Consider the following 144,179-nt stretch of genomic DNA (forward strand, 5'->3'; position numbering starts at 1 on the left):
CAGTTGATGGCTTTCCTTCCAGACTTTTCTACCACGGCCAGCCTCACACAATTCATTTTTTAGTTTCTTTCTTTCTAAATAATTGTTCCAAAAAGGTTTTAAAGCAGTTTGGACACATGCATCTTCCTGAGCCTCTATTGTCACCATCTATAAAATGAAGATAGTATTCCTAACACCCATCTGATCCAGCAGTTGGGAAAACTAAACAAGTTAGCACATCTAGTACATAAAAGTAACTTGACCTTCCCGCCCCTCCATCTGTTCTTCCTTCCTTATTCCTTTCCTGCCTTCTTATTGATTTATTCCTTGAAAACGAGTTTGCTAAGCACCCGCTGTACGCTGGGCCCTGCAGTAGGCACCAGGCTCACAGTAATGAAGAAGAGGAGAGCCGTGATTCCTGCACCCGCAGCACATGGACATACTGAGATAAAGAAAGTGACAGGGCTGTGGGAACAATGGCAAGAACATCAGAACTCAGGGGTGAGGAGGGAGGTGGTGTTCCAAGCATAGGAAACAGTATTACAAAGGTCCTGAGTCAGACCATTGGAATGTGTCGGGAAAAGGAAAGAGTAAGTTTCTGTTGTTATAAACCACCTAGTCGTGGTCATTTGGTATGGCAGCCCTAGGAGACGATACATATTCATTATTCTCCTTTTTAAAATTGCTCATATAATTATCTAGCGGAGGCCCTGGCTTTCATAACTATTAGAATCATCCATGAGTTACGCGTTTGTTTTATACCTGTAAGATGAGTGACGTTGATCGTGCATAAGTGAGGTAAACATTTTCTTTCTCTGTTGTTTATGTTTTTGCTTAGTGAACTCATTCATCAAAGTCAAAGCAAAAACAAACACCAGTCTACCCGGATCCAAAGCCAAATTTGCGAGATAGGGAATTAAGAACATGCCACTGTAAAATGGTGAGATCTTTGCTATTTTTATAGAATGTGATGCTTGTGTTTGTGTTTGGCTAATGTAGTTAATCATCAGCCTAAATCATCTGCTCCAGATTTACACTCCTATTTTCAGTGCTTCAAACCATTTGGAAAGCACCATTATGCTTCTGTTTGTTTCTCAGAGCGAGCTCAGCCACGTTACTGCAGGTAGACGCTTGTTGTCTGTTAGCTTAGGCAGGGCTTCTCAGCCAATGCAGCACACGCCATCGCTGGTGCTGGGACTTTGTTTTTGATCCAGGAGATGCCGGTCACTGGAATTCGACGGACAGGAGCCAAAACTGCCCAACTCAAAATGCCTATAAGCACCACTGATAGGGACTTCCAATGCAACCAATGCAACATTTGTGGCATGCCAAAGAGATGCCATCTGTCTTTTCGGTGTGAGAAAAACAATAAAAAGTGACTTGTATTGGCTTCCTCTCTTTGTATCCAGGGTATGTTGTGCATCACCCCCTGAGACCCTTTTCTTGTCAGATGGTGCGTTCACATGTCCGTCTTCCCCTAGTCTCTGTGTTACATCAGCATTGAGACACCCTTCATTCATCTTTGTATCCCCAGCACGTGTTAGGAACAGAATGACTGCTCAATTCAGTCTGATGAATGAAGGAATGAAACCTTAGCAAACCTAAAAGTTTAGAACAAATTGTCCTTTTGGCTATAGAAGTACTCTCTGGGGGAAAGAACGCAGGATTTATCCTTTTCTAGGGTTTGTGACATACCAGTTCTACCATTATCTTACGAGGTGTCAGTTTCTTCATCTGGAGAGTAAGGAGAGTTGGAGTTTGGTCTCTGCATTATTCTAAAGTCTGCTCCAGCTTCAGAAGTTCTGCGTCTTTGTTAAATAAAGATAATAGCACGTCAAGAGTAGACACCCTAGCCCTATCGCCAGGTGCAAACAATTTAAAATTCTCTACTAATCTTCTAACGGCAGCCATTATCACATTCAACATCAGAGATTTGGCCAAACATCCATTGTAGAAACTACCTTTCAAAAAAAAAATGTGGCTAGTTCTAGAACGTAATCTATGTGGTCATGTGTCATCTTGGTTTCCATGGTAGAATATTTTTCTTGTCAGCCCTGACGTAAGAAAAGGAGGATACCAAGGGCTGTTTTAGGTAGTCAGAGGCAAAAGAGAATGAGTATTGCACAAAAGCAGAGAGAAGAGAATATGGAAAAAATGACAGGATGCCACTTTGTGATTCGGTTGTAAAAGACTGACTTCCATCTTGCTAATGAACTCTCTATTGCCTTCTCAGCTTGAACCATTTATGAAGCAAGCAGTCTTGTTCGCGAGGCCTGTGTGGCAAAAAGTTGAGGGCCGTCTCCAGCCTATAGCCGGCAAGAAACCAAGGCCCTCAGGCCAACAACCCACAAAGAAGCAAATCTTGCCAACAAAAACGTGAGCTTGGAAGCAAATCCTTCTCCAGTCGAACCTTAAGATGACAACAGTCTGGTCTATGCCTTGATGGTGGAGTGATAGGAACCCTGACAGAGAGGACCCAGTTATGCCATGCCCAGATTCCCTGACCCACAAAAGCTGTCAGATAATAGTAAATGTGTGTTGTTTTAAGCTGCTAAATTTGGGGGTGATATGTTACACAGCAATAGATGACTTATACTTGGTGTCAAGGATTCACATACAGTTTGTTACCTGACACTAAATGCCAATGACTTATTTTTTTTCTCCTCTCTGGTGGTCACTTTGTTGATTAAAACTCCATCTGGTCCCCAGCATCCAGATCTTGGTTTTTCCATTAAAATGAAGTAGAGCTCTTTCTTAGGTAAATAGTTGACTCTAGCACTGAAGCAGAAAAAGCAAACGCAGAAGCTGAAACATTTTGTGGTGCCAGAAAGTAAAAGGATAGAAGAATCAACTCGAAGGAGACTGCAGTGTTCAACCTGGAACAAGTCGAGCAAGTAAACAAATGATGGTAATATATTATAGCCCACAGAATAAAATGAATATTCATGAATCCCTACAACATAAATAAGCATGGGGAAAGGAACAGTAGAGCTTAATTAATAAACATAGAAAGAATGATGCGAATAGAAAATAACCAGAGACAAATTCCACAGTAGTCATTGTATGACAAATGATGTGTTGACATAGTCTAAAAATAAGATATTTATTAGTTATAAAAGGGGGGGTGGAGAGAAATTGGAAAAACCTGTGATATACCATTTTAACAAATGATCAAATCTAACATCACCAACAAGAAGACATTACATGGAAACATCACATACCTCCTCCTGAACTTATACCATCAAATAAAGTTCAAGGTTACTTTGGTAGTATTCTTGCCAAAAAATGCTTAACTTCAATTTATTTATGAAAAAAAATTAGACGTGCATTGAGAGCTTTACTATTATCTTACTGTATTGTACTCTCTTGGTCTTAGTTTCTTTTTCCGGACGATGAGGGGGTTGACTGGCCGGTATTCTTCCAAAGTGTCAAAGTCATGCAAGACAAAGAAAGACAGGATTTTCACAGTTCAGAAAAGACTAGAGACATGACAACAAAATGCCATATGGGATCAGAAAAGGGACATCAGGGAACACTGGTAAAATTCAAATAAGATCTTTAGATTGGCTAATATTGTATCAAGAGTATATTTGTATCAATTGTTTATTAATTATTAAGTCAATTAAGTGTTTAATAATTAAGTGAAATAATTTATTAAGTGTAACAATTAAGTGTAATAATCTATTAATTATCAAGTCAATTAAGTGTATCAATATGTCCTGGTTTGATCACTATACCATGTTTACACAAGACGGTAACACGAGAGTAAACTAGGGTGAAGGGTACGCGGGAAGTCTCCTGACTCTTTTGCAACCTTTCTGCAAATCTAAAGTTATTTCAAAATTCAGAGTTTAAAAATAAGAAACTCCACCAACATCCTAAAATTGGGGTCCTGACAGTCTTTGGTCTCACATCACAACTTAACAGGTACAAGACCTTTGATCTAAGTTACAAAGGAGTCTCTCCTTAGGAGATATTTGTCCACCCATATCAAAAGACACCCTGCTTTTGGGCAGCAGGGGGTGCATTTCTGCTACATTGACAGTTTTTATTTCAACCCCTATAAGACAGTTTTAATTAATCTCTTTTAACTTTACAGAGTCAAGAACCCACAGGTGTTTGTCTCTGTCCTTCAAATCACTGATGGTAGAATTGTTGATACAAATCATCAACAAAAGAAAAAGTGTGTATATCCTACTCTTTAGTCATGTTTTTACATGCTTTGCACATGGTTTACTTAGTCGAACCTCAGTTACCTGCAAATGTGTTCAGAACATATGACGCAAGCAACATTTCATAATGATCTGAGGAAAAAGTGATTCTACTAATCATTATGTATATTATGTTGGTAGTAGAAGCTGTCTAAAATTGCCTTAATTATTTCTCATAATAACTAACCTTTTATTCTTCCTGAGTATCAGGCACTGAGCAGATCTGTCTATGGATTACTTCCTTTAATCCTTCAGTAGCCCTGAGGTAGGTGTAGATGCAACAGCAAACAGACATTCGTTGGTAATCTCTGGCTTCAGAGAAAGACCAGGGTGGATGTCACTGGGCCCCGTGGAACTTCTGTGCAGGGGAAATAACTGAGTTGCCACCGGCGTCATCGTTTATTTGATTGATCCCTTTTTATTTATTTCTTTTAAACCAGGTTACTCTATTGGCACTGGGGTGGAGGAAGACGGGAGAAGGAATTGAGGGAAGGAGAGACAAAAGGAAGGAAGGAAGGGAAGAAAGTAGGAAAGAAACATCTCAAATTGTATGAAGAATCTCAATGTTGTCACAAACAAAGAAAACTTTCAGTTTGATGTGTTTTAAATTAGAGAAGTTTCCAGCTGGAGAAGGACTCAGGGGGAACATGAAAGCCATCTTTAAAAATGTGAAGGGCTGTTTCGGGAAAGTGGGATTCGACTGTGGTCTGAGAAGGAAGTTTAGGGAGACATATTTCAACTTATTATCAAGAAACTCTTTGTGGCTGCAAAGCCCAATTACAGGTGAGGCTGCCTGAGGACTTGGTGAGCTCCTGGCCCCAAGAGGTGCTCCAGAGGACTCTGGACATCCAGCCCTCAAAGAACAAGGATAAAAGCAGGGACTGGCGCTTAAATTAGATGACCTTAAAAGTCTCTTCTAGCCAAGAAGCTCCCTAAGGAACTCTGAGCGTCCTCTTTGCCACTGGATCGGATCCATCTGCGAGATGGCAACTTCCAGCTCCTTGCTCATGGTGTCCCAAATCTAGTCCATTTGCACACTGATTGTGGAGAAGCAAACTGAATAGTGTTGGGGGATAAGAGACTGACTTAGACAAGTAGTACATTGATGTCAGAATCTTTCATCGCCAAGAGACATCTAAGTGAGTTCTAACATTTGAAAGACTTGCTTTTGTGAACTTCTGTCCCTGATGGTCCTGGTCGACCCTTACCTACAAGTGGAAGGCTATACAGTGTGCTAAGAGATCAGCTCTGGAGTTAGCCTGCCTGGGTATAAATCGTGGTTCCCATCTCTTAACTGGGGCAGTCACTGGTATTCTTTACCCACCTATTTCCAGATCTTTTCTCCTATGTGGTAGGATTAGACGTCACCCACCATACACTTGCTGTGACCATGTGACCCACTGTGGCCCGTGACCCGAAAACTGTAAAGTCAGTGTGTGATTTGTAGCCTGGTCTCAAAATGAGGACAGTGCAGAACAGAGCTCCCAGCCACTCCTGAAGGTCATGCAGCGTGCGTGAGAAAAAAAATCCTTGTTGTTTTAGCCCACTGAGGTCTGGGGATGTGACCTGAGTATAACTCGGCCTCCCCTGAGTGATACCGAAGCTCTGGGCCACTTACTGAACATCTCTAGACCTCAGGCTTCCCATCCATAAAATGGAAGAATAGTAGCCTCCACCTCATAGAAGTGCTTTGGGAATCAAGTGAGAAAGTTAATGCGCACAAAGTGCTTCACCCAGTGCCCGGCTTATAAGTCCGTGCTCAAAAATGTTGTCTACTATTACCGCTACCCCATAAGCTCCATTGGGTCAGGACCCACGTGGCCGGACACATTGCAGGCACTCAACGAAAATTTGTCATAAATGGAAATTAGGTTGTTCTCGACAAGAACATTGGTGATGCTCCGCAAGCCAGTGCTAACCCGGTGAAGAATATTCAGTTGAATATTCTCACTAATGGCAGCCGCCCCCCTAAAACTCTCCCTTTGCTTCCTAAGATACCACTCGTGACCTGGTTTCCCCCTATTTTTCTGGCCCCTCTGCAACCCCTTTTCCAGATCCTCGTTCTATCCCTTACTATCAGTGCCATTCTGCAGAGTTAGGGCTTTGGTTCCCCCTCATATTGGAATCACTGGGTAGCTTTTAATAAAATACTGATTAATGCCTGGGTTCCACCCCCGGGTATCCTGATGTAATTGGATTCAGAGCATCTGGGCGTCAACATACTTAGAAGCTCACCAAGTGACTATAATGTGTGGCCAAAGTAAACTAGTGCTCGACACCTGTCCTGTCCAACGCAGTGGCCGGCTGCCACATGTAGCCATTAAGCGCTTCAAAGGCGAGAAGTCTATGTAGGATGTGCTGTTAAGCATAAAATGCATACCAGATTTCAAAGACTGGTATGAAGAAAAAAGCATGTGAAGTAGTTCATTAATAATTTTTCCATTGGGCATGTGCTGGAAGGATGACATTTTGGATAATTGAGTTAAATAAAATATATCGTTCAAATTAATTTTACCTCTTTCTTTTTACTTTTTAATGTGGTTGTTAGAAATGTTTAAATTATGTACCTGGCTTATGTTACATTCCAACTAGAAAGAGCTGCTTCACATACTTGATGAATGTCGCTATCTTTTTTTTTTCTTAATGTGTATTCATTTTTGAGAGAGCACAAGCAGGGAAGGGGCAGAGAGAGGGGGACAGAGGATCTGAAGTGGACTCTGCACTGAGAGGCTCACAGCAGCAAGCCAGATGTGGGACTCGAACTCGCGAACCCTGAGGTCAAGTCAGACGCTCAAACAACTCAGCCACCCAGGAGCCCCGGTGCTATCTTTTCTCATGGCTCCTACCACCTGTACACCAATCACCCTCAAACATGTTTCTCCAGCACTTATTTCTTTTCTGAACCTCAGATTCACACACCCAACCCAAACACAACATCTCCTTCATAAAATCTGTTCCTGCTCCTCCTACAGCTGCCTGGGCCACGTCTATACCTACTGAGTCAGTAGACCAGAAGCCTACGGCACTTCCCTGGTTCCCGCTCTCCTCACATCTTCCCCAAACCCTGTGGACCAACTCTAGTCCCTCCTACTTCTTAACTTTCCCTCAGGATTCCCACCACATTCCATTTCCACTATCACTGCCCTCACAGACTTTTAGCAGGTTCTCCACGCTCCTTACCTTCCCTCTAACCTATGCTAGACACCTAACAATAGTTGGGTGTTTTAAAATGCAAATCGCCTCCCATTCAAATGTCCTTTCCTGCCTCCAGTGGCCTTGAGGAGTCACCCAGGCCCTTAGGATACTATCTTCCCTGCCTTTTCCCAGTTCCCACATGGCACTGCTCCTCCAGCTGTGTTGAACCACCGATTCTGCCATGTACCCCACTCTCCCAAGACTCTGGATCTTTGCCCAAATTGTGCCTGGAATGTCCTTCTGGTTCCCTTGTGCTGGCGTAGCTCATACTTCAGGACTCCCAAGCTCCTCCCTGCAAAGCCCTCCCCAACCAACCCAACCCTCAGACTGGCTAAGGAGGCCCCCGCCTGCTCTCATAGCCACCTGTGTCTCCTTGCATCATATGCCTCGGTGGGCGCCATATTGTCTTTTTACTTTTGTCTATCTCTCCCATCAGACGACGAGCTTCTGAAAGGCAACAGCCATTCCCGGTATGTCTCTGTATCCCCAGCGTCTCACTTAGTGCCAAGTGCATGCTAATAAAATATCATCATCATCACAACAATGATAATAATAGCCACAGACATTGAGCAGTTGCTGCCTGTCAGAAACTGTGTTCTCTTCTCTGCACAGTTGTCATTTTCAGTAAGAAGTTTATCATGTTTCTTAAAACAATAAAATTTATGGGACGCTTGGGTGGCTTCATTGGTTAAGCGTCCAGTGACCGATTTCAGCTTAGGTTATGATCTCACGCTTCATGGTATCGAGCCCCCCGTCGGGCTCTGCACTCTCAGACCCTGCTTAGGATTCTGTCTCTCTCTTTCTCTCTCAAAATGAATAAATATTAAACAAATAAAATAAAATTTAAGCATGTGCCCAGGACTGTATGAAACACCACAAAAAAAACACTAAGGAGAATATTCTCTATAGGACCTGAAAATATAATTGGGTAACAACAATAGTGCATGATTATTCCAGACAAAACCACCACCCAAAGACAGACATCATGCAAATAACTTGTAATTTATTAAAGTGAAATCAAAACCTTACACAGAATATGGTTTTGTTCACCAACATTAATGAAGCATGGGATGCTTCTGCCCAATCTTAAATAATCCCTATTAGTGTATCCATTCAACAATCTGTGTGATATGTATAGCATGGTGTGGCAATGAATATTATATTTCTCTAAACATATGCTTTTGTATGTATGGGGATACAGATATATATCTTTGAAAATAATCAAGAGACAGAAAAGAAACACATGCATCATTTAAGGCAACAAAGGCCAAACAGGTCTCCAAGCCCATTAGAACTTCGGAATACGGAGAGACAAATGTGGACTGCTGTAACCAGGGACCCCTCCTGCAGGTAGTAAGATTTGAAGCGGAAGCTGACGCGGATTGAATGCATGGTAAGCAAGAAGAGGGGTTTTTCTTTTTTTTTTTTTTTTTTAATTTTTTTTTCCCAATGTTTATTTATTTTTTTGGGACAGAGAGAGACAGAGCATGAACGGGGGAGGGGCAGAGAGAGAGGGAGACACAGAATCGGAAACAGGCTCCAGGCTCTGAGCCATCAGCCCAGAGCCTGACGCGGGGCTCGAACTCACGGACCGCGAGATCATGACCTGGCTGAAGTCGGACGCTTAACCGACTGCGCCACCCAGGCGCCCCGAAGACGGGTTTTTCAAGGCGGAGGAGAAGAGCTTGAGCAAAAGCATGGAAGAGGCCTTGAGCATGTTCTAAGAACACTGGTTTGGCTTCTCTGTGAAGTTAAATCTCACCCGTGTCTTTAAACATTGCAACAGACTATTTTTTTCATCTCCTCCCACTCATGTCTGTGCTTTTGTCTCATTTGTGGTGCAGGGTGAAGGACTGTGCCTTTCTGATGAGCACCAGTCACTCCCCAGGATATAGCACTGTCAGAGACGAAAACAACGTTGTCTCACTCCTTCAGTCCTCTGAGGTGAGAGCAGGCTGCTTCACGGTTCACACGCTGTTCTGCTGCTGGTTAGCGGGCTTGTGCACCCCCGTTCCACCTGGACATATAAATTACCGTCTGCACTCCAAGTGCTTCAGAGATGGCCAAAATTGATCATGTGGGGAGGTAACGGAGGTCTGTTACTGTTTTATTGACATCTATGGAACAATCCTGAGCTTTGAGCAAATTTAGCACACCAAGCAGTTTGTATAACCTCTGACCGTCTATTTTTCAGAACTCACATGCGAAACTGTGGGTAGCATTTGCTATACCTGAGATTATAGGGGTGTGGTACATTAGAGGGAGATAAAACCATCAGGGGAAGCCACGACCTGACCTTAGACCCACCAAATGGGACTAGGCAGACCCTGAAGACTTCACCCAGGAGTCGGGCTGGAGGATAAAGCAAGATGGCCTTGATGACTTCTTCCCTTGATCTAGATTGAAAGGTCAAGGGTGGATATAAGCTGCCTACTGTGCTATGCATTTACTGCTTCCATCTCCCTCCTAATGAAATACTAGAAGAGCAGATAGGATGCCACAGCCACCTCCCAGGCTGCCTGAGGAAGAAGAGACAGGAAAATGCGAATCTGGGGACAAATTTTTGGTGCTCAGAACAGACCATTAAAACAGGAGGGGTAGATAGGGTTCACCATATATGAATTTAAGCTGTCTTAAATATGAATTTCCGAACTTCGCTGTCTTGTTTCCCCTCCCGCCTGCAGAGGCTGGGCTGACCAATGCAGAATCTAAGGTAAGCAAAGTTCACAGCTCCCAGGAGGTGGCCCATTGGGACCCCTTGGCTGGGTTGAGTCACTGGAAGATTCTGTGCATTCCCTGGACTATAACAGCATAGGATGAGGCGTGTGACCCAGTCTTCAAGGCCCAGGTTCAAGTGACCCCTGCAACTCCCATGCCTCGTGTTGTCTAGTGCACTATTGACCGGACCTGATTATGGAATCAGATCTGCTGATTCAGTGTGCTGGCAAGTATTGTAAGCCCCAATTAGCTTAAAGTAGAAAGAAATGATGGTCAAGTGCCGGTGGCTGGGTGGGGAGGAAAATTGGCAGAATTAAGGCTTGAGGTACAAAGCTGGGTAGGCTGTTTTCTACATTACACTTAAACCTTTCTATAACTGCAGCCCACAAGAGAAATACATCTGATGAAAACCACATGATTCTAATTAAATGAACTAAGCAATGCTTCTTTGTGCTAAAGATTTCATGGTTTGCCTCATTTGTAATAGGAGGAGAAAACATTTTAAAAGAATAAACTTTTGAAAGCAATCCATGTTTACCAACCAAGTAACGTATAAGATCATTCGAGGAAAGGCAAAATAAACCAATATCAAAAACATGTTCCAAAAAAACAAAGTTTGTACAAACATTCGCCATTGCAACTAAGATATCTCAAGGCATACTAAATATGTAATTTCTACAATTTCCCCCAGATGTAATCATTTGCTAAATCACAAGAGGGCAAGTGGGGAAGGAGGGGAGCTGAGGAGAATGGCATAGGCTAGAAGCAGCTTCCAGACAATTCTCTTCCTCTCTTTAAGTTTTATTCTACCCACCAACAACATCCTTCCTTTTCTGTCCCTTCCAATTTCCAATCACTTTTCCTCATTCTCTGAAGACTTTGACAGTTGACCCCTGCCTCTGTCCAATTCAAGGTCTGTGTGAACACCCATCCAGTATCTAGGCTTTCGTCTCCTTGACCTCATCTCCAATAAGTTCCTTCTTTCCTCTAGCTTGACTTTTCTCTCATGCCCTTGCCCAGTCCATGACCAAATACTGTTGATTTTACTTTCCAACATTGTCTCAAAACTGTTCACTTTTCTCTACTTTTCACCTATACTGTGCTGACTCAACGTCATCCATTGCCTAAGCAGGGTCCATAGCCTGTGTATATCTCCCACACCCACTGGAGCTACTGTAAAATACTAGTTTGATCATCTTATGTCTGTTGCTTAAAGCTGAACATCTGAATAGAGTCCAGCTCCTCATAGGGGAAGGTCCCAAATTCTTAGCATGGACTCAAACTCCCCCGAGATTTGGCCTCTTGCCCTCCCTGCAGTTACATCTTTCCCCATGCCTCTCCTTAATCCCCAAGCTTCAGTCTTGTGGGGCTTATTTCAATTCTTAGAATGTCCTAGATTCTTTCCAGCTTCAGAGTCTTTGCCCAAACCCTTCTGTTTGGATGGAATGCCCTTTCTCCGTTGCTTTATTGTCACTCTCCAGCCTGGTTATTTCTTAGCCCTCGTTACTGCCTATTTAATTTGGACTGAAGGGGAAAAACTAGGAGGCTGGGGATATAAAGGACAAGCACAGCTTGGTTTTGCACATAAGGAGTTTGCATTGGACACTTGCTCAATCTCATCTAACCTAATCCCACCTCGGAAAGAAGAAATTATTTTACATCCAGGAGTGTACTGAGGCACACGGATGAGGAATTTAAGATGGCAAGACTTGTCTGAATCGTGGCCACTGCAATCTGTCGTGTACGTTCTGTCCTGCTCAAGGGAACAGCGTCAGGAGGTGGGTAGGAGCTAAAATCCATCCACACTTGACATGCCAAACTACACGTCTGTGGGGACTGCACCAGCTGAAGATGTGCCTTCTTTTCTGCACAAAGTGGGGTTGGGACTTCCTGATTCACATCCCAAAGATGCTGGCCTTTTGGTCATTTCAGAGGTGTCCAAAGAAAGGGAAGAGCCTGAAAGTCAACCAGATAATAAAGGAGCCAAGACAAAGCCCAGTGCTTGTGACGGGTCCATTACTCTACCACGAAGCAACTCAAACAGTTAACTGTGAGGCAGAACAGAAGAGAAGATCTAAATACGCATTGAGTTCTGAGATGGCAATTAAGGACATCTAACAGAGTCTGTAAGTGGTTCCTCTCTGACTTTAAGATGTCTCTTCGAAGTCAAGAAGGGTCAAATAGAGCCTCCAAACACACATCTTGCTGTTTAACATTCCCAATAATCTCAGCGTTAACCCCTCCATTGCTTTCAGATACTGCACCACTGGCTGCAAAATTAAAATTAGAATCAATACAATGAGTACCCAGTACGTAAAACAATTCAAGGCTCTATTTCAGCCTGAAGGTTCATTTAAGCTGTAGGAATAAAAAGAAAAGACCGCCCTTTGTTCTCTTCATTTCACAATCCCGCAAATGGCCTCTTAGCCAAAATAGCTTCTCTAATCTTTAAGTTTTAATTAGCTGCCCACAATTCATAAAATATCAGGAATTAAAATGCTGATACCTCATTCTCCTGAGAAATGGCACACAATTAACCTCTTTTTTCTGGTTAAAGACAGAAATTGAGAAAGGGTAATGACAAAATTAATCTATTCGGATGGCAAGGCCTTCCACAGTTCTAGAAAACAGCCTCTGACCCTGCGTCAAAGGGAAAGCGATTCCGAGTGCATGGAGAAACAGCGGACTCGCGGCCGAGATCCTTTTGTATGCATGACGAGTTACATCGCAAAACCATATTGGGCACCCCAACTCTGAGAAAAATGTTGAATGATTCCCCAGTTAACCGACCCAACCCACCTTCCTTTTCCCTCTGAAAATGGGGATACACAGGCATTAAATAATGTCTGAAGGCCCGACTTTCTATCGAGGTGGAAGAAAAGTCTAAGAAACAAACACCTTCCTGGAATGATCTCAAGATCAGACTATCGAGCTGGCAGTAAGGTCAAATGGAATTTCTGGTACAGAGTTTATGCTTTTCTAGAACAATTATTCCCCCCCGGAAGTCGATTTTTCTTTTTTTTCATTTTCTGATGGTAAATATTTAAATAAGATTAGCCATATCCATTTAAACTTGGTGGAAAGCTCACGGAAACAGAAGAGAGTCCCAAACATTTTAACATACGCTCTCAATGAAGACACTGGAGGCGACGGGGAATCTGGACATTGTAGAGTCCATCCGCTTGCCTTCAAAACCCACGGTGGCAGCTCATTTAGCTGTGTGATGTAGGGTAAGTCGCTTAACCTCTCTGAGCTTTTGTTACATATCTCTAAAGGGAGGACAAAAACTGTTGTGAGGATGAAACAGAATGCTTGCAACAGAACCTGGCACTTTACTAGGGCTCGTTAAGGAGCTGCTACTGTTGTCAATAGAGGAACCCAGATATCTTTAATGAGTACGGAGAAAGATCCTGTTCCATGTTAAGAACCTTGGTAATTCTAATTGCTGCTGTTTGTTTTTAGGGAGCAGCTCTACTAGGCTGTAACTCATATAAGGTACAATTACCCTATTTAAAGTGCCCACTTCAGTGGCTTTTAGTACATTCACGGAGCTGTCACGCTATCACCACAGTTAAAAATTTCTTTTTTAATGTTTATTTATTTCTGAGACAGAGAGAGACAGAGCATGAGTGGGGGAAGGGCAGCGAGAGAGGGAGACAGAGAATCCAAAGCAGGCTCCAGGCTCTGAGCTGTCAGCACAGAGCCCAACTCGGGGCTCGAACTCACTGACCGTGAGATCATGACCTGAGCCGAAGTCGGTCGCTCAACCGACTGAGCCACCCAGTTGCCCCTATCACCACGGTTTAGAACCTTGCGTTACTGCAAAAAGAAACTCCATACTCATGGGGAATTATCACTCCCCAATCCCTACTTTGTCCCAACCTTAAGCAACGACTAATCCACTTTCTGTCTCTGTAAGTTTTGCCTATCTGGGACATTTCATATGAATCGAATCATAGGATATGTAGTCTCTCTGTGAATGATTTCTTTCACTCAGCATTATGTTTTCAAGGTTCGTCCAGGCTACAGCACATAGCAGGACTCCATTCCTTTTCACAGTTGAACATTATTTTATTACAAGAATATATGTACATTTTGCTTATCCATTGCTATTTTTCCTTGATAGAGTAATTGTAAATTCAATGCTAAATATGTATATATTATATGTATAAATATATGTAAAATATATTTATATCTATAAATATATGTAAAATGTATTTATATCTATAAATATATGTAAAATGTATTTATATCTATAAATATATGTAAAATGTATTTATATCTATAAATATATGTAAAATGTATTTATATCTATAAATATATGTAAAATGTATTTATATCTATAAATATATGTAAAATGTATTTATATCTATAAATATATTTATTTATAATTATATAAATACATTTATGCATAAATATATATATTTATGCATAAACATATATTTATGCATAAATATATGTTTACGCATAAATATATACATATATATAAATCTATTATATGTATATATTATATGACATATAATATGAATCTTTATCCATATAGAGCTGCTTTCTAGCCTACAAAGTGTGCTGACATGTGATTTCATTTGAGCATGCACAATGTGTTTTTAATTTTTTTTAATGTTTATTTTTGAGAGAGAGAGAGAGAGAGAGTGAGCAGGGGAGGGGCAGAGAGAGAGGGAGACACAGAATCCGAAGTAGGCTCCAGGCTCTGAGCTGGCAGCACAGAGCCCGACGGGGGGCTTGAACTCACGAGCTGTAAGATCATGACCTGAGCCAAAGTCAGACACTCAACCGACCGAGCCACCCGGGGGCCCCTGAGCATGCACAATGTTATTTGCAGCTCACAACAGGTGTTGTTACACATTTCATATATGAGCCCAAAGAAATTATACATCTTAGCAGAGATTACACAACCACACGGTTGTGGGAGCTGGGGCTCAAACTCAGACCTTCTTGGTAGAGCCCACACGTTTCCTGATACAGCTGAGCTACAATGAATGTCAGCCTATCAAACAACGAGGGTAGGGGAAGGTCACAGCTTCAAGGTACACTTTCAGTGTCTTGGAGGGAGCTGAGAGAAGGTAATAAATAAGAGCTCTTTTCCATGACCTCCGCTTGCTCCCCAGATGTAGTCAGCGGCAACTACATTGCCAGGGGGAGGGGATCTTGGCTGTGCAACTTCCAAGTGAATTTATCACTTCTCATATCACAGCTACTACTGGAGTTGACCCGTTCCCGGAGAAGCAAAACAACAGTAGCCTTGTTAAGTATTCTATCTTCCCACCCCCCTGGCTAAGTGCCTGGCTGCGGCTTTACACCAATGCCATTTCTAAGCATCACCACTGTGACCAGAGACGCACTGGCCCTGGACTGATGGGAGAAGGAACACTTCCTTCTGTACTGAAACCCCCAGGTGAACCCTATATGCTTTGCTGCAAATGGGCATAAGAGCTGGCTCCCTCCTGTTGTTTAAACTGCCCTGCTCCTTCAGCCAGGGAGAAATGACCCCAAATTATTTTACTTTTCAAAAGACATCCTGAGCACTTTAGTTTTTAATCATTTTTTTATTTCCCCCCAAGCCTAAATCAAAGCGATTTGTTAACAATAATCTTTCAGGAACCCGACTCTAGTGCGTGTGGACATGTATACAAAATCTCGAAGAGATTTAGGGAGAGGGGGAGAAAAAAAAGGGGTTGGAAATCCATCTGTGGATTTAAATTCAGTAAAATGATCTTATTACTGGCCCCTCTCTCCCCTCACCTGCAAAACTCAAAACCAGCTGTGACGGGGGCTAGAACGTGGGAACGTAACCAAGAACTATCAGTTGCTCCCTTCTCTCGGAAGCTGTGGTCAACCCAGCACAGAGAAGTGCAGCGGGCTGTAGCACCTTCAGGACGACTCTAGGAGTAAGAGCAGCCCTGCCCAGTGCGTGAGGCGAGCTGGGGAGCTGCTGTGTGTGTGTGGCCTCCTGTCCGCTCCAGACGAGAAGGACATGTGGCCACAGAGGACCCAGGACCAGACCAGCCTTTGACCTTCGCCACGGCCTGCCAGCTCTCAGCAGCCCTCGGTCCATGTTCAGCCCAGACCTCACCCGGTGTCATTTGCAAATGGCCTTGGGACCCTTCAGATACGTGGACTCAGAGCCCTGTGCACTGAGGTAGGAGAGTACAAGCTGAGCCAGCATCACTAATTGGGCTCCTTGGTGACTCTTTCCTTCAATGAAAAGAGAAAGACTTTGTTCCATGTTAAGCGCCTGCTCCTCAGTTGCTTTCTTCCCCCCAGGGAATAACGAAATCTTCTCTTGGTTCATCCTCAGTAGTTGTTTCTAGAGACCCCCAGCAGAGTTGCATTATGGGCTCAATTTTGTCCTCCCCAAATGCACATTTTGAAGTCCTAACCCCCAGTATCGCAGAATGTGACTGTGTTTGGAACTAGAGTTGTCACGGATGCAATAACCCGGTACGACTGGTGTCCTTATACAAAGGAGAAATCTGGAACCAGACACACACAGAGGGAGAACACCATGTAAAGATGGAGGCGGAGATCAGGGTGCTGCTTCTGTACCCCAAGGAACGCCAAAGATTGCCAGCACGTCACCGGAAGCTAGGTGACAGGCATAGAGCAGACTCTGGCTCACAGCCTCAGAAAGAACCAACACAGCCCACACCTTGATCTTGGACTTCTTAGCTTCCACACCTGTGAGACAGTAGTCACCAAGTGTGTGGTACGTTGTCATGGCAGCCACAGCCAACTAATGCAGACCCCTCGCCTTGGTTTTCAGAATTACTCCCCACCTCATCTTGTATCCTTCCCTCGTGTCAGGGAAGCCAGCCTCTCTCATTCCAGTCTCATTTTATTGTTTATTTCTTTAAGTTTACTTACTTATTTTGAGAGAGAGAGAGAGAGAGAGTAGATGAGCAGGAGCAGGGGAGAGGCAGAAAGAGAAGAGAGAGAGAGGATCCCAAGCAGGCTCCAAGCTGTTGGCGTCAAGCCCTACGTGGGGCTCGAACTCACGAACCATGAGATCGTGACCTGAGCTGAAACCAGGAGTCATACAGGTAACCGAATGAGCCCCCCAGGGGCCCCCCAGTCTCATCTTCGAGGGGGGGGTGCTCCTTTCGCCTCCGCAGGACTTTGTGCGACGGTGCAGTGCGTTAACATTGAACACGGCTCTAGAGGCCTCTGCACAGCTGAGAATACTAGAACGCTGTCTCCTTTTAATAAATTCATTCCATTTATGTCTCTGTACTAAGTTTTCAAGGAGATGAGTTATTTTCACATGACAAATAACTGGCACAGGAATACAGCAAATATCTTTTTCGAGCTTAGTACATGCCAGCCTCTGTTTTAGTTACATCTATTAGCAATTTGATGATCACAACAATCCTATGAGGGAGATGTTATCATCATCATCATCATCATCAACATCATCCTTATTTTACAAGTGAGAAGAACTGAGGCAAGGAGAGATTGAATAATTTCCTCCAAAAAATCAGATTCAAATCCAGGCTGCAGCCTGGCACCAGAATCTGTGCTCTGAACCACTATGCATCTTGCAAGCAGATTTAATAGCATTAATGTAGGTTTTGAATGTGGCCCATCCTTCCAGGTGGGAGTCATCTCTGCTCATCCCAGGGACCCTGAATCTGGGATGATGATACATTTTCAGTCCACTGTCAGTGGGTTGTATTATACCTTAGGACTAACAGAACTGGGAGCCACTGGCAGCGCCCCCACAGAGAGCACAGCAACATTCAGCACCCTGAGGGTGCTAATGTACCCATGTCAGTGCCCGGCAGAACCATGGGAGCGGCCGTGCGGCCAAGCAGGTGAGAGAAACCGATAGACCGGAGTTCCAGTGAGGGTGCCCAGCAACCTGAGAATCTGTGAAACGCCCCCAAGCAGGTAGGCAAGATTCTCTCCGATTGCTGAGGTCTTCCATAAATAGTTGGGGCAGAAGCCAGAAAACTCTGGGTTATTACCAATATCGTGACCCTGTCTATACCTTTGAGTTGGTAAGGCGTGGTGAATCGCTAAAACGTGCTAATGGCATATCAGTACTTCACAATAGCACAGCCCTGCCTAGGTCACCCTCTTCAAGGGCAAATGTCTCCTGCCACCCCACCAGAGGCTCTATGGAAAACTGCAATCAAGTCAGCTCCTCATCAGGCATCCCAAGGAGGTGTTAGCTGGAAATAGGACAGCCCTCCATGCAAGGGGAAAAGGGCTATGCTTCCAAAATGGTGTCAAGAACCAGCTCAGAAGCTGGTAGTGGCACAAAATCCCTCTACAAATAGAGAAAGTGAGCCCTTCAGTTAAGGCCCAGTGAGCCAAAGGATGACACAGAAAGGTGGCAACTGTTGAAGGGCCAGTGGTAGATACGGTGTAGGATCCAGACAGACTTAACAGGCCCAACTCCCAAGAATCTTCTAATCACAAGGCCTGGACCTGATGACAGAACGTTGACAACGGACAATAACGTTTGGGGAGCTGCTGGGGCCCGTGATGTCCAGCAGCTGCTCTTTGAAGGGGACCCTCCCAAGCTCACCTACTGAAGACCAACCTACTCAGGCTCTCAACCCCTCACGAAGGAATGAACTGGTAATCGGTGGATTAAGTCACACATTTCTAGTATTAAGACATGTTTCTGTTTGTGTTGGCCTGTCTGGTTTCTTCATATCTCTCTGAACACAAAACCTTTCTTTAGTGCTTACTCTCTCAGTTACACCTGGAAGGTTTTCAAAACATGTTTATCTAGAAAGTTAGTTGAATCTTACGTTTAAACATAGCAGTCAGAACATCTTAAGTAACTTGAAAGATAGACGGAATGTTACTGTTGTTGTTATTAAGACATTTATTGAATGTCATTACAGGTAATGACACCATGTCATGTGTGACTGCGGCCCTAGCTCACGGGTTTGTGACCTAAATTAACCTGGGTTAGTGCTCTCACAGATCCTGTTCTCCAAAATGCCTCAACTTGTCTCTGTCAGATGGAGACAAGCCATGCTCATTTTGGAACACTAACAAAGCAGCCCAGCTCCCTGCTCTCCTGTTCTGCTTTGTTGAAGGGTTAGAACCTTTTGGCGCCTTGTTTTTTAAATTATGCAAGTGAGAAGTTTTGTAAAATACAGATAAACAAACAAACCAACCAACCAGAACACTGAAAATCATCCACAAGCTTAGATTAACCACACCACCTTTTTGGTCTTTCTGAGAGAGTTGCCATATTGTCAAATCAATAGATGTCAAGAAGTATTTCTTGAGAACATAAAAGGTTTCTGGCACAGGGCTAAGTGATGGAAAGGCATAGAAAAGGAGTAAAAAAACCTCAGTCTCGGCCCTCAAAAGAGTTCATTCTCTTGTTAGGGAATATAACATAGACGAATACAGCCTGGGGCCATGACATGTTAATGAGCCATCTTTGGGGGATGTGAAGGGAGGAGATGGATTATTATTTGTTGACTAAATAGGCAATGAGCACCTGTTCAGAGCTCTCTGCCATGAACACAGATCAAGGTCTCAGGAAGTAACAGTAGCCAGTCAGGGAAAAAGACCAGGGGAATTCAATAAAATATTACCTACACAGCTCCATGGACAAGGTGTGGGAGGTACAGGAAGATGCAGCGTCTAAACCCTCCTGGGGATTCAGGCGAAGCTGATGCTGACAGAGCTTCCTGCGGCGACCTGGGCGTGCAGGGGCCTTCCTGCCCACGCGGTGTGCCCAGCGCTGCGCACTGAGCACTTGTCCTACCCGGCTGGCTTACTTTTCACCATAGCGCTAGAAAATAAGCCATTTTTTTATTTAAAAAAAATTTTTTTAATTTTGAAAGAAAAAGAAAAGAAGCCATTTACTTTTTTCCTATTTTGTAGATGGAGAAACTGAAACCGAGCAGGGTTAGAGAACGTGGGAACAGTACTCAGCCAACAGGTGGAGCCCGAGCTCAGGTACCTGCCGCCAGGGGCCGGCCTCTGGACCGTTCCCCACGCCAGGTGTATACACGCCGTGGTGGCGACAGCGGCCACTTGGTTTCATTTGGCTTCTCCTCCAACTCCTGCTGCGACACACTTCCTCCTCTTCATCCACTGCAGTCGGAAAAAAAAACAGTTTTGGTGTACCATCCGTCTGTTTTCACAATGTGAGAGTTCAAGGCTATAAACAACAGACTGCTGCAATGAGCCCCAACTCGAATACTTCCGCCAGTTTGGCTGAGGGTAACGGGCCCACCATTGCCCACCACACATGCAGCTAACTCAGATTTAAAAGGAATGAAGTTGTGTTCAGGCTGTCTGGAAGCTTCTCTCTGTGCCTAAAGTAAAAGCCCTTTTCTGAGGATTCCCGCTATAGCCTGCTAGATCAATTGTCAGCGCTGTGCGTCTGCTTCCTACCCTCACCCCCACCATCGCGGGAGAGGGGATGTGACTGTCCTACTCCACGCAGCCTGCCTGGCTTCTCCTCTGTTGTTCTTGACCTCTTCCTCCGGTTCTGTGAGCCCAGCGCCACCCCCCCCCCCCTTGTAGGGTGACCAGTGCATGCCCTACAGCCATTCCAGGTCACATGACCTCTTTCAGTCCCCACTGCTATTTGATAATAGCATTTTCTTGCTGGAACATGGAAATGCTCAAGTATCTCTTCCTGAAGTCAAAGCCACCGTTTTGAACAGGTAGCATTTTGCCATAAGGAAGCGAACACACCTTCCAAACAGAAAAGTGCAGGCCGGGACAGAGTCACATGCCCAGGGTACAGTAGACAGTGAGCTTTCTGGGAGGTCAAAATGGGAGAGATCCAGAAAAGCTTAAACTGTGGAAGAGGTTCTGTGCAGAAGCAATACTTGAGAGAGAATTTGAAAGATGGATATGAATTTGAGGAGACACCAGAGGAACAAGGTGTGGAATAGACAAACATCTGATTGTATTTTTTTCCTGAGCAATTTACCAACTTGACATAAGAAATGCTTAAAAGCAAAATGTTTCCATGCTGCTGTATACCTGTCCTCCATCCCTCCCTGACCAATAGCTTAACCTACTCAACAAAATCAAGGCTTCATTTTACAAAAAGAATAAAACCAAATTTTTATGTTAATTATTGTTCCTAAAATAAGAGATCAGACCATTCGAATTTAGACACAGTTTATGGCTTTAATATTAAAGTCCTTTTACAATCATATCTTTGGAACTTCATTCAGTTAGGGAATGTAAACACCATTGCTCTTAAGTGAGATGATCTCTGAATGCTTCACGGGACAGTAAATATGGTTTAAAAGTTCAGCTCAGGTTTACAACTGGCTAGGAGAAAAAGAAAGAAAGAAAAAAGAAGAGGTATTGCGTCCCTTTAAAAGCTTTACAACAGCGTGTGCATCGATACTCCTTGTGTACAAGGAAATACACGTGCACGTGCTCGTCTATACAAAAATTAGTTACTGCAGGATACACGAGAAGTTACTAACAGTGCTGGTCTCAGACGGGAACTAGGCTCAGCGATAAAAAGGAGACGAGCCTCACATTCCCCTTTACATGCCTGTCACCTTCGTTCGAGGCCACCAAGAATGCGATGGCAAACTTCCTTCCTGAATTCTCACCACAGGCAGCCAGCACCTCAAACATGCATCTCCACATGTTTCAATTTGCCTGAAACTCTATCAAACGCCCCCAATTTTTACCTTCCTGACACTGAGTTCATATTTAAGCAGACAGTTGCTCTGAGAAAGTTATTTAGGAAACAAAAGAAAGAAAGTAGTTTACTTGCAAAGAAGTTTAATGAGGGAGCCCAAGTTTTAAAAAGAGTAGCTGAAAAACAAAACAGAAGTTGGGGCGCCTGGGTGACTCAGTCAGCTAAGCGTCTGACCTCGGCTCAGGTCACGATGTCACAGTTCATGCGTTTGAGCCCTCGCATCATGCTCTGTGCTCACAGCTCGGAGCCTGGAGCCTGCTTCAGATTCTGTGTCTCCCTCGCTCTCTCTGCCCCTCCTCTGCTCACTCCCTCCCTCTTTCTCTCTCTCTCTCTCTCAAAAATGAATAAACATTCAAAAACAAAACAAAACAAAGGCAAGCAAAAAACTGAAATAAAAAAAAAAAATCAGGACCCTGGATGGCCCACTCAGTTAAGTGACCACTCTTGGTTTTGGCTCAGTCGTAATCTCATGGTTCTTAGGCTCAACCCCCGCTGCAGCACAGAGCTTGCCTGGGATTCTCTCTCTCCTCTCTCTCTTCTCTTTCCCCTGCTTGTGTTCTCACTCTCTCTCTTAAAATAAATAAATAAACACTTTTTTTTAATTGCCAGATAAGCAGTGTTACCAAGTTTACATTTAGTCTGTTCATGGCGGGAAAACAGATTTTGTCACAGTATTTTATCTACAAAGGTCACCACATGTCTTCAGATGTCAACATTGAAACTGTCATAGATAAAATTATCTTTGATGCGGTCCATAACTTTCAGGGACAGCTATGGTTTCATTTATTATGGGGATTCCAAGCAGACAGACGGATCCCCTGGAAGACCGTCTTGGTTTATCTCAGGATGCAAAGTACTTTTTAAAAACTTTTGTCTGACTACAGTGCATGATTTCTCATGCACACTAACTCATCGCAGAGGCAGGGACAAATGTCATATTGTTTTTAGACATACTTAGCATTAAGAGATAATAGGATCCATCTCTCTGAGACCACCATCATCGTTATGGTCTCTGCCTGCAATGTCCGCACCCCATTGTGCACTAAAACTGTACAAGTGACTAATGTCAGCCCCCTGTGACCATCTCACACGACCTCAAGGAGAAGTCAAAATAAGAACTGGAAAACCAGTTAAGCAGAGGCCTGCAGGCAGTATTTTTGACCAACCGGATACAATAGAAACAATGTATTAAGTTGACCCAAGGGACTTTCCCATGTCCCTGTGGAAATCAGAAACCTGAATTTTTACAACCAAACAGATTACACCTTCTGATGCACAGCTATTTGGAGAACTGCTTACAAGCATGCAGACCCTTTCCCTTTTTTGTATATATAATCCCCTGTAGCTAACCAGCCTCAGAACAGTGCCTCAGAGCGATCTGAAAGACTGTCTCCTGGGCTGTCGTCCTCGGCAGGACAACGAATAAAAGCATTTACAAACCTACTTTGACGTTGGCTTTCTTTCAGCTGACACCATGCTGCCCCATCTGCTTCCTTCCTGAACTGTCAGCAGCAGCACTTACAAAGAAACCACAACTCCGATCTTTTTTTTTTTTTAATTTTTTTTTCAACGTTTATTTATTTTTGGGACAGAGAGAGACAGAGCATGAACGGGGGAGGGGCAGAGAGAGAGGGAGACACAGAATCGGAAACAGGCTCCAGGCTCTGAGCCATCAGCCCAGAGCCCGACGCGGGGCTCGAACTCACGGACCGCAAGATCGTGACCTGGCTGAAGTCGGACGCTTAACCGACTGCGCCACCCAGGCGTCCCTACTCCGATCTTTTTAAAGTGTCCGATGGGTTATGAAGATGCCACCCCAAACATACCACTTTAGCATGAAAATTATTTTGAGTCTGAAGGTAATTGACAAGAAGCTGTCTGCCCTTCCCCGTTTGCCTAAAAACAGGACATAAAGATGTGTCCTTCACCAGCTCCCCCATCTCCTACCAGGAAGGACAGAAGTTAATCATCAAAGACAACAGTACACCCTGATCAGCCTATAAATGGCGCCAGAGGAATCTATGTAACAAATTTTACTAACTAGCCTATCTGCCATTAGTTTCCCATTTTTTTGCCTTCCCACCATTTGCCAGCCAGGAAACTTAGTCTTTTTCCTTGGTCTTGTCACTTCTGTACAGACTTACTGTTCTTTTGTTAAGATGCTATATAGGACCAAGTTCTCACCACCCCTTTGAGCTACTCATCACTGGGTACTCCCACTTGTATGCACAATGCACAGGTTAATAATCTTCTGTTTGCTTTGTTGTTTTTTCTTGTTAATCTGTCTTTTGTCAGTCTTATTTCTAAGGCCCCTGCTGAGAAGCTAAGACGGTAGTGATCAAAAGTGTTTTTCCTCCCCTACACCCCAAAAGTTGACTAGCAGTCCTCTTAAACACCGATAAATCTATTCAAAAGCAATTCTCCAGTTTCTCCTATCTTGGTCAGACCATTTTCTATCACAAAATAGGCTAAATATCTTATCACAGCTCCTGTGTTTATCTCTCCTGCCTTCATCTAAACCCATTCTTCTTGTAGCATCTCCCTAGAATTCATACCCTCCTGCAAAACAATAATTTGAAGACTGGAATCAAGTGACCCTTAGTTTTCTTTTATCTTAGCAAGTCTATTTCATATCCTTGTGTTGTTGTCTTTAAAATAAATCTCCTCTTCCTTAACCATGTTTTTGTTCTTTGTTAACCCTTTCTTCTTAAACTGAGTTAATCAAAACTGAACCAAATGCTCTCACAGGAATCTCACTAATGCAGTGTGTAAATGAACTACTCCTTTATTTTTATGGCTCATATTTCATTTTAATATATCTCGGAATTACGCTGGCTTTTCACAAGAGCACACCTACGTAGCTTCTCCCCCCCCCCCTTATATTCAACTATGCCTCCTACCTGATAGAGTTGTTGACAAGTTTAGTGGGATTATGTCTGAAACATGCTCATTAGAATTCCCGGCACATGAAAAGCACTCCAGAAATGGTGACTCTGTATATTCTCGATAGAGAGTCGATGAGTATATAGGAAGAGAGGTTGCTCAAAATGCACTGTAGGATATATTTAAGGCAATGAATAGACATATATTTGTGCACCTGACTTTAAGACAACCCATTATATGGAAATTGGAATTTACAGAAGTAATATGTGACTTGGGTGTCTGTTATGAAGAAGACCCTTGCCTTTGCTCAAACTGTTCTCCTTCATTCCCAGCCTCCAACAGCTAGAACTGCAAGCGACACTCCAAGATTTCAGCTAGATAGATGAGCTACACTTACACAAGGTAATCCATTCTGACACCACATATTAAGGATTATCATGTAGGGGCCATACATTCCTGGAATCTGAGGGAAATCCAAACAAGGGGTTGTATTTCTGACCATGGCTCAACGTCATACAAATCCAAGCTATAACAACGAATGTAACACAAAACTAAGCAGCTACAAGCCACTACACATTTAAAATAGACATATAACCCAAGACTAATAAAACGGGCATTAACGTATTTCCATATTGATTACACAAAAGGTCCCAATGAATTAGCAGATGCTCATCTAGTTTTATTATATATAACAATTATAACACCTTTACTATATCTTAACGCTGGCCTAAAATGAATGTAGCACCGAGAGTAATTAAGAAATAAACAGTCACATAGCACAGCGCTTGTGTGTCCCTTAGAAATTTGTCACAAGAGCCAGATGACCCAAGTTTCTTTCTAAAAACTTATCAAGGGAATTTGAGAAGATGCCTTTTCCCTTCCACACTGGATGACCAACCTGGAGCACGAGCACACCTTCATAACCTTTTCGCTGCCAGGAGAGGACTGGGCTGAGAACTCACTGATAAATGTGCGATGTTGATCACATTCTTTCCATTGAAAGTATTTCTTTCCTGAGGTAAGGGCTGACCCTTCACCCCCTCCTCAGTTAGAAAGAGCTGTCCCTGGTGTCAGGGGGCTCCTTAAGAGACAAGTCATGTTCAGTCTTTCTCAGCCTTCACTCCAGGAAGTGACAGTGTTTGATATCTATCAGAGCACTTCACATGTCAATGAAAGGCAGTAAGAATGATCAGATTACAACTCTAGACTTTAATTCTTAAGGTAAAAAAAAAAAAATGGTATATACATATTATATAATTATTTTAAAACATATATATGCATCACATTTTTTAAATGCTGCTTATCTTTTCACGTCCATTCCTCCCTCCCGCGAGGCCAGCAAAACCTTTACAACCACGTCCCAGTGGGGGCCTGCCCAACTGTCCCCTTTTACCTTTCCCTCTGCAGACTTCTAACCTGATGTGTGCCTCTCACCTCCCCAATACCAAATGTCCAGTAGCAAATACCCGATCTTAGTGTCTGCCCTACAGGGTCGTCTGAAAACCGCCTGTCTCACCTTTAATGCCCACACCATTCCCCTTGCATTTAAACACATGGAGAGCTGCTCGTACCCCAGTTTGCTCTCCCGCATCCAAGAAATCTTCCTCTGCGGCCCCAACCAATGCCATCTTCCCCATAGAGCCTTATAGATTAACCAGCAAAGGCCTTTGGTTTCTTCCTCTAACTAACCCTCATTTTTAAGCACCCATCTTAACCAAACATCCCAACAAGTATTCAGGTACAGTATCATTTAAGAGGTGGCAGATGTTACATGCCTGACATATATTAGGTTTAATCTTTACCATCCTACAAGGACTGTTATGTGTAAAGTGAAGATAATGATGCATTTTTTATTAGGTAATCATGAAGACGTAATAATTTCTGGCCCACAGTGGGAGGTCAATAATTAATGCTCAACTGATGAATGAATGAATAACCTGAGAGCACACAGTACTTCATAAAGGCGAAGCACCCTGTCGACCCAGGAGAACAAGAAGATCTGCAAGAACCACTACATAAGTCCCACAAGCTGTTATGTGCTAATTCGCAACTCACCACCCTGCTGAACTACACATTCCTTTTCTAGAGGCTTGAACAAATTGAAATTTCTTCCTTCTTTAATTCAAATGTACATCCTTCGCCTGCTCCCCCTGGGTCCTGGCTCAGCTCCCAGGAGCCACACAACATAGAATCGGAGGGAGGGCTGGGCCTCCTTTTTTTTTTTTTTTTTTTTTTTTTTTGGCCACACCACCGAGATTAGCGCTGGGGAGTGGGCTCCCCCGGGTAGCTAGGAGAGTTGATCACACCCGGAACGCACACACTCACTGTGAAAGCAAAACCTCTCGGAAAAAGGTGTATTTCGAGCACGTGACAAAGTTTTATTTCAGACTCGCAGGTAAGAGGCAGCAAAAGGAAAAGGTTTGTTCACAAAAACAGTCTTAGGAAAGGGCCCTTTTGGAAATACAAAGGAATTTCTAGATAAGTGGATCCTCAAACTTTAGCTGCCTCCGAATCTCACTCGCAGGGCTGCTTAAGACACCTAGAGCTGGAAACCAGTTTCTGATACTGTAGGTCCGAGGTGGGACCCAGAATTGGCATTTGAAGCCCTTGCTGCTGTTCCGGGGACCACACTTTGAGAACCACTGGCCTACACTCGAAATAAAGTTGCTCAGGTGCAAGATCGATTTTACAGAGCTGTGATGCTGCCGCGCTCTTCCACGTTTGGCAAGCAACTCAGGGTTATGCCCTCGGAGCGGTCCTGAGTGCGCCTCTACCCGGAGATACGGAGCCGCCCGGTTCCCCTACGGGCAACGCCCGACCGGGGCCACTTGAGCGCACAGCAGGGTCTGGCTTTTCAAGTTGGGATACTCGGGGAATTTAGCTTGAGGTGAAGTTGTCTTTCGTTCCCCGGGAGGCAGACGGAGCGCTTTCAAGGAGCAGCACCCTCGGGTCACCAGTAGCGCGCCGGGCGCCGGGAGCTGCGGGACTCGGGTGGGGCGTGAACCGCCCTGCCGCCAGGCCCCGCATCGCGCATGCGCAGCAGAGCCTCGGCTGCCGGCCAGGAAGGCGTCCCGGAAGTGGCGGCCGCCGTCTCGGGGTAGGGGGCGCTAAGATTGGCTGTTTCCGTTCCACGCTCGCTTATCCTTCAAGTCCTCGTTCTCCAGTGGGCTGGCATTAATGAACCAGGTTACTCAGGGCAAGGGATTCGTTGGAAATTTGATTCCTTTAGGGACTAAAAAGGGAGCGCTGCCGAAACCCGGGATCGAACCAGGGACCTTTAGATCTTCAGTCTAACGCTCTCCCAACTGAGCTATTTCGGCGCCCCTTCAGTTCTCTTTAAAGTAGACTATCACTGAACTATTTGCGTCCGCCCCTTCCGTCTGTTCTCAGTCACTGCTGAAGAGTGTTCCTTCCCGGTCACTTAAACGCTTGCGTCAGAGCTCCGCTCTGCTCTTTACCAGCCTAAGCCGCGTAAACCTTACTTTCTTCAACGTAACCGGCATTTCTGACTCAATTATCAGCCGTGGGGCCGCCGAGCGCGCCGGAGCGCCAGCTGCCCGGGACGCGGTCCGGGGGTCCGGGCCTCGCGGCTCCTCCGCGCCTCCCTGGGCGGGCTCGTCCCCCCAGCTCGTCCCCGCCGTCCGCGGGGAGCCTCCTGGCCCCGCGAGGCAGACCCTTCCCGCCGATCCGCGCCGGCCTGTGATCGCACACGTGTGTCACCACGGAGATGAAGGAGCGGACAAGGGCCTGGAGGCAGGATTGAGCCTCCCTGCGACCCTCCGAATGCCCCGGGAACATACCACCACTCTGCATGGAGTCTGCCTGGCACACCGAGGGCGCTCCGTAAGAGCTCGGCGAGCTCATTAGGGACGATTTTCCAGTATCAATGCTACTTCTACACCCGTAGACAAATGTTTCCGAGGCTTCCGCTACGTGCCAGGCACAGACATTCTGCAAAGCCCAAACATCCTATTGTTTTATATACTTTTTCTTTCCGATTAATTCGTGATTTTCTAAAAGCCCTAATGATTACCGTACCGCCCTTTTGGCCCGCCCTTTAGAGCTCTGAAATTAGGTGGAACCTTCACAGGCAATCTTGAGAGATGCATGGATGAGTGCATTCGAATGTGAAAGAAAAAAAGGATGAAAGATTGAATATTGGAAGCGTTTGTAATCTCTAAGGTGCAGAGTCGCTTTCTGAGTTCCTTTGTTGTGTCGAATGCAGCTAAGAGAAGAGCTTGAGATTTAAAAGACCTTGTAGCTAAGGAGGAAAAAGAGACTCAAAAGACCTTGGGGTTGGACGTTGATCTGTGAGGGCTTTGTGGGGCTTAGAGTGGAAGAAGAAGAAATTCGGAGCACCTGCCTGGTGCAGATCCTACAGAAAGAGACGAGAAAAGAGAATATTTTTTACAGGCTTTCTTGTGCCATGAATGTAGGTACCTTTCACATTCTCTTCAGCACATTGCAGGTGAAGACTTGAACCTGGGTGGCTAGGAAAGTGGCAGGTAAGTGTTGATGGGATTGGGGGGGGGGGGAGAAAGAAGGTCCAGCGTCTAAGGGGAGATGGAGGAAAAAGGATAGGACAGAGAAGAGCACAACCATCAAATTTCACGTTTTCACCATGCCATGCGATAAGATCCTTCCGCCAATTACACGATCATGGAAACTACGTTGTAGCGGTGATCATTTGTTGAGTGAAGGCGCATCTCAGAATGTTAAGTGTTGTGATGCATGTCAGGATGAACTGGGTGGCCGCACAGCTCGGCTTGCCCAGCACAGTCCTTGTTTGCACCTGTTGTCCCAGAACCCTGTCATGGTTAGTTAGTACCTCTTTCACTCTTTAAAAGTCTCCAGCGCCTGGAAAAATAAACAATGTGATCCCCCAATTTATCAAGTGTGCAAAAGGGCCACAGCTTGGTACTACATAACGAACTCTACTGGTTACACCATTAGTGACACGATTTTTAACATCGGCTCAGTATTTGTTGTCGCTGTTTTACCAAGGGAACTGGAAGTTTCCAGGGCTTAGTGTCACAGTTTCCCAACTGTGCGGCAAAGCACCCTGCAGTACTGTAGTGCGGGATATTTTACACTTTTGAGGGAAACACAGTGATAACTGGACATCTTTGGGACACCGCACAAGCTACTCAGTAACTCATAGTTTCAGCAATAGATCAGTCCACGTCGCTTTCAGTGACATCATCACTTTGCAAAGCTAGGTTTTTAGCAGTTCTGATAAAAAGCAATTGCCCGTGACAATAAATGCATTAAAGGAAATAAAAATGGTTATGTCCAAGCTGCTTCAAGGCTTGAGAAATTGTGCCCTACCCAACAGGTGCACACACCCCACAGGTAAGTAGTGGTGGCTCTTTACAGATGAAATAAACCTACAACTTTCTTTCAACTTCTGTATATAATTTTTCCAAACAATTACAAAGCTTGTGGACATAAACACTTACTAAGTTATTTGGGCCTGAATGTTTAATAAAAGGAACTGTTCAGCATTTCTTTTGTCATGGGAGCATTGGAAAAAATTACTGCGACACTAAGAATATTATGAAAGTTTGAAAACCTCCAGCCTAGTGCCTTAGTGTTGATAGCAGGAATGACAATTATTACCGAGTTTGGGAGAAAATCTGGCTTTGTTCAGCGAGATTGCAGAGGCGAGAAGAACCGTCAGAACTTCCACAGAGACCAAGTGCCAAGAGCTAATGTGAAGTGTAAACCTGTGCACACGCATCACAGTAAGGGACAAATGATAAAGATGTTGGCATTCAAATGAAGATAAGATGTTGAAGAAACCTCCATGTTGAAAAGAAGCTTTGCGTAGGCTGCAGTCCTGTCTTCCAAATTAGCCCTAGGATTTTGGCAGTCCAGTCTCGTTACCTATGATAACTATGAAAACTAATTACGACAACTAACTGGAAAACCTAAGAATAATACAACTAAAGAGAATATGTTGTACATAGTTACAACATCTAATACATTTTTGAGCTCCTGTCAGTTGATAATGTGTCCTTAGCTTCGTTCCTAGGGCCCCACAGCACACACACACAAAAATAGCACTTATTTTGATTTGCCTCTGATTTGGATCAACATTTCTCAAAAGTGTTAAAAAGATGGAAGTGTATCCAAAGGACATAGGAGCCAGTTTGAAGGGGCTCCCGCTGGCCAAATCTGATACAATCAGAGCATCAAAATAAATAAGGAGAGTAATAGATTATTTACCTTTTGGATAAAACAAAAATCCATGAGTACAATAGTAGAGGGGAGGGGACTGAGGGTTCTGGTTTACAGGTAAGTGACTTGTGCGAACTGATTAAAGTGGATGGAGTGGTGGCAATGGACGTCACCATTTTCTAAGCATCATAGTAACGACTGGCTCAGTCAAGAACCGTGAGTGGATGCTACTAAGCCTGTCGGACCATTGTATGGCCTCAAAGTGTCTCTCTACAGATTGCATAATAGTTGCAAAGAGAAAAATAGAAACCATATAAATAAATGAAGAAATGGGACAACACCTTGATCTAGTCATAAAGATTAATATCACCAATGAATGACATTCAGATATCACGTGCTGCCTGATGTGATTCTCTGGAAAGGATACAACATCCGTTATATAGTGGTCCGACCAGGAATGCAGAACCTGACCTTAATCATGAGGCAACATTGAACGAATCCAAAATAAAGGTCATTCTAGTAAATGGCCTGTATTCTTTACAAAACTCTTACACTCATGAAAAGAAAGACAAGCCAAAGGAACTGTTCCAGATGAAGGGGGAGAAGGAGACATGAGAACAGTGTGATAAGGAGCAGTAGGTGATCCCAGATGGATTCCCAGCTGGGAGGGGAAAATATTAACAGAACCATTAAAGAACCATTGGAACATGAGCTGTAGATTACATAGAAGTGTTATTATCAGTGTTAAATTTCCTTGAGTTGGGAACCATAGGTAAGAAAATATGCATGTTTTTAGAGAATACATCCTGAACTCTAAAGGGATAAAGAGGTATATCTGCAATCTACCCTCAAGTGGTTCAGCAAAATAAATAAATAATATGTGTATAAATACAGAGAGAGAATATGAAAAAGTATATGGAGAAAAATATTAAACGTTGGTGAATCTGAGTTAGAGATATATGGCACTTCTCTGTACCGTTTTGTAACTATTCTGAAAATTGGAAAACTCCATTAAAATTTTTTTTGTTAATACAAATGTGGTGCTCTTGTGGAGCCAGACAATTTCAGTTAGAATCACAGATCAGAATGCTAGGGATGGAAGAGAATTTGGGATTAATTTAACCTGATCCACAGATTTTTACGTGTCAGAAAACTGAGGCCCAGAGACATTATAATTTGGTTAAGGTTACTGTCTTGCTTCGCTTGGACTGCCGCAAGAAAGCACCATAGATGGGTGCAGAAATGTATTCTCTCACAGTTTGGAGGCTGTGAAGTCCAAGATCAAGGTGGCAGCCGGATAGGGTCCTGGTGAGAGCTGTCTTTCTGGCTTGCAGATGTCAGCCTTCCCTCTCTGCATGCTCACGTGTTCTTTCTTTGGAAATATCCAAATACAGTCACAGTGGGGAAAAGGGATTCAACATATGAACTGGGGCTGAAGAAACACAATTCAGTCCATACTAGTTGCACAATTAATCTGGTGCTGAACTGACTGGGGACCAGTAGAGCATATTCTTTAGTTTGCACCAAATGCTCTGGATATTTTTTTAAGAAAGTCCCTGTTTCAGTTAAAAATTGGTATGAGAGTCGAAATCTGAAACTGGAATCTGGGGTTAGGGCTCAGCTTTTTCTTGTAGATGCTTTTTTATGGGCATGTCTATGCATTTTGAAGTTCCTGTGTGTAGAAAGTAATACTTTTGCTTGAGGGATATAAAGCCATTTCTCCAAAGTTATATATTAAAGTGGCAACTTGGGGGAGAAGTGTAAAAAAGTTAATAGATTGTAAATATCATCAGTGTGCTGAATTGATCCAAAAGAAGTTAATTTATTTAAAGCCATTAAACCACAAGTCTATAAAGACCTTATTGTTTTTTGTTTTTGTTGAATCACATACATCAGTATAAAGCCTCTGGGTGTACTTACCAGGCCAAAAACAATCAAGTAAATTATACTCAAGAACAACCTACCAAGCTTTTCATATGTTCTAATCCAATCCTCCCACATCCATCAAACAAATGCCTAACTAACCATGTGGATTTTGCACAATGCCCTCAAGGCCAGAAAACTTGGATTCTAGAGCTTGAGTTTCAGAGACATGGGTGATTTTTAAGTGCTGTCAGCTTAATTGCTTGCCTCTCTTTCTTGATGAAGGGGACCAGCATCCCTACCCCATCTCCCCACTCCACACCTATCCAGCAATTGAGGGGTAAAGCCTGATTATTCACCCAAAGAAATAAGACAAAATAAACTTAGCACAGGAGTTTCTTAAGTCCTCTGATAATTTAAACAAAAAATAAAACAAAACAAAACAGACACAAGAAATAAATCAGTCTGTTCCTTTGTGCCAGTGAAGATACACAAGATTGTGGTATAAAATGAGCAGATCGGCTCTCCTCTGTCCAGCAGTTGGAGCTCTCTGGGCACATTTCCAGGGCTGTCCTAAATTACAGGGCAGAAAGTGGTGTCCTGACGTCAGATCCCACCTCTCAGATAGCCGGCCTTCTCCCATCATTAGCAAGAGGAAAAGTTGGCTACACCCAGGTTTCCCCAACACATAGAGCTGCATGTGATTTAGAAGGGGCTGTGGCTTCTCTGCATCACTCGTGCTTGGTGTTTTCCCATTCACAGTCCAGTGTACAAATCCTCCTGGACGGGCAGGAAGGAACCTGTCTCACCAGACAGAAGTGCCCTCTTCGGACTGTGCATGTTGTCCTCTGAGCAAGGATTGAATGATTGGATAAGGGGGTATGACTGATGCCTCCCTGCTTGCCCCATAAGGAATGCCAGAAATAAAATCAAAGTGTTGTTCCTCGTCTCCACAAGAAGTAACTTCTGACATTCAATCCCATCGGTGTTTCTGTAATATTTACAGAACGACCTCAGATCGGCTGGGACAATGGCCTCTACCCCATGTGTCAGTCAATGAAAGCGGTTAATGATTGCCAGTATCTCATAGTTATTTGGTGGCAGAGTTAAGACTACAACTCATTCTAGGCCAGAGCTGTCACACTGCACTGTGCTTGTCCCATATCAAACCAGCTTTATCAAAACATTGTGGTTTGTTTAAATCTACGACCCACACGTACTTTGGGGACATTAGGTTTTGAGGCACATGGTCTTCTTGACCTCACTCAGCACCGAATTTTGCCCTAGAGATTAGAAGAATAAAAGACAGATTAACAAGAGAAAGGCAAACAGGGGCTTATTAACCTGCACATTGTGTGGGCACACACGTGAGAGTACCCAGTGATGAGTAACTCGGGGACGGTGAGAACCTGGGCTTACACAGCATCTTAGCAAACGAAAAATAAATTTGTAGAGTAGTGACAAGACAAAGAGAAAAGATCAAGTTTCTAGGGCAGCAAATTGTGGGAAGGTAAATGTATGGGAAACTGATGGCAGATAAGTTCAGTTAGTAAAGTTTGTTACATAGATTCCTCTGGCGCCATGTGTGGGCTGATCAGGATGTACTGTCGTCTTTGGTGATTACCTTCTGTCCTTCCTGGTAAGAAGGGAGGGGGGCATCTTTTCCAATTTATGCCGGCTTTTAGGCAAACAGGGGGAAGGCAGAGTTTTCTTGTCTCTGCTTCTTAATTGCCTTCAGCTCAAAATAATCCTTATGTATGCCTAAGTGGCGCATTTGGGGGGAGGGTGCATATTCTGTTAATTCTTAGAGAAACATGGAGAAATTTAAATATGTATATTAAGAAATAACTATTAATTTTCTTAGGTATGAAATGATATATTGCCATTATGTAGGAAAATGCTATGGTTTCTTTTTGGAGATTTATGCTGAAGTATTTGGGGTTAAAGCATCATGATGTCTCACTTACTTTCTAATGTGTTAACACACACACACACACACACACACACAAATAAAATCAAAATAGCAAAGTGTGGACAGTTGTTGAAGTCAGGAAGAGAAATATTTCTTTCACTTTTTCTATATTTTCTATATGTCCAAAATTTTTTTTTTAATTTTTTTTTCCAACGTTTATTTATTTTTTTGGGGGACAGAGAGAGACAGAGCATGAACGGGGGAGGGTCAGAGAGAGAGGGAGACACAGAATCGGAAACAGGCTCCAGGCTCTGAGCCATCAGCCCAGAGCCCGACGCGGGGCTCGAACTCACGGACCGTGAGATCGTGACCTGGCTGAAGTCGGACGCTTAACCGACTGCGCCACCCAGGCGCCCCTAATATTCATCTTTTTAAAACTGTTTATTATGAAAAATTTTCTTTTTAAAACTGTTTATTATGAAAAATTTTGGACAGGGGCGCCCCCAGGCGCCCCTAATATTCATCTTTTTAAAACTGTTTATTATGAAAAATTTTCTTTTTAAAACTGTTTATTATGAAAAATTTTGGACAGGGGCGCCTGGGTGGCGCAGTCGGTTAAGCGTCCGACTTCAGCCAGGTCACGATCTCACGGTCCGTGAGTTCGAGCCCCGCGTCGGGCTCTGGGCTGATGGCTCAGAGCCTGGAGCCTGTTTCCGATTCTGTGTCTCCCTCTCTCTCTGACCCTCCCCCGTTCATGCTCTGTCTCTCTCTGTCCCCCAAAAAAATAAATAAACGTTGGAAAAAAAAATTAAAAAAAAAAAAAGATGAATATTAGTCTTATCTTACAGATCCTAGAAATTTCTAAATACAATGCTATTTTTCACCAAAGATTGAAGAGTTTTGTTCCTTATTAATGGAATTTTCAGTGTCAGAATGTGACTTAGAGATATATTTTGTAAGACTAGAGAAGCTTTTGCCAAAATCCATAATCAGTCTAAGTAGCCCCTTTGTCCATCTGTTGCTAAGGTTTGTTCTGTGTATACAAGGACTATATTTTTGGAATCACCAAATCAGTATATATGGTCTGACAAAGGATTTTTCCCCCTACTTCTGCTTTTACTCACATGAAAGCCTTACAAAGGCATAAAAACCAAAACATGCATAGATGTTATTTTTTGTTTATTTAATATAGAACAAATCACCTTTCTTAAAGAAACATAACACAATTAAAGAAAATTATATTGTTTCAAGAAAATGTGGAATGCAGTTTCCGTATCTTAGAGTCAACTCCAATGTGATTTACAGCAAAATCTTTTCTTTAGCTTTACAAGGTCAACTTAATAATCTATCATGACATATGTTGGGGATAAAAATGTCTTCCTTGTCTTTTATTCTTAACTTTTAATTTCCTTTTTGAATCAGGCTTTCAGTTTTGACCTTCACAATGACTAAAGAAAATCAGATTGCAGTAATTAGAATATTGCGGAAACATCATCTAAAACTATGGTTTGATTAGTCCATTAACTTAAGCAACCATAATTTCAACTCCTGAGAATTTTAAACTGATTTAATTTTAGCTGTGTGGTTCACCATTCTTTTTTCATGACAGCTGAAATATTTGAGTAAGTCGGAGGTAGCATACTTATTTAGAACGTTACCAAGGCAAAAGGAATACCTGCAAAGTAGCAGATTAATTTAAGGGAAATGTGTATTTTCTAAACGTTAGCACATGGAGTTTTCCCTTGATATGTAACATGCAAATACCTAAAAGGAACATTGTATATTGGAGGCTTTTTTCTGGGCAAAGAAAATTGCTTTATATTTTCACCTAAGCTTATTCTATTAAAAAAAAAAAGAAAAAAAAAAAGAAAGAAAGAATGTGAAGGTCAGAACTCCAGAACCATTAACCAAACTTTTAAAATTTTCTGGAAATAGAATGACATTTCTCAAGGGCTTATTTGGCCTATTTTATTTACTATCCCCCCACTCCGTAAATTTTACTCAGCATTTTAACCTGAAAATGTGCTTTGTCTCCTCTCCTAACTCTATAGTTAATGCTCACAGCTATCTTCATTAAGTGAGATTTTCACTCCAAGTCAATAGATGAGGGACTAAGCAAAGTGTAGAACTGCCATTAGATATTTGATTGAAGGGTTTTCCATCAGTTTAGAGCCAAGGGAGGGAGACCATGAATTAGAATTATTTCTTTCGCTTCTTAAAACTGACCTAATTAAGTCAAGATGATGAAAAGGGGGCTTCCCACTCTCTGCAGTTAGGATGGAAAGATTACATTGGTAAAATAGAAAGTTTTCCACCATTGGGTAAAACTCATCTTTTTAAGAGTGTGTCAATTAGAACATAATGAGTTTAGCTATAAACACAAGAGTATTAGAAATACTATTAAAGCTAAGAAAAGATCAAAGAGCAATTATTCAAAATGTAACCTTAAAAATAAAATTGCCAGTTATTTTACCAGCAAAAATGGGTTCATTGGGAAAAGCAGGGAAAGAAACCTGCTGAGGCAAAACCATAGGCAATTCTGGAGAACAGAGAGACCGCTTTTATAGAGGAAAGAGGGGAGGCTGGGAGGGGATGTTATAAACTGTAAGCCCATTGGAATAAACCAGGAGTTTGAAGTATAGGAGCTTCTCGTTGGCTGAGCTGTGACTCTCATTGGGCTTTTGCAGGAGGGGAGGGATAGAGAAAACTCCCTTCCTGCTGCTGGGATAGTAAGGTATATGGACTAACAAGGTCCCTCTCTTCTTATTGGGTCTGTCATTGAAAACTAGTGCTGAGTAGGGTGCCTGGGTGGCTTAGTTGGTTAAGCCTATGACTCTTGATTTCAGCTCTGGTCATGATCTCACAGTTCCTGAGATCGGGCTCTGTACTGAGAGTGCAGGGACTGCTTGGGATTCTCGGTCTCCCCCTCTCTCTGCCCCCCTCCCATTTGCATGTGTGTGTGTGCACCATGTTTGTGCTCTCTCGCTCTCTCTCAAAATAAACATTTAAAAGAAGAAGAAGAAGAAGAAGAAGAAGAAGAAGAAGAAGAAGAACGCCAGTGCTGAGCATGAGAGGTCCCCCTGCCGGCCCTCTGATTCCATTCTAAATGAGGTTTCCTTTTATTAATTTTCGCAAAAGATATGTTTCTACTGTGAAGAACCAAAGTGAGGGTTAAAGATCAGTCCTAAACAGCAACAGAATGTAAGTGAAATCAGTAGCCAGTGCAAAACTTGCAAAACTGTTTAACTCTTGAAGTGTGAGGTTCAAGGAAAAAGTGAGCATTAAGTGGTCAGTGGTGTAAGAAAAAGCAAGGGGCTCTGCCTGGAGTGGGGGGCAGAGAGCAGAAGAGGGAGATGGATGGATGGATGGAAAGAGAGGCAGAGAGAAACTGAGAGACCAAGAGACATGACAAAGACCCTGCTCCATTAAAACCCCACAGACCATAGAGATGCCGAGGGTCCAGGCGGTGGGATACAGAGATGATTACACTCCCAGGAGCAACAGGTCTGGTGGGGCGCACAAACCCATAAACTCGTGAATCGTTTGAATACAGAGCGATGTGGTATAAAGGAGAGAACCTCAGCATCTTCTGGCAAGGCCAAGTTGGTGCCTTGGGGCACTAGGTGGCAAGTGCGAGGACAGCCCGGACGGAGCTGCCAGGAAGGAGGGAGAGCTCGCCCGTGTATGCATAACCCTTTGGAATTTGAAGCACTGAGCATCAGGGAACTAGAGCATATTTCTATACCAGGAAGTGGTTTGATTTATAAAAATGCAAGTCCGGGGATGTATGAAGGAAAGGTCTGAGTGGGTCTGGAAGCAGGGAAACCAGAGGGGAGGATGTAACAAGTGTTATAAGGCAGTGATAGTGGGAGCTCTAGAAGAGACACCAGATTTCAGAGATGGTCAAGGAGGAATCTTTAGGATTTAGTGACTATAGAAAGGGACAGTGAGAGACAGTCAACGGTGGTGTCACAGTTGGTGGCTTTGGATAGGGTGGATGGTGATAGCTTTTGTGAAGACTGCAAACATGGGGCCAACTAATCCAGGGCTGTGGAGGAGGGGAGTTCCTTCCTGTACCTGTAAAAGTTGAGGTATCTTCTAGAATCCAGATGGGTGGACCAAGGAAGCAATAGGCACTCTGAGCCTATAACCCAGGAAAAAAAGGCAGGTGCTGGGAAAATGAAAGGTGGGTATCATGGTCGCCATGAGCATGGCAGTTGAGGCAACAGGAATGAATGAGACCACACACAGAAGGGATGTGAGTAAGGAGGCCGAGGAAGGAATTCTGGGAACACCATCACTAGGGGCAGTGGTTCCCAACTAGGGATAATTTTGCTCACCAGGGTACAGTTGGCAATATCTGGAGGCATTTTTGGTTGTCGCAACCGGGGCGGGGGGGCGTGGGGATGGGAGACAAGAGGTCAGGGGTGCTATTAAGCCTTCTACAATGCGCATGATATCTCCTCACAACTAAGACTTATCCAGCCCAAAATGTCAGGTTAGGCAATGGGCAGAAGAATAAGAAGCAGCAAAGGGGTGAGAGGAGGGAAATGATAAGCAAGATGGGGACACGAGCTGCCAGGTAACGAGGAAGAAAATTGGCCTTTGGTTTCTTATTTAGGAGTCTGAGTGAGGATGGTGAAAACAGACTCAGAAAGTAATGGGGCACAAGTCAGGAGATCCAGAGGTGAACACATGGAACACTGAGTGGGGACACTGTCTCAGGTTTCTTGGTAAACAGAGAAGGTAGACCAGACAGGAGGCAAGGAAAAATTTTTTTTGTTTAGGGAACAGAGACTCTTGTTTTCTCTGGTTTTTTTCCTGTGAAATAAGAATAAATTACTTTTAATTTATGTACTAGGCACTAGCTGAGTGTTTTACATGCAATATCCTTAAAATTCATAATAGGGGCACCTGGGTGGCTCAGTCAGTTAAGCATCCAATTCTTGATCTTGGCTCAGGTCATGATCTCATGGTCCATGACTTGGAGCCCCACACTGGGTTCTGCGTTGACAGTGCAGAGCCCCCCTGAGATTCTCTCTCTCTCCCTCTCTCTCTGCCTCTCCCCCACTCGCTCTGTCTCTGTCTCTCTCTCTCTCAAGATAAATAAAGAAAGCTTTAAAATTCACAATAACTACTATTTCCATTTTACAAAGGGGGATATTGAGCCCCAGTTGAAATGTGCGAAAGATCACAGAAGCAGGAAGTGGTGAACTGGAACTTTGAACTTGAACTTTGAACTTGAAGTGCTGGGGGCTCTCATAAGCTTGGTGGTGTTTCATGTTTATCCTGCGCAGATGCTGCAGCTGCTCATTTTTAGTTGCCTGTTTTGATGGATCAAAGGCAGTGTCCAAAGCCGAGAAACAGGTCAGGACAGCGTTACAACTAACCATGGTACTCACTTGATTCATGCCCAGTGGGAGGCTAACAAAATGATACTGGGACATGGTAGCCCTCCATCCCAGATTTAGAAAGGTGGGTTTATGCTTCCTTAAGAATTCACCAGCAGTATGATTCCATGTGGCTGATTCCTTGCTCAGTCCCTCCAAGCAGGTGACAGCCCAGAAGGAAGTCTGTCTGGACATGGTTGTCCTGGCACTCCCCTGGGCTGATCCTCTTCCGGAATGTCCTCAATCGCGGAATGAATGGCGGAAGGAAATTCATAGGAGTGATGTATCTAGATCTCTAGGATTTTTAAAAAATTTTTTTTAACGTTGTTATTTATTTTTGAGACAGTGAAAGACAGAGCATGAACGGGGGAGGGGCAGAGAGAGAGGGAGACACAGAACCGGAAGCAGGCTCCAGGCTCTGAGCCATCAGCCCAGAGCCCGATGCGGGGCTCGAACCCACAGACCGCGAGATCGTGACCCGAGCCGAAGTTGGACGCTTAACCGACTGAGCCACCCAGGTGCCCCTAGATCTCTAGGATTTTGTGAGCTTGAGCACATCTCCTCTAAGGTGAGTCAAGAATGTTCAAAGGTGAGCGCCAGTTTTCACCTTTGCTCTGGCCCCGGAAACACAACTCCAGGCCCCTGTGACCATTGCATCATTTTGCCTGTTTCTACAATAGTAGCAGAAGAATGGGCTGAGAATGACTGAGAGCAGAATAGGGTCAGTAATGTTACAGTGTGATCAAAATTGAGAGCCCCTTCCCTGTAGCATGTAAAAGGGAGCTGGCCAGGAACAGATGAAGGCATTGCTTACAGTTTTTCCTACCTATTTAAGTTTGTGGTACCAATATGTAAAACTTTGAATTTTTTTTTCCAGCGATAGCCTATAATATAGGTGTAGAATGAGAGAAGGAGAAAGGTTAGGCTCATTCAAGGTTGGGCTAACTAGAGATAGTGCCGAAAACACAGTAGATGTTCAATAACACGCAGTGGATGAATAGATAAATGGACGGATGAGACAGCAAGAGAGCAAGCAGTGAAATTAAGAGTGCTAGTGATGAGGGAGTGTGGGGCAAGCTGAGGGCAGAGTACAGGTGAACAACCCCCACCCCACCCCGAGTGGGACATGTATGATATTCCTTGGACACTCCGGCTACCCCAAAACAGGAAAGGACAAAAACACAAATGAGAGTCTCCGCCAGTTTACAAGAAAAAGGCAATCCCATCAATGGCCCAAAGTCCAGGAAATCCCTACTGTCTTAATGTTAATGCTTTACTGGAGGGAAAAACAACCTTAGCCTGACAGTAGCTAGGCCTCCAGTTAAATCTTTAGCTTGTGAAAGTCTCTTTGGAAACTCCTCCTTGACTGTATCTCCCCGGACTCCATAAAACATCACCCCCCGCACTTGCAGTGCAACTCTTCCTGCCCACGGGTCCTGTCCCCGTGCTTTAGTAAAATCACCTTTTTCTACCAAAGACGTCCAAGAATTCTTTTTTAGCCATCGGCTCCAGACCACCCCACCACCACCCCAAAACTTCATCACTAGGAATGACTTTACACCAGTTTGGACCATGGTGGGTCCAGACTGAGTAGGAAGAGGAGTGAAGCCACCTTGGGCATGATGAGACAGACCGTCGTGGCTCATCCGACTGAGGTTCTAGGTGGAAGCAGGACTGGATGGTCCCCGGAGCCCATGTCAGGGGAGATGACTTCAAGGAGATGCTCCAATTAATGTTCAATCATGTCACTAAAAAAGATTTGCCTCAAACACCCCAGTTGGAATACCAGCAACAATATAAACAGTCAAATCAGACAAAAAGGAACACAAGTGGCCAATAAACACACACACAGAGATTTAAGCTGGCTAAAGATTACAGAAGTGCAATAAAACAACAGAATGTTTGCATCTTTCAAATCGGCCCAGACCAAAGGGTTTATTAATACCCATGAACGGCCACAGCACAGGCGGGTTCGGCTGTGCCTTTCCAACCTCAGATTCCTGTGCCTTTGGACCCAGAAGTGGCATTTCTGAGCTTTGGACCTTCAGAAGCATGCACACCTGTGTAGATAGGTGTGTACAGGGATGCTCGAGGCGGCGGTGATTCCAGTCGTTGTACCGGGTGCCGCTAGACATCCGCTGCCTTGACTTGGCTGTGCCTTCATGTTGCTCTGAGACTCATCAAAACTCTCACTTCTCTCCTCAGTTGCTTCCCCCCTTACTCTCAAGAAGAAATTGTAGCCATGCTGAATTCCCTCACCTTCTGTCCCCAAAGTCTCTACATCCAAAATCTTCTCACCTCCTGCCTTTATTGGTCCAGGAGGATGAGGTGAACTGGCCTGGTCCCATTCCACCCCAAAGCTAGTCTTGCCCGTGGTGCCCATGTCAGACGCTGCACCCCAGGAACATCCTGCCCCTGACAATCATCAATCTTTCCTCCTCTGCTGCCCGGGCATTGCTTTACATTAGTACAGAAGTCCCTTCCAGGCTAAAAACAAAAGAGGGCGGCTTCTGGAAACCCTTCTGAAGGAAAAACTAGATTGCCTCCTCTCCTCTCTGTTATTACCACACTTGCACTTCTGGCCACCAAATGTATGGGTTTTTCCCCACACCAAGCATTTCTCCAATTCTCTGTGGACACCAGCTGGGCATCCAACAATGCAATTCCATTCTGATGCTATCCAACCAGAGTCGCCATCAGATCCCACAGGACTCCATCTTGATGAGGGCTTAGTCCCACCAGACTGGCCTGACTTCAGATACCCTTGGCAAGTTCAGGTTGTTTCCTCTGCTTCTGATCAATTGCCTATAAATTGCAGGTTCTCATGACGCCCTTATGGGGCGTGGTAATTTGCCAGAATAGCTCTCAGAACTCAGAGAAGCACTTCACTGGCATTTACCAGCTTATCATTAAGCATACAACTCAGGAACGGCCAGATGGAAGAGATATACAGGGCAAGATATGGGATAAGGAGGACAGAGCTCCCACCCCCTCCACTGGTGCACCCCAGGGAGAGGCGATCACCAACGTGGAAGTTTGACAAATCTCCTGGTTCAAGAGTTTTTATTGCACTCGATCCTCAGGACCTTCTCCCCTTGCCAGGTCAGTGGGCGGCGCTAAGTGACCCCATTCCCTAATTCCTTGATCTTTCTGGTGACCAGCCCTATCCTGAGGCTATCATGGGGCCCCATCTTAAGTCACCTCATTAGTATAAACTCCCTTGTGATCTGAAGGGGCTTATTATGAAAAACAAAGACACTCCTACCACTCAGAAAATTCCTAGGGTTCTAGGAGCTGTGCCAGGAGCCCTGGACAAAGACCAAATAGATTTCTAAAGCACACCTTCCATGACCCTGCATCCTCCAAAGGGTTGGCCATTCCTTGACTCTCAACTCCTTGAAAAACTGGGCTACATTTCAATTCTCCAATCTTGGATCCCTAATCACTATTCAATTTTTCTTATCCAGATGCTCTTCTCCCCCACACTCCACTAAAAACGACTAGCAAATTTGCCTGCACATTGCCAGATCAGACACTTTTAACAGTCTTTGCCTTATTGAACTTCAGCTGGCCACCTGGTTGTTATTGAACATCGACCCGTTTGGTTTCTGTGGTGTTAGCTTTTCCTGTTCTCTTCCACTCTGCTGACCTTTTTTTTTTTTTTTTTTTTCTAATCGTTCTTTCATCTTCTCCTTGGTTCCTCTGCCTACAGCTTATACGTTGGTGTTCTTCATGGCTTGTCTGTAAATTATGCTGCCCACCATCAACCTTGCCATTTTGTGTGCTCTCCCTTGGGAAGATTTAATCCACTCTCAGGGTTTTAATAGCCACTTAACTCCTAAATATGAACCTGTCGATCTGGAACCCCACCCACCGATTCAAGCTTTAGATTCGTAAGTTTGCCTTAGATCTCTCTGCTTGCACATCCCACGGATCTCTACAGTTCAACATCTCCCAAACGTAATTTACCATTCTCTTAACAATTCAACATTCAAAACCTTAAAATACCACCCCCATCAAGAAAGCGCACCTCCCATGCATAATCAATCAAATTTTTTGATCTAAAGAGTTCTCACGTCTGCTTCGACGCCACCTGTTCCAGTGCTGTGCTTTAGGCCTTATCATCACCAACCTGATTTATTGCAACAGCTTCATGACTCAGATCCCTGCAGGAGCTCAATCTTGCCAGAATCTCAAATTCATCTTCCATACTGTTGCCAGAATAAGCTATCAAAAACGTAATTCTGCAGTCAATAAAAATGGCAAAAGATCTCATAACATGTAAAAACATTCATGATATATTGCTTAGTGGGGGAAAAAAAGCAGACTCCAAAACAGTATGTCTCCGTTATGATCCCATATTGGATTTTTAAAAATGTGTATATATGCTCCAAGAAATCTAAATATCAACAGGGGTTATCTCCCAGTGGCAGGTCATGGGTGATTGTCTTTTTTTATTGATTTAGTTTTCCATGCTTTCTGCAATGAGAACATATTATTTTTGAAATCAGGAAATAGTTTAATCCCACAAATCTAACAATGTCAATTTCTTCCTTAAAATCCTGAGCTAGCTCTCTGCTGGCAGGATGTGGTCCAAGCACTTTTTTTCAGAGCACACAAAGCCTTTGGTGACCTGGCCCAGGCCCCTACACCCCTCTCTAGCTTTACTTACTCTCTCGTGTTATAGAGCAGTGGTTCTCAAACATGGGGGCGCCCCGCCAGAGTTTCTGATTCTGTTAAGTCTGAGGTGGGGCCCAGGAACTGGCAGCTCTAAAGATGCTATCGGTCTGGGGGGACACATTTAAAAAAAATTGTTATTGTGGCAAAATAAACAAAGATAACATTTACCCTCTTAACTACTTTTAAGCGTGCAATTCAATGGCACTAAGTGCATTCACAGTGTTGTGCAGCCCTGACTATCATGCACTCTCAGAACGTTTTCACCTTCCAAACAGAAACTCTGAGCCATTAAACAAGTACACCCTCTTATCCCCTTCCCTTAGCTCCTCGCAAACCTCTAGCCTCCTTTCGGTGTCTCTGAATTTACCCCTTTTAGTTACCTCATATAAGCGGAATTGTATACCATTCCACGTCTTACGTTTACCTCATCTTACTTAGCCACTCATATCTGCAGGTATACATTGGGGTTGTTTCCACCTTCTGGCTACGGTGGATAATGCTACGAATGTTGGCGTACAAGTATCTGTGTGAGATCCGGCGTTCAATTCTTTCAGGGCCATATACCCAGAAGTGGAATTGCTGGGTCACATGGTAATTCTATGTCTGACTTCTTGAGGACTCGCCATGCTGTTTTCCGCAGTGGCTACATCACTTCACATTCCCACCAGTGATGCACCAGGGTTCCAACTTCCTTGCCAACATTTATTATTTTTTGCCTTTTAAACTAACAGCCATCCTAATAGGTAGGAAGTGGCATCGCAGTATAGCTTTTATTTGCGTTTCCCTAACAGACTGGAGACACACGAGAATGTCTGTGCTAGAGTAACGCAGAGGACCTGACCCGTATTCCACGAACACACAGTATCATTTACAGCTTGGTGCTTTCGCTGGTCTGGCCCTTCTGCCTCAGTTTCCTCTGCTGACTGTGGGTCATCCTTTAAAACAAATCACAACTCAAATGTCATCTGCAAAAAGTTCTCTCAGAACATCTGGGTTGGGCTGGTTGACCTCACAAAAGGCCCCCACAGCTCGAGGAGCTATGGAAGGTGGGCCCAGGGGAGGTGGGGGAGGGCAAGGCCCTGGAGTAAAAGCAAGCAGTTTGAGTGAAAGTCTGTGTCGGGAGCAGATAAGCCCCAGGACCCTCCTCAGGGCAAACAGCCCAGTAGCAGCGCTGGAGGTCTCACCACTTGGATTTCCCTTCAAGATGGAGCTTGACACGCAAGCTGCCAAGTCAGCTATGCTGACAGCCTATGCCTGCAGAGCCTTTGGGATCCATCTCAGTTGTCTCTGAGCTGCCTGCAGCCCATGACCGACCACAACGGGGCAACCCGCATTTCTGCCCGGTTCGAGACCTCCTCCCACACGCTGTGCTTGCTCTGGAGCTCCCTGTCCAGTCACCTGGTGTTTGGGCAGATCTGCATTGCAGGCTGAGGCTGTCTCCCCACGCCTTCGTCTCCCCTTTCTTTTCACAGCTGTCCGACCTGCACTGCAGCCCGAGGGTTCCTCCTGCACATCCTCCCTTGCACACCTTTCACAAGCATCCCCCCTCACCATAAAGTGCCTGCACCCCTACCTCTGTCTCCATCACCCCTTTCCCGGGGATCCAACGGAGGCCGATGGTCCAAGCAAGCAGGTGGGAGGTTAGGTTTGGGAACAGATCACCGCACTGTCTGCCTGGCCGGTCAAGACAATACCACCCTGAGTGGGGCATGGGTCACAGAGCGTCCCTCGTACAAGGTGGCAACCCAAATGCTAAAACTCACAATAATTCAGGCATTTGCGAAGTTCAGGGAACAAGTCATATGAGGACAATGGAATTGATTGGTTGTTAGTGAGTCACATGGATGCCCCACAGAGCGTGATGAAAAGCTGAGGGCAGTTAACCAACACTGACAACTAAGCGTGAGGGTCTTAGTCCTTAAACCAGGAGAACAGAAAAAGCCTGAAACCAAACTCAAAACTTAATAGTTAAAAGAAGAGTCGAAATCTTTATGGGTATCCACCCAGATATTCCCTTCCCAAGTGTCAGGGTCCCAGGTTTTTCCAAACAGCTCGAACTCCTTCTCTCGCAGAGACAGCAGATCAAAAACAAAATCGCAACTTGGAGGAGACCGTGAAGGTGAGTGTCACCCTGAAGGATTTCAGGAAACCGGGCTGGGTCCCCATCAATTCTCCATTGAATTCACCAGTCTGGGTGGATTCTGGAAAAAATGGCTGCGGACAACTGACAGCTCAGTCAAGTAGTGGCTCCCACAGCAGCTGCTGGGCCCATGTGGCATCTCTTTTGCTAGAACAGATTCTACGGTCCCTGGAACATGGCATCCAGCCATTGATCCGGTGAATATGTTTTTTCTATCTCAATCAAAAAAGAATATCAGAAACCAGGTGCATTTAGAGTTTTGCCTCAGGGCTCTGTTACTGGTTCCGCTCTCTGAAGAGACTTGGACCTTCTGACCATCCTGTGGAATGTCACATGCATCTATTAAACTGATGGCGTCCTGCTGATCAGGCAGAATTAGCAGGAGCAGGTAGCACACTGGTGGCGTTGCTAATTCACGTGCAGCCTGGAGGGTGGAAGATAAACCCTATGAAGATTCAGGACTTGCCATTTCAGGAAATTCTTAGAAGAGCAGTGACGAAATCAAACTGCTGCCTCTTGCACCCCCTTCCACAAGGGAAGCACAGTGCCTGGTAGCCTCTTTGGATTCTGGAGGCCACACATTCCACACTTAGGGATGATGCTTTTCCGCCCATGAACAGAGTGACACAAAGGCTCTCTGGAGCAGGGAAAGGGCTGTGTGCAGCAGGTCCAAGCTGGGGAACAACTCCCCCTGCCACTCAGGCCATGTGCTCTGGTGGGCCCTGTGGTATTGGAGATGTTGGTCGTAGAGTCACAGCAGAGATGTTATGGTGAGCCCCAGTGGGGGAATCACAGTGCAAGTACCTGGGGTTCTGGGGGAGAAACTTCCCAATTACAGTGGAGAATTTTGATTTTATTTATTTATTTATTTATTTATTTATTTAGAGAGAATGAGAGCATGAGCTTGGGAGGGACAGAGAGAGAGAGAGAATGAGAGCATGAGCTAGGGAGGGGCAGAGAGAGAGAGAGAGAGAGAGTGAGAGCATGAGCTGGGGAGGGGCAGAGAGAGAGAGAAAGAGAATCCCAAGCAGGCTTTGCGCTATCAGCACAGAGCCTGATGCGGGGCTTGATCCCGTGAACCATGAGATCATGACCTGAGCCAATATCAAGAGTCAGACACTTAACCAATGGAGCCACCCAGGTGCCCTGAGAATTTTAGGGTTTTAGAAAACAGCTCCTGGCAGTTTACTGGGCCCTGGAAGAGACAGAATGCTTGACTAGAGGACATCAAGCGACCACATTTCAGGACTGTCCATAATGTGCCAGGTTCTATTGGACTCACTATTGTGGGCTGAATTGAGCCTCCCTCCCCAAATTCATATGTTGAAGTCCCAACCTCTAATACCTCAGAATGTAACTGCATTTGGAAATAAGGGTTTCGAAGAGAGAATTAAATTAAAATTAGGTCTTGGGGGGGGGGCGGTAATCCAATGTGAGCAATGTCCCTGTAAGAAGAGTGAATTTAGACACAGACATGAGCATGCACAGAGAGATGACCACGTGAAGACAGGGAGAAGGTTGCCATCGATAAGCCAAGGAGAGAGGCTCCAGAAGAAACCAAGCCTGCCAACAACTTGATGTCAGACATCCAGCCTCCAGAACTAGGAGAAAATAAATTTCTCTTGTTTCAGCCACCCAGTCTGTGGTATTTTGTTATGGAGGCTCTAGGAAACTGACACACCCAACTAGCCATAAAGTCAGGTGGCCCCTGCAGCAGTCCACGGTAAGATGAAAATGGCCCATCAGGACCGAGCCTGAGAGGAATCAGAGGGCACTAGAGTCCCATGTCACCAGCTTGGTTATACCTCTCTCAGCTTACACCTGTGGCCTTGTGGAGGGTTCTGTACAACCAACTGAAAAGGGGAAGAAAAAAGAAAACCCTAAGCTTAGCTTATAGATGGGTTGGCTTGTCATGTGTATACAAACCAAAAATGGATGGATGGTGGCTGCATTAAAGCCACATAGGGGTGGCTTTAAAAGAATGTGCAAAGGAGAGAGCCATCAAAGGGTAGAGCTTCGAGCAGCATACCTGGTTATTCACTCTGTAGAGAAGTGACCTGAATTGAGAAATGTATGAACTCATAGACAGTGGTGAATGGCCTGGTTAAGCCACTTCAGGGACTTGGAAGGAAAAAGACTAGAGATGCAGAGATAAGAAGACAGGTTTGGAGGCGTGTGAATGGCCACATGGGGGTGGTTGGGGAGTATGAAGATGTGTTTATCCCATGTTAATGCCCACCAGAAAGCAACCAACGTGGAAGAGTCACTGAACCATTTGGTAGACAAGATGAGGTGGTCAGTTAACTTTGGCTAGGCTTCACCATCAACTACCCCAGAACTGCCACAGTGGGCGTCTGAATGCAGTCACCATAGTTGTAGAGACGGAACCTACTCGTGGGGTACCCAGCACAGATTCTCACTTACCAAGGCCAATCTAGCCACTGCCACTTCTGCACATCCATCCTGCTGGCAACAGACAAAGGCTGAGCCCCAATATGGCACAATCCCTTGAAGAAACCCATCAGGTACTTGGTGGCAAGTTGACTCCATTGGAGCCCTTTTCATCCTGAAAGGGCCAGTGGTTTATTCTCACAAGAGATAACGTTTTCCATATGGATTTGCCCTTTCTGCCTGCAGAGCCCGAGCCAGCACCATTATCCTGCCCAGTCTTGCTTCCTCTTTTATCATTACAGGTGTTACTTTGTCTCAGCATGTTTCCTGCACGCTCCTTTCAGATTGGCTTCCTACACTTGGCAATGTGCATGTAAGCTTTCTCCATGTCCTTTCTATGGCTGGACAGCTCATGCAGTTTGGATGCACCAGTTTATTTATCCGTTCACCTATTGGACATCTTGGTTGCTTCCAAGTCTCGACAACTATGAATAACGTTACTAGAAACATCTGTGTGCAGGTTTTTGTGTGGACATAGTTTCAGTTCCTTGGCGTAAATACCAAGGAGTGTGAATGCTGGATCATGTGGTAAAGGTATGTTTACTTTTGTAAGAAAACTGCCAAACTGTCTTCCAACGTGGCTGTACCATTTTGCATTCCCAACGGCAGGTGTAGGAGAGTTCCTGTTGCTCCGCACCCTTGTCGGTATTTGTTGCTGTCAGTGTTCCAGATTTGGTCATTCTAATAGGTATCTAGTTTTTGTTTTAATCTGCGCTTCTCTGATGACATATGACGTAGAACGTTCATTTTTTTTTAACACTTTTGCATAAATTTGTTTCCACTGGTTTTTCATTATATGTTCTTAATGCCTGTCCAGTCATCTCCTGAGACTAAATAAATGATAAAGTTAAGCCATATTGAGTATATTAAAGTTGGGAATAAAGGCACACAAAAATATGTACAAAACTAAATGCCACAGAAAACAGTGTTTTTGTCATCTACCCTCAATGACCAGACTCTACCAAAAGACCATCTGCTCTCAGTTGGTCCCATTTTCTGCCTGTAACTTCCCAGCCTCCCCAACCTCTCACTGCCACACCTCCGTGCCTGGTCCCCTCTCCATTTCCTCTAGCTACAGCCAACCCACAGGAGGAATTTTCTTCCCTAAACAATCGGGACTAGGGGGCCTCACTCTTTGCTTATTCTTAGCCCTCTGCCCCTCGACCCCTCCCGACTCCTACTATGCCTACCTCTGGATCAATCCACTTTGCACATCTCAGAATTATTTTTTTTTTAATGTTTATTTATTTTGAGAGAGAGACCACAAGCAGGGGAGGGACAAAGAGAGAGGGAGAGAGAGAATCCCAAGCAGGTTCCACACTCAGAACAGAGCCCAACTCGGGGCTTGAACTCACAAACTGTGAGATCACGATCTGACCGAAATCAAGAGTCTGATGCTTAACTGACTGAGCCACCCAGGTGCCCCCACATCTCAGAATCCTGAAATGACTGTATTCAACGTCAGTTTGTGTTTCACTCCTGCTTGGCAAATCCTCTTCCAACTTTGGAGCTGCTTATTCTTTTCCTGATCTCCACCTCTTCGAGGCCCTTACTCCACCCTTACCCCTCTTACTTTTAACCACCTGTGAGTGAATGACCTAGCTTTCCACTTCACGGAGGAAAGAAGTCATCACACATGCACAGAAGCCAGAAAGCTGGGCACAACCTTGAACTCCTCACCCTTTCTCAATGCAATATCCAGTCAGCTGCTTTTTCAAGCCATCTTAAAGTCTTTAGGAGAGAGAGGAATTAAAAGTATTTAATCAAGATATTTAAAAATTTTTCCTACAGCAAAATAAAAACATACCTTAGTAAAAATAAAGCCACATTCTACATTAAATACGTTACAATAGTGATACTTTTATAAATAAAATCATTTTAAATGGCAAATACATGATAAAAATCTCTCATATGAGGTTACTCATATATAGTCCAACAACTGATTTTGAAAATGTAAAAACTACATCCTTCTTTTAAAAAACATTTAACTTAATTTTATAAAATTATCTAAAGTTAAAAAGTGCTAGATATGCTTCCATTGTTCCACTTTTAAAGCAATTATAGCATATCAGACCTTTAATAAACAAGATGAATGAGGACAGACAGCTCATCCTATGTTGCCTAAAAATGGAAACTTGAGAGACTTTGTAGGCAGTGGGGAAGGTCAGGCAACTGAGTTCAGGGCCCGCGAAGGCTGTCGTCAGCGCAGAACTGGGCTCGGTCCTTGTTCTCAGAACCATGAGATTCCATTTTCCTGGTCCCTTCCTACGAAAGGTCTTTCTAGGCCGTCTGGTGCCTAACTTTCAGGAGAAAGGTTTTTGGAAAGAATCTTGAAATTTAAATCCTATGCCAGCACCACACCTATTCTAAAGATTGAGGTGTTTTGCATTCGAATTTTATGCAAAAAGTCATGAATCTAATTCCAAAAGAAAAGAGGACACCTTTTGGTCACTTGGTTTCCCATGGCTTGTGGAGGTAGGATAATTTTCTTCTTTCTCTGAATACTGTCTTGACTATACAAACGGTGGTTGTACTGGAAAGGGTTCCAATGCCTTTTCTGCATTCTTCCAGTTGTGAAAATTCTCTCTGTACCAGTCAACTGAGGGGGAAAAAAACCAAAGGACAAAAATAAAAAACAAAACACTAAACACCAGTTAACCAGCATTTACTGAGTTCCTGCTAAGTCAGAAAAATCTTACCCATCAGCCACTCAGCTAACTGTACTCAGATTCTTAATTTAAGTAAGAATCAGTCTTGCCAAAGGGATGCCTAATGAAAACAGCTTGAGTTTGAACCAACCAAGGTCATTAATCACAAGATGTTTCAGTACCCGAAAACTTAGATTTAAAAGATGGTTATCGTTTGTTTGTTTGTTTTTAATTTCAAAAGTCATTCAATACTGAATGTGCTGGTATAAGTGTTGAAGAAATTCTGACTTTAAGAAATTGAGGGAGAAGGAGAGATACGTCATTTGCACTGGTTTTAAAGCTATAGGACAAGTAATTTTTTGTTCAAGTAAATGTAGCAATACAGCATTCCAGGCACAATGAGAAGGTGTGATTTTTCTTCTGTTAATATGTAAAGTCATTTTATATTGTTATATTATCAGGAAAGTTTTTCTTAGTTAAAAAATGATAAATTATCTTTGAATTTGCTTTCAAAAATTCAACACAAGTATTCTGTATGTCAAGCTCTGAATGAAGACTTTTTCTCTACATGTGAGTTTATCTTTTCTCATGAATACATTTTTAAACCAAACTTTAACATATATATATATACAGATTCTATACACTTATTTTAATGGACATTTCTTCACACAACTAAATTTTGTTTGTTTCAATGTAAAAAAGGCTTCAGACACTCAAAGACTGCAACTGTCCAGATGTCATCAAATCTAAGATGCCACTGAGGTTAAAATGGACCTGTAAACGTTATTTTACATGTTACCAAGAAAAGGAAGGAAGGAAGGAAGGAAGGAAGGAAGGAAGGAAGGAAGGAAGGAAAGAAAGAAAGAAAGAAAGAAAGAAAGAAAGAAAGAAAGAAAGAAAGAGAAAGAAAGAAAGATGCAATAATAGTAAGACATTCGTGACTTTAAACCACATACCTTTAAAGGATGTGAAAAAAGTGACAAATTTGCACCTGAGAATCAATGAAATAGGTTTCTGACAAACACTGATGAGACACAGGAAGACTCATCAGAAGTCAGTCTGTGAAATTCAAGATGCTTAGGAAATAGATTACTATGGCTGGAAACATACTAAATGTAACACTTTGAAAAGTGGAAAGTATTCATCACAACATTCTACTGAATTTAGAGTGTTCTAAAAATAAATTACTTTTCCTTTAAATTTTTCTGAATCTCCCCCAAAAGGATCAATTCATAACGTACTTGTCTTTTTTATTCCTTCTTTCCAAGGCACTTTGGGTCTCCATCCTAAACCATGTATTTTTTCTGACTTCATTGGATATCTCATGTCATTGGTAGGTCTTAGAAAACAAAACAGATTTAAAATGACATTGTGGATATATATTTACAAATGTAAATAATGTGTGTCCATGAATCTTTACCATAATTCACATTTTTCCTTAAAAAAATTCTCCCTGAATTTATTATAGAAAATTTGTAAAATAAAGTACATGTTAAAAAAAAAAAATCATCTATAATCCCAGATGCCGAACCCTCTCCGTGGCTTATCCTTTTCTGATTTCAGCCACGATCTGGGTTTGAATGCAGCCCATACCTATATGTTTGATGAATGAATAAATAAATACACATAAACTTATTAGGGCTCCTATGTTCTTATAGCAGAAAATTAAAGAGAGATAATGGTAGTTTCTGATTAAGTGAACATATCTTAGAATTTTGTAAGTATCTAAGATTTCACAACTTTTCCCCAATGTTTTAGCTTATTACTCACCTATCATTAACATAATCCACCCAGTTTTCCATTTCAGACTCTGAATTGGTCTCTTTGATCTGTGAAAATGGATTGTGTCGAATTACAAAATAAGACCAGAGAATAACAAAAGTATTACATAGCTGATTTAAAAGACTAGAAGAACAACCGCTTCAAAGTGGGGGAGATAGCTAAAATGAACAGCATTTTAGTACACTTCCTATATTTTATAACCCAAATTCCATCTGAAGCTCAGCAAAAATACACATTGCATAAACTATGGGAAAAAAATTAACTTTTTTGACTTTTGGTTATTACTCAGTGTGATACTGTGATTTATAATAAGAAATATATATTTGGTTTTTATCCCTGTTCCTAAAACCCTTGGAATTTCCTAAGTGATGAGAGATAAAGGTGTCTTTTGCTGTTCATAACAAGCCCCTTTTAAGCACACCAGAGTTTATGTTAATGAGTGAATTTTGGAAAGCCCCTAAGGAGGGGGCTGGTTGCCAACAGAACCAACCAACCAGATTGAGTTACTCTCCAGTGGTCAATGATTTCACCAATCATGCCCACTTAATGAAGCCTCCATAAAAAACCTAAAGGATGGGGTTTGGAGAACATGTGGACTGCTGAAAACATGGAGGTGCTGGGAGGGTGGTATGCCCAGAGAACATGGTCAATCCACAATCTTTCCTCCTCCTTGGCCCCAGGCTGCTCCTCCATCTGACTATTCCGGAGTCACACCCAGTGTGAGAAGCCAGCCATCTAGAAAGTAAACTGTTTTCCTGAACTCTGTGAGTCACTCTAGCAAAGTACCTCTGATTTATAGCCAGTTGGTCAGAAGCATAGGCGACAACCAGGTTTTGTGACTGGCATCTGAAGCAGGGGATAGTCTTGTAGACTGAGCCCTTACTTAACCTATGGCATCTGAAGCAATTTCCAGGCAGATAATGTCAGAACTGAGTTAAATTATAGGCTACCCAGCTTGTGTCTGAGCACTGCTTGGTGTGGAAGGCCCACATGGTTGGAGTCCACAGTATTCTGAGAGTGGTATAAAGGAAGAGTTTCTATACACTGAATCCTTGAGATCTATATTGATGTGCATTAATACGTACCTACACTCATAACTACAATTATTTATATATCACTGATTCTTAAGACTAGCACATACAAGTTTATATTGCTGATATTGAGATATTTGTTATAATGAGTATCTACATTTAATGTGTTAGGATTTTTATTTTCCTGAAAAGCTGTTATAAATGAGTGATATAATTTCAAATAATGACATATCTTCACGTACATTTTATTTTTTTACACGTTTACTTTCCAACTGAGTAAACTGTAAACTGTTGATTTTGACTACCTTAGTGATTACTACCACTAATTTAGTGACAATTTTGAAAACACGACCTTTCTGCAATATATACATACCAGTTGTATTAGTTCTTTGGCAAGCTGGAGAACTGACATTTCAAAATTGGTTCCGATGTTATAAATTTCACCTGGTTTCCCCTTCTTGAGGACAGTGAGAAATGCTTCTACTACATCGGTAGCATAAAGGAAATTTCTTGTTTGAAGCCCTGATCCATGAATGCAGCTAAAAAGATGAAATAAAAGGGAATCACAACGTATAAAAATGTAAGCTCTCCCAAACCAAGGTACCACAATGACTGTGTACATTCTAGAGCAGCCAATTGCCATGAGATCCTAGAAATCTTTTACTGAAAACACAAAGTCTCAAGACTTTTCTAAATTTTATCATAATTTGTAAATGATCTCCAAACCTCCTTCAGCACTCAGCAGGAAAGTGGCAAACATCTAAATGACCCCTGAGAAATAAGTTATTCATCAATTTTCTACCTTAAATTAATTTTGAAGAAATCCATATAGCTCTGTGAATTAAATAATTCCTCTGAAAAAGTAAAATTATATAAAGATAGATGTCAAATTTTAATGCTAAAATTCAAAGTTCTAGGATACATTATTTAAGAACTGAAGTTATAAAAAAAAAGGTTGCAATGATGTTAGTAAGTAAATTACAAAGATGGATAACAGATGGTAATTATTTAAAAATCTGTCACATCGATTGTAGAAGGAATTTGTAAATTTGTTGAAACATTCAATCCTACGGCCTTCAACTCTTAAGACTTTGTGATTTTCAAGACTGGCTGTCACTGAATACTATCCATGTACCAGAAAAACATATGGGTACAAAGGTAAATGATAACATACCATTTCCTGTTGTGTTGTAGTAAAGATATAAATTTTGGAATAACCTAAAAGAATATTTAAATATTGTTTCAGACATTGGAAATTCACTGATCCATATGAATCTAACTCATCATATGATTAAAAGATGATTATTAAGAATTATACATAGGGATAAATTCTAATTTTTCTTACCAGTTCAAGAAGAAACCTATGATAATATTGACAAGTGAAAGAACTCTAAGATAGCTTCCTATTGCACAAAGATAAGTTATCTGCTAGACGAATATAAAGACAAAATGACACATAGTGTAAAAATTCAGAAGTCTTCATGAACAGTTCGCTGTCATCACAAAAGTTCACCTCGGATTTCATTAAGGGCAGGAATCCGATCTTACTCATTGCTTTGCATACAGCACCTACACTCAGCGCTTGTGAAATTAATAAAAAGTAAATCCCAGTGACACTGAATTCAAAGAAAATTTATGTTAAACGGGGCGAGCTATATTATTAAATTAACAATGCACCTCTGAAAGATACTCCCCAAATTAAGCAAAGTAGATATTAAGACCAGCAGATCATGACACGGCCGGCCCCTTTCTTTGGGCTAAGAGATCAATGCAACCAGCTGGAAAGTGGAAAACCCTATCTCCAAATTTAAGCAGAAGAAAGCAATGGTTACTTAAAATTGGGCTTAATGATACAGAACCAACTGCACTGGTGTCTTCAGCCTCTTAACTACATTTCTTTATTCAGTACTTGTACTACTTTCTGGAAGATGTTCAGGCCAGCCAACAATAAAGAGGATCTGGGGAACGATTAGCCAGCTGATGGAGAGACAAATTTCTGTACCAGCTTCCCGCATTATGCTCTGACTAGCTCTGAAATGTCTAGACTGCAAACCAGGAAGGAGTCTTCAGCAGCCAGGACAGGAGCAATGGCAGTACTCTATGGTGCTTCCGAATCCTGCCAAGTACAAGGCATTTTCAGAAGATCATCTCTCTGGATCCTTCAAAGTCCCTTCTGAGCATTTTCATTATCCCTCAATTTAAAAACCATGCTCCAAGGGCCTCAGGTCACACGAGCTGCTGTCAGGTTGAGACTTGAACTCAGGTCTCCAGACTCTAAACCTGATGAGATTTGCCTTTGGCCTATACAGCATTTATAATTATGTACAATTACAGCAGAAATTATTCTGGACAAATACTGAGGAGAGATTATTTTAAATGATGAGAAGCTACAATCACTAAAGTACACTATGGATTCAGGAATAAAATGTACCTTTTCTGGATATTGATGTGGTCCGTAAACATTACTGCTTCGTGTGATGACAGCTGGAAACTTAAAGAGTTGTCGACATTAATGCAATAAGAGGTCCAACTGTAATAATTATCTAAAGACAAACAGTTCTAAAATCTGGGCACTTGCAGCTAAGTAACCCCACACATCTTAAGGACAGAAGTGAAGGGACAGTTTTCTTTTTTTTTTTTTTTTTTTTAAATTTTTTTTTTTCAACGTTTATTTATTTTTGGGACAGAGAGAGACAGAGCATGAACGGGGGAGGGGCAGAGAGAGAGGGAGACACAGAATCGGAAGCAAGCTCCAGGCTCTGAGCCATCAGCCCAGAGCCTCACGCGGGGCTCGAACTCACGGACCGCGAGATCGTGACCTGGCTGAAGTCGGACGCTTAACCGACTGCGCCACCCAGGCGCCCCAAAGGGACAGTTTTCTAATGTAAGGTTCTTGAAAAGACAGGAGAGGATGGGAGTCAGAGAAAGGCAGAGGTTCCCAAAAGGAAGAAGAGGAATATCTACTTGGACAAGTGCAGGATGAAGAGAGATAGGGCCAGGTTTGTTAGGTTTGACAGCAGAAAAATTACAGAAATTTCTACCTGATGATTTCAGAGACTCTATCTTGGACCTCAGGTTTGGTTAGATGTGAAACTGCAAGTTGTCTTTCTTGAGGCACCAACCCTTACAAATAAAAGGAGCTACCACAAATGGGAAAAGGGCCAAAGTTATGGAACACAAAAGGCAAAGGAATGTCAACTCCCATTCGCGAGGAGCCAAGAGAGGTGAATCATGCAGAGAGGAGCATGCGGTAGGTCATGGAACCTGCCCTCCCTCTGTCTTCTTTCACCCGGAGGATTCTGGGAATCAGGATATTCCAACCAGGTTTTCCCTACAGCTCTAATTCTCTACGTATCACTGAAGTAGGAAAAAATGTATACAAATTATTGCTTTATTATTTTTTTAATTTTTGTTTATTTTAGAGAGAGAATGCAGGAGAGGGGCAGAGGGAGAGAGAGAAGAGAGAATCCCAAGCAGGCTCCACACTCAGCAGGTAGCCAAACACAGGGCTCGATCCCATGACCGTGAGATCATGACCTGAGCTGAAACCAAGAGTTAGATGTTTAACTGACTGAGCCACCCACAAATTATTCCTTTAAATGATGAACTGAACAAGAAGTAGGTCCTACTTTGTCCACACAATATAGGAAATAAGTATTTTAAACTCCTTAGTATATAAACTGCTCAATCTAGGTCTTTAACTCTAAAAATGGAATGTTGCTAATCTAACTTGGAGTTTTAACACCTAAGTCCAAAGAAAAATTATTCAAGAGTTTCTGAAATCAGTTCTTACTTTATATCGTTCCCAGTAAGACTGTACAAAACACTCAGCAGCTGCTTTAGATGATGCATACGGATTTGTAGGTTGTTTGGGTGAAGATTCGTCAAATTCCTAATTTTAAAAAGATGCATTTAATAAATATTATGCATAGTTTCTAAGTAGAAAAATCAGAAAACATATCACAAACCTTAAATATTAATTACTACATTTTAAAAAACATTTACTGGACCCCAACTACTTGCCTGGCATTTTTCCTAAGCGTTTTTTATATGGTAGCATTCACAGTAACCCTATAAGGCAGGCAGAGAGAACAAGTACAAAGGCCCTGAGACAGAGTGCGTCCAAAGGTACCACAAGGAGGTTAGTGTGAGGGAAGAGAAATGGGAGTTGAGGCCAGAGAGCTAGAGGGAGGCCAGAACCTGTGGAACCCTGAAGGTCACTGAAACAACGTGAACAGGTTTTTGAGCAGAGTAATCCCATCATCTGACTTATATTCTAAAAATTGTTCTGGCTCCTGTGTCAGACCTGATGTAGGATAACAGGGCACAAGAAGAAAAAAGGGTTCCTTCATAAAGATTGCAAAGAGAATTGAAAATGCTTCTCACGGGTGGGACTGGATATTGAGGAGAAGTGGTCAGGGTCTGCTTTTTTATTACAAGTTTTTTTCAAACCGCTTGATTTTTTTTTCACTTATGTGTTTTCATACAAACGTAACACATAATGAGGTCACTGCAAACACTGACTGTGAAAAATATAGATGAGAATGGAGCCATCTTTTGCATAGGAAGCATAATATGTACAAGTGATTTAAAAAGGAGAACAAATTCCAGCTGCTACAATAATTTCACATGCACCCCTTGACATTCCGATGCGCTATCCTGAATGGAAGAGAAGGGGAGTGGGCGGTATGCTCTGCTTGGCCCATGGGAATGACATTCATCATGTCTAGACTGGGACAGAAAGGCAGGACGTGCTGTTCTCTGGTAAAAATACTGTCAGTCAAATTATATATAAATATGTACCAAGACTAGATGGTTGTTGCCATTTGGGCTGGTATTATTTGATTTGAAGAGAGGACACAAAGAACTGATAGTTTGGAGAGTCCTATAAGTGTGCATAATGAGAGGATGAAAAAGCCCAGGGTAGGTTTTACTTCTTTTAATTTTTAATTTTAATTTAATTTTATTTTTAAGTAATTGTTTCACCCAACACAGGGCTCAAACTCACCACCTCAAAATCAGGAGTCGCACACTCCACAGACTTGGCCAGCCAGGCGCCCCCAGAGTAAGTTTTAATAAGACACATTTGTTTCATGGTTCATGGTAAGTGGGTGAAACATATACTTTTCTAAGCTTACCTTATCAAGACTGCCTCCATACACTTCATCTGTGCTAACGTAAATAAATTTCTCCACTCTGGCTTCATGAGCAGCACTTACCAAAACATGAGTGCCATAGACATTAACATAGGTAAACTCAAAGGCACGTACAAATGAAAGATCTAAAAAAGAGAGAGAGAGAAAGCTAGAACAATGCCACCCAGGGGACAAAACAAACACCAAACGGTAGACTCAGGTTTAAGGAAAGTTCTACTCACTTCTCTTCATTCACTACAACTGTAATAGTTTAAAAAAATAACAAAAACACATTGCTACTTACTATTGCTTTAAGCCGAAATTATAAAGTACATGTGAATTCTTAGAACCTAGAAAACTATCAGTGCTAAATTTGCAGGAAACACTGTTTCATTCTATTACTTTTTATGTTTGTTTATTCTGTCTTTCTCAAGAGCGTGCACATGCGCACTCACATGAGAGAATGTGTGGGGGAGGAACAGAGAGAGAGGGCGAGAGAATCCCAAGCAGGTCAGCACTGTCAGCACAGAGTCTGATGTGGGGCTCGATCTCACAAACCATGAGATCATGACCTGAGCTGAAAGCAAGCAGAAAGCTTAACCGACTGAGCCACCCAGGTGCCCCAGGAAACACTTCTAGTCTAAAAAAAAAAAAAAAAAAAAATCTAAATTTAAAATCGTTCTTAAATTTGAAACTTGAAACATCTAGTTTCTACTAATAGAGGGCTAGGCTTTTCAGATCAACCTGCTATTGCTGAAAGAACAATAAATGCTAGATAAATTATTTTTGAAAATAAATTTACTTTGAAGAATAGATTCTCTATAACCTGGGAATGAGGGGAACTTTACTAAATATGGCTCACAATCCAGACATAAAAGGAAAAAAAAACTGCTAACTGTGACTACACAAAAGCTCTTACACAGAAAAAAACAACCAGAAATCTATAAAGTAAAAATACAAATAAATGACAAACTGGGGAAAATACTTAAACTTTTCAGAAACAAAGGGCTAGTATATTCAATTTATAAAGAAGTTATAAGAAAATAAAAAGGAATAACCCTATTGTAAATGGATAGGAGACATGAACAAATAGTTTAGATAAGAAATACAGAGGTCGTTAAGCTTAAGATGCTCACCCTCAATTATAATAATGAAAATCCAAAATGAAAACTGGTAGATACCACTTCTTACCTACCAGATTGGCAAAAATTTAAGTCTGACAATAACTTCTGTTGATGAAGCTATAGGGGAAAGATACTTCATGCATTAGGAATAAGAATGCAAAGTGTTTTCAACCCTTAAGGAAGGAAACTTCCCAATATCTAGGCAAACTGCATATGATTTTACCCCCTCAATCCTGGTTAGTAGGCTCAACTGTGTTCCCCCCAAATTCATGTTGGAGCCCTAACCCCAAGTACCTCATGGTGTGACCATATTTGGAGACAGGGCCTTTAAAGAGGTAATTAAACACAACACCATTCAGGTAAGCCCTAGTCCAACATGACTGGTGTCCTTAAAAGAAGAAATTCTGACACACAAAAAAAACACTAGGGAAAACCAGGTGAGGACACAGTGAGAATGTGGCCATCTGCAAGCCAAGGACAGAAGCCTGAGAAGAAACCAACCCTGCTGGCACCTTAACCTTGGACTTCAGCCTCCAGAACTGTGAGGAATAGAATTCTGATGTTCAAGCCCCCCAGCCTGTGGTATTGTGTCATGGGGGCCCTAGCAAACTAATCCACTCTCAATTCTTACTTCTAGGAATCTCTACCCAACATCAATTGACAAACATACAAACGGACACTACACAAGGACACAGGCACAAAGCGATCCATTGCAGTGCCATTTAAGTAGCAATGTGTAGGAAATAAACCCAACTGGGGTACATATATGCGATGAAGTGTATGAAAATAAAAAGGAATGAGGAATATCTCTATATCCTGTTTAGAATAATCTCCTAGGTATACTGTAGAGAAAACCAAGGGAAATGATAATTTTAAAATCAGGTAATAAGGCAGAGTACTACTACTAATGAGAATTTAGCAACACTCTATCTTTTGTTTAGGTGATGGCTACATGGGTATTCATGTTATCATTATTTATTTCACTTAATTCTAAATTCTTCTGAATGTATGGTATGTTTCAAATTATGAGATGTTAGACAATTAGATCTCAGATGCACATAACAGTATAGATCATGATAATATGTTCAACCGTGTACCTACCACCCAGCTTTTAAGAAACAACATAAAAAATGCAGTTGAAGGCCCATCTCCCCAGAAGTAATCACTATATTGAATTTGGTTAAACTCAAAGTTTTAAGATAGCATTCAAGGTTATACTTCAACCTACATTATTAAAATTGTCCTATTCTCCTGGGGGAGCATGGTATGTGCTCTTTCAAAGACATATATATTAAGTACCTACTTATTCAACCTCAATGGTGGACTTTGATTTGGACTAGTCACTGGGAAAAAAATCTTCCCATCATAATTGTAACATAAAACAATGCTTACCTACATGTGTTTGCGCAGCAAAATGTAGCACTATATCTATTTTCTCTGTTTCAAAAAGCAGTTTCACAAAGTGAGAATTGCATATGTCACCCTATATAAAAAGCAAACATGAAAAAACTAAGTTTCATTGAGCACTGTCATTCGTAATAACCATTTTACTACATGAACCAAAACAATGATAAGAAAATAGAGAATAGAGAGAATAGAGAATATCTTGAAAATTCAACCAAAGGCTCAAGTAAGTATAGTAATGATGTATTTCTCCAGCATCCTAGGATATAAGATATTCAGTTCAAGATGCTTTCTTGTAAATAAGTTTCTAAAACAATATTTTATTGAGCACCAACAACTACTAAAAACTGTGCTGGCTTTTTCCTGTAACGTTCCTGCCAACCTCAGGTCATTATGTTAACAGGAAACTTTTTAAACATATTTTTTTTAAGTTTGAGGTAACCATTATTGAAATATGTTTAAAGTATGACAACCAGATGACATTTTGAAAAATGTATTTTACCACAACTAAGTGAACTGTGAATATTTTTTTAAGTTTATTTATTTATTTTGAGAGAGACAGAGACAGAGTGAGTGGGGGAGGGGCAGAGAGAGAGGGAGACAGAGAATCTCAAGCAGTCTCCAGGCTCTGAGCTGTCAGTGAAGAGCCTGACCCAGGGTTCAAACTCACAAAAATGAGATCATGACCTGAGCTGAAACCAAGAGTCGGACGCTTCACCAACTGAGCCACCCAGGTGCCTCATTATGAGTACTTTTGATGTTGTGTGTATATTTAATTCTTCTAAAAATACCTATTCTCAACAATTCTTTAATGACTGAAATACTTTCATATAGAAGAAAAGAATTATAAAATGTTTGCTCAGTATATTCTTTATGATTTGTGGTTAAAAAGAGACTTTGTAGGGGTGCCTGGGTGGCTCAGTTGGTTGAGCATCCAACTTTTGATTTTGGCTCAGGTCATAGTCCTAGGGTCACAGGATCGAGCCCTGCCCTGGGCTCCACACTGAGCATGGATTCTGCTTAGGATTCTCTCTATCCCCCTTCCCCTCTCCCCTGCTCACACATGTTCTTTCTCTCTCTCTCAAATAAATAAAAATGAAGAAAAAATTTTTTTAATTTTTAAACTTTTTTTTTTTTAATTTACTTTTGAGAGAGAGAGAGACAGAGTGTAAGTGGGGGAGGGGCAGAGAGAAAAGGAGACACAGAATCTGAAGCAGGCTCCGGGCTCCAAGCTGTCAGCAGAGCCTGACACGGGACTTGAACTCACAAACCTTGAGATCATGACCTGAACCGAAGTCAGATGATTAACCAACTGAGCCACCCAGGTGTCCCCCCCAAAATTTTTAAATAAAAATTTTTTAAAAGAATTTATAGAATATCTCTAAAAAAAAAAAAAAACAACCCCCCCCCCCCCCACACACACACACAAATCATGAGTTAAATAGTTTCATCTGACATTAAAATTTCCCTTTGCAAGTCAATGACCTGACTCTCTGGTTTATACTTTGGACTCGTCTAAGGGTGGCCAGTAAGAATCAGCCTTCCAGAGCCAATTAGTCCACCTTTATAAGAGAAGACTATCCCAGGGGCTACATGGTGGGCTTTTTGACTATTGCCTGGCCTGAGTAACATTCCCCTTTACACCAATCTCTTTAAATCCCAGCAAGGCCTTATCAAGAAGGCTGGTAAGGACCTAAAAAATAACAAACCATTTAAGTTCAATCAGCTACCCATAGATCTGCCGACGTGCCCAATGTCACATGCTGCTTTATATGTGGTATCGATTTAAAAGTGGTATTCTCTGTAGCATGTTGTACTTCTAGAAATTAAAAGGTCTTTAAGAAGCATACTTTTCATGCCTACATTACACAAGTTTGCAAAGTAGAAAGACAGAATGTCTGAATGGCTAAAGAGGCACAGTAAAACAATTACATAATTATAAGAAAACTCTCATACCTGTATAAATTTGTAGTTTTGTTTGTTAGAAATGGTTTCAAGATTCTTCAAGCTTGCACAGTAATCCAGCTTAAAATAAGTAAGTGAGGAATGGGAGAGAAACAACAGAAAAAGTGATAATAGCTTTTCCTATAAGATACCAATTTATTTAAGACTATAGATGTTCTGCTTGTAATACAAGAACATGTCTTCTTAAAGTGTTTGCTCTTTGTGTTTTTAGAAGTCTCTGATATGTTAAAAAAAAGTATTTTAAAAAGTGTAATTCTGCTACCTTTTTAAAATTCAAAAAAAATTATTGTAGAAACCCCTCCTTTAAAAAATTTTCCTGCTCACATGTGCCTCCAACCATCAGAAAAGCTTACCATTTCTTACTGCAAAGGAATTAGTAATTGAAAACAAAGACACCTGTGTTATGCATATTATGACTGATCATACTGTTTCCTGAGTTAACTGTTGGTAAATCAGTGTACAGATGGGGAAAAAATTACTGTCCATGATAGTAAGGTAGGCAAAATTTGATAAGCCCCACATATTATTCTTTGTTTATGGACTATTAGTATTATGTTTTATGACTAATGCAGGTAACTATCTGCATCTTGTGTTTAAAATAAAAATTCCAGTGATTACCAATCATGGCTTTTGGACTCTCCAAGGAGACTTCGATTATTACTGAAAAATTCTCAAAACTGAATTAACTTTAAGAAATAAATATGTAATTTTCCAGGAGGTGGCAGTTACAAAATCAAATAAAACAATGATAAAATCAAATAAACACAGTATCCCAACTCCAAAAAAAGTTAATAATCACAAGATTACACTACATATTAAATTTAGGGTTGAAGATTTTCTTTTGGTAAAAATACTGCACTTAAAACCTTTAGTTTATAGTTTAAATGGACTAAGATTAAATATAGCATGATCACATGACCATGTAGGCCCCCTAAGTTGCTCAAATGACTAAATAAAAAACTAAAATATCAGCATAAGATTTTAATATTTAAAAAAGTACATCAATGTCAGTGCATGAAACTCATTTTATAAAACTCACCTTGTCTAGATTTATGATCATATAGTTTGGATAATCTTGCACTAAAGAGACAATCACATGTGATGCGCTGTAAGAAAAAAGTATATTTTGTTAGAAAACTTAACCTTTTCCCTAAACTAAACATTTCCTAAACATTACCCTAAGCTGTCGAGTATTAGGAAACTATTCAAAGATACCTTTTCAGTTTCTGCAAAATAACAGAAATAACATAGCGATACTGAATACATACTCCCCTCCACTTTTCACTAACTTTCTCAACAGTATCATCAATAATCAGCATCGATATATGGATATGCCTTTGCACTGTGGGGAAAAGAGAATTTACTGGTCCTGGGTATAAGAAAAAATTAGTTTGACCAAATGATTTTGTCCATTTGTGCTTTGCGTGTGGGAGTAAAGCAGGGTGATAAATACAATGGGTGGTGGTCAGTACAGATAGACTGAAGCTATCCCGTACCTTTTAAGGGACTTTAGGTATAACTATGCAAAAATTAAGTTAGTATGAGCATAGGAATTGTCTATGTTCACAGCACCCCTACTACAATTTCTATCTCTAGGTATAAGAATTTAGTGGTGTAAACCAGCATCCTCAGAATAACATGGGTTTCCAAGGCTAATAATGGCTGAGGCCATCCTGAATTGGATAGCCATAGTGGCTCCTGGCTTCAGAGGACCTCGAAGTGGAACCGGAGGCATCTCAGTGAGATGATTCACCAGGTTTTCTCACACACACTAAAACACTGGGCCCCCAGGAACAAGGGCAGCCCTTGAACAAATTATGAACTCAGACTTTTGTACCTGATGGCCCTTTCACAGCATTTTCTAGGACTTGCCCTTCCAGGACCAGCACTCTCACACAAGTTCAACCCTTTTATGCTCCTCTTCTCATTAAGTAACCCCTGCCTGTCTGGTACCCTCCTCCAAATCACAGTCAGATTAGAAGAGCTTATTTAAGGTGCTAATGGGGGAGGTTATTCCCATGTTTCTCTTCTTCCACTAGACACTGGGAGTTTCCTGTTGGTACCTGTGCATTCATTCGTTCAACAACTTTTGAAGACCTTTGTAAAATAAGCCAGGCATTCTTATAAACACTGGTTGAAAACAATAATCTCTGCCCTCATCGGTTTACATTCTAGAGTGGGGATGCAGACAATAAGCAAGTAAACACTAATACGCAATATAATTTCAGGTAGTGATTAGTGCGTTAATTGAGAAAGGGGCTATTTTAGATAAGATGGCCAGGTAACACCTCTCCCAGGAGGTGATGTCTAAGTAGCCATCCGAATTGAGTGATGGAAGCGGCCTAAGCAAAGAGGAAGCAAGTGCAAAGGCCTCAAGACAGGAGGAACGGGCCTCAGGTGTTTACAGGAACTCCAAAAGAGTAAGTGTGGCAGGCACAGAAAAGCAAAGAGGTAGAATGGCAGATCAGTTTGGAAAAGTAGGGCGTGGACACTTGAGTCTTGTAGATATGTTAAAGAGTTTGGATTTTATTCTAAGTTTGACAGGAACCACTAGGGTAAAACTCTATGCACTTATTTACTTAATAAACACTGACTTCTGTGGGAAGAACAGACTTTAGGGGAACAAGAGTGGAAGCAGTATGACCAATTGGGAAGCAACAGAAGTAATCTAGGCAGAAGAAGACAGAAACGTGGACTAGGGTAGGAGGGCGGGGCGGGGCGTGGGGTGGCGGTGTGAGAAGTGTTTGCTTTGAAAGTAGTGAAAGAGGACTCACTGATTGAATATGGGTGTGAGAGGTAAAGAGCCATCACACATCTAGTCCAGGTCAAAGCACTAACAGAGGGGTGTTTGTTAAAGCCCGCTAACTAAATGAATGTGCTACTGTAACCCAAAAATGGTTGCTTGGCGCCTATATGTAGAAGGCCTGTGTACGGAAGGGGTGGGCTGGAGGCTGGGGCAGTCGAGGAAGCTTACTGCAACGTGGGTGCACTCAGAAGAGTGACAGGTGCATCCCAGGCCAGGTAAGAGGACAGACGGTACCACAGCACTTTGGTTTTGGTTGGGAAGCATCTTAAAGAAGTCGGAGTTTCAAAGGAACCAAGACTTTTCAGGCGGAGGCGGGGACGGGGGGCGGGGAGGGGGGGTGATGGCAGAAGGTAGGCTGATCCTAGTCATGCGTTAAGACCCTTCCCATTTCAGACCCCCTAAGCTGGTCCCAAGTTGCCAAGAGCAAGTAGAGGTGCAGGAAAAGGTTGGGGTTTCTGGGGAGCCACTACTCGGCCAGCGACGCCGTTACCTACATGAAACCAGCACCCCCGGTCACCAGGAGCCGCTTCGCAAAGCTGCCGGGAGGACCCAAGGGCTCCGCCCTGCCCGCAGCCGACATCTCCCAGCTCAGCAGTGCCTAGCAGCGTAAAGCGCCAGATCTGTACACCGTAGGTAAGTTCCACCGTGACTCTTCGCGACACGTCTCGTGCCCCGACACGTCAGTGGGGTGGGCAGCAGCAGCTTCCGGAGCTGGGCCGACTTATCCCCGCCCACTGCAGGGTGGGCGGGGCCCGCGGGAGAGCGGGCGGCGCAGCGCTACTGCGCAGGCGCAGCTCTTCTCCGTTCAAACCCACCGGGTTAAGCGCAATTGGGGTGGCTGGGAAGATGAGGTCTGGTACGGTTCGTGACAAGTGACACCAGTATGGATCGGGTTTTTACTTAGATACGCAGATGTCGGAGTTATGAATGATTACCTTCTTTTCATTCTTGTACTTCAACGATCTCCACCGACTGTTTACCAACAGTTGAGCTGAGAACAGGCGTTCTCTTCTTGCAAAGTGTGGAAATAGGAGGTTAGAATTGCAAAATGCCTTTTACTTTGTTAATATTTTTACCGACAACGCAGGCTGCTGACCGTAGTGGTAAAGATATTTCCTAGATTCTGCCCTTACACTCCCTCTTTCTCCCTATGCTCCAGCCTGCCTGCCCTTCTCGCTCTTCCTTGAATTTGTCAGGTCTGCTACTTCTCCTGGGCCTCTCCCCAGATGTCTGCCTAGTTTTTACCGATACTTCGTCAGTTCTCCGCCTGAATGTCACCCTTCTAGAGAGTCCTTCTTTGACCACCCCGATTAAGCTAGCAAGCTCTACCCCAGCCCTGCAGAACCACTTTATCCTTCTTTCATTTTCTACATAGTGGTCATTGATGTCAATTAACTGCTCATTGATACTGCTCCATGAGGTCAGGGGCTCCGTTTTGTTTTTTGCTGTAACGCCCAGGCCATGGAACAAGGCCTGGGACAGAATAAATGATCAGTTAATGTTGTTGAATAGATGAATAGATATGTTGGTTGTTGTTTTTTTTCTTTTTTCATGTAATGTGTTGGCAAAGTCTAAAAAGAATGAGAATACGCAGTATATGTCGAAATGCCATTTGTTACAACTTTTTTCAGGGGCAAAGTGGTAACATATATGAAAAGTTCAAATGTACATACCCTATGATCCCCAAATTCCATGATGTCTAATATAGATAATTGCAAATAAACACAAATATGTTCATTGCTATATTGCTTATATGTAGTAGTGAAAAACTGGATACAATCTAATGATATATTAGATCCAGTCTCACCTTTTAAATACCATGGGCTGAAATAAACACTTTCAAAAGAATGTATGCACATGGAATGAGGACCAAAATATATTGTAGTGGATCCTATGGTTTTATCTGACCAAACTCTCCTACCCTTTATAATCACCCTAAATTGACCAGTCCCCCACCTCAGGAAGGTCACAGGAGCATCGAACTCACACTAGGCCAACTGAAGCATCTTCCTGGGATTTGGAATTGGACTAAGGTTCTAGTATAATCTGGTTGCTCTTCTTGAACTCTTGAGGACCTACAAATCTGGGACTAGTTGGTGGCCATTTTCATTCAAATGAAGTGAGGAATCAAAAAAAAAAAAATCTGTCTTCAGTGAAAGAAAAACAGAGTTGATCACGAAGAGAAGAGACAGAAAGGGCCTCACAGCATTCATGGCCTATGTTCTGATTTTTTTTCCAGGACCAATTTTATTCCTGTCCTTGGTGTGCAAATACCATGTACATTTGTAACTACATGTCTAAAAAGATCTACCCTAAACTATTAACAGGGGTTACCTTGTTACCATATCAGGCAGGGCAAGGAAAAAATGAAGACTTCCATTTTTACTTCATACACTTTTGGCTGTGAAATTTTTTTTCTAAGTTACATGAATTACTTTTATAATAAAAAAAAGAGTGCAATTATGGGGCGCCTGGGTGGCGCAGTCGGTTAAGCGTCCGACTTCAGCCAGGTCACGATCTCGCGGTCCGTGAGTTCGAGCCCCGCGTGGGGCTCTGGGCTGATGGCTCAGAGCCTGGAGCCTGTTTCCGATTCTGTGTCTCCCTCTCTCTCTGCCCCTCCCCCGTTCATGCTCTGTCTCTCTCTGTTCCAAAAAAAATAAATAAACGTTGAAAAAAAATTTAAAAAAAAAAAAAAGAGTGCAATTTTTAAAAATCTCATATTAATACCTTTAGTTTATTCCTGGTTGACCAGCAATATAGAAAATGTTGGGTATACTATAGAAAGCATTTCATCAAGTTTTTTTTTTTTTTCTAAATAGTGAGGTCTGTTGTGAGAAGTTGCTTATATGTAATGAAAGCATGTTGTGAAATGAAAATAATTTATATACATTTATTCATGAAATTTTTGAGCTTCTGCTCTCATCAAGACAGATACAGTCTCTGACCAGATGAAGCTTCTTATATAATGGAGGATTAGAGACATCTAGAGACATTTACAACACAGTGTAGGAAAGTAAGGGATTCTGGTTCCCAGGGTATCTAACACAGCCTTAGAGGTTTAGGAAATTTAAAAAAAATTTTTTTTTAACATTTATTCATTTTTGAGAGTGAGAGAGACAGAGCATGAGTTGGGGAGGGGCAGAGAGAAAGGGAGACACAGAATCCAAAACAGGCTCCAGGCTGGGAGCTGTCAGCACAGAGCCCTACGTGGGGCTCCAACTCCTGGACCGGGAGATCATGACCTGAGCCGAAGTTGGGCACTTAACCGACTGAGCCACCCAGGCGCCCCAAGAAAAGTTTTGTTTGTTTGTTTGTTTGTTTAAGCCAATTGGGAAAGAAGAGTTAAAGTAGAAAATGGAAGGTGATGGAGAGGTTGAGTGGTAGACTAAGCGAAGCCTTCCAGCCATAGGGATCTGCAAGTGCTCCAGGCTCAGAGAGGACAACTTGGAGTGTTCTGGAAACTGACAGTGGCTCCGTAAGGATGGAGACAAAAAGTTGAGAGATGGAAATTTGAGAGCCTTGAAAGCTATATTCTAGAGTCTGACTTGTGTACTACAGGCGATCAAAGGCGTTTGAAGGAAAGTGATGCAGTCAGATTGCGTTTCCCACAGCTTTCTGTGACTCCAGGGTAGAGATGGGCTGTGTGTAACCAACTGGAGAAAATTAAGGCTGGTGCCAGATCACTTGCCACAGGCCAAGTAAGATGATGTATCCGCGATGGCCTGGATAGAAATGGCAGCGCTGCCTACCATCGCCGCCCAGAAGAGGCGCTAAATTGGCATGTGTTTCATTGAGATGATTGGATGTAGGGGTGTAAGCTATACTTCCCAGGTGTCTGATGACATAATTCAAGAAGATAGGGAACCTAGGAGGTTAAAATCTGTTAGAGGTGCCAAGAGAATTCATGCGTTAAACTTAGACGAGTACAGATACGTGTCTTTGAGACATTAAAGCGGAAACGTCCAGCAGGTTGCATAGGCACCTAGAGCTCTGCCGGGGCTTTCCTTTCTTCGCCAGAAACGGTGCCATCGTGCGCTTCTCAGTTCTTTCCAATTTCCACACCCTCTACTCCCCCGAGAGCCCTCGGGAGCCGCGGAGGCGATCCCACGCATGCGCCGTGGCACCACGCACAGAGACGGAGGGGGATACTTTTTCCGTAACCTGAAGCAACATCCTTCTGAGTCTCCATAAAAAAGGCGGGAACTAGCCAACAGGCTGAGGAGTGATGGGACGCGCGCCTCCGCACGTCCCGCCCATTTCAGCCTCTGATTGGTGGATGTACTTGGCTCGTGGTGGAGGGACCTGCCACATAGGCTGTCAGTCTCCCGGGGGCGGGTCCGCGACGCCGGTCCTGCTCCCTCCTCCCCCACCCCCGGCTGCCGACGTGGGGAAGGCGGCCGCAGGCTGTTAGGGGCCGGGGCGTGGGTCCCGAGCGGGAGGGGGGATGGGAGGCCTGCGGCTGCTGGCGGTGGCCCTCACCTGCTGCTGGTGGCCGCCGGGCGGCCAGGGTAAGACCCTGCGGGGCAGCTTCAGCAGCGCCGCGGCCCGAGACGCTCAGGGCCAGAGCATCGGCCACTTCGAGTTCCACGGTAGGTGCGGGGGCGGGGAGCGGGATGCAGGCGCGTGGGCCCATCTCGCGGGCCGCGCCTCCCCACCTCGCTTCAGGAGGCCTGGAGCCGGCGGCGGCGACGCGGGGACCTCCCCCCTCTCCCAGCCCACCCGGACTCCAGCGTCGCTGGCAGCCCTCCCCCGACCGCAGCTGCCGGAATCTTGGGCTGCTCGAATGCCAGCTCTGGTGTTGCTGCTCCCCACTCCCTAGTCTGCACCCTCCCCCAGGAGTGATTGTGTTCTGCGCTTGGAACGCCGCTTCGCCAACCCTCCCCACACGCACGAAAGTACGGAGACTCTAATGCATCTTTCGAGATCCTTCCCTCAAGGAAGCAGGGTTTGCTCACCCCTGACTCAAACTGGTTGTAGACATTAAGGCACTGTACTTACGCGTTCATCGAAGCCCCAGAACTTAGATGTACTGGGTTTAGTTTTTGTTTTTAAGATCAATTTGCTCTAACCTCCTTGAAGCAGAGAAGTGTGGGAAACCAAATAAAACACCTGCTAATCTGGTGGTCACAATTGCTAGGTCAAATCGCCTAAAGTAGGAGATTGACTCTGGACCAGGAGGCCCGGAATTAACTTGACAGAAATGCTTATAAGTGGGTCCTGGGAGCTTCATAATTTGTATCCTGTCTGGACCTTCTGAAATGAGAAGTGCATTTGATTCGTACTATCTGGTCTCCCTCAAAAATCATTAATTCTTGAATGAATGAATTTGCAGTTCATTCTCATTTTTGCTTTATTTGCACTCTCGAAATTTAAGTGATTTTCTTGGTATGTACTCTTGCTACTCTATTTGACTAGTACTATATTGCAAATAATTATTTGCCTTGATGAGGTTGGGATCCTTGATTAATGTAGCTTTTAGCATGAAAAGACGCAAGGTCAGACTGTGGTCCTAGAGAGGATTCTTAGAAGATAATAGGAGCAAGAAGCTATTTTGTGTAGGGAATTTAAAGTATTGGGAAGGTACAGAATTGGTGATGTAAAGGAAGAGGAACCTGAATTTTTTTTTTTTTTATACTCAAAGTGTTTAAAACAACTGAGAAAAGAAAAGCAACCCAGTTTTCCAAAATCCAGTGTGGCACAGATCTTGAATGAAGAAGAAACTCTAGAAACGGTTTTGTTATTATATTTTAGGTCACATTTTTAGTTTTTTTAATCAACTGGCTGTAACTGTACTTTGAATATTGACAGTGATAGTAAAGACATTACAATAAATGGCACAACCTGGACAGTGCTGGAAAATCTGGGCTATATGGAAGCTACAACCTGGATTATCACTCAAGACTAGCAGAGGACTTAGACAACCTGGATATTTCATGATGACATTTCATGAATATCATCATGATATTCCATAAACATGGAGGAGAAACATACGTTGGGAATCCAGGTGTTTTAAGGAAGATTGAGGAATTGAGTGTTCAAGTATATTCACACACACACTATCATTGTGTGTATTTATTACCAATTTTCAGTGAATTTGAATTCAGTAGAATAATATTACTAAATTACACTGAAATAATAAACTCTAACTCAGTGCAATTTAAGATGGTAAGCCTTTGAGTCACTCTTAAAATTATTGATAATTTGGGGAAACCTGGGTGGCTCAGTCGGTTAAGCGTCTGACTCTTGGTTTTGGCTCAGGTCATGATCTCACAGTTTGAGGGTTCGAGCCTGGCTTTGGGCTCTGCGCTGACAGTGCAGAGCCTGCTTGGGATTCTCTCTCTCTTGCCCTCTCTCTCTGCCCTCCCCTGATCTCACTCTATCCCTCCCTCAAAATAAATAAACTTAAAAAAAATCAAAAATAAAATACAATTTTTGATAATTTGTAATGTGATCAATTTATGTAGGAGACTTGGACATTCTTTGATACATACTGTACGTTTAAATTTATTTAAAATGTTTAATTAGAGTAAAATTATAATAAAGTGATGACAGCAACAGAAGAATATATCTTAGAATGAAATAAGTCTCCAGCTTTTCTTCTCACCTAGAGGCAACTACTTTTTACCATTTCTGTTAGGGCCTTAAATGTAGTTAGTGTGTGCAACCAGGCTTATTCTGTAGTGTCTTACAGTATCTATTGTTCTGAAAGTTCTTTTGTAAAAGTCACAGATGTCACATTTTTTTTTTTAATTTTTTTTTTTAACATTTATTTATTTTTGAGGCAGAGAGAGACAGAGCATGAACAGGGGAGGGTCAGAGAGAGGGAGACACAGAATCTGAGACAGGCTCCAGACTCTGAGCTGTCAGCACAGAGCCCGACGCGGGGCTTGAACTCACTGACCATGAGATCATGACCTGAGCCGAAGTTGGCCACTTAACCTACTGAGCCACCCAGGCGCCCCGTCACATTTTTTACATGGTCTAAAATGTCTACCCCCAAACTAATTTATTTAAACTTTCTTGCTATTAGCTATGCTTATTTTTTACATTAAAAGTATAGCTAAATATTAACATACATGTTACTTTAGAAAACAAGAGCAACTTTGGTGGGAAATTGCTGTAGATGGTTTATAAACAAAGATTAAAGCCATGTGGAGTGGTTCTAAAAATGAGGCAAAAATTCTGTGACAGTGAATGTCCAGATATAGTGAAATGTCATCAGTTTTCCTCAGAAGTAGATGGAGACACCACAGGTTAAGTTTGGATAATTAATATGAATAGTCTCTTGACTTGCCTCTGAATGGGCTGTTCATTCTCATGTGATCTACCTAGTTAAGTGAGATTTAAGAAAAACTCTTTAAATTCCTGTTTTGATAAATACAGATGTTGAATTGTCTTGTCATTTCAGTTCCATACAAGACCAAACTCGTTGATAATTTTTGTTTTAATGTCAAGGTGACCATGCTCTTCTGTGTGTCAGAATCAACAACATAGCAGGAGCTGTTGGGAAAGAAGCTAAACTCTACCTGTTCCAAGCCCAGGAATGGCTAAAGCTCCAGGAAAGCAGTCATGGTTATAGTTGCAATGAAAAATTGTCCAAAGCTCAGTTGACAAGTGAGTATCTCCTTTTTCTTTTGATCATTGGATCTGTTTTTTGACTCCTGAATGTTGAAGTCTGTTGTTTATATACCAAGATGTTTCATGACACATCATGCTTTGATGACATTTTGTCTAGTACATTTTAAGCTGAAGTTTAAGGAAACCGACTTTTTCCTTGATCAAGGGGTAGAATGTCTTTTCCCTCCCTTTACCATTAAAAAATTTTTAAAAATATCTAGCTAATTTATAAAGGCATACTTTCATTCATTTGGACTTCTTACAAGTCACATAATTCACACCAGTATGGCAAATATATTTTGACCCAGTGGCAGCATGGAATGAATGATAGCATTTGTTGAATGCTTATTATCTGCTAGCACTGAGCAAAGCACTAAACATGTATTATCTCAGTTAATTGTATAATTTAGCCCAAGTGATGCTGTTTTGCAACATGTTACTAGAACATGGGACCTAATCATGTGGTGACACAGTATGTCATCTTGGGATGTACAAGCACCACATCATTTGTAAACTTCTAGATTTGCCTCTAGAGAAGCTCTGCTTTTATTATCCTAGTTGCCTGTATCCTGGAGCCCTTCCATTCTCATCAAGACTATCCCATGTATTAGGGTGCACTATCCAGAATTAGTGCAACTCTTTTTAATTTCTGTATAAACGAAGGGCATATACCATGCTACCCATGTTGCCCACTGGAAGTTAATTGGTTGTAGAAGACATGAGAAATGTGAAACTTCCATTAGAAGAAATAGGAATTATCCCTCTCCTCTCTCTCCTCTCCCTTCTGTAGGGAAACAGAATTATCCCTCTGTTTCCCCTACTGTCTTCTGCATATCAGTGAGTCTCTGAATCTTCTTTTAATTAGTCAAGTAAAACATTGCCATTTCTAAACTTTCAGCCTTCATAGTCTTAGCAGCTCTCTTAGGTCCCTCATAAGGTAGCTAGCTACAGTAGGATTAAGAGTAGAAGACCCCAGTCCTTGCCACCTCGTGTAGGGATCTCTTATTTAGATTTATGAGATGGCATTAACAGTATGTTGAAGAAGTCTCAAATGACTGGATTCAGATATCAAAGAGACAGTTATATAAACTTATTTACCTCTCCCTTGAATTTTAGAACTAACCTGGGAAATTTGTGCAAATGCTCATTATCAGTTATCTTTTCCTTTCTATACCAATTTGGTCATCTGAATGTTCCACATATGTATAAAAAGTTCTGGCCTTCCATTCCTACTTCTTATAATGTCCCAAACCAATTCATCCTCTTGCCCATCTAGACCTCACCGTCTTCCAGTGTTCCCTGTTTCAGGAACCAACACCACCATCTATCCAGTAAGCAAGCTAGAAATCAAGGAGTCTTCCAACACTCCATCTTTGACCTCTCCATCTCCTTCCAGTCTATCAGTGAGTGACCTCTAAATCTCTCTTGAATTCATCTACTTTTCTTCATCTCTGCCTCCACCACGTTATTCCAGTCTGCCATAATTTCTTGCCCATTGCAGTAGTCTCCCATGTGGCCACTGCTGCCGTGCTGGTGCCCCCCGGAACCAGAGTGATCTTTCTGAACAGAGATCACGTCACATTCACTTCTTACCACACTCATAAATCTGTCTTTTTCTACTGCTGTTAGGACAAAGACATGCCTCCTTAACCTGATTAGCAAAGCCATCATAGTCTGGCCAGTGTTTGCCCCCCCCAGTTCCGTCTCACAGCATTGTCCCCTCCTGCCTCATTTTATCTGTGGGCTTGTTCTATTTCAGTGCTACTCTGGGCCTTTGCACAGGCTTTTCCTCTCTTGTTCTTCCTTCCCTTTTTGGTTCCTTCTACACTAAGTTAACATGTGAGTTTTTATAGCTTGTTTTCCTCCACAACACATATTATAGTTACCGCTTTTCATTTTATTTATTTGTTATAAAATCAGCGAGAGAAGCAAAGCTCTTCTAGCTTGTTTTCCTCCACAGCACATATTATAGTTACCGCTTTTCATTTTATTTATTTGTTATAAAATCAGCGAGAGAAGCAAAGCTCTTCTGGTCTACCCATTCACTCATGCATACACTGGGCACTTTCATGCTTCATGTACTAGGCAAGGCACTTAGGATAAATCAGGGACTAAAATACACTCTCTTTGTCTTTACGGCTACTGGGGGTCACAGGAATGAATCTGATCAATGTGAATAAATATGAAATTGCAATTGTGGTAAGTACTATGGATGCTAGTCACATGGTGTTAGGAGAATGAAAACTTATGTCTTTGTAGCTTTTACTAAGTATTTGTAGGATGAATCGTCATAGAGCTTAGGGCTTGAAGGGCTTTTGGTTTTTGGTTTTTTGGTTTGTTTTAAAGTTTATTTATTTAGGGGCATCTGGGTGGCTCAGTCTTTTGGGTATCCGACTTCGGCTCAGGTCATGATCTTACAGTTTGTAAGTTCGGGCCCCGCATCGGGTTCTGTCCTGACAGCTCAGACCTGGAGCCTGCTTCAGATTCTGTGTTTCCCTCTCTTTGCTCCTCCCCACTCATGCTCTGTCAAAATAAATAAACTTAAAAAAATTTTTTTTTTAACATTTATTTATTTTTGAGAGAGAGGGTGCATGAGAAAGGGACAAAGAGGGAGAGAGAGAATCCCAAACAGGCTCCACCCTGACATGGGGCTTGATCTCACCACTGTGAGATCATGACCTGAGCCAGTATCAAGGGTCAGATGCTTAACCAACTGAGGCCCCCAGGCCCCCCTTTTTTTGTTTTTATTTTAATTCAGTGTAGTTAACATAGTGTTATATTAGTTTCAGGTGTATAATATAGTGAATCAACAATTCTATACACTACTCAGTACTGATCATAATAAATGTTCTCTTAATCCCTTTTACCTATTTCACCCATCCCCCCACTTTCCTCCCCTGTTTGTTCTCTGTAGATGAGAGTCTTTTTTTCTTTTTTTGTCTCTTTTTCTTTGTTAGTTTGTTTTGTTTCTTAAATTCCACATATGAGAAAAATCAGATGGTATTTATCTTTCTCCTGACTGACTTATTTCACTTAGCAGTAACTCTCTAGATCCATCCATATTGTTGCAAATGGCAAGATTTTATTTTTTTCATGGTTGAGTATTATTTCATTGTATGTCTATACCGCATCTTCCTCATCCATTCATCTATCAATGGACAGTTGGGCTGCTTCCATAATTTGGCTATTGTAAATAATGCTGCAGTAAACATAGGGGTGTGTATATATTTTCAAAGTAATGTTTTCATATTCTTTGAGTAAATACCCAGTAGTGCAATTACTGTATCATATGGCAGTTCTGTTTTTAATTTTTTGAGGAACCTCCATTCTGCATATAGTGACTACACCAGTTTCCATTTCCAACAACAGTGCATGAGGGTTCCTTTTTCTCCACATCCTCGCCAACACTTGCTATTTCTTACATTTTTTTTTAAACCATTCAGGGAGGTGTGAGATGATATCTCATTGTGGTTTTGATTTGTATTCCCCTGATGATGAGTGATGTTGAGCATCTTTTCATGTGTCTGTTGGCCATCTGGATGTCTTCCTTGGAGAAATATTTATTGGTGTCTTCTGCCTATTTCTAAATTGGATTGTGGTTTTTTGGTATTGAGTTGTATTATGTATTTTAAGTTGTTTATGTATTTTGGATACTAATCCTCCATCAGATATGTCATTTGCAAATATCTTCTATTTAGTAGGTTGTCTTTGTGTTTTGTTGATTGTTTCTTTTGCTGTGCAGAAGCTTTATTTTGATGTAGTCCCAATAGTTTATTTTTTCTTTTATTTCCCTTGCCTCAGAAGACATATCTAGAAAAATGTTGCTTCGGCCAGTGTCAGAAAAATTACTACCTGTGTTCTCAAAAATTTTTATGGTTTCAGGTCTTCAGGACCCACATTTAGGTCTTTAATCCATTTTGACTTTTATTTTTGTGTCTGGTGTAAGAAAGTGGTCCAGTTTCATTCCTTTGTATGTAGCTGTCCAGGTTTCCCAACACCATTTGTTGAAGATATTGAGGGTTTTTTTTCTGGTTGGTAGGCTGATTGCTTTGTGTTTGGTACCTCAAAGTCTTTTTCTCTCTCCAGTAAAAACTTATAAGGCCATTTAAAGCTTTGACTTCTAGGAATTGATTTGTTTTTTTATATTACCTTGTTAATATTATACCATACCCTGTATACATTTGCAAAAACATAATTTTTATATCAGTCATATACCTTCAGTCCCAGAACTTATGGGTACAAGGAGACAGTACGGTGTGATGGAAAGGCTGCTAAAACTGAGAACTATGGCTTGTTTTCTTTGAGCCTCACTTTACCTATCTGTACATCAGGAAAGTTGGGTTAGTTTTTGCTAAGGTTCCCAAAAGTCCTAACCTGATGTAATTCTAAATATAACTCTTCAGGATGGAGTTGAATCTATATAGGGCTATAACTTATGTAAAATCTCTAGCAGATGTTTCTTAGACTATTTTTCCTTCTTTTCTGTTCTTCTGTTGAGTGCAAGGGTATTATTGGAATGGAAGATCTCAGGTAATAAGAATTTGTGGGGAATGATGATTGTTTTGTTAAATTTGGGGACCTGAAATAAATTAAGTACTGGTAATATATATATATCGCTTTTTACAAATCTAATCAATTCTTTTCCCAATACCAAAAGCCAAGTCTTAAGAAAATCTATATTCTCTACCTTTTACATATTAGTGGTCATATTTATAGTATGTTATTATTTAGAGGCTTTGGTGCGTTGAAACACAAAACATATCCTTAAATGCATGACAGTGTAGTAGTACCACATATTTTTAAGTAATTTCTTGTAGAAATATTCTCATTTCCTGGCCATTAATGAGACTTTGAGGATTGAATAGCCTTTTACCTACTTGGTAATGTGTTCCTTAACTGTTTCTAACTCCTTTGAAAAACCTTGTGAACTATGAAAAGACTAGCAGATTTGAAAAATCCTGTAGTGTCAGATGTTGCTTGTGAGTATATATATTCCCCCAAATTAATGTTTGAGAAATTATTTTTCTGTCTTCCTTTTTCCTCTTTCAGTAATGTTATAAAACATCAAATTTTAAAACAATGGTAAAAACTATTTTGTAGGTTTTTTTTTTTTTTTTTTAATTTTTTCAACGTTTTTATTTATTTTTGGGACAGAGAGAGACAGAGCATGAACGGGGGAGGGGCAGAGAGAGAGGGAGACACAGAATCGGAAACAGGCTCCAGGCTCCGAGCCATCCGCCCAGAGCCTGATGCGGGGCTCGAACTCACGGACCGCGAGATCGTGACCTGGCTGAAGTCGGATGCTTAACCGACTGCGCCACCCAGGCGCCCCAATTTTGTAGGTTTTTAAAGCAAGCGAAGGAGACATTTAAAAGCACTGAAAATTACAACTGTATGTAAAAAATATTTAACAAGGAGGTTTGGGGTAATTTGCCGTCATATTACAAGAGCTAAATATTTTGCATATAAAACATTTTCAGTATTATCTTTTTACATCATATGCATAAGATTTCCCTTTGTACAATTGATGTGTTTTATAAATCATTTAAAGATATTAGCATTTTATTATTTTGTGTATTTTTGTTAACAGTATTCATTTTCTTTAATAACATGACTCGGCAACTAGCCATTTAACGTTATTGTCTGCAATTCAAGTTTTGTTAATATTTGAGATACTAATTACATCAGCATAGAACATGCATGCTGTGTGGTAGTCTTTTGTCTCAAAAACAATGAACATACAGTTTTGTGAAGAGGTTTGTTTCCCAGGCCTGCTAAAAAAGGCCACAAGACAAAAACTGAAGGCCAGTATCACTTTTTGAAGCACACTTTTGTTTTTATTTGATGTAAATCTGCACAATTGAAAATGAAACATTAAAGAGTATATTGGTGAAAAATATAATAGTTAATTTTTATTTTTCATGTCATCTTATCTAAGAAAAAATCACAAGTGATGAAATAGCAAAGTAGCAGAACCATTATATTATGAGGTCCAAATTATGTCATTGTGAGCTGTACAGTTCACATGCCTAATTTCTGAACCACTGTTGATCATATATTGAATTCTTGTTAAAGGTCTTCAAATATTTATCAGAAACTAGAGTCTTTGCTACTCATTTCAAGAAGCTATACAGTAAAAATAAATAAATAAGTAAGCAAAAAAAAAACAAAAACCGCAGTATAAATGCCAGCCAATTTAAGATAGCCCCCAAAAAACAATGCTGTGGCATTATTAATAAAATCAGCTGGTCCGCTTCAACTGCTGTTAATGAAATTCCCAATTGTAAAGTTTTAAGTCCTCAAAATTTGAATCCTGACTAGATAAATCTGTATCTCATTTTAAAGACCATCCATAAGTAGTATTTTTTAAACATTTTGTTAGGAACATTTCCATTCATATAGATATGTTGAAAGTGTAGTACAACTAACATCTGTATATCCTGGCTTAGATTCAATAATTGTTAGTATTTTGTTACATTTGCTTCTTATTCGTACGTGTGTGATTTTTGTTTTAAATCACAGCATAAGAAAATAAGCTGTGGATGTCATGAGCAGTTTGCCCCAGCATGTATCTTATAAGAGTGAGGAAATTCTTCCGTTAGCATTACCATTATGGTGCCTAAGAAAAGGAATAAGTTTGTAATATCCTCTAAAATCTCTTCCACATGCAGATCATCAAGTTTATCTCAACAAGTGTCTTTTATTTATTAAAAAGTATTTTTTCTTCAATTGAGAAAAAGATCAGGACTAGCTGGCCTGCTGTGGGGGCAATCTAGAGTTGGAGATTGGGCCCATCACTATCTTACATTTTAAGAATACTTTGTATAGAATCAGACTCTTTAGGTAGGATTTTTATATACTGTCTCATTTGCTCCTGACAAGAACTGTGAGCCAGACAGGTCGGGTACCTTAATTTTACTACTGAAGAAGCACATTTCGAGAGGTTAAGCAATTTATTTGCTGAATCATGAAGTTATTAAGTAATAGCACCAACTCTGCTACTTTTTTTATTCTATAGTGTGTTTGAGACATAACCCTCCTACGTGAGAGTACCTCGTAAGTCAGAATCATAGTTTCAGATTTGGAATGCATATTAGACATCATTAAGTGTTTCTCAGAAGGGGTGCTGTTGACATTTTCGGTGGAACAGGTCTTTATTGTATGAAATTTTACCTTGGATTACATGCGGTTTGGCACAGCCTCCCTCCAAGGACCTTGTCCACTATTGTGACAACAAAACTGTCCCTGCACATTTGCAAATGCCCTGGAGGGGAGCAGGATTACCCTGCATAGAGAACCATTTATTGGTATAACTACCTGTTTTAAAGAAAGGAAAAGGAGAATTATCCTTTATTCAGCACCTACTGTATGACAGGTACCATCATACGTGACTCTTATACCTCAGTGCTTTCTTCCGCTCCTTGCTCCAAGTATTATCTCCATTTTACAGATGAAGAGAGTAAATGTCATTGCTTGTACATCTTGCCCAAGTTTACATGGTAGGTAAGTATTGGAAGCCAGGATTCAAACACAGATCTGTGTGATGCCAACTTTCATGAATCTCCCCGTTCCCCCATGATATAGACCGGGCCCAGTATGACAACTCTTACGTTCCCATCATTTCTATTTTTCCACTTTGAGTATCTTTTTAATGAATAATCAACGAGAAAAAGATTTTGGAAAATCGTTTGAAGGTATATGTCGGTCATAGTTTTTAGATACAGTGATTCCGAGTTGAATGCTCCATTTTAAATTTAACGCAAATATAATTTTCAAAAATGTCTCTGCAGCGGTTACACAGCTTTGTGAATGTACTTAATGCCACAGAACTGTACACTTCAAAATGGTTAAAACAGTCATGTGTTAGGCATGTTTTACCACAATAAAAAAGAAAATATTTTTAGTGTTGCTAATCCACATGAAAATCTTGACATACTTAAAATTCAAATTCAGAATTTCATTGAAACCATTCTACTCATTTGTGATGCTTCACAGGACTTTTATAATGACTCCTTTGGTTAAGATAACATTATTTTTATCTACCTTAGGATTTACAGACCTTATTCCAAAACTACACCAGGGGTTTGATTTTCAAGGTAATAAGAACTAAACAAAACTGCGAATTGATTATATGACTAAAACAACGAATACATTTGCGAACTTTGCTTTGAAAGTGCTATTTTCTTTCTCTTCAAAGTGGCCATGAATCAGACTGAACATAATCTGACTGTGTCCCAGATTCCATATCCACAAACGTGGCACGTGTTTTATGCAGACAAGTATACGTGCAAAGATGACAATGAGAATTCTCTGGCAGAAGATATCCCATTTGAAATGATGTTACTAAACCCGGATGCCGAAGGGAATCCATTTGATCATTTTAGTGCTGGAGAATCTGGTAAGAATATATACTCAAATGTATGTTCTAAGTATAGAAAAAGAATGATGCACAAATATCTTCATGTTGTGTTTTTAGAATATTAAAACTTAAAAGCAACTTAAGTGTGTAGTAGTAGGCAGATGGTAAATGAATCCTTTAATAGCATTTTAATAGCTATACTATTAAGTTAAAGAAGCAGAACGCTAAATTTTATATTTTACGATTTCAAGTATGTTACAGAATGCACAGAATTAAGCAGAGAGAAGTACAGAAATATTAACAGAATGTTTCTATATTTTGGGTGGTAGTATTATGGATGATTTTTAGTCTTCTCTATACATTCTAAACCTTTTTTTGTTTTTATGATAACGTAGCATTATTTTTATAAACAGAAAAATGTTAATAAATTGAGCAATCTAAATTGGAAAACCAATTTTTAAGTGAGATAGAAACTGACCTACTTTTCCCAGCTTGTTTAAACAGATTAGGGATTATCTTCATAGGAGCTTGCAACCATTTTAAGAGTGATCAAAGTTTATAATGTTTTCCAAAATCAGAATTACTCCCATAAAATATGCCATCAAAATTTTAGGTCGTGGGGCGCCTGGATGGCTCAGTCAGTTAAGTGTCCGACTTCGGCTTAGGTCATGATCTCACGGTTTGTGGGTTCGAGCCCCGTGTCGGGCTCTGTGCTGACAGCTCAGAGCCTGGAGCCTGCTTCGGATTCTGTGTCTCCCTCTCTCTGCTTCTTCCCCATTCATGCTCTGTCTCTCTGTCTCTCAAAAAGAAATTTAAAAGGTTAAAAAAAAATTTTTTTTTAATTTTTGGTTGTGTATTGCTCTATGGAAGTAAGATTCCTAGCCCAAACAGAAATGAATGACTTCTTACGATTAATGATAGACATGCTATAAAGTATTCTAGCAGACTTGTAAATCAGCGTGTCAGAATGAAAACTAAGATCTGTAGACTGTCTATCAAAGAAAAGGATTAGGAGTTTACTTCTTACTGAGTTCATTACCCATTTGGAAGACTCAGTCTGCTTAGAGAAAAATTTCAATCCCATTAAATCTCATTGACCATCATGGTTAGTGGGTATAGGAAGAACAGGAATTGAGGCTACATTAGATTAAACCAGTTGTTTAGTTCAAAGTGTAAATTGTCACAGCTAGAAATGTAACTCGAGGAGCATGTGTTATGGGCAGTAGGTCACCAGTAACTTAACATGTGGAAAGATGAATTTTTTAAACTATCTTTTAGTCTAAAAACAATGTTTACATAGTGACAGAGTGCCAAACATTTTTAAATAGTTAAAAAGTTCTTTCTGTGAAGGAAATGACATAAGGGTAAGCCACTCAAGTTGTTTTTGAATGAAGATGAACTTAAAAGTTAAATTTTACTTAATAGTGCTTTGGAGCAGTATGGATCATTATTGGAAGTTAATTTAGTCCTACTGTTTCTTTTATCTTTATAACATTTTCTGTATTGGGAAACGCATTGATGAAATCCAGGTCTACTGATAGCATTGGATGGACAGTTGGATTAAATTGCTTGTATGGTCCCTTTTAACCATAAGTCTTCACTATTTCCTATGACACTAATTTTTAGGACTGGTAAAGGCTCAGAGGGAAGTAATGCTCTTCTGTGGTCCCTGGATGTGCAAACCCTACAGCCTGAAGCGGAGTTCAAATCTAATAGCCCTTTCCCCTCCTGCCCTTCCAGCAATATGGCTTCAATTCAAGAGGTGGTTTTATTTATTGTGTGGATCCATAAGACTCTGCTACATCCTGATATGCTTTTTTTTTTTTTTGGCTTCCTTACCCAGACTCCCATTTTTGGTCTCTTTCTCATTCCTAATTAGACTTCTGAACATTGACTATAGGCCATAGAATGATCACGTTTGTGGCCTGTGCCACTGAACATCAGTCATACTTGCCCTGGCTCACCCTGAACCCTGCCTACATCTTCCATTGTTTTTCCCAGCATCCTGAATTATGGCTAGCTTTGTCTTTAGTGTTCATACAAACTATTCCGATTCAGCTCTTAATCCTGACTCCTTCTGACCTACCTTCTCCTATGACTGATTTTGATTTGATGCTTATACTTATGTCTAAAACCTGTCTTATACTAGAATGGAGAAAGTTACATTTAAACAACGGGCAAAATGTCACTATAGTATGTATTTTCATTAAGCATAGGATTCTGTGCAAGGCTAATCTGTGGGGATTGATTATTAACAAGTGCCAGAAATACTCAGAAGTATTCAGATTTGTTATATAGCTGGCTTCATTCCTAGGGATCACATCATTTTATTGATTAAAATGCCTAGGAGCCTTAAAATATGATTAATTCCACATTGCCATGAGATGTGATGGTTTACATCGAAGTCTAAATCAGTGGTTCTCAACCCATCACTGTGCATCTGGAGAGCTTTAGAAAATATATAAATGTCCACCCTCTGAGACTCCAATAGATTGGCTTTTGGAGTGGAAGCCAGGCAACTATAGTTTGTCAGAGCTTCAAGTTGACTCTAATGTACAGAACCAGTGACCTAAAAGTCCATATTCCACATTGTTTTGGTATTGTATTGGTTTTACAGTACAGTCTTGAGAGGGATTCTTCCTACAGTATAGGAAGCCTCAAGGTATGGAATTTATTTCCAGGGAGTAATCCCCAGTTAGTTCGTCTTAGAAACTTCTTCTCATTTGTCTTTCTTTCCTGAGTAGGGAAAATTGATTTGCTATGGTTTTTACTGAGAATTGACTACTAAGCTGTATGTCTGAGGGGTTTGAATTACATAACCTGGTGCGGATAGCTGCAATCAATGCTATGCATTATTCTGGTTAGATTTTATCATTTGTTTTCTTTCAAACCAATTACGTGTTTTGTGTCTATCAAACTTCGGTTAAGCTCCTATTTCACAGATTGGTCTAGGTTAAAAAAAAAAAAAACCATTAAGGCAAGTATGATGCCACTTGACAAAACACTACATAGGAATATTATGCTTTAAGGTAGAATAAAGTAGAACTGCTTCTTAAAAAAATTAGAATTTTTGTTAAAAAATCAGCACTGTACCTGTGTGTTGTTAGAGACGAACAGAAGTAGACTCCTGAGAGTTAAAGCATTATCATCTGAAGTAGACTGGTTTTCATCGCAATAGTATTATAATATTATTCTCTGTTACGTCTGCCATCTCACTGTTTTTTCAAGATTCCAGATACTAGTTCTGGTAACATGTTGGCATGCTTTTGGTTGAAAGTAACAGAAAACTCGAATGCAGGTGGTACAGACAATGAATGAATTATCAGGCAGAAATTAATTATCTTCCATAACAAGAATTTGTGAGGCTTCCTCATGGTGGTTTAGTCAGCGTGTCTGTGTCCTCCTGTCTTCTGACTGTCCGCGTTGTCCATAGGCTAGCTCCCTCGTGTTCAGAGTTAACTGCGGTTCACTGTGTGGGCATCGCATCTAGATAACGGCAAAATTCAGTATCTCTTTTGAGAGCAAGGACACCTTCCTCAGAGGCTCCCTCGTCGCACTTCACTGGGCAGAACGGGGTCACATGCCTTTGCTCTACAGCATCCTAAGAGAAATGTAAGTGAAGGTGTCAAAGAGGGTAGACCGACGTGTCAGAGTAAAGGGTTAGGCTTCCGTCTTACTGGCAGGAGTGTTGGAATTTCTGTGATCAGTTGAGACTGATCCAGATCCATCTTGAAACACTTCAGGGTGGTGTGGACACCGGGGCTCTGAGGCTGCAAGCAGAGCGGGCAGGCGGGAGTGGGCCAGTGCCGCGGCCACGGCCGGTGACTCTCCCCTTGTCTTACCCACTTTCCTCTCATCTCCCGTCCTTCAGCTGGAGCTGGGTTTTTTGAAGCTGTGCTGTAAGTTTTCTTCCTGCTGAATTTGGCCAGCGCTTCTTGCCGTGCAGCTTGCCTTAAAACCCACACGTTTTCTCATAACGCATGTGTTTGCCGCCTGCTGCATACTCATTTGATGGCACTTTTCTTCTTCCATATCTAGGTGAGAGTTAGTGCCTGTTTTAGGATTAGAATCTAATCTCACGGTGAACAGATACAGACTGCTTTCTTGTGATGGATGGTGGCAAAATAAAAATTGATCACTGAAGAGGAAAAAAACCACTTTTTTTTTCGAGAGCAACTTTATTTAAAAGAACAGTGAGTGCAGAGTCAGCATTTTATCTTTAGACTGTCTTGTGGACAGGGTCAAGGTAAGAATAATTTATGCAAAACTGAATGAACAAAGTACAGGGCACAGGTGTCCTGAGCTAGTTCAAGTTATTTAATATATTATCTGAATGAAATAATTTACTACTTACAATGTTAGCTTTTCTGGAAGGTACACTTAATCTTGAATAATCCTAAAACATTTTTTTGCTACTGACATGCTTTCAAAAGTATCCTCCTCCGATATTATTATTCTGTTTACTCAGTACATAGTCTGAGGATTTTCTTTTCATGGTAGATTTGTAACCTAATGGAGTCTGAAACTTTATCTTGTAATGGATATTCTGTAAAGCATTATAAATAAATAGAATGAAAGAATGCCATAATTAAGTCTTCATACTAAGGAGGAAAAATAACGAAGATTCGAAAGGTAGACTAGCATAAAGAATTTTACTGACCCAGTGATAATATGTTTAGCGTATTTTCTGTCTTGTTCCATTACTATAACAATTCTGGGCTTATTGTTCCATTATTTCTAAAGCTGGAATACTTTTCTATGTAAGGAGTTTAAAAAGAAATTATGCCTCTTCAGTTATTTGATCTTCTCTTCCTAAAGTCTAAACATGCTTTTTCACCTGGAGGAGAGAAATGAACTAGCGACGTTTATATATGTAGAGCAGGAGAGACACCCAGTGGCTGAAATACTTACCTTTTTTTTTTTTTTTTTCCTCCTGACCATGCCAAAAACATGATTGAGATCGAACTGTTTATTGACTGTTTTTCCTACTATTTGCATCTTCTGGATTGCTTTTTCAAAAAGAATACTCCTTTCTCTGCCTGTTGATTGGAGTTTACCTCAAAGGGGAAGCTAAAGCAGAGTCGGTGTTCATGATCGATAGAGGTGATTGGGGTTTAGACTGTTCGTCCCCAGGCTCAGGAGAGGCAGCTCTGCTCACAGCCACCGTCACTAAGCACCAGTGTTGTTTAGATACAATATAATATAAAATCATAGTATTATAGACTAGCTAGCCCTCTGGTTTATGATAAATTTTTTCCAAATTTTCTGAAAAATAACACAGCTCAAAGATTCCAGGTACTGCAGAAAAAGGGGTATTTCTCTTGTGGCTGCACGAAGACTGTACTGGCAAGCTGCTAGTAGGAACTAGAGCCTGCTTAATGACTGGCACCGTTTTTAATATAAAGTCTGTTCACTTACTTGGTTCTTGTTACCAAGCAGCTCCCTTTGCTCTTTGGAAATTTCTGCTTACTCAAAATATTTCTTTCACTGTGACCTCATTCGACTTCTTTGGTCTGTCCCAACATCAGCTCCTTTCAACTCCAGTTTCTATTGCCTGATTCTTTCCATGTTTTGTGGTTTGATTTCCTGAGAGAATATGATTAGCCTAACTTACCTTGGAGAACTAAATTAGACTGGTGGCCAGTGGCTCGTCTTTGGATTGCTGGCCATCTGGTCAGGTGTTAAACAGTTTTAAGTCAACTGTAGACTGGAGGCTTATGGTCTCCATAGGATTTCCTTTTTGACAAGAGCTGAAGACAGTTGACTTCAGAAGGGGACTCTGGTCATAACAGGTATTTTGAAACTCTCTCCAACTGAAAATGTAAGGTAATGGTACATTTCAGAGTTGTATTTCTGCATCAGAATCACCTGATGGGCTTATTAAAACACAGCTTGCTGGTCCCCTCTCCCACAATTTCTGATACAGCAGATCTGGGATGAGGCCCAAGCATGTGCATTTCTAACAAGTTCCCTACTGCTGCTGCTGGCCCAGGGATCACACTTTGAGAGCCATTGTCAGGGTATATTAAAGTGTTGTTGACTGAATCTGTTCCTAACTTTCATATGGAAGTAATCCACTTTGGGGGTAAAAAGTATGTCTCACAATGCTGAAATCCTTGTTTTTACTGTTTCCTAACAAAACTGTGATCTTACAGTTAGTCTTCGGGTTTATCCCCCGGCCGCTATGCTTTTTTATATATTGACTTTACCTGCTTTTAGTTTAATCTGCCTTCTTATGTTTAAATCTTTATCCCACAGTAAAAAAATTGTTTTAAGTTTCAATAATTTCCCTTTTTTTTTCCTTACAAAATTGAATGCTATGACTCCAGTGAAAAAACAAGTTTTAGAAATATATTGGCAGGAAGATTTGAAAGCAACCCTGCACTGTAAGTGGCTTTGTTTGACTGAAGCAAGCTCCTTTCTTCTCTCCACAGGGCTACATGAGTTCTTCTTCCTCCTAGTCCTTGTGTACTTTGTGATTGCCTGCATTTATGCTCAGTCATTGTGGCAGGCTATTAAGAAAGGAGGACCCATGCACATGATTTTAAAGGTCCTGACAACTGCATTGCTGTTACAAGCTGCTTCGGCTTTAGCTAATTACATTCATTTTTCCAGGTAACTCCAAACCACTAAAACTGTGTTGTTCATCATTATGTCTAATTAATCCTAATTAGTTCACCAAAATTATGCCTGCTTTGATTACGAATAATCTTTTCACATTTGTAATTTACACTAATACTCTTCTCTTCAATTCCTCAGTTACTCCAAAGATGGACTAGGGATACCTTTTATGGGAAGTTTGGCAGAATGTGAGTATCTTTCTGAGATTCATTTTTTAAAACATAAACTTGCTATCTGTTTATTGTTTGTTTTCCTTTTTTGTACGTTGTTTTTTGTCATAGTACAATTTTTCTATCCAAGGTTGGTTAGAATTCAGCTCAACTGAAAACAGGGTTACAGATTCAGTTCCCGTGTGTCCTGTTTAACTTCTTTTTAATTATCAGCCATGTGCATCGTTCTTCGTTGTTTTTGGAGCATATTTATATACATTCTCTCACTTTAAGTAAAAACTCACTGAAGTAGATACAATTAGCCCTATTTTGCACATAAAGAATCTGGGCTCGTTGACAGGAAGTACATTTCCAAATGTCAGCAGCTTTTGAGCGGTAAAGACAAAAGTCAGACCCAAGTTTTCTGATCCCAGAGCTGACATTTGTAGTCCTATTTTCAACCCTTTTTTGACTCTTTTTCTATTTCTGACCCAGAGCCATAGAGTACACCTATAAGTGAACTGACCTCACATCTCGTTCTTTTATTTGTATGAGGAACTTTCATGAAGTAATTTTTCAATTAAGCATGATGGGAAAAATAGTCAAGATTTGCTCTAAAACAGATTCTGAATATGAAACCATTCTAGAATTTACTTTTTTAAATATTTCCATAGTTCTGGTCTCCTCTCTCTTTAATAGGGTAGCTTATGGTAATCTCTGTAATCATCTGAAGACCCATTTATCCTCATCTTGCTGCCTGCCTTAAGATTCTAAACCTTCTAGAACCTGTTTTCCTAGTGAAGAGAATGTGTGCTGGTCACCTCCTGGCCACGAAAAAGAGTTGCTTCTTTTTGAACGTTATTGAGAACTCTGGTTTCTCTTGCTCTTGTCTCTTAGGCGACTTAGGATGTTTAACAGAACCGTAGAATTTTAAATCTGAACAGAACCTTAGAAATAATTTAGCTTATGCATTTTAGAGAGGTAAAACACACAAAAGCCCATCACGGGCAAGCTATTACCAAAATCAAGGACTTTTGGATTTTTGTGAGTGTCTGCTATATACAAAACACTTTTTTTTTTTTTTTTTTTTTTTGGCTGTCTGGCATCTTCACTGTAGGTTTAAAAGCAAAAGGTTTTTTTGTGTGTGTGTTTTTAATTACAATAAATCAGCGTTGCTAAATTTTGGTGTTCTGACAACAAGTTTGGTTTAATGATTAAATGTCAAGATTTTTAATAAAATCACACAGAATGGGATTTTTGTGTGATCTGCTTTTTTTATCTATAGTTATTTTTCAGAAACAGATAAGCAGTGTTCTACCTATGCTTACAGTTATGGTATTCTATCAATATGTGTATTACTTAGTATACAGAGAAATGAGCCAGAACATCAGGGTTCCCCACCCCCCAGGTATTTGTTTTTGCTAATTAGCAATTTATGCAGGAATATTTCTTTGGCTGGCTTCTTTAAGTAACTGAATATGTATTTGTGAGATGTTTAATAAAAGTATTTGGCATCACTGTCACTTGAAATCTGTGGTGAAAGAAAACTGCTTGATCTGAAAGGTCATGGCATTTTGTACCATTCAAATGTCATGATAGTTCATTATCAGAACTCACTATTATAAGTATATGAGCATAAATGTAGAGTCTTCAGTTTTAATTTAGAGGGCAGAACAGTGGTCATTATATATCTGAAGAGGTGTATCATGAATAGGTTTTCAGCTTATAAGTTGCTAATATGTTATACCACAGCTAGTTTTATCCATTTCTACAAGAATATCTTTATATGAAAGAAATAAAAGCTGTAAACATCCAAGGTATGGATGGCAATTTGAAGAAAGTTTCACTTTGTTCAATTCTGATCACATTTGTGCCAAAATCGGTATCAAAATATACTATGGTGAGAAAGTGATCATCTTTTTTTTTTAAATCAATAAATACCAGCTTCCAAAGTAAAAATGCACAGAACTTGGAGTATTTGGAGATTGTTGTTTTCTTGAAGCTGGAACCGGATGTCGGTGGTCTCCTTGCTACTTGTTTAAAGTAGCAGCCTTTCCCTGCAGTGTACGTGGTGGCCGCCTGGTGGCACATCACACCAGGGCACGGATCATTTCGTTTCGTTTGTCTTCCGGACTCAACATCACCGAATGCTACAGAGCCGTGCATTTTGTTGTCATGGCTATTTCTTGCTAACAGTTTGAGAAAATAAGTTCACACTATGTAGTTCAGCCATCAAAAAAAAAAAATTAACAACCTGGAACTGAAGACACTAGTATGCCCCACATTGCAGAAATTACATTTAAAATGTGTTTATTTTAATAAGCAGTAAGTTACAGAGAACAGTATTATGTAGTTAGAAAAATTAAGAAAAATGGGAAACACAAAGATTTAAAGTTAGTCTTTTTTTTTTAATATGAAATTTATTTAAAAAAAAAAGAAATTTATTGTCAAATTGGTTTCCATACAACACCCAGTGCTCATCCCAAAGTTAGTCTTAATAGAGATGTATAGAGAAAGAGAGAGAAAGAATATTGCCGTTAATAAGAACTTAAAGGCAAAATTTTAATTGTTAGAGTTCGACGTGGATATCTCTAATTATTGAATTTTATCAACTTCTCTTTGAAAATGCCTATCTTTTTGTGTTTAAAAAATAATTGCTTTATATTCTCAATACAAAAAAGACCAGATCCTTTGTGTTATGAAAACTTGGTTGACTTTGGTTTTCATTTCCCATTTAGTTTTTGACATTGCTTCCCAAATTCAAATGTTATACCTGCTTCTGAGTCTGTGTATGGGTTGGACAATAGTGAGGATGAAGAAGTCTCAAAGCAGACCTCTCCAGTGGGATTCTACTCCTGCATCCACTGGCATTGCTGTATTCATTGTCATAACGCAGGTGAGGATTGATCCTCAGTGTTTGTCCTTTGCAATATGCAGAAATGCAAACGTGAATATGTCTCATTTCAAAGGTAAAACTTGGGACCCATGAGCAATTTGTCACTTTAAAGTCTTTTCATCTTCTGAGTGCTAGTATAGATTGCAGAATGTAATTGTAATTTATCTGAATTTGAGATTTCTCTCAGCTTATTCAAGTGCAGAATGCTTACTATTAGGTTAGATTCTCATTTCCTACTTAATAGCTTTCTTTTATATTTTCTAACACACATAGTAAGTATTCAACATTTTAAATGAGTGAATCAATGAATCTGAGATTCATCCATAGGCATGGATCTTTAGGTCCAGTTCTGCTACTTTATACATGAAACAATTCAAGTGAATATCTGAGATTAATGAAAAAGCAATTTACAGAATGAGAAAGAATGGGATCTAGTTTTTGAGAACAAATGCAAAAACAAATATAGTCCTCTTAGCCCTTTTTTTGTTTGTTTTCTCTTATTCTCAGATCTCAATATGCTTATATGCAATGGAGTTTATAAAAATTACAAAGAAAGGTATAAACAAAAATTTATACTGAGTTTGTGACCACCATTAGCTATAGATGAAAATGAAATTTACATCTGGGCTCTGCAGAGGACATTATAGTCTAAGTTTTAATGCATTAAATAAATTGAAAATTTCATTAATGAAGGATAAGACCTGTGCTTTATTCATCTTTATACTCATAGTATTTATTTAGTATAGGTGTTGAGTGAAATACGTGTATTGAATTTCATGATTGATTTAGAAAGAGACCATATGACAGGTGGTAATATTTATAAAGGAAATAATGCCCTTCTCAGGCATTAGATGGAAAGGCTAATGACAACTGAATTAGAAATGATAAGTATAAGGGCAAGATTCTACCAAGTTAATGTTTTTGATCTAGGGCTTATGGAGACTAGTGTTCATATCAGGCTAAATTCTCATTTCGCAATAAATAGCTTTTTTAAAAACTGAATTTTCATGATTTCCTTATAATGTTAATCCATTATCATAGACAAATAGGAATTGAGAACTGAGATTATGACACTTCTCTAGAGTTTATGTCAGCGTTTATGACGAATACATGACACATGACCCTGGTCCTCAACCAGCCAGACAAGGAAGGTGAATGAGACTACATAAGTACAAATACACATGTATATTCCACAAGTCACACGCTAGTATACATATCTGAAACTGTGGGTTTTGAGGATGTAAAAATGCGAATCATGGGAAATAATAGTTCTTTTTTGTTGGTTTTCTTTGGGGTTAATTAACAAATAGAAATTGTACATTTTTAAGACATACAACTTGATGTTTTGATATATGTATGCATTTTGAAATGATCACCAAAATCAGGCTAGTTAACATATCCATCACCTCACATAGATACCAGGAGATAGTAGTTTACAATAGGACTTCTTTTTATACAAGTTAAGTTTAGAAATGCAGGTTAGGGAATCATATGGGTATAGTAATTTGGTGGAGTGAAGAAATAACACTTCAGTCATGGAGAGCACATCTTCACCCTAAGAAGGAAATGTAGGTGTGGGGGATGACAGAGAAATTCAGCTGTCAAGCATAGAAGCAGGAAGATTTCAGAATGAGAAGAGGAAGGGGTTTCTGACAAACCCCATAAAGTCTAAGAATTGGATTTAATAACTGAATTTTGATCTAAATTCTTTGGAAGCCACTGAAGACCACTCTAAGGGCCGAGCTGGCAAATCAAAGAAACACGGGGGACCCCTGACATGTGTGATGGCAAAAATATTATAATAGCTTGTGATCAGTGTTTAGAAAAGATGGAGGGAAAGTGATTTCTACAAAAGAGCAAAACACAGAACAGCTAATGAGGAACTTGGTGAGCTTTTTTTTACTGTAACAGTAACCATACGGGAGGAAAAAAGTCAACAAACAAATGGATAAGTAACGATGCTGGTCATCTGAGAATAGCCTGGCTGCTTCTAGTGAATATAAAAAATGTACCCTCCTTTACCCTGAGAGGTTACATCTGAAATCAACAGCTCCGACTCATTCACTTCTGGATTACAGAAGATACTGACATGTTTCAAAGTCACCCTGATACAATGGTGCTTGAATACAGGGCATTTTGATTCTTCATATAGTGTGGAAGGAAGGAAGATTTAGAAGAAAGTTCAGATTTCTACTCTTAACCTTTTCAACTTATTTTCATCCTTAAAGATATCTTGTATCGGGGTAACATTCACATTTTTTATTTTCTGTATGTTGGTCTCATTCAATAAAAATCCCTTTTCTCTGCTGTAGGGTAGGGTATCAGGGGGGTAAAGTCTGTGCTGGGTGTCTGTGTTTTATTAACAACCTTTATGGTGTGATAAGTCTTAGAACCTCTTAGAAATATTTATATATGCTTTAAGGAGGTGTTTAAAAACCAAGTACTCTACTTATAAGTAGACATGATTTTTTTTCTCTCTCTAAATGTAATATTGTATTTTGCAGAGTATTTTGCTACTTTGGGAACAGTTTGAAGATACCAGTCCTCACAGCTACCATTCACATCACAATTTAGCAGGGATCTTGCTAATCATTTTAAGAATTTGCCTAGCATTGTCATTAGGCTGTGGACTCTACCAGATCATCACAGTGGAGAGAAGCACGCTGAAAAGGGAGTTTTACATCACATTTGCCAAGGTATGGGTTTGGGTAGAAAATGGCTTCTTGTGATTATCAGCTTTGTTCTACTTTTTGGGGGAAGTTAAGCAACCCCATGTTAATATTGGTTAAGCTTGTATTCTGTGCCAAAGCACTGAGATACGCCCTTTATGTGCCCCAGCTCATCTAATCTTCACAACCTGTGAGATGTAGGTATTATCCCATTTTACAGAACCCTTGCGATAGTAGTTTCCGTGTAATCTTAGGTCAGTTTGCCTATGTCATGATTTCTTTGTCAATAGGAATTCTACACTCTTTTTCCGTATCAGAGTTTTTTAAAAATTACATTAGAATACAGCTTACATTTCTCAAAAAACAGTTATTAACTATGAACTGTTCACATGCAGAGTTATGCAGTCTTTTCTAACAAGCCGTAAGGAGCTCTCAGCAAAAGCAGATGAAGCAGGAGCCTGGGGACATAGTATGTTTCAGCCATTTCACTGCCTCCCAAGGAGGTCATGTTTACTTTATTACTTCTTCTGTGTCCCTTACCCTCGTGGGATCTAAAAGCAAATTTGAATTTTTTTTCTCTACCCGTTTAACAAAGGAAAAGATGAGAGAAGTTGGGGCAGCAACGCTGCAGAAGTCTACCTCCTAGAGAGTTCTGTTTTTCGGTCAGATTGACAGAATCCGTACACCTTCCTCTTGGCAACCCAGAACGGTATTCGGATAAGCCGTTTAGTCTGCCCACCCGAGTCCACAGGGCTCAGCGTCCATTCCGAGGTGGCTGTGGAAGTAGGGCCAAATTCCTCATTCCCAGTGTTCAGCATCTTAAAGCTGCTGTTGCAGCCGCAGGAACCCACGTCAGCTTTCTGAGTGCCAAACGGGCAAAAAAACATGTCACTTTGCTTTTGAATTTGTCACAGGGATGGATGGGTTTGCGTATTGTTTGAAAAGTTAATATATGTTTAAGGGGGTTTAAAACTAAATTTCCTCTTTCATTCTGTATTTAAGATAGTAACAAACTTTTTCTTAAAAAATTTTTATATGTTTTAATTTAACTTTTTGAATGGGTTCAAACATCTGAAAGTGTTTAAAGAGCAGTTTTGTTTTTTTTTTTACCTCTCGTCTGTCTATCCAGTTATTATCTCCTCCTATAATCACTGCTATCAATTCCTGACTTACCCTCCTAGAGAACTTTAAACATGTATGTATTCCTGTGTATTTCCCTCCGTATTTACACGAACAGTAGTATACTAAACACCTTTTTTTACATCTTGTTTTTTCCCTTCTCTTCAGTATACCAGGCGTCTCAACAGCTCCTATTATTAACTTATTATTTCACTTAACATTTAATTTTGGAAGATAGAATACATTGCCGTGGTTCTAGGGAAGATAGAAAAAGATGCTTGAAAAGTATAATGTTAAAAAGTTTCCCATCCTTCCTTGCCCAGTTCCGCTGTCCTGCGTACTAGCTCACAAATGGGCAAGCACTGTCAGTGCTTTGGCATTCTTACAGAATCTCTTCCTGTATCTACATGCGAATACGAATGCACGGTCTTACTTTTTTCCTTTTACAGAAATAGTACACGTTTGTACTTTGCTTTTCTCAATGTTTGATGTTGCTTATATTCATGAATTTTCATGGTTAAATATATAACATAGTGTACAGTATTAAGTATATTAAAATGTGTACATATAAGAGATGTACAAATACAAAATTTTAAATACCCATGTGATTAGAAACAAAATGTTATCCTAGCAACATCAAATTTATTTTTTATGTTTAGAGTAGCAAGCTCTACTCTGAAGATCAATTGAGGTCAGTCAGGACCTCCTAAATATGCTAGTAATGTTACTCTGAAAATAAAGATACAGCTGCATGCATTTGACTTACTTCTCATTTGTTTCAGGGCTGTATCTTGTGGTTTTTATGCCATCCAGGTCTCGCATGTATTTCTGTCGTTTTTAGTGACTACCAAAGAGATAAGGTAAGTAAAACACATGATCACAGTGGTTTTTTATAGTGTTTATTGGGAAATTATTAAAGGTGAAAAGGCCTATTTTTTTCCATTTAGAGGTTTTTTTGAGCTTTTTATGTATTTTATTTTATTTTTAATTTTTTTAAGCTCTATTTTATTTTTGAGAGAGACAGAGTGCAAGCAGGGGAGAGGCAGAGAGAGAGGGAGACACAGAATCCAAAGCAGGTTCCAGGCTCTGAGCTGGATGGGACTCTCAGCACAGAGTCCCGTGTGGGGCTCAAACCCATGAACCACAAGCTCATGACTGGAGCCAAAGTTGGACGCTTAACCCACTGAGCCACCCAGGCGCCACATTGAGCTCTTTAAAATAAAGCTTTGAAACAAAATATTGAACTGGCGAGTATATAAATTAGAACTTCAAGTGTAAAAGAAAAATGTTTAATTTAGTTAATAAAAAATGATAAAAATAGCTTTTGTTAATTTTAATCTATTTCATAATACTATTTTATAAATGAGGCGATTCATAATCCGTCGTTGTTAGGAAAAATTGATTAAGGTGTTTTACAGCATAGTGGAAAAATCAAAATAGATTTAAAAAATCAGTCTAGTTGCTTTAACAGACTGCAGACTGCAATGCCACGCTCAAGTGTGCCACCATTTTCATTGTGCTGAAACCCACCTTCTTAGGTAAACGACTCCATCATTTCAAAGTGTTCTGCCGGGTACCTTTTACAAGCAATGCAGTCTGTGCTTGAACACATGGATGTTTCTTAAACCCGAGGTGTTTACAAGGGGTAAATAGATAGGAAGGTAGTCTACAAAAATAAAGAAGCAACTTGGGAATTTCTGAAAGGGCGTTTAGAGTACGCTTCAAGATTCAGGTCCCTACCTGAATCATGCTTTATTCTCATTACTAGATTATCCAGGAAGCTGATTTTTCGGATCTCTTCCTGTGGTGTGTGCACCCTGAGGAGAGAATGGGTTAGCAAATTGAGTGTGTTTATAAACTGTTAAATAAGTTTTGCCTTGAACAGTTACAGTTCTGAACATTGGTCATTATTTTCCTACTGAAAATTTCTTTGATAAAATGTACCCATGTTAAAGATGGAGGAGTAGTTTATGTGTGTATATATATATATGGATGTATGTAAATATAAAGTACATGGGTTCATGATAACTTGAATATAATTTGTCTGTTGCTGCATGCAGTAAATGCATTCCCTTTCTTTTCTTTTCAGGTTATTACAATAGGTGTTATCCTTTGCCAGTCCGTTTCCATGGTTATTCTCTACAGACTCTTTCTGTCCCACAGTCTATATTGGGAAGTCTCTTCACTTTCTTCAGTAACACTACCACTGACCATATCATCTGGGCACAAAAGTCGGCCTCACTTCTGATACTTGATTTTCTTTAAAGGAAAAGTGAATTGATTTGAGAGTGCAATAAGGATCCAAATGCAGTGACTTTTCTTTCATACTTGTGGTATGGAAAATTGAACAAAGAAGGCCGAGCATGTTATTTATACAACTGCATTGAAGCAGTATCAAACTGAAAAAAGGTAATAAATGTTTTGAAATATGCTTAATAAACTTTGAAGAAAGAGTGTTGTTATAAGGTGATTTATGCAATTTCTCTGTGGAAATTAAGATGAAAAAGAATTATATGATATTTTGGTAAGAGATTCACCACTTACGATGCCTCGTCTCATATCAATAGTTAACTCAGGTTTGATAGTCTTGTGAAAAGTAATCAGTTAAATGATTACTTGCTTATACATATCTAACTCCAGTTACAAAGTCAGTGTAATACACTGATTTAAAACTGCTTCTTTTTATGCTTTGAGGAAAATGCATTTCGTATTGGAGTTTAAAGGAATTGAAAATGAAATTACTTCAGAATGTGAATATAAAGTATATTTATAGCTAAATGAATAAGCTTTTGTTTATTTGTGTGTGGGGTTCTTCTCCATTTTCTTCTATCACTTCTGGCTCTAGTTCAGGTTCTAGCTTGATTAGCAAAGGGTTTCTGACAGATGATTTATGAAAAATAACACTTAGATACATTACATAGGTTATTCGTTACAAAGAGTTCTCAAATGTAAGCACTTAGGTGAAGAGACAAACAGGGTTCTATGTTTAAAAAGAAAGAAGGAAAAAGTACTATGTGATAGGTACTAAAATTTTAATCCTGATATAATTCATTTCTCTTACATTGAATCCCCAATCATAATTAAGCCGTATACACAGATTAAATTAACAGAAGCATTTCACATAAATGTTGGTTTCAGTCATCAACTACCCATGAATTCCTGCCCAAGGATACTTAATCAGGATTAAATTTTCTATGAATAATTGAAAAACAAAATACTCACTGGATTTGTTATAATCCGTGTTGGCACTGGATTCTAAGTAGTTGCCATCTTGAATCCTTTGTAATAAAGCCATATTTTTTTGTGTATGTGATGCCCCAGTATTGAGTATGCTAGCTGCAAAGCACTCTATCAAGTGCCTGTTTAAAGAATTGCTAAATGGTTGTCAATACCTGCTGTATAAAATGAGTATTCCCATTAGTAGTCACTGATTGGAAAGGATTCTGTTTCTGTGTGTCATGTCATTCAGACCTTTTCATTTTCACATCTGGCTTTAAAAAAAATATTCTTTATCAACTGTCAAAGGTATTACATTTTTAAGCAAGAAATGGTGCACTGATCTGGTAATTAAAGTTTTTAATTAAGTAGTTAACGTAGCATAACTTTAATATATCTATGGCTTCGTCTTTGTTTTTACCTGACACCTAGTCTCATTGGAAATGAACAGTATTCTGTTTCATTTTAAAGACAAGATGCATAGGTTCTTGAGCAGCAAACTGGCAGAATGGCAGAGGTCAGCCTGCTCATTAAATCATTTTCCTAACAGTTCTCTGTAAATTATCTAATAAATGAGGGCTGCAGGTTACCACTAGAAAGTCCGAAGTATATTTTAGGTTTACGTGATCTGCTGTGGGGTCACAACCTTTTCTTTTAGCCCGTCTCGCTCATAACCCCGGTTTCTGTCTGTCGCGTTCAACTGAGGTGCAGTTAATTAAGCAGGACAAAAAGGTGAAGTCTTTTCCTAAGTGTTGTGAACTTGCAACAGTGGAAAGGGAGTAACTTTTCTGTTGCTTACGCAAAGATCACAGAAACTGTAATCCGAATATATGAAATATGTTGTTGTGCTTGCATATATGAAACTTTAACAGGTCTTTTTTTACTTTAATTATCTTTTAATTTATGGTTGAATTGTTGATAATTTATTTTGTTATTCAGGAGCCATTGTTAAATGAAGGAAAACAGTTGTTAATAATTAACATATAACACCTAAGACACTGTTAATAAATCTAGTAATCAGAGCTCAGAATTTATAGTCCGTAAGTCGTGGCACAGCATCGCTCTTCTCTTGCTGGATGTTTGCAGGAGACCTGTCAGCGCCGAGCATGGAAGGATAGACTGCAAACTCTCCTTAAGATCAAAACTGCTCTACTTTTCTTTCTGACAGATCATGCTTTCCTAAATCTGTGTTTACATTTTTTTCTTAAAGAAGATGAGTATGTCCAGAGCTTTTTTTTTCCTTTTTTTTTTCCATTTTTTTCCATTTTATTTCTTCCTTTAGGAGGGTAAAGAAAATATTTACTTCTGTTGACACGTGTAACAATACTAGCTTCTACTTGACTGAATGTCTGCTGTGCGTCAGGCCCCTTATCTTCGTCACTGAGCCCTACCGTGCTGGCAGAGCTCCCCTTCAACTGCGTGTGAGAGAGAATAAGTGAGTTCTCTAAAGGCACCTGACTTCTCTTTCATTTTTCTACTTCACCCTCATGATTTAATGAGCACCTATTAGGTGTGTATGTTTTCAGTGAGAATGCGTGGCTATCCATAGTTAATTTTGGCTGTTGATTTTAACATTAAACCTGAAATTGTACTGAGGTCAGAAGTGAGGTTTCACGTGTAAGTGTGCACTGAGCACACTTCAGTATTTGAACCTTGGCTTTCAGCTAGAGGCAAAAGAGCTTGTTTTAGGAAGGCTGTCTGTGGTCTCAACTTGTAGGCTAAGTCTACTGAAACTAGAAGATTGGCAAGTCCAAGGCCAGCTGTGATGTAGTGAGACTAGAACACATGCATCAACATGAGCCCTGGCCCCTTCAGCATGTTGCCCTGAGGAGGCAGTGCCGATTCTCGGGAAATTCTTAGGAAATCCAGAATTATTTGTGTAACATTCTATTTAAATAGCTTCAGTGGTGTCAGATCTTCAAGATTTTTGTTTGTTTTGAGAAGTAATATAACCAATCAATTTGAGACCAGATCTAAAAAGGTAATACCATTTTTGGTACCAACATGAATTCTTGAGTTGAGACTAAAATGACAAAATTGGTTTTCATGTGAAATCTGAAAAGCAGTGTGGAAGCACACTGGCCTGAACTCTTGAATAGTTCTTGAAGGAATATTGCTGCTTCCACACTCCGGCAGCCTTTTCTGCACGTCTCCCAGGGCATCGTGCACAGCATCCTCTAGGAGTGTGGCTTACATAGAAAACCAGGAGATGGGGTGCCTGGGTGGCGCAGTCGGTTAAGCGTCCGACTTCAGCCAGGTCACGATCTCGCGGTCCGGGAGTTCGAGCCCCGCGTCGGGCTCTGGGCTGATGGCTCAGAGCCTGGAGCCTGTTTCCGATTCTGTGTCTCCCTCTCTCTCTGCCCCTCCCCCGTTCATGCTCTGTCTCTCTCTGTCCCAAAAATAAATAAACGTTGAAAAAAAAAAAAAATTTGAAAACCAGGAGATCTGGAGGAGTCCTAGAGAGAAGTGGCCCTGCCCGCCAAAGCCCATTCTCTGCACAGTGAAGGGAAATCAGTTGGATGATAGAATTCTTTGTGCTAATCTTAGGCCTTTTTTTAAGTTCGAAATTATTTTAAAACAGAGTTTAAAATGATAAATCGGACCAAACTACTACTGGCTTGTCAAAAACTCTCCATTTGCTTTCCTTTGCACTTAGAAAAAAGTGATCCATGCTCATTACCGTATTCTACAAGGACCCATGTGACCTGATCCCTGCCTCTCTGACCTCATTTCATACCACTCTCCCTCTCACCATACTCCAACCCTATCATCAAAAAATACCGTGTTTGTATCGCTGCCTCAGGGCCTTTGCAGTAACTATTTCTGCCTGGAATACTCTCTTCCAAATCTTGGCATTGGCTGTGTGGCTGAATCCTCCTTGCCCTCCAGGTTCTCAGCTCAAATATCTTTCAGAGACCTCTGACCATCGGTAGTGGCTTTATATGGTGCCAGTATAGCTAAGCTGGAGATATGTTCCTCTTAATTCTCCCTGCATAATTTTACGATCGTGTGGGTCACAAGAGATGTGTGGTGTGAGATTCAGAAGGCAGAAGTTAAGTAGCCAGATCCAGATTTCTATAATTGAAAGGTCCAAGCAGGGCACGCATTGTTGTGGCTTACCCACATTATTGCGTATCTGCTGGCTTATCTTTTTGGTCTGTGGGCCAACAACCAGGCATGCAGAAACGCCAGCTCCTGCTGGATCACCTCCTTTACTTTCTCTGACTCCTTGGCCAGGTGTGTGTTTCATTCTGTGACAGAGGGTGCCAGGTTCTGCAGCACAACCCTGTCATTGAGGTTGGAGGCTGGGAGGCAGTGGGAGACTGGCATGGGTTCCACTGAGTCTCCGTGGGTTCTGCTCTCCTCTCCTGGCAGGTCCCAGTATGTTCTTGCTTCCCCCGCTTCACATCCGTCCCCCCTTCCCTTTTTGTGGCCTCCCTGTCGCAAAAGAACAGCCTCCTATAATCCCTATTACAAATCCTTTCTTTTATATATTAAAAGTGGTGTGTGAGTGATACCCTAGTGGTTCTTCTCTGATCAGATGCTGAGAGGTCATCCGAACAGATGCTACCCCATCCGGATTGCTCTGTCACATTTCCCCTTTTCTTGTTAAACTTCCCACTTTATCTTTGCCTGTTGCCTCTCACCCCAATTAGAATGTAAATTCTAAGGGAGTTTGGCCATCGTCTGGATTGTTCACTGCTGTATCCCTAGCACCTAGAGCATTCCCTGGTGCACACAAGATGCTCAAAAATGTTTCTTGAATTAAAGAAAGCAATTTTGAAAAAGTTTCAGACATGCACTTAGCAATATGGCATGAATTAAATCATAGAACCTCCCATAATGACTTAATGCCTTCCTTGCCTGTTCTTCATTTAATTACATGGAACCAAGAATGTGTACAAATCTTGCATAGCCCAGTAGTTGTTCTGAAGTTTAATCTCTAAAACTCATCAGTTATGAGAGGCTTCCTCAAGTTGTCAAAGAGGCAGTTTCTCTCTATTTTATATAGTATTGGAACTATGTGCCTTGTTTCTCAGACCACTACAACTAAAAGCACCAATTTAAAAGAAGTTTGAGTCAACTAGAGGAAGAAGGTTGATGGCAGTGAGAAGTAGCTGGGAGAAATCGGAAAAACTAAAAATGGCACTAACTCAAATCACAGGAGCCTGGGGTCATGCAGTGTGGGTGAAAACAGCCCTGTGGCCTGAATAGACCCTTTAGGGCTTCATTGTTCAGTATAACTTCCGACAATGGCTCTTAGTAATCAAAGATTAAATTACATGTTGTGTTCAGTATCCTCAGAGAAATGTGCAAATACATTGTGATGTTTTATTCTTGTTAAGTAGGTATTATGTGCATAATTGTGCAAAAATCAGAAGGTTGAAAGGGTAAAAAATTAAGTCAGCCATTTCCCTTCCATTGATCCACACTCTATCAGTTTCTTGTTTATTTTTCTGGATGGCCTCATGTGTATATAAACACGCACACATATATGAAACACAAATGGTACTATAGTATACCGTACACAATGTTTTGCATATTCAGCAGTTTATTCTGTGTCCTTACCTACAGAATTGCCCCATTTTCTTCATTCGTTGCATAGAACCCCATTATATGGGTATATTTTAATTTTTTTAAATCAGTCCTCTGCCACTGGACAGTGTTAGTTTCCACTCTTTTGCTATTACAAGTAGCTTCTAAACACGTGGAATAAAATAAAATGGATAAAAAATATGCCTCTTCCCCTCTTCCCAGCACTACAGACCCCCTCCCCTTTCCAGGATCTAAATCCTTGGAAGTTCCAGAGTGAATGAAGTGTCTTTGTTATTCATGGTGGAACCTGATAGTTCATGCTAATGAGATGACTCAGGATGAAGGCTAGCCACACCCAAAATACCAACCGTGTGATTAGAGAGTTGGGGCTTTGGGGCACAGTGATAACAGCCTGACCTCTGGGGTGGGAAGGACTGGAGATTAAATTCAGCCTTGTGGCCAATGATTCAGTTGGCTATGCCTATGTAATAAAGCCCAACAAAAACCCGACACCAAGCTCAGGTGAGCTTTTTTGGTTTTTATTTTGTTTAATACAGTGGAATTCTCAATTTTTTTATGGCTTCTGTGTTCTTCTTATGTCACAGATAGAAAAGCATTACCTCTTTGAAATTATGTTTCAGTTGTCCATATTTTCTAGTAGATTTACATTTTTATCTATTTAAAGTTTTGATTCACCTAGAATTTATTTTGCTATAAAATATAAGCTAGGGATCCAACTTAATTTTTTTCAGATGGTTGCCCTCTTTTACAACATCATATATTGTGTAATCTACCTTCTCTTTACTGATTTGTTGCTAGTCTATTTCTGGGCTTAAGGCTATTTCAGTGAACTGTTTGATCCGTGATCTAAAACTGCACTATTTTTTTTTTTTTAACATTTATTTATTTTTGAGACAGAGAGAGACAGAGCATGAACGGGGGAGGGGCAGAGAGAGAGGGAGACACAGAATCGGAAGCAGGCTCCAGGCTCTGAGCCATCAGCCCAGAGCCTGACACGGGGCTCGAACTCACGGACCGCGAGATCGTGACCTGAGCCGAAGTCGGACACCAACCGACTGAGCCACCCAGGCGCCCCTAAAACTGCACTATTTTAATTATTGTAGCTTTAAAATGTGCCATATTGTCTGCTGGGGAGATTTATCTGTTAGTGCTCTTCTTTGTTATAATTTTTATGATTATACCTACCACTTCTTTCATAATGAACTTTAGAATCAATTTTTCTGATTTTTAAAAGAAAAATCTTGTTTACTATTTCTAGTGGGATGAACTAAATTCCTGTAGCAAATTAGGGAGAAACGACTTTATTAACATGTTGGATATTAATCCCACAGATGGTTGCTCATCTTTTTGGCTCCTTAGCCAAGCATTTCATTAACTGTGTGAACCTGTGATTGCTCTCATAGTGATCCAAGAAAGTGGTATGAAATACTTTTCTATTTGTTTAATGTGAACATGTGTTTGCCAATCACTGTTAAAGGACTTCTTTATATAGATCTTGTACATTTCATTATACCCCTTGGATATTTGAGTGTTTTCTTTCATTCTGTCTTGCAAATGGCTGTTGTTTTACACATGAAGTGTGTTGATTTCTGTATTTTAATTTTGCTCCCAATTCTAACTGAATTATAATAATTGTAATAACTTTCTAGTTGGTTCTCTTGTATTTTCTAGGCAAACAGTTGTGTCATTTGCATATAATGATCATATTTTTTCTCTCCTTTCCCTTTTTTACCTCTCATTTTTACCCCCTTATTGCTAGTATCTTCAAAACAGGGTTAATTGGTTTTGGTAACATGGCAGTAAGATTTCTACATCCCATGACATAATTCCAAGCAGACTTTGGAAAGTTAAGTACATATTGTTGTGATCCCTAGAGCAATAACTAAAATACACACACCACCACCACCACCACCACCACCACCACCACCACCACCACCCCTACACCCAAATATTTTGGCAAAATTAAAATATGAAAGTTTAAATGGAATGCTAAAATAGTGTTCAAATAACCCAAAAGAAGAGAGGAAAAGGGAAATGGGAATTAAAAACAGAAAAATAAGCAGAAAACAAATAACAAACTGATAGACCCAAATCCAGACTTATCAATAATGACACTAAATGTAAATGTTCTACATATACCAATTGAGAGATTGTCAGAATATTTTTTTTTGTATCCCAACTATGCTCTATACAAAAACTCACTTAAATACAGTGATATAGGTAAGTTAAAATGACAGGAAAGATATACCCATGCAAACAGTATGACTATATTAATGTCAAGATACACTTCAGAGTAATGAAAATTACCAGGGATAAACAAAGGATAAAAAGATAAGAGTTGATTCATCAAGAACACCTCAGTCTTAAATATATACACCAAACAGCAGATCTTCAAACTACATACAGCAAAAACTAACAGAACTGAAAAGAAATAGACAAACCTTTAATTGTAGTTGGAGACTTCAACACTCCTCTTTCAGTCATCATATATAGAACTGAATAGAACAATATAGAACTGAACAACACTGTCAATGGGATCTACATGACATTTGTAGAACACTCAACCCAAGAGCAGCAGAATATAGTCTTTTCAGGTATGCATGCACCATTCATCAAGATAGACTATAACCTGGGTCATAAATTATAACAAATCTAAAAAAAAAAAAATTGAAGTTATCAAATAGTCTCTCTGAGCCTAATCAGTAACACAAAGATAACTGGAAAATCTACAAATACTTGAAAAACAAATTAACCATGGCTTACTAAAAATAATTTGAACTGAAAAAATGAAAATACAGCATATCAAAATGCATGAGAGGAAGCTAAAATATTTCTTAGGAATAAATTTATGGCATTCAATACCTATTATACAGAGGGGTGCCTGGTTGACTTAGTTGGTAGAGCATGCAACTCTTGATCTCAGGCTTGTAAGTTTGAGCCCCACGTTGAGTACAGAGATTACTTGAAAATAAAATCTTTAAGAAACAAAAAACAATGCTTATAAAGAAGGGAAGTCTTGAATCAATAATCCAAAACTTTTAACTTAAGAAAACAAAAAATAAATAAAAAATAACCTCAAAGCAGCAGGAGAAAGAAAATAATAAAGAGTAGCTTTCAGTTAACTTGATCACAGAAAACCATGGAGAAAATTAATGAAACCAAAACTGGTTCTTGGAAAAGATCAGTAAAATTAATAAGCCTCTAGTAAAATTGACAAAGGAAGAAAAGGGGTAACATGAATTACTGTTAGCAGTCATGAAAGAAGAGGTATTAGACTTGGCAAATATTAATAGGACAATAGGAAATACTGCAAAAATCTACATAAATAGGACAATTTAGGTTAAATAATCAACTCTCTGGAAAGTGTATGTCAAGAACTACGAAGAGTGTGAGATTTTATTAAGAAGCTAACTATTAACCTGTTACTCTTTCATAAAGGCTGCAGAGCACATGAGACTCCTAGGTCAGAGATGAAGGACTTTGTTACTCATAGCTTGGCAAATATCACGAGCTTCCTGTTGGTTTGCATGGGTTACACATAATTCCTACATCCATGGAGGCAATAGATATAGTCCATCGTGGCAATAGATGTAGTCCATGGCAGTGGGATTCATGTAGCCCCCAAGAAACACCGAAGTTGAGAAATTTATCTCTTTTATAACTGGTGCTGGGTTGAGAGGAAAATGTTATTTCATTCTGCTCACAGTCCTGAGAAAGGGCCGAAATGAAGAGTCGTTAGAGCTTTGCATTCTTGGCATAACCAGCAAGGTATGCAGGGATGCATAGGGCCTATAGCATACTGCCACAAACACCAAACTACCAAAACCCACTCAAGATGAACTAAATATCCCAAATAGTCCTGTAACAACTAAGGAATTCTTGTTTCAAAGCCTTCAGAAATGAAAATCTCCAGGCCCAGATGGTTTCACTGGTGAATTCTATGAAACATTTAAAGAAGAAATAGCACCAATTCTACATAATCTCTTCCAGAAAAATAGAAGGGAGAGAAAATGTAAAGCCAATTCAGTGGAAAAGTGAATGTCTTTTCCACAAACAGCGTTGGAACTGTTGGACATCCATTTGCAAAATAAATGAAACTCAACTGAAACCTCACATCTTACACAAAAATTAACTCAAAATAAATCAGATTTAAATGTAAAGCATAAAACCATAAAACTTTCAGGACACTTAGGATGAAAGCTTAGTCAAAGAGTTCTTAGACACCAAAAGCACAAACCCCACGGCATGCCTGGGTGGCTCAGTCAGTTAAGTGTCCGACTTTGGGTCAGGTCATGATCTCATGGTTCGTGAGTTCAAACCTTGCATTTCCCTTTCTGCTGTCAGCACAGAGCCTGCTTTGGATCTTCTCTTCTGTCTCTGCCTCTCCCCTGCTCATGCTGTCTGTGTCTCCCAAAAATAAGTAAACATTTAAAAAAATACATAAACATAAACCCAAGGAGAAAATATTGATAAATTTGACTTCATTAGAATTTAAAACTTTTGCTCACAAAAGATAATGTTAAGAAGATGAATAGACAAGCTACAGTCTAGGAGAAAATATTTGGGAAATACATGCCCAATAAAGAAGTCCACATAAAGAATATATAGAGAACTCTTAAAACCCTTTAGTGAGCAGATAACCCAGTTTAAAAAAAAAAAAAAAAGATGGACCAAAGTCTTCACCAGGCACTTTACCAAAGAGAATATACAGATGACAGATTGGCACATGAAAAGGTGTTCAACAGAAGTAAAATCCATTAGGGAACTGTAAATTAGAATCATAGCGAGATACCCACTATGCACCTATTAGAATGGCTAAAATAAAAATACTGAAAATGCCAAGTCTTGCCAAGGATGTGTAGCAACTAGAACTCTCCTACATTGCTGGTGGGAATGCAAAATGGTATAGCCATTCTGGAAGACAGTCCTGTAGTTGCCTATAAGTTAAATAAATTACCATATGACCCAGAAACCCCACTTCTGTGTATTAACCCTAGAGAAGTAAAAAAGTATATTCACACAAATGTCTGTATGCTAATGTTTATAGCACCTCTATACACAATCATGAAAAACTGGAAATCCAAATGTCCTAAATTGACAGAATATAATATATCCACACAAAAAATACTGTCAGTAATAGAAACAAACTATTGGTTCACACAACTTCAATGAGTCTCAAAGACATGATGAATTTAAAAAGCCAGTCTTGGGGCACCTGGGTGGCTCAGTTGGTTGAGTCTGACTCTCGGTTTCAGCTCAGGTCCATGATCTCATTGTTTGTAAGTTTCAGCCCGGCACAGGGCTCCACACTGACAGTGCAGAGCCTGCTTGGGATTCTCTCTCTCCCTCTCTCTTTGCCTCTCCCCAGTTTGTTCTCTCTCTCTCTCTCTCTCTCTCTCTCTCTGTGTCTCAAAATAAATAAACTAAAAAAAAAAAAAAAGCCAATCTTAAAAGGTCATTTATTGTATGATTCCATTTAAGTGAAATTTTCAAATTGAGAAAACTGTAGTGATAGAAAAAATAATCAGTCATTGTCCAGAGTTACCAGTGGGAGGAAGGTTTGACTACAAAGGGGTAACACCAAGGAGGTTTTGAGGGTAATGGAACTTTTCTGTATACTGAGTGTGGTTGTGGCTTCATTGAATCTATACACATATTAAAATTCAAAGAACTGTACACCAAAAAAAGACAATTTTCTGTGTCATAATTTAAAGAATAAAAAATTTTAAAAACGGATGTTGCATGTTATCTAATCCTTTCCTCATCTAAGAATATAATAATATATGGGTGCCTGGGTCGGTTGGGCATCCAACTCTTGATCTCAGCTTGGGTCTTGATTTCAGGGTTGTGAGTTCAGGCCCTGAGTTGGGCTCCATGCTGGGTGTGGAGCTTACTTCCGAAAAAAAAAATGATATCATTTTTCTTTTTTTCTATTAACGTAGTGAATAGTATTAACAAATTTCCTTATGTAGAATCATCTTTCAATATATTTTTGGAAGTTTTACCACCCCAGTCTGATAAGATTTTTTTAAATCTGAGGTATCTCATAGGATAGAAACTTCAGGCAGTTTGGAAATGAAAATATTCAGATTCATTTCTTGAGGTTGTCTTGGAAAGACAAGACTTGTGTTTGTTCTGAAAAGTGCACTTAAAGTCAGTTGTATTATTATTGTCAATGTTTGCCTTAAGTGTCACTTATATTTCAGGTTTATTGCCACTAGATGCTTTGGAGTATAGCTGGTTAGGTATAAATAAGGTGCTGAATTCTTTTATATCTAGGAGGTATTATGATCTACTGGAAAGAGCAGGGACTTTTTGGTGCGACGGACTGATTTCACATCCAGACTCTGCCATTTTTCAATGATTTTCTCATTCGTTACCTGCTTTTGGAACAAACAGTGATTCCTTTAGCACGGAGAAGGGGTCCTCCGACTAGAATGAGAAGTGGCCAGATGTGAGAGATGGTTTTTAATATTACTAACTCGGGATTGTTGTAAAGATTATGTGTGGCGCTCATGCTTACTCAGTACAGTGCTCTTTATTTACAGTCCTGAAAGTTGTGTGCAAAACTTTCAGTGAACCTGAGATTCTTCCTAATCTGTTCATTCATGGAGGTAATATTTAAATGTCCAGGAGATGAAAGTGTTTGCTTTAAATAATCGTACATATGTGGTTAGAACAGAAAGTAGGCGTGATTGGAATACATTCAAGATTCTATCTAATTTACACACGACTACATTCCAACTTACACCCACACAAAATAAACTTTTAAATCTTTTGCCTAGCCTGTGAGCCTTACAGATCTTTCAGAAGATAAATGTTAAAGACTCACCTAGAAGTTAAGAGTGTTTGTAAAAGGTTTACGGGGGGGGGGGGGGGGGGGCGGGGGTGAATTTTTTAAGTGAAAAGTGGCTTTTTTCCTCAGATACACCAATTGCTATGACTGGAGTTCCTCATCAAATTAGTAAACTGGAAGATTCTTTCTTTCCCCTTGTAAGGACAACAGGTTTTGTAGCAATAAGTGATACTCGATGCTTGTTCAAGTTTAATATTTCCAAACTAACAATACTTTTAAACCCCTGTAAAGTCTATCTTTGTTCCTCAGAGTGTGTAAAATGGTTCGTACACTTAACCTGAGAACTCAAGAGAGGAAGCGCTTCTGTCATAGGTCAGGTTTTAAACCCAGTAGCAAAAAATCGTAAATTATGGCTCCTCTCTGGATTTCAAAGTCCTAGATCTCTCACCTCTTTAAATAGTGAAATTCCCTTACAGAGAACAACATTTCGCCGCCTGCTCTTCAGCCTCCGGGTCTCCGGGTCTCACCTGTGGCCACTCCTCACTCTCTCCAGTAGGACCCCCTTGCTGTGCTGAAAGAACCACTGTTTGCTCTGAACCAGATGTTTCCCCCAGGGCTCTGCTTTAAATCGGTAAGGCAATATTTCCTGCCCTTTGTCTTCTTCTTCATTTTCATACTTCTGCTCTTTATCATAATGTTGTTTTGGTGTTTCTGGTTCTTGAGGATACACCACTGTCAGCTCAAGCTTCTGCTGTGAGTTTCAACAGCTGTGACATGTCTAAACCGCATGATCTTGAAAGTGTTGGCACTCGCGAAAAATAGAGAGGAGCCAAATTAATAAAACAAAACATTTCAAAGGGTTCCTATGGTTACCTCCCGAAACCAGGAAGTACGTTGGGTTGCGTTGGCTCGTGCAGCCTGCAGTAGCTTCTTCTGTGTTTCTGCATCGTTTGTGTGCGCGCCGTGTAATATGTGCTTGAGGATTGGAGCGGCTGATGATTGCAATCACATCACGAAAGGTGTGCCTTTTTGCCTGTAAAATCCATTCTTAAATGGGTTATTGTGTTTGAAGTGATATATTACAATCTTTAGAGATAAAATATGAATACAGTACAAGGGGTGTGGGAACCAAGGTGCAAAATGGTATGTTTTATGTAGAGGAGTAATGAGAAAATAATGAGTATGCATTCTAATAAGGGTAAAGTCACTACAGAAGATTGAAAAGACTTCCTTTTATTGCAAGTTGAGCCTGTGCAGAGTTGGACTCAGGCAGTAATAAAGTGGTGCTATGTTCCTTTGCATCTGATTTTATGAGACCTTTATGTGTCAGTGTGACTTTCCTCTTTATGTATTCATATTTTAGTTTTAATATATTTGCTTAGAGTTTGATTTTTTTTTTTAATGAGGTAAAGCTTCAGGGTATAAATGTAAATGCTACTATATAGCCCCTGAGTTATGAGCGGCAGGGGAAGAGTCAGGAAGAGAGGAATATATTCTGAAGTGATCAGCTTGCCATTTAAAAAGGAAATACTTTTTATCTCCATATATATATATATATATATATATATATATATATATATATATATGTATCGTGACTTTTTTTCGTGAGTGATTTACCTATACCTAACCTTTTCTATTCTTTATCTTTTCCTTTATACTTTCTAATAGCTCTACCTGTATTTTTCCTACTTTGCGATTTGCTTGTCTTGGTTTTGTTTGTGGTTTTGTGTTGTTGGGTTTTTTTTTGGCATTCAGAAATTTAAAGATTCTTATGTAGCTAAATATGTGAATATTTTCCTTTGATATTTCTCCCTTTAGTGTTCTTTAGTACCCTAAGATTACATATACAGTTATATTTTTATTCACTAATTCCACAGGTTTTTTACAGTCAACTTTTTAATCTATTTGAAATTTATCTTGATGGAAAACCATAGTTCTCATCCATGGCTATGCTGTAGAATTACATGAGAAAAAGGAAAAAAAAAAAACCTCACGCTTAGTTAGATCCCGTTACAGAAAAACTCATTTAGAATCTCTGAGGAGAGAGTCTGGCCATTGCATTGTTTTAGAATTTCTGCATGTGATTTGTGAGGTACAACCAGAGTCAGGAATCGCTGTGTAAAGAGTCATGTATGCATCCAATGTTCCGCTTGCTCAAATTGTTCCAATCCACCGCTCAAAGATGTTTTGGAAGCACACACATGCCAATACCCTGATTCCAAGTTTACACTAATGTATATAGTACTATGTAAAAGACTAAATAATACATTCACATCTCAATGGTAATCATCTAAGAGGTGTGAGACTTAAATTTTCTTATTTATCTTTTTCTGCAATTCCCAAATTCTCTATAAGAAGCATGTATTATCCTTTAATATGAGAAAAAAATTAGTTGCAAAGGAACCTTAATTTTTTTAAAAAGTTTAATTTTTAGTCATTATTTTTTAAATAGTGCATAGAAAAGTATCCTTATAAATGTGATAGAATCATTAGAGCAAGTCTATCGTTTGCAAAGGTGTCTTATTAGATGAAGACATACGCACTGGTTTGCTAAGTTTGCCGCTTATGTTTTTATAAATAAATAGATATTTATCTATTTTATATACATATACTGATTTGACTTTTAACTGACTTTATTAAATATTTTATTTGCCTTATCTCTGAGAATAAAATACTGTTTGGGGAAAATTGATAAAAAGAATCTATATACTTCAGTTTTTTATTGCTTTGGTCAATGAGAGAATCATAACAGCCAGTATGGTTTTATCTTAGCTTGTGTTAGCCCATGTCCTTACTTTGCATAGGGAATTCATTTTAGTAATAAGATCGTAAATTCATATTGGATTTCTAAAGACATTAAAGACTAAGAACTTTAGACAATGGTCAGTCCATGTTCCTGTTTATAATTGACAAGACTTTTTGAAGATCATTTATTTCATCAGAGCCTTACAATAATTCCTGTATTTGGTTGGCAGGATTTTACTGTATTTAACTGAATCTAAGATTCCATTGCTTTGAAGACTCACCATTAATTTAACTAAGAAAGAAAAAGTGTGGCTAGTCACATTATGGTACAATGTTTTTCAAACACACTATTAACGCATCCAATTTCAAGATCGTAAAACTTGAAAAATATATTCATCTTAGTATCAATGAAATATAGGTGTTATTTTTTTTGTAAAGTTTATTTTGAGAGAGGAAGAAAGAGCAAAACAGGGAAGGGGAAGAAAGAGAGGGAGAGAGAGGATCCCAAGCAGGCTCATGCTGCAATGTGGAGCCTGACACGGGGCTTGATCCCACAAACTGGGAGATCACGACCTGAGCCGAAATCATGAGTCAGACCCTTAACCCACTGAGCCACCCAGACGCCCAGATGTTATTCTTTTAAATGAGAATACAGAAAGAGGAGGAAATTTTCTTGTCCAATACATGCAGGATTTGAATTTAATATCCAGATTGTTCTACACACTATAGTAAAGTTGTAGATATTATAATTGAGATTAGTGAAGAAAGGCTTTATACGATAATTTAGTCCAATTGATAAAGGTACTATGGTGGGGGATGAACTTTATACGTGACTTATCAGAGGCCATGTCTTCCTACCAATCTGAGTAACATTCGAATTACCTGTTTGGAGACATTTGTTTTTGTCATATTAAATGTAACGTAGCCAGCAAGAGTTCTTCTGCCAAAGCACTGAGATTGGTTAAATGATGTCAGCAACTACTTTGCCATAGGTCTGGCACCTTCCCCAAATGCTCGAGTGGAGGGAGGATATATGAGACATTTTATCCTGAATACTTGATTTGTTAGAACTGAGTACAGTGGCAATTATATTGCTTAGTCACATCTGAAAATTGTATATTTGAAAAGGAGTCATAGAGATTCTCTTAAAACAATCCCTTCAGTTTATGGAAAAGGAACCGAGAGCCTCTGGGGGTAGATAATTTGCTGCAGATCACGTGGTCACAGAGCAGCAGAGCCCAGATGGAAGCCAGACCCCTGGATCCTGGTCTCGTGCCCTTTCTGCTATTTCATATTCCTGACATTCAGGGACATGAGGAAGATTAGAGTTATTAAGTAATTTTAAGAGGACTGAATTTATAAACTGTGTGGTTATTTTGGCTTATGTGTTTTTGGATGTTTGCCTCACCTTCTTTGGGAAAAATCTGAAAAGAAACTAGCATTGACGACTTATTCACCACTTAGAGTCCAAGGAGAGACCAAGTCCATGTTATTTAATGTAATCCTCTCAACAACCTTGAGAGGAAATGAGTTCAAATAGATTAAGTAATTTCCCAGTGTTACACAGGTAAGTGACAGAATTGAGAGTGTGTCAGGCCCTAAAGCTTATTAGCTGCTACAATCTACTCCCTTCTTATGATTAAAAAAACTTAGGGGCGCCTGGCTGGTACAGTCAATGGGGCACGCAACTCTTTATCTCAAGGTTGTGAATTTGAGCCCCACGTTGGGTGTAGAGATTACTTAAAAGTAAAATCTTTTTAAAAATAAAATAAAATAGAACTAACTTCAAGTGAGGTATTCTGTACTACATAGAAGACGAACATCCTGGGGCACCTGGGGCGCTTAGTCGGTTAAGTGTCCTACTTCAGCTCAGGTCATGATCTCGCAGTTCATGAGTTCAAGCCCCGCGTCAGGCTCTGTTCTGACAGCTCAGAGCCTGGAGCCTGCTTTGGAATCTGTGTCTCCCTCTCTCTGCTCCTCCCCTGCTTGTGCTGTGTCTCTCTCTGTCTCTCAAAAATGAATAAACGTTAAAAAGAAGAAGACAAACATCCCGGGCCTCTCATGTTTGCAAGAGATAGTTCGACAGACTTGCCAAAAATTTCAAAGCCCCTTTGGGAGAGAAGTAGGAGGGGACACACTTGGTGAGAGGGATCTTTCACTGATGATTTTGTGCTGTGCTTGTGGGGAAGGGGAGGAAAAGGCATTCAATTTTCCTAGGTCACTATATGTCTGATTTTTATTCATAGCATTGACTATTCTCATCAACCAGATTATCATTCATTTTTATTAAATATTATCCTTTCCTTGAGATACGTTTAAAAAATTAGATTCTTTTCTTACCTTTTGTTATTTGTATTTAGGTTTCATATTTATTCATCCCATTATTAACAAGTGTAGCTTTTCAGCATTTTAAAAATCTCTTTACAAATATATAGCCTTGTATTCCATAAAGATGTCCTGTGTCAGAGCTATAAAATGCTCCCTTTAGCAATAGTATGTTAGCAATGCCATGTGGCTCTCTCATCACAGTTTCTTTCTTTCTTTTTTTTTTTTTTTTTTTGGTATCTTTTAATTCTAAAAATTCTAAAATTGGGGCACCTGGGTGGCTCAGTTGGTAAGTGCCCAACTCTTGATTTCAGCTCGGGTCATGGTCTCACAGTTCATGGGTTCGAGCTCTACGTCAGGCTCTGTGCACATGGTGTGTGTTCTGCTTGGGATTCTCTCTTTCTTTTCTCTCTAAGTCCTCTCCCCTGATATCTCCCTTTCTCTCTCTCTCTCTCAAAAATAAATAAATAAACTTAAAAATAAAAAAAAATTAAAAACTCTAAACTTTGAGTCAATGTTTGTTCTGTTCACACACATCCTTGAATGATTCTGTGTACAAATGTCAATGTGGGATATAAGGCTGCTAATCTATTTAAACAGACTTGGCAAGACCCTCAGGATAAAGAAGGATTGCATTGGTTATTGTTTTGTTGGCCAAAAGAACTATTTTGGAATTGTTCACTTAATAAAATTGACTTTTTTAAAAAAATTATATTTATTAGTGTTAAACAGCATATAACTTTAAAGATATAGAAAGAATAATCTTGAAAAAGAGGAACAAAGTTGGACTCAGAGGACTTGATTTTAAGACCTTCTATAAAGCCACCTTAATCGAGATGATATGGTTTTGATATAAAGATAGATCACTGGATGCTGGATAGAGTCCAGAAATTGGCCCACACTTATGTAGTCAATTGCTTTATAACAAAATACCAAGGCAGTTAAATGAGGAAAGAAAAATCTTTGCAACAAATTCTACTAAAACAACTGCACAAATATGTGAAAAAACAATGAACTAATGAACCTTGACTCCTATCTCATACCACACCCAAAAAGTTAATTTGAGAGGAATAATAGGCCCAAAATAGAAAAGCTAAAACTACAAAACTTCTGCAAGAAAACTTTGTGACCTTTGGGTAGGCAAAAACATTTCTTAAGACACAAAAAGCACCAAGCGTCAAAAACAGTTGATAAAATGGGCTCAAAATCAAAACTTACACTTTCCAAAAGACACCATGAAGAAAACAAATGGCAAGCCGCAGACTGAAAATATTCACAGTACATCTGTCCCTAAAAGGACTTTCTCCAGAGTAAATCAAGGAGCCCTACAAATAAATAAGAAAAAACACAACCTGATTTCTAAAAGTGGGAACAAGGGGCGCCTGGGTGGCGCAGTCGGTTAAGCGTCCGACTTCAGCCAGGTCACGATCTCGCGGTCCGGGAGTTCGAGCCCCGCGTCGGGCTCTGGGCTGATGGCTCAGAGCCTGGAGCCTGTTTCCGATTCTGTGTCTCCCTCTCTCTCTGCCCCTCCCCCGTTCATGCTCTGTCTCTCTCTGTCCCAAAAATAAATAAATGTTGAAAAAAAAAATAAAAAAATAAAAGTGGGCACAAATCTTGAACTGATGTGACAGCAAAAAGCTATATGAATGATGAATAAACACATGGGAAGATGCTCCACAGCATTAGCTCTCAGGGAGATACAAATCCCACCAAACACCATTTCACATCCAGCAGAATGACGGAAATTAGTAAGACTGACAGCTCCCAGGTGGAGAGAACGTGCCACAGCTCCGACTCACATACATTGTTGTGGGGAGTGCAGACTGACCCAACCACTTTGGAAAGTTCATTGGCAGTGTCTTATACAGTTAAACCATTGATCCTGAGATCCAGCAATTCCACTCGTAGGCCTTTATCTTAGAGAAAAAGCCTATATGTCATTAAGACATTTGACTTGAATAAGAATGTTCATAGCAGCTTCATTCATAATAGCCAAAAGCTGGGGGGAAAAACATGAATAGGGGAATGAATAAATAAATTGTGGGATATTCATATAATGGAATATTACTCAGCAATGAAAAGCAACAAACTATTGATAGACATAGCAACATAGATGAATCACAAAAATATTATGTTAAGCAAAAGAAGCCATACATGGAGTATCCTCACGTTCATATTAAGTTTTAGAATGGGTAAAACTGATCTATGGCCATGGAAACATGGTCAGCGAGAATTGATTAGAAGCGGACATAAGAGAACTTTCTGGTTGCTAGAAATCATCTTATCTTGACTGGGATGTTGTGACATAGATATACACATTTATCATAATTCACCAAGTTGCACACTTAAATGTACACACATTTTACTGTATGTAAATTTCACCTAAAGAGTATTTTTAAAAGATTGCATTATATTCATAGCTATGAAGGTAGCGAACAAAGTTGTTTAACATAAGATGGGGGCATAAGTCAGTAGACACAAGGTATACAAGCAAAATCATGTTGGATTGCCGTTGAATATGACCAACCAGGGGAGTGGGTTTTCAGTAAGCATCTGTAGAGTAATGACCATTTATCTAAAGTTTGTCAGCAAGAACAATGACCTCCTTCCTACTGGCCATGTGCACGTATGGAGAAAAGGATCCATGTTATTTTTTTAATCAGAAATTCCTTTTTTAATATATTCCATTTCAAAACTAAATACATAGGAAAATTAGATGAGTTTAAGGGAAGAAAAATGTTAAGTATAATCAAGAAAAGAATATTCCAAACACAAAATAAAACTCTATGTCCATACCACCGTTAATACATTTGTATGTATTCTCAAAAGATTTTCCCCTCTATTGTCAAACATAATCTAAATATCACACCACACACATACGAAGTGGGATACTACCATAATATTATTTCATCATGTTTAGGATATACTAATTTTTAGCATCAGTTACAATACTTGAACGTTATTCCATTGTATAAACATGCCACCACTTATTTAGCCAATTTCTGGACATTTGGTTGAAACAACTGGATTTTCTTCAGTTTTCCATTGTTATGAAAATGCTAAATTATTCCTTCAGGATTTGTAAAGGCAAGCAGCCCTTTCCGGAGAATGTGGAATAAAGAAAATGCATCTTCACCAAACGTTCTGCTATACTGGGTCACACCTGTTTTATTGGCGCCCTGTCTGGCACAGGGCAGGCACTCAGTTTATATGATGACATACAAGAGGGAGAGAATGAGTTTCTATGATAATGGTCTTTCCCATTTGTGGGTGAAGTTCTATGCTTCTTATCCGGATCTGCGTATTTTAATGCCCAAATTAATTGTCTTCCTTTCCAATGCATAGCACAAATTTAACAATATTCCTGCTCTTCAGTCTTTAGTTTGCTTTTATTATCTTCCTGCCTGCAGTGTTTCTATGATTTGTCTTACAGCAATATTCATTAGTGGTCTTAACTCATTGCACCTTTTAAACTTTACATGGCACATTGCACAATGCCAAATGCAGGCGGAAGTTTCACAAATAATATTTTATTATGATAGTGGGTTCTACTCTTTTTTGCATTTTTGAATTTTTACTTACTGCCTGTTGTGTACCAAGCAGTGTGTTAGAGGTAGAGATAGGAAGGAATGGCAAAGGAGACAGAGGCTCTGTCCTCAAATTTTACAGATAAAGGATAGGCATGGAAGGGTGTCTGGTTGGCTCGGTCGGAAAAACATGCGAGTCTTGATCTCAGGGTTGTGAGTTTGAAAGTAGAGATCACTTAAAAAATAAAAAACAATGAAAAAACAAAAACCAAAATAAATAAAATAAAAAACAACAACAGAAAAGGGTAGGCATGGAATCCAATAATGATGTTATGCCAAGGTAAAAGTGAAGTAATTATGCACAAAATCTGATAGAAAGACTGTAGAGGAAAGCAACTCCAGGTCTAGGGATAGGGGGTAGAGAGGGCTTCATTGAGGAAATGAAGGATAAGGGGAAGATTTCAGGATCTTGAAGACTGGGGGAGGTTTTCCAGGTAGCCCATGAAAGGAAGGATGTTTCAGGCAAAGTGAATGGGTCTGTGCAAAGCGCAGAGGCTTGAATGAGCGTGCATGGAGAAATACAGTCATTTGGTAAGACCAGAGAGCAAAGTCTAAGTTGGAGAGTGCCAGAAGATGAGGCTAGCGATGGGGGTATTAGCCCGATCAGGAAGCATTTTGACTATCAGACTAAGAATACAAGGGTGAGAAATACTGCAGACCTGACCGAAGAGGAATAAAAAATGTATTTTGGAAATAAGATCGATTGTGAACAGTCATAATCAATGAGTGGTAAGGATGACGCCCAAGATTTCTGCCTTGCCTCGGGAAACTGGGGAGGTTGATGTATTTATTAGTTTTCTATTGCTGTTTAACAAATTACTACAAACTTAGTAGCTTTAAACCACACACACTTATTATGTCAGTTTCCATGGGTCGAGTGTCCAGGCATGGCTTAGCTGGTCTTCTGCCCAGGTCTTACAAGGCTGTATCAAGGTGGCAGCTGAGCCATGTTCCTTTCTGGAGCCCAAGGTTTTCTTCCAAGCTCATGGGTTGTGGGAAGATTTCAGTCCCTTGCACTTGTAAGACTGAGGTCCCGTTCTCTTGCTACCTGTCAGCTGGGGACTGCTCTTAACTCCTACAGGCCATCTGTAGTTCCTTGCTATGTGGCCCTCTGACAGTCCTTTCCCGACATGGTAGTTTATTGCCTCAGAGCCAGAAGGAGAATCTCTCAACCTTCTATACCCTCTTTTAAAGGGCTCACCTGAATATATCAGGCCTGCCGAGGTTCATCTCCTTTTTGATAACTCAGAGTCAACCATTTAGGGACTTTAATTACATCTGCAAAATCCCTTCACCTTTGCCACATAGTGTACCATAACCACGGGAGTGATCCCATGAATATGATCCCACTGGATTCACAGGCCTTATCCAGCACCCAACACCAATGGGTGGGTGTTGCCATTAGACCTCTTAGAATTTTGCCTAGAGGTTGCCATGAATTGAAATAGAAAATACGTGAAGAGGGACAATTTTATTGAGATTAAATGTTGTGTTTAGCTTTTAACATATTGAATTTGAAATACCTGTGTGTCATCTGGGTGTAGACTGTTATATTTAGTGACTTTCTACACAGTACCTATGGGCTTGGCACACATTCCATTTCAGCACAAATGCTGCAAAATCATCTTCTGAATAACTGTACCAATCCAGTTGAACCAAAGTAGTAATAGCCTGTATGATAAAAGCATCGTAAAATTTCTTTGGGGCACCTGGGTGGCTTAGTCGGTTAAACATCCAACTTTGGCTCAGGTCATGATCTCATGGCTCACGAGTTCAAGCTCCGCATCGGGCTCTGTGCTGACAGCTCAGAGCCTGGAGCCCACTTTGGATTCTGTGTCCCCCTCTCTCTCTGTCCCTCCCCCGCTCAGTCTTTCTTCCTTGAAAAGTAAATAAATGTTTAAAAAATTTTCTTTAATTTCTTTGAATCATCACAATATTAGTATAAAATTTTCATTTTACACACTTTAATTTTACTTATAGTTTTGCGTATATACACATATCCACACACACCTTGGAATAATATACATTTCCCATATTTGCCTCTTACGTAGTGTGAGATATGCCTATGAAGTATATATATGCACAAACTACTTGTTTTACATATTTCATCAACAGTGTACATTTATGTCCCAATATTTTCTGTGTTCTCTGGCTTCAGGACAGAAACTGAAACACATTCCTTCTTATGCTTTGAATTCTCAGAAGCAGCATCCTTATAATGATATGTTATTATGAGTGTGATCTCATGTAGTAAAATGTAGTTTATGTGATACCTAATGTTATATAGTTGATGTCCATGAATATTGTTGTATTTTACATTTACAGCATGTGGGTTGGCATTTTACAGGAGTCTGTGTTGCAGCTACACAATGGCCCCACAGCGGTTGAAACAGTTGCCAACTGAGAGTAGGGACTGCCTGAAGCCTTTCAGAGCACTCTTTAACTACAAGAACATCAAACAAGATGGTGGATGGCTTCATTAGCAGCCTGTTTGAATAGCATTTTCTCACTTTGAGATAAAAATGTTCTGAAGAGTTTGTTTAGGCCTGCTAATGAATATTTCATCCCAGATGGAGAAAGCACACGGGGGAAATGCCGCACAAACAACCCTTCCATGAACTCACCCACCCTTTGTGTTCAAGTGGTGTGTATACTGGAGAGAATGGGGCTGCATATTTGAGAGCACCGACTCTTTTCAACATGGTTTTCTTGTTGTTGTTTGCTTTTGTTTACAGCATGAAATTCTAACTTGCAGCCTGAGAGTCTGGTACATATGTAAGAAATTAAATTAGGCCAGTATTTATTTATGAATGTCTAGTTTTAGGAATTTTAAAACCTTCTCCCCCAAAGACTTTTATTAGGTTGGAACTTTACATGGAATATAAAATTAAAAGGTTTACAAATAAGCATGTTTTGCTGTGTCGTGTGTGGATTTTAATTGATGAGTTTTTAAACAAATCTTTGAAGTGTATCAGCCCTTACATGTTCACAAGATCTGGAGGATCAGGCCCCTCATTTGCATTTTGTATTTTCTTTAGCTCAAAATAGATTTGATTAAAAAACAAAATTTGGCACAAGATTAATCCATAATAGGATTTTATTGCTCCTATTTAAAAAAAAAAAAACAACAAGCAATGTTATGCTTTGAGGTGTGATTAGCACATAAGTACAGCAGCTACTTTTCAGATATGTCTCATTTCATTTTATTTTGAATTCACCCATTGGATTCCACATTTGTGGGATGGTGTGTTGAAAGTGAACAGTTTCGTTCACTCTCCTCACATCTACCAAGAAATACAAAATTTATTGGCATTTGCTTTAGCCACACTGCAACAAATGAGTCTTCATACTTACTAGATGTGAGGTCTAACTTATTTTAAATGCTAATAGGTGTGTGCCTAAAAGTGAATTCAGTAGATACTTGAATTGTAAGAAATTTAAAGTTACAGTTGAAATGCTAAAATTAAGGTGCCCAACCCTGCCTCAGGAACATATACTACAGAAGCGAGATTTTGCTCTATTACATGTCTATATAAAGAAGGATTACAGTCATAAGTATACTTCCTATAGTGTGTAATCTACTTGTTCTTTTTTTCCGAGTATTATCTTGGTTAGAAGGGATGAGATCGGAATGACTATGGCTTAGTTTTCCATAAATGACCAGTTTAATTTTTCCCTTCTTGTGACTTCTGATTTTGAATTGTTCTGTTTGTTTGTTATAATGTTATGGTCACAATGTTAATATTTCTTCAGTACAAACTGAGAATTAAATAAGGTGCAAGATGGCAGGGAAACTCGGTCCTTGGCTTTATGATCTGTATTAGGCATATACTTCAAAGGCAAGTTGTTAAAACATGTCGTAAATATGTAAGACTCATTACCCAAAGAAGCCATGTCAGCCATATGTATGTATTGGATATATCTGTGAATTATAAACATGCCTAACTCTCTACCTATTTTCTTTTATATTATTTATATATGAATGTATGTGTGTGTGTGTACATATGCATATATGTGTGTATATATGAGTTTATGCCCATACACACAGGTGTGTACATGTACAGTATATATACAAATATGGTAAAGGATGAGTGTGTAAAGAGCTAGGCACGTGTATAGGTCACATATTTTATTTATTTATTTAAAGTTATTTATTTATTTTGGGGGGAGGGGCAAAAAGAGAGGGAGAGAGAGAATCCCAAACAGGCTCCATAGTCAGCACTCAGCACAGAGCCCGACGTGGGGCTCAATCCCATGAACAGTGAGATCATGACCTGAGCCGAAATCAAGAGTCAGATGCTCAACCACCTGAGCCACCCAGGCGCCCCTAGTACACATATTTTACAATCACAACAGTTTATTTTGGTGGAAAGAACATGTATGGACATTGGGCTCTTCTTATTCAAGGATCACTCCAGCTGTATCACTTAATGATGTAACTTTGGACAAGTTGTATTCAAATTCTTATACTTTTCCCAAGGGAGAAGGAAGGCACCCTCTGGGCATTTAATCCTAGACTGGCATTTTATCCTACTTCTCCACTAACCTGCTTGGTAGAGTTGATAACATCTTTACTGTGCTAATGAGGACCTGAAAGTTTGGGCCTATCTTTTTATATGCTGATGTCATTGTAAGCCATCACCAGGCTCTCTCATAGACATTCTTTGGTGCAAGACTACATAATCACTGGTCTGATTTAGTAGCATGTGTTTTACTTGGACAAAGCAGCTCATGTCTTACCTGTGAACAGAGCACTTATCTGACTAAATTGGACTACTCAAAAGTCATAATTTGTGGACTTCAGACCCAAAACTGGAAAATACTAACATTGCCAATATTACATATTTTACTAGCATTAGTACAAGAGAAATGGATACCCCAATAATGTTGGAACTATGTAAAGGTAAAATACTTCGATTTAAAATTTTCTTTAGGAAAAGAATGATATCTTTGAGATAATTTTCTTTGAGTGAGCTTAATTAGAACCATAAGAAAAATCAGGGGCGCCTGGGTGGCGCAGTCGGTTAAGCGTCCGACTTCAGCCAGGTCACGATCTCGCGGTCCGGGAGTTCGAGCCCCGCGTCAGGCTCTGGGCTGATGGCTCAGAGCCTGGAGCCTGTTTCCGATTCTGTGTCTCCCTCTCTCTCTGCCCCTCCCCCATTCATGCTCTGTCTCTCTCTGTCCCAAAAATAAATAAACGTTGAAAAAAAAAAAATTAAAAAAAAAAAAAAAAAAAAGAACCATAAGAAAAATCAAAACATTATTGCCAATTACGTTGATCAATTAGTAAAAATGATCAACTATTCAAAAGAAGTTGCGTTTTTTTTTTTAAATCAAGTATTAAGTGCTTTGAGAAGTAGCATTCTCAACATGGGAAAAGAGAGATACAATGTAGTATAGAAGAGGTTAAGTAAAACCCTGTAGCCCTGAATTTAAATTAGAAATATCACTATGAACTCTTGATATCATGTATCTTTAATATATATACATTCCTAGTGCTGTCCATTGGAAAAACCAAGAACCGGTGGTGAGCCCAGTAGCCATGAACACTTCCAGGCCTTCTCCGTATGCCATGTTTCACTCAAAGGAACTAGGACTCCTTGGAACATCTGCTGCCCTGGGTTTGGCACAGGGAATGTAGAAGATGATGCCAGAGCATCTTGTTGAACCAGAAAGAGAAAAACAATCAAAGATTTCTAACAGACTTGAGAACCAACATGAAAAGCTTCTCCATGGCCAAAGATGGACCGACATGAGCATCAAGAAGACTGTTAACCTCAACGGACTGAAATGCATCAAACATGGTTAAACACATGAAATACCAAAAACTTGATTGCCATTGAAGGAAGCTAAATCATGATTTTGAAAATTGATAAAGCAAAAAGGTGACATAAAGTATTTACCCTGTCTTCCCTATATGAACTGTATTAGTAGATAAGGAAAGATTTCTCTTTATATACATATTCCAGCTCGTAAACGGAGAGTTGGCATGATAGATGATCACCATTTTCCACCTCCAAATCGGTAACTCTGTGCAATGCTGCTGTGGACGTCACTGTGCCTGTGTGAAAGCAGTTCTCTGGGGGGAGCCTGGGTGGCTCAGTCAATTAAGCATCCACCTCTTGATTTTGGCTCAAGTCATGATCTCACCAACCAGGTGATGGAGCACTGAGTTGGGCTCTGTGCTAACAGCATGGAGCACCCCTGGGATTCTCTCTCACCCCCTCCCTCGATCCCTCCCCCGCTCTTGCTCTCTCTCAAAAACAAATAAATAAACTGTTTTTATTTTAAAAGCAGTTTTCTGGGACACACTTGAGCAGTGAGACTGCAGGTCACAGACAACACACATGTTAATTTCACAACATGACCCCAAACTATTTTTACAGTGGTTCTACCAAATCATATTCCAACCAGCAGATCATAAAGATTTCCCTTGCTTTAAAGACATGAATAGACACTTTTCCAAAGAAGATATCCAGATGGCCAACAGACACATGAAAAGATGCTCAACATCACTCATCATCAGAGAGAATTGAATCAAAACCACAGTGAGATATTACCTCACACCTGTCAGAATGGCTAAAATTAACAACACAGGCAACGACAGACACTGGCGAAGACGTGGAGAAAGAGGAACAATTTTACACTGCTAGTGGGAATGCAAATTGGTGCAGCCACTCTGGAAAACAGCATGGAGGTTCCTCAGAAAATTAAAAACAGAACTACCCTATGACCCAGCAATTGCACTTCTAGGTATTTATCCAAAGGACAAAAATATTGATTCAAAGGGGCACATGCACCCCAATGTTTATAGCAGCACTATCGACAATAGCCAAAGTATGGAAAGAGCCCAAATGTCTGTCAACTGATGAATGGATAAATAAGATGTGGTCTGTATATACAATGGAATATTACTTGGTGATCAAAAAGAATGAAACCTTGCCAGTTACAACAACATGGATGGAACTAGAGTGTATTATGTTAAGGGAAATCAGTCAGTCAGAGAAAGACAAATATCATATAATTTCACTCTATGTGGAACTTAAGAAACACAGCAGATGAACACGGGAAGGGAAGCAAAAGTAAGATAGAAACAGAGAGGGAGACAAACCGTAAGAGTCTCTTAAATACAGAGAACAAACTTAAGGTTGCTGGAGGGCATTTGGAGTCGGCGGATGGGCTAAATAGGCAAGGGGCATTAAGGACGATGCTTATTGGGATGAGCACTGGGTGAAATCATAATTACACTATACATAACTAACTTAGATTTAAATAAAAAGAAAAATTAAAAAGATAAAAGATAAATAAAAAAGAGACTTCTCTTGCTTTCTAATTATTCTTCACATTTTTCTATAAAGAAATGGGAGTGGCCTCCTCAATTTTCTGCTAGGTGCTACTTCCCACTGTTTTCCCAATCCCTGTGGCTTCCATGGGGGTTAACCTCCTTCCCACTCTCCAGAGGGCACACAGCCAGCTCTGGTCCTTTTTCCAGGCACAAGTCAGGAGGGACAAGTTGTGCCTCGAGTTGGTCTAATGAGACTTGACTTTGCAACTTTTGTTGGAAAGTTTGGGGAAAAGGAGCTTTTTTTTTTTCTCTCCCACTCTGGGGATGTATGCTTTAGGGGTACTAAAAGTCATGTCAGTGTGTGGATTAGACCTGCATGGAGTGAATCCAACACAGACGTAAAACCAATGGAGGAAGAGATTGATTTCTAGATCCAGCCCCATGCCAGAAGCCTGTTAAATTGCCCTGGTTTCTTTAGTGATATAAGTCAGTGGGTAACAATATCTACCCTCTACCTCCAGTCCTGACTTACATATGATGAATTCAAGAAGTATTTATTACCTATCCATGCTGGGTTTAAAGATGCAACAGTGAATATGCTCCATGAATGTTTGCTTATTTTGATTTTGGTATTGAGAAATTACAGTTTTCGCCTCTAATAATCTTTAATATAGATACTCACAAACAAATTGTTTAAAACTTCCCCAGAAGCATTTGGTCAAAATGTTTGTTTAGTATGCTTAAAATGTGAAACCAAGGCTCTTCGATTCTGTACAGAATATAAAAATGAGACAGTCCCTCCTGTGGAATCATTATGTCATCTAATGGGAGAGATAACAAAATTGCAGGGGGAAATCCTCAAACTCCTAAAAGTGACAATACACACAAGTACAATATGTAGTTCAGAGAGAAGGAGAGAATGAACAGGCATATGTGCAAGTCCCAAGAAGGTTCTGGACTGAGTAGATGTCCACATTGGGTAAAACAACAAAGGGGCTGGAGGAGGTACTAATTTTGTGGGGCCTGAACCTTATAAAATCTTGGGGACCCTCCTTAAGAAAACTGACACAAAATTTGGTGGGAGGCCTTAGAAATGGCCTATGCCAGGCTGAGCCCTGAGGCCTAAGCGTCATTAGCTCCTTGGTCAATTTGTCTGTGCAGGAGAGGTATGTGTAGGTGTAAAAAAACCCTAAGCTGTGGTCCAAGGAAGAGCAAACAGGTTGAACTCACTATGGTCTAGAGTACAGAAGAAGGTGACAATTATGCTACTAAATGGTTGCTTGAAGAGGCCAGTCCTTTTAGGGGGCCTCAAAGCTAAGATGAAGTTTCATGACAACATAGTTTGGAACTGGAGCACATTTCTGAGAAGAAAAGTCGCACAGTTAGGTAAACATTCTTGCTACTGGGGCTAAGATGAGTTACCAAGTAAATGAAAGGAGGTGCTGGGGCTCCCAGAGTATTTCTAGCAAGAAATGATGGTTTTGTGCACCTGGAGGGAGACTGAAGAAACTGAAAGGAGGGAAATGAATGCCAGTCCGAGCATTATTGAGGGGAATAGTCTAGATACAAGTCTGCAAACCAAGGCTGGAGTGCATGGAGGCTGGCAATGGATTCATTTTTACATGTTAATTTTTCCTGATGTTGTAAGCTTCTTGTGAGTCGGGGCTTAGGGTTTTCGCATTGTTTTGTACTATTTTTTTTGTAAATGTGTATCTAATAAATATCTAACATAGCCCTATATTCCAGGGCTATGCTCTGAATGTTTGTGTCTCCCCCAAATAAATACGTTGAAATCCTCATCCGCCAGTGTGATGCTATTGGGGATGGGGCCTTTGGGAGGTGATTGGGTCCTGGGGGCAGAGCCCTCATCAATGAGATTAGTGTTCTTATAAAGGACCCATACAGACCCTCTCCTCCCACCACGTGAAGACACAGGGAGAAACCAGCCATCAGAAGACAATCTTCACGGAAACCCACCCACACTGGCACCCTGATCTTGGACTTAGAGCCCCCAGAACTATGAGCAGTAAATTTCTGCAGTTTGTGAGGTGACCAAGTGAGTGGTATTTTGTTAGAGCAGCCTGAACAAAGATATCCCCGTAACGTAAGAAACCTTGATGCTGTCCTCATCAGAGCTATCAAGGGGCAATGCTATATGACCTCAACATGTGCTAGATTCCGTTTCTACATAGAGTGTGAAAGGAGCATGAATGGCAGCATGGCCAAGGGAAATGAAGCTAGCTTTCAGGTGAATGGGATATCTCCCTCTCAGTGTTCAAAGCTTGAAATACTTAGGTGGCCCCAACTCAGTGTGAGCCAGCTTCATGTACTGACAGGGGTCTAGAAGGAAGCAGAGGAGAAGGCTAGAGTTCACGGCACCTGCAAACACTGAAGGAGACAGGATTTCCCGCCCTTAGTGTGCAGAGTAGAGAAAAGGCTAGAATACGAGGTGGCAGTGATGACGAGGCATTTTCTTTGTGGACTCTTGAAAAACAAATAGCGTTTTTGATCATGTAAAGATAATTCTCCTGAAAGATTAAAATAATCCAGTCTGAGCCAAACCTTCCTGTAAGAAGGGCACAGACCACTTCTATGATTCATTCCTTTTCCCTTCAGGAACCCAAACCCAGCACTGGAAATGTTGGAAAGCCTGAGTGCATTTTACCCCCCATGATGGTCAGTCCACCCACTGATTTCAGTGTCCAGATCATAAGCACCAGAAAGCTGGGGTTGTTCATCAGTTCAGAGAAACACCCTTGAAATCGAAAGCTAGGCTTTGCGGGATTTAGTCCTATCTCTGTGCGGGGGAGAAAATCAAGCAGCACCTAGGCGTCGGAGAGGAGGGAATCCCAGCTCCAGGCTCCCTTTGGTTTGGGTTATGTTTTTTTGCAGTTATTCGCTATGAACCTGTAACAAACCGAGCAGGCAGTTTGGGAAAGCAGTGTTCATAAATCACAGTAACAGGAAACAGACCACTAGGGGGGATTGTTAAGCCATTTTGTGCAAAAAAGAATGACTCTTTAACTTTTGAGAACGATGCCGTTTCATTCTTTCAAATCGTCATTAGTCACCTTGAAGCAGGCGCAGTGCACCAGAACTGGAATTCAATCTTTTGCAAGCAAACTCGTATCTCCACCGAAAGTGATCAAATGCCTGCAAACATCCCTTTCTTGTTTTAATTGCGAAAGGATTAATGAGGGCTTTGAAGACAGAGCTGTTCCCACTATGTGCTTCCAGAAGCAACGGTTCCCACAGCATCTGGGCAGGTGCGGTGCAGAAGCTGGGCCCAGCCCTCATCACGTAGTGGGGTGCTGTCTGTGCAGGGTCTGGGGTGTGCTCAGCTCGGAACAAGTCAACTTCGTTACCTGAACTCTCCCAAACCCAAAGCGTAATAAGAAAACAGCAAAGAGTAATTCCCCCCCCCCCCCCCCACAGTGATTACAGAGGGACAGGGATCAGGGGGAATTCGAGAGCCAGACTAAATGAAGCATTTTTCAGATAAAAAGGCAAAACTTTAGATTTTAGCCGGGGGGATGCTAACACACACATGTGGGGATTGTTTAAAGGAAACGCCAGTTTGTTTGTTTATTTATTTAATAACTTGTATTTTACGCCAGTATTTTTAGAATTGCTCCTCCAGTGGAGAAGATCTCTTACTTGCAGTGTGTTAATAATCATTTCCAAGGCGGTAGCTACAAGTCTCTCGCCGGGTAGGTCCAGGGCTTGGTGTCAGTGAGGAGACTCTTGGAGGATGTATTGATTGGAAGACGGCGAGTTTGGGAAAGGCCACAGGGCAGGGGCTGGGGACGAGTCCAAAAGGCTCACGATTGTTTCAGTCATTAAACAGCGATATTTAATTTGAGTTTAGTAATCCAGGGCACTATTATTTGGGCCCAAGCAAAAAGGAAAAAAGAAGAAGAAGAAGAAAATTAAATAAGTATAATAAAAGAGCGAGGACGGGCCAAGCTGCTTTGGGCAAAGAAGAGTAATAAAGGAGTCTTTATAACTGCCGGATGGTGGGATATACTCTCCCCCCCCCAAGCAGAATGTCAAATTCTGTCCCCCATTTTTCCCTCTTAAAGCATGCTAAAAGGAAAATTCTTCACAGAATCTTAAAGAACTTTTTTGACACAACAGCTGCAAAATCTATTTTCTAAACAAAGATTTATACATATTTATATGAGCTTAATCCAGATTTTTTTTAATAAATCATCCTCAGAACTGCAGAGGTAAACTATATGTAAATACCTCAAGTAATAGGCTTGTAGTGCAAATCACATCATTTTATCTTCAATTTTGCATTCGTTTTTCTGGCTTAAAGGTGCATCAGAGATATGCATTTTAGCATATTCAGAACACGGGGCGTGAAATTAAATGTTTGACAGAGTGAGAAAAATATACAGACTTTGGAGATGCCTTAAAAATAGTAATTTATGCAGATCTAGAGGAGTGAAATCATTTGCAATGGAGTGACCCTCTCTCCAGGAATTTTGTGCTCAGTGTTCTCCCCTAATCTCCCGCTGTATCTTCATTTTTCATTGAACTAGCCAGTTTTCTGCGAAGCCGTCTTGTAGATAAGGGGAGTGCTAAAGAAGAAGAAAGAGGACGCTCGGTGGGTCCGTTTCCATTGCACTTTTACCCAAGGCAATGGGCAGAATTTAACGGATTCCTTCCAACATATGTTTTTGCCAGATAAGTAAACAGTGTGTGTCGGAAATGAAAAAGCATTTGCAATTTAATGACATTACAGCTCTCAGCTTAGGCTGGCGTGCTGCGAGGCGAAAAGCAGAAAAAGAGAGGAGAGTAGAAAGAGAAAAAGAACAAAGTTCATCTTCCCTTTTGTGCATTTTTATCAAGGAAAATATTACTTCTTTCCCCCCTCTCGTTCTCTTTTTCTTCTTCGTCTTTTGGCTTTTTTGTCTCACTCATTTACATTTTTTTTCTGTTCTGCCTTTCTGTCCTCTGTTCACTTTTACCTTTTGCTTATATTGCCACTGACTCATTTCTTTTTTCTCTCTCCATTGTGTGTCTTTATTCATCTATTTTGGCCATTCAGTTTTACCTTAGAAGAAGCTGTTTATCCCACAATGTATCTTTTTTCCTGCGTTGTACTCCTAGTGCTATAGCTCATAGTCAACAGGATTGTCGGAGGGATTATAACGTTTCATTTCAAAGCACTACAAATCTGCTCTCTTGCCTTCAGTCCCTGCTCCTGTTTCCTCTGATACTCGTCATTTGATTTCACGTTCATTGCAGTCTTTAGTTTCACCCCCAGACGTGACGGCACCCTGATGTCTAAGCACTGATACCCACTGTCTTTGCATTGCGTGTTGTTTCTGCAAGGTTCCAGAAACTTAACCTTGAGATGGAAGAACCATCCTCTCCCACCCTCGGTCAGATTTGGACGGGTGTGGATGGTGAACATGTGGTCAGAATCGGTCCTCCCCATGCCTGATGGCCAGGGAAGGGTGTCTTGTAGCAGATGCAGATGCGGATGCTCGTAGCGGGCCACCTTCTGATAGAAAATGAACCCCATACACTGCAGCCGCATTTGCTTCTATGTTTCCTTTGTGTGCGGGTGATCACTGAAATATGCGTATATTTGAGAGTTGTGATTGTGTAATTGAGTGTGCCTGGGTGTGTAAGTGTGTACGAACCAGACCGTGTGATAAGAGCACACAGGAAGGTGTGTGGAGTTGTTTAAGGCAGTATACTCGAAGTCTTCGATGACAGGCATATAGAAAACATGACTATCTTTCAGCTTCGATTCTACCTTAAATTCCAGGAGCAAAAGTTGAAAGGAAAACCAGTATTTTCTCCTTACTGAGATCCATAGCATTTTTATTTCTAGGATTATTTTGACTGCACCTTTGACAAGTAAGAATAAGATTTTCCACCCGGTCTCCCTTTTGTGACAGACTAGTTAGATGACTAAGCATCCCCTTTTAGGAGGAAGGACTGAGTCATTTTTGCTACCTTAAGTGGTCAGTTGGTCAATCTAGGCAGTTCCTGAAGAAACAATTTCTAACATGAAGATTAGGATCCTTTGCTGTCTTTCTATTTTTGCAAAGCAAGTTCACATATTTCTAATATCGTTATCATGCGCATTTGAATACTAGTACTCCAGATATTAAACACAAATTCCATTCCAAGAATACACTTGAAAGTTACCGGTTAACCTGCAGGTTGAGCGTAATTGAAAGGACCCGTAATCAAATTTCAAGTCCTATCACAGAAATACCGGACAGACTTTAAAAAGATGCTTAAATAAAACACTCTTGTCTAAAGACATGTGCATGTTTTTACCATAAAATTACATCTTCCACATCTTCCAGATCCGACACTTGGTAAGTAAAAAGAAAATCTATTTGGACATAAGGATGTAAAGTAGCTGGAGGTGGTAATTTAATCAACCAAGGATATATTTCAATGTTTTTCTGGTCTTCTGGCATTAGCACTTTAAATTCATTATGTCGGTTTGACAGATATATGCAGCCTTAAGGATCTAAAAATGAAATCCTAGAAGTATAGCCTGCTAGAGGATATATATTGAACTTAAGAGATTAAAATGGTATAACCATTGCAATAGAATGGAACATATCGCGTTTCTCATTTTTTTCCCCACTAAGCATGAGTATTTTGCAGATGTAAAATGCAGTCTTGTCTAATTATAAAACCTGGCTCAAGAGTCAGAGAGCTTTCTAACTTTTATACTGATGAAGTGGATATTAGAAAGAAAATGTTGGCTTCACATACAGTCTGAAGACGAAGAAGTCTTCCATTTGGGATTTTACGTATCAATAATTTATTAAGGAAAAGGACACAAGTGGTCACATGAAGCCCACTGTTCAGAGGCAAGCATCATGCATGCTGTTCCTATTTAAGGCAAATAACAAAAGAGCCAAATTATAAAGCAGGTCTTAACATAACTGCGACGTTCAATCTAGTATATTATTATGCCAATTTAGTAGCATTAATGATCTGTAATATTAATTCATCCTCCTGGAAAATGGGGAAGAGTTGCCATAATTAACTGTATTAAGCCACAATTAAAAAGTCATCCAAGCTGTTGTAAAGATTCCAGCGATGATAAGGGTGTTCGTTATATTACAAACCTTTCTGACCATGTAAATTTTGTATGTGAGTCTTTGTTACAAACAGCCCCTCACTCCGAATTCAGATATGTCAAAAGAGCAGCCACCCACGGAGGCAGTGACTGACTAGACGCCTTATCGGCCCCTTCCATCGCCAACTGCAGTTCAACACTTTCTTGCAGGGAGAATCAGCTTTGAAAGAGGTACAACCTTTTAGCATATCTACTTTAATTCCTCACAGGGAAGCAAAAACAGGCTGTCTAGTGAAATTCACATATGTCGACAGACTATCTCTCCCCTGAGATTAGGGTCATCTTTGAAAGTCACATTTCACACCGCACAAAATGAACATTTTGATGTTTTAAAATGGAGATCCTGTAACGTCCAAGCCTAAATCCAAGTTGCCTATCACCAGATGTCTTTAAGCTCTTAATTCTCCTCCCCACCTATTTGAAGTCTCTATTGTGACGGGAGTTTTTAAGGCACAGACAATATCAGGTGACGAGATAAATGGGACCATGAAAGGAGGTGGGATGCAGCCAGGAGGGCAACCGATTCAACCGGCCAGTCCGAAGGATTCCCTTTATCTTGGACGGGAAAGATCTGCTGGTGATAAAGGCCTATTTCCTCTTTCACCCTGACTTCTCTTTACACCCACATCATTATCATTGCCTTTAAGGATCAGGAGTTTTTCCTCCCTCAGCAACATCGAGTATGCTGCTATCTCCACGCATAAATCACCCTCTAAGTGCGTTTGTAATCGGGGACTGTCCTTGCTGACGGTGCTGAGCCGAGTGAGTGAGAAAGCGTAGGTGGTAACTTGCACACACGTGCAGCGGAAAGTAATTCAAGACAACTGAAAAAGAAAGCACATCACCAGCTTGTCCGGAATAAGAGGCTAGGGATTTATATTTGCAGAGATTCGTAAAGGACTCCTCTGAGTGGCTCTGTTTTAGGCCTGTTCAGCCTGAAGCCCCACTGCAAATCCAAAATCACATCTGCCACAATATTGCTCGGCATTCGATCAAGATTTTCAATGAAAAGAAACTGCAGTGATTCCCCCAGCAGATTTTTTTCCCCCACACCCTGTGACTTCCTATCAACATTATCGGATGTGCCTCTGTAAAGATGCACATACGCTCAACACTCCGATTTCTGCAGTGTGCCATGTGCTGGAAAAGTCTTGACAGCAGCACCAATGAATGCTCTTACTGACAAGGGGCAAATCATTGGCCAATCTCAGCCTTACTGATTTGAGGAGTGACTCCATTCCGGCAGTCTCACTCACCAAGACCCAACAACCTGTTCTCAAGAAAAAAACCGCTCCCCCATTCTTGTACTGAAGCATCCAGTTTAAACATCCAGCCTAAGAAGACTCCTATCCCGCCATGGAAAGCTGGAAGCTTGATGACTGTTGGCCAAAAAGAAGGCCCCTTCAAATGTGTTACTATACGTAGGAAAATAGCAGTTACTGCTTCTGATGTAAGAGTTTCCAAAAAAAGCCTTTCTTCCAAGAGATATTGCCAGAAAAAAGAAAAAAAAAAAAAAAAGCGGGTCTCTTACATAACCCCTGTGGGAGGGTGGAGGCATTTACCAAACCAAATCTAACTTCACTCCCACCCTTTGGAGCTGTAGCCCTCCAGAAGCCTGATTTACCCTCCCTCTGTAAAGGATGTGTGGGGCAGATACAGGTGAAAAGACACAGTTTTCTGGATATGTTTACAAAAATCCTAGCACTAGCCTGGCTGAGATGTTGGGAAGAAGACATTGTGCCAACACCCTTCGCAGGTGTATATGGGTCCAGTTCTGTTCTGTGTATTTGCAGGACGCAGTCAAGGATTCAAAAGGAAACCAGGTTTGGGATACTTTTCTGAGGCTCTCAAGAGGCTTTCCATTCTATATGAACTGGGATCCTCGTGAAAACCCATTAGAGCAGTAGTTCGGCTTACGGCTGAACATGAGAGTGTTCATGGTCACACAGACCCTCACGCACCATGAACTACTTTGTATGATTCTTGTTCTGAGAAGACAAAACTCAGGGTCTCAGCCCTGCCATCAGGCACTTCTAAATCACCCGAGGGAAGGTGACCAGTGTCTGCAGACCTGACCCCTCTCTGTGTCGGCTCTTTCTCCATCCTTACGGGGAAACTTACCAATGTGTTCACATTCCTTTAGGTTCAGGTAGGACTTTGGTTAACCTTCCACATAGACCAACACGTCCCGCAAAGGCAAAGGCCTTCGCTCTCATGTCTTTTGTAGCATTGTGGCTACACCGTGGCTCCCTCATGCTTGTGAGCACAGAGGAAGTTATTAAAAGAAAAGAAAGTACCTAGACGTGGGGCCTGGCAAGAGCTGCTCTAAGTTCTTCATTTCCTGTGAGTGGGCCTTGATATTTCCAAGACCCCACAGTCCACTGCGTATGAAAGCAAAAGTAATATTTGTTGGCAGGGCTCAGTTAAATCAGTGGGATGTACAGACAGCACAGATTTGGGCCTGAGGATCTTACTCTGGGGCATTAGAAAGAGCTACTTCTGGGGCACCTGGGTGGCTCAGTCGGTTAAGCATCTCACGGTTAGTGAGTTCGAGCCCCACATCAGGCTCTGTGCTGACAGCTCAGAGCCTGGATCCTGCTTTAGATTCTGTGTCTTCCTCTGTCTCTGCCCCTTCCCTGCTCTTTCTTGCATTTGATCTCTCTCTCTCTCTCTCTCTCTCTCTCTCTCTCTCTCTCTGTCAAAAATAAACATTAAAAAATTTTAAGAAAGAAAGAGAGAAAGAGCTACTTCTTTCCCCACCTGAGGGATGCATGAACACACCTCACCACATCTTCAAGTGTCCCATCGTGACTAAGGTCTATGAAGGGTGACTAGGTCTATGAAGGGTGACTATGAAGGTGACTAGGTCTATGAAGGGATTATGGATCGCTCGTCCAACCCCCTCATGAGGCTACTGAGACTAAGAAAGTTAATTATCTGCCCCGAACCACCAGCGGTCTGGGGGAGGCCATGCCTGGAAGGCAGACTCTGTCTCTTACTTAGCCCTGTGCCCCTTTTCACTGTGTAACTAGGCGATCTGTCTTTATGAGGGATCGTGACGTGTCAAAATCAGATTTCACTAGTAACATTGTAAGTCAATCTTTTGAGAGCTTTTGATCTTTATTTTTGGTCGGTGGGTCAGGAAAATGAGTTGTTACCGCTCCCCCCCCATGACTATCTGCTCTCATAGTATCTTGTGTTACCCGTGTGACATGCCTTCCCGTGTCCAGGTTGGATGGTTTCAGACTCACATATCAACACTTCATTAAATAAAATTGAGGTTACAGGGCACCTAGGTGGCTCAGTGGGTTAAGTGTCTGACTCTTGGTTTCAGCTCAGGTCATGATCTCATGGTTGGTGAGTTGGAGCCCCTCATCAGTCTCTGTGCTGTCACTGTGGAGCCTGCTTAGGATTCTCTCTCTCTCTCTGTCTCTCTGTCTCTGTCTCTCTCTCTCTCTCTCTCTCTCTCCCTCTCTCTCTCTGACCCTCCCCTGCTTGTACTCTGTCTTTCTCTCAAAATAAATAAATAAACTTTACAATAAACAAACAAACAAACAAATAAATAAATAAAATCAAGGTTAGAAAAACCAGCTTAGCAAAGGGCTTCCGTTTTTAAATGCAGAGGAATTTGCACTATTGGTTCAGTCACCTCTGTTCTGAGTTGAATTGGGTTACCCAAAAGATGCTGAAGTCCTAACTCCCAGTGCCTGTGAATGTGACCTGATTTGGAAATAGGATCTTTTCAGATGATCAAGTTAAGATGAGGTCGGTAGGAGGGCTTTATTCTAATCTGATTGCTTCCTTCTAGAGGGGAGAAATTTGGACAGAGATAGACACAGTCAGAGGGAAGAAGATGTGAAGACACAGGGAGAGCACCGTGTGTAGACAGGAGATTTGGGTGACGCTTCTCCAAGCTGAGAGTGCCAAAAGTTGCCAGAAAACCACCAGAGGCCTGGGAGAGGCGGGGACAGATCCTTTATCGCAGCCTTAGAAGAAACTAACCCTGTGGACACCTTGATCTGGACTGCCAGCCTCCAGGCCTGACACAAAGCTACCAGTCTGCGGTACTTTGTTACAGAAGTCTTAGGGAACTAACATACCTCGCAAAAGGAATACGGAATGCAGATTTCCTTTTGTGCATTACTTCATGCGTGTTTATCTTTTTTCTTTTGCTAAAGGCAATTTAGAGATACTAGGCCTTACATGTATTTGGAGAAAGGCACGCTTGGTGATCTTAAAAATAAATGAGATTTGCAACCCTTAGTTTGTAACTATCCACACTCTGTTCTTCAGGGACTCTTTGAATTTCCAGGATTGCTTCATCTTTATTTCTAAATATGATTTAATAAGTACCCCTGGAATTTGTTACAGTGCTTGGTCGTTAAGATGATAGACCCTCAGTGAATGAGTTCTATCGTAAATTGCATAAGGCTGTATTTGACCTTTTGTTTGAAAGTGCTAAAAATACTTGGTGGGGTGCACAGTGGGACCTTTATCAGTATGTGTACAGAAGGGGCACGCGTGCACGTATATGAGAAGCCAACTTGCCAATATATGTGACTCTATAGTTAACTTTATTCTATTTTAATTCTTTTTGTTTTTAAATGTTTAGTTACTTATTTTGAGAGAGAGAGAGAGAGAGAGAGAGAGAGGAGAGCAAGCATGAGCCGGATAGTGGCAGAGAGGGAGAGAGAGAGGGAGAGAGAGAGGGAGAGAGAGAGAATCCCAAGAAGAGCCACCCCGGCGCCCCCATTCTATTTGCAGACTAGAGATAGTTTGATTTTCTTCTGTTATTTCCTAGATTACTTCAGGGATGGGGCAAAAGACTTTGCCATCTCCCTTAATTACATGTAAACAAAAAGCTACCAGCTAAGTGTTACTGAATTTGGAACATAAGGTAAACTTTTTTGACATCAGTACACACTCCTGGAGGGGTGGGGGAAACCCGGCAGGGGAGGCTGTATGGTAATATGCTTTCTCACACCAAACAGAAAATTATCAAACAGCAGCTAGTATCTTTCCTTGACTCAAAGATGTGAAAAGACTAAATTCTCTGTGCTACCTGAGAGGCTTGTGTGAGGAGACTACCTCAGGGGGCTGAAATGGGCAGCTCTCAAGAGGCGAGAGTTGAGTCCCATCCCTCTGCAGGCCACCTCGGTCTGCCAGGACAATGCCTCCGCAGACAGCAAGCATCTTCCAGGACCCCTACGTGCACCACAACAGACTGCGCCAATGCGGGATGAAACAGCCAAGTGGAAAGCAGAGACTGAACGCGTGCATGCTTTATCCACCAAAGTCCTATGTAAGCTAGTCTTTCAAGAAAATAAGCACATCTTTCTGGAGCGTACAGTTCCTGTATTTGCTGAGAATGTTTCTCAGGTTTCTATATTGATTGGAAAATCATCATATTGAATTGCAACGAGTTCCCAACCGGAGTGCTGCAAAAGTTTGCTTTAAGCAAACTCAAGGCATGAAAGACTAACACCTGCAAGTCAACGTCGTGCAGACACGCTGGGCTCCCGGTTGTCCAGCCGCAGGGCAGCCGCTTCCCCTTCCATCGTGAGCCACCGCCCCTCGTCCAAAGGGGCCGGGGAGGGGGGGCACCTCAGAGCTTTCCCACTTGCTTTGGGCTTGTGCCTACCTGGGGTCACTAGACGAAACGCAGGCTGGCTAGTTACACTCAAATTTCAGAGAAACAATACAACTCATAGATACAGAGGACAGATGGGTGGTTGCCAGAGGCAGGGGTAGCGGATGGACAAAATAGGTACAGATAGTTAAGAAGTACAAACTTCCGGTTATAAAATACGTAATGCCCTGGGGACAGAAGGTACAGCATGGTGGCCGTAGTGAATAATACCATTTTTGCATGTTTGAAAGCTGCTAAAAAAAAAAACAAAAACAGATCTTAACAGTTCTCATCACAAGGGGAAAAAATGGTAACTGTGTCCAATGATGGATGTTAACTAGATTTTTTTGTCATCTTTTCACAATTATACAGATATCGGATCATTATGTTGTACACCTGAAACTCATACATAATGTTTTATGCCAGTTATAGCTCAATGAAACATTCTAATTTCAGAGGGGCAACAAGTAGTTTCTTAGTGTAAGTATGTCCCAAATCTTGCAAACTTACACTAAAACATTATTTGTTGTTTATCTGGAAATCCTACCCCACCTTCCTCATCACCTGGCTGCCTCAGGTTTATTGTTCCGGTGACTTAAATGTCACTTCCTCAAAGATGCCCTTTGAAGGCCCAATGTAAATTATTGTATTATTCTTTCAGACCACCCCATTCTTCTCCCTTATTTCCTCCACATCACTTGTAACTATGTTCTCATTTTTGTGTTTATTTGATTCTAGTTCATCTTCCCCATGAGGCCAAGGGCCGTGTAGGTCTCTGTTGTTTGCTGTTATAATACCTGGTGCCTGGCACTTACTAGATATTCAATATTGGTTCATTGAATGAATGAATGAATGAATGAGGAAGGGAAAATTTTGCTAAGAATCCCTTATCTTGCTTTATTTCTAGTTAATTTATTTGATAGACTAGCTAATGATTTAAATAGGTTTACGGAGAAAAATGAGATTCCTCAGGAAGTTTATGGAATTTTCACACAATATGTTGAGGGTAGTGTTAAAGCACCTCAGATCATATAGTATGTAATTACATGTTATAAAGTAGATGTTGTGTTTACATTATAAAGTATATGTTCAAAGAATTATATATATGTTCAAATATATATAATCTTGTAGTGTGTAATTACATGTTATAAAGTATATGTTCAAAGAATTATGTATTGAGCTCATAAGTGTCTAATAAGCTTAACCTAATTCAAATAATTTTGCTAATAGATCTGCTGTTTGTTCTAAGAAAGAATTTTGAAGAATTGATTAACTACAATTCAGCTGTTACAATGGTCACATTGAAATAATCAGCATTACTATCTGTTAATCGAAGAATAAGCTGCAAATAGTCCGTTCATGTGGACACAGAAACACATCTAGTCGATGTAAAAGATATCTTGTAACATACAGTAATTTGGGGAAAGCAAAAAATTTTAAAATTCCATGGAGAACGTTAGGTTCTCCCCAGCTGTAAAGAACTAAGCAACCAAAATGGCACTTTTAGAGAAAATAACTTCAAAATCATATATAAACAAAAACACCAAAGATTTTTCTCACACTACTTGTAGCTCTGGCAAGGCAAATATTTTCTAATTGAGGATCCAAGATCAAGTTCTGACTGATGTGCATTTTGTGTTTTTCCCCTACTTAATAATCCGTTACTAAATGTTGGATTGTAGTTGTCGCTCCAAGAACAATTTCACAATGGACAGGTTAGGGTTGGGTCAACTCGGATGAAATGAAGAGAACGGTTGGGCTAACAGTTTAGATGGGATATTGGCATGAGTTTAATTTACTGGAAGATGGTTCAATTTCACTGCTTTTTAGCTTGGTAACCATGTGACTAGTTATAAATTGGATATCATTCAGGAGTTGCAATTCTACATATTTTTCCTTTTTTTTTTCTATAATGCCAAAACCAGCTGTCAGATAAATACAAATCTCTCATCTTAGTCTATTTTTACAGGATAATGGCCTCATCACTGATTCCACCCTGTTTTATACTTCTTTGATAAAATTACAAGCTTATCCGGTGAAAGATAGAAATGTATATATCTAAAAATCTTCAGACACCCTCACTTGAACTTTTTCTTAGCTGTCAGACTCTATACAATGTAATACTTTAAGGGACTCTAAGTAAGGAAAAATTATAAACACGTGTCACATAATAATTGTTGAAATTATTTTAATACTGTCTATCATTTCTCTATAAAAAATATAGAAAATAAAAGATAACACTTGACATCAGGTACACCAATGAACACTATTAAGATTAGATTGTAAGGGTGCCTGGCTGGCTCAGTCAGTAGAGTGCACAACTCTTGATCTCGGGGTTGTGAGTTCTAGCCCCATGTTGCGTGTAGAGATTAAAAATAAAATCTTTTTTTTTTATTTTTACTTTTTTAATAAAATCGTTTTAGAAAAAAGATTAGATTCTATTTAGGCCACAGTCTGTGGTTTGTATATCTAAAATATACAGAACCCTAAACCTGTACTTTTATTTTCTATTATTATGCTTTAAATATGGCAGAAATGTATTTCCTCCTCAGTGTTGACCCAAAATTCAAAACAGTAAAATATGGTGGTGATGGGGTTTTTATTCCCTGAGGGTCTGGTTTGAAATTTCAAAGTGAACTTGAAAAAAATCGCATCCACTTGCTCAGCAAAAAGCTGTCTAGTTTGCTTGTGTATCACTTTGTTTCAATTCCGTGGAAACAGTTGTGGAGTTTCCAGGGTCTTTTACCTAACGGTAAAGTGGTCTGTGGGCAGAAAAAAATTCAACCGCAGAGGCAAAAAAAAACCCTCCAAAGCTACATGATATTTTTCACATTTTTTATCCAGTTCTGGTTATAAAATAACGTCAAAGCAAATTATCATAGTTTTTGAAGTGTGATGGAAGGCAATATGGCAGTCTGCCACTCCTGAACATACGGGCAGGTGGCCTGGTGTCATGGGAACATTGACCAGGCCGGTCTGACGATTCTGGGTCTTGGTCTTTTTGGCGACTGTCAGCTGCATTGGGTGCAGGATTCCATGCATCTTTTCTCTCCAAGCCTCAGAAGATAAATGGAAGACTCGTTTCCGCCCTTGTGGCATCCTAAAGGACATGTCCTATGAGGTTTGCTTTGTAATGTTTAATATCCTTTTACTTTTTCACTTGGTATGTCCAAGGATCAAATTAGGTAAAGTTATCGGTAGACCTTGTTCAAAGAAGTTGAGTACCATTGACATGAGTGTCTGTTTTCTCTTTTAATTCAATAATTGAGATGTCTGCCTATGTAACATGTAGGAAACTCAGAGAAGTGTGTGCACACTGTTTGTGTGTGTGTTTGCATGTGTGTGTGAGAGAGATGAAGTTTGTATATACACCAGTCTACATTTAGCAGACAAATACTTTCACTTGGAGAACATTCTTTAACCATGTGGAGACGAAGCACTATTTTTCTTTGTAAATTAGCAAATTTAATGTAACTTGGTGATATTGTTTTTGCCGACACTTCACAGCTCTTTGTAACATGAATATGTGCCAAAGGCTTTTTTAAATATAATTTTTGGATGAGCAGCACATTCACCTGGTTTGAAAATAATATAACTCGGTATAGAGTGAAAGGTCTTGTTTCTGTCCCCCTGCACACTATTCCCAGCCCTCCGTACATATCCCTTTTGTTTTCCTCCAGAAGTTTTGCAGATGTTCTTTGTATGTGAAAAATAACGTATCAGCACTTTGAAAATATACAAGGTGAAAAGAAATCTTAAATTGTGATAAAGTATTGCCTGGATCTTTGAATTTTCTCTGTTTACTTGACTAGCTCTTATCTCTTAACTCCTAAGTTAAAATTCTTTGTTAAAATAGTTAAAATTAAATACTTATCTATGTGAACTTAATCATTTTTCAAAGAGAAGTTACATGAATACAGTTGGGGTTGTTTTATTCAGAAAGTTTTGAAGGGGAATTTCCTCACTAGGTGGCGCTCCTGTGCCTGGAGGTCCGGCAGGGAGTTGCCCCGCCCCGCTGTCTGCAGATGCACGGTTCACCAATTAGCACACAGTTACCAAGGAGACCTCCAAGTTCACGCGGAGGGAAAGGCCTCCATATTTTCTCTTCTCTAAAAAATGATTGCCCTACTCGTATTTCTGCTCTGCGCAATATACGACCTTCCAATTGGAGTGAAATTGTTGTGGTTTCCTCTTTAGACTGAGAGGTACGTTATGTTAGGTTTGTACTCAGGCAAGAAAAGGTCATTGCAAGTGTTACTTTGACCTGGGCAAAAACCCTGGGAAAATTCAACTTCCCAGTTGAACCAGAACT

The 144,179-nt window shown here is 40.6% G+C and overlaps 2 protein-coding genes and 1 non-coding gene across 5 annotated transcripts; 1 reads left to right on the top strand and 2 right to left on the bottom strand.

The window, feature by feature from the left end:
* Window positions 1–27,907: 27,907 nt before the first annotated feature.
* Window positions 27,908–27,980, bottom strand: TRNAF-GAA. Its single transcript has one exon. It is a non-coding gene; the product is annotated as a tRNA-Phe (tRNA).
* A 22,736-nt stretch (window positions 27,981–50,716) lies between these two features.
* TGDS (TDP-glucose 4,6-dehydratase) lies at window positions 50,717–67,865 on the bottom strand. Of its 2 annotated transcripts, XM_030312709.1 has the most exons (12): window positions 67,666–67,860; window positions 65,405–65,471; window positions 64,357–64,425; window positions 62,389–62,479; window positions 59,876–60,018; window positions 58,531–58,629; window positions 57,169–57,228; window positions 55,912–55,955; window positions 55,111–55,276; window positions 53,695–53,753; window positions 53,166–53,263; window positions 50,717–51,875 (listed from the first exon to the last, which is right to left on the bottom strand). In XM_030312709.1, exons 1-12 carry the CDS (start codon window positions 67,749–67,751, stop codon window positions 51,790–51,792), a joined length of 1,068 nt encoding a protein of 355 aa, XP_030168569.1. In that variant the 5' UTR covers window positions 67,752–67,860; the 3' UTR covers window positions 50,717–51,789. The 2 variants fall into 2 exon arrangements, with proteins under 2 accessions (XP_030168569.1, XP_030168578.1); XM_030312718.1 differs by lacking the exon at window positions 53,166–53,263 and having other exon boundaries at window positions 51,788–51,875; window positions 67,666–67,865.
* Window positions 67,866–71,580: 3,715 nt separating this feature from the next.
* GPR180 (G protein-coupled receptor 180) lies at window positions 71,581–112,008 on the top strand. Of its 2 annotated transcripts, XR_003968270.1 has the most exons (10): window positions 71,581–71,760; window positions 74,627–74,785; window positions 82,986–83,186; window positions 89,582–89,762; window positions 89,907–89,956; window positions 92,656–92,813; window positions 95,318–95,509; window positions 97,384–97,461; window positions 98,691–99,010; window positions 111,647–112,008. XR_003968270.1 is itself a non-coding variant. In XM_030312734.1 (9 exons), exons 1-9 carry the CDS (start codon window positions 71,616–71,618, stop codon window positions 98,847–98,849), a joined length of 1,323 nt encoding a protein of 440 aa, XP_030168594.1. In that variant the 5' UTR covers window positions 71,581–71,615; the 3' UTR covers window positions 98,850–102,022. The 2 variants fall into 2 exon arrangements, 1 of the variants encoding a protein (XP_030168594.1); XM_030312734.1 differs by lacking the exon at window positions 111,647–112,008 and having other exon boundaries at window positions 98,691–102,022.
* Window positions 112,009–144,179: the final 32,171 nt, after the last annotated feature.

Source organism: Lynx canadensis, chromosome A1 (assembly GCF_007474595.2).
Source record: "Lynx canadensis isolate LIC74 chromosome A1, mLynCan4.pri.v2, whole genome shotgun sequence".
NCBI classification, from domain to species: domain Eukaryota; kingdom Metazoa; phylum Chordata; class Mammalia; order Carnivora; family Felidae; genus Lynx; species Lynx canadensis.

Coding starts and splice junctions, on each gene's coding strand:
- TGDS (XM_030312709.1), bottom strand. CDS start 67,751: ATGTCGGCTGCGGGCAGGGCGGAGCCCTTGGGTCCTCCCGGCAGCTTT. Junction 55,956..57,168: donor CACATCAATATCCAGAAAAG/GTACATTTTATT, acceptor ATATTCTTTTAG/GTTATTCCAAAATTTATATC. Junction 53,754..55,110: donor CCAAAGAACTAATACAACTG/GTATGTATATAT, acceptor CCATTTTCACAG/ATCAAAGAGACCAATTCAGA.
- GPR180 (XM_030312734.1), top strand. CDS start 71,616: ATGGGAGGCCTGCGGCTGCTGGCGGTGGCCCTCACCTGCTGCTGGTGG. Junction 83,187..89,581: donor TTTTAGTGCTGGAGAATCTG/GTAAGAATATAT, acceptor TTCTCTCCACAG/GGCTACATGAGTTCTTCTTC. Junction 97,462..98,690: donor GTGACTACCAAAGAGATAAG/GTAAGTAAAACA, acceptor TTTTCTTTTCAG/GTTATTACAATAGGTGTTAT.